This window comes from Castor canadensis, chromosome 6, assembly GCF_047511655.1.
Source record: "Castor canadensis chromosome 6, mCasCan1.hap1v2, whole genome shotgun sequence".
NCBI lineage: Eukaryota > Metazoa > Chordata > Mammalia > Rodentia > Castoridae > Castor > Castor canadensis.
In genome coordinates this window covers 70411321-70555499 of record NC_133391.1, presented here as the reverse complement: position 1 = coordinate 70555499, position 144179 = coordinate 70411321, and the positions used below count along the sequence as shown (strand labels likewise).

The following is a 144179-nucleotide window of genomic DNA, read 5'->3' as shown; positions in this document are numbered from 1 at the left end:
AAATATGAGTATAGTAAATGAGAAGCTAGGAGAAGAGACTGTATTAGTTTCTTGTGACTGCTGCAACATACCACAAACTTACTGACTTAAAACAATAAAATGTATTGTCTCAGTTTCAGAGGACAGAAATCTAAAATCAGTATCACTGGACCCAGGTCAAAGGTGCTGGCCAGGCTGCATTCTGTCAACAGGTCCTAGGGGAGTGCCTGCTTCACTCCAGCCTCTAGTTCTGCGGTCACAGCCCTCTCTTTTGTCTGTAGTCTACCTCTGTCTCTCTTTTTGATGACACTTGTGACAGTATTTAAGGCCCACTCAAATAATTCAAAATAATCTCATTCCCAAATCCTTAGTTAAATTTAATCATATCTACAGAGATTATTTTTCCAAGTAAAGTAACAACAATAGGTTCCAGGGATTAAGATCCTTGGAGGGAGGTGAGTTTTTTAGCCCATCTTAGAAACTATAGTTTGCACCAACTCTGGTTGAGCTCTTGGGTAAGATCCATTATCCTCTTTGAGCCTTAGGTGTCCTTCTTGTAAAAGAAGAGGGTTGGCATTAGATGGTTCCAGAGGCTCTTCCAGCATTGGCAGTAGAAATTCACTGAAGCGTAGGATGTCACCTCCATGCCCTTCAGGGACATATATGACCCAAAGGAAGAAATTGCCAAGGATCATTAAAGACAGAAGCTAGATGGGCGCAGTGGCACATACCTGTCATCCAAACTACTCAGGAGACTGAGATCTGAAGAGTCACAGTTCCGGGTCAACCTGGGCTAAAAAGATTGTGAGACTTCATCTCAATGGAAAAAAAAATCAGGGCATGGAGCACTCACCTGCCATACCGGTGATGGTGGGCAGTTTAAAATAGGAGGATCGTGGTCCAGACCTGCCTGGCAAAAAACAAGACTCTCTCTCCAAAATAACCAGAGCCAAAGGGGCTGGAGCATGGCTGAAGTGGTAAGCACCTGTTTAGCAAGTGAGAAGCCCTGAGTTCAAACACAGTTCTGTCCCCCCCTCAAAAAAAGACAGAAAGTACAGAAGAGCCATGCTTTTTTTTTTAGTATACTGACTATCCTCTTCCTCTCCTTATACCTGCCTGTACCCTACAGTGGCCACTGAAAAACTGCTGGGCCAGGTCCAGCAGAGGTGAAAGGCCACATGACAGGGAAGACTTTGGAGATTGTGGCTCAAGTCATGAAAGTTCTGAGGATATCAAGTACTCAGTTCCCCCAAAGGCCTTGAGCCATAAAGAAGATAAAGAGAGATGCTCCAATTCACAAACCTCTAAGGACACAGACTAAGACAGAATGGACTGGAGGGAGCCCAGAACACCCAGAGTTAGGTTTTTAAAGGTGTCCAAAGACCTGTCTTGGCTCCTTTACTGAGACTGGACTAGAGTGATAAAAGTACCCACAGGTTGATGGGTTATTGAGTGTGTGGACAGTGAAATAAATGAAGATGCTAATCGTATTGGCAAAAATGAAAGCATTTGTTAATGTTGAGCACTGGAAAGCTTGCAGGAAAATGGTACACTCATACAATATTCCTGGAAATGTGCAGTTACGCAATCACTTAAGAGCAACTTGGTAGTATGTGTTAAAAAGATATTTGAGGGACTGGGGGCTTAGCTCAGTGGTAGAGTGCTTGCCTACCATGCACAAGGCTCTGAGTTCAATCTCCAGCACCACAAAAAAAATGTACGTAAGCCTTATGATTCAGCAATCACTTCTTGGTGTCTGTGCTAGAAAATCACAAGTAATTTGCAAGAGGTGTGCATCCTTCTAGTTTGCTCTCAAATCCATTCCCTGCTCTTCAATTGCAGAAAATTTTGTTATTCCTTCCTCCCCCCAACTTGGGGTGGATTTGGCCAATGAGAGGCACTGGTTGAAAACCAGGGGGCAGGAAAAGAGAAGCTAAGGTATTTCCTTTTCTCCTAGAGCACCCTCCATGTCCCTACCCCTAGTCTAGACTTGGGGACTGTGCTCACTCCACTTGTTCCTGGGCCCTCCAGGAAGAGGTACATCTGCAGATCCTAGTCTCTGGATTGCCTCACCTCAAGTGACAGAAAGAAGGAAGTCATAGAACAATATTATGGTGGAGTTTGATGTAGTTTACTTATTTTTAATCACAAACCAATTCTATATATTTTCTACAGTTCTATGCTATCTTAGGCTTATACATAAATGTGTACATTTATAGAAATATCTGGAAGAATTCACATCAAATTCCACTACTATCTCTAAGCGGCACCAAGATAGAAACAGCATAGAGAGACAAAGATAAAAGAGAACTTTAAATTTACCATGTAAACTTTAAATTTTTACAAGGAAAATGTATTTATGAATTACTTCTGCAATAAAAAATTAATTTTAAGGTACATCAAAATGGCAGCAAAAGGTCTCGTAAATTATGTTGAAAATATATTTTGAAGCATCTGAAAGACGGTAAGAGTTTGTGCTTAATTCTATAATTTCTGTTTAATTTGGCAAGAAGGTAATGAAGCTGTGTGAATAGTCATGACATGACCTCAGCTAGGCTATCCAAGAGTCTCCTCCAAAGTCATGATGTCATGATGACTGCATATTAACCATGGGAAGCCTCCAGAGCAGTGTCTGACATGCAGGGAGAGCTTTGTGAGTATTGGCTACTGCCATCATCATCCTTAATCTGCTCTGGCCACATTGGTCTTTTCCATTCTCATGACTGTGCCATGTTCTTTGGGGCCTGAAGTCTTCATACATACTTTTCCTTATTCCTGTTATTCCCCTCTTCCCTCTCTCTCATCCTTCAGTGTTCACTCTACTACTATCATGTCAGAGAAGCCTTCCTGGCCTGCCTTCTAAGGAGTTTCCAGGGCCCCTTGTGCATATCTGTGCCAAAGCATCTTATTGGCTTTTTTAGGATGCTTGTCACAATCTGTAATCGAGCCTGTGAACTTTCAAATTTTTACTGATTTATTATTTTTCTTCCAGTCCCACAAATAAGTAAAGTTCATAAAGGCAGGGGCAGTATTTGTAGGGTTTACTGTGTTCCTTCAGTGTCCAGTAGAGATCCTAACACACAGCAGATGTAAAAGTAGCAATAACAGCAGTAAACTAGTACCAGAAATAGCTGCTGAGCACTTACTATGAACAAGCATGTCTTCATGCTCTTTACATGTATTCATACATCCAGTATCTTAATAACCCTGTTAAGTACACATTAATATTATCCTCATCCTACTTATGAAGAAACTGAGTCAAAAGAGAAACTAAGAACTGAACCAACATCACACAACTGATAAGTATCAGAGCCGGGCTCCCACCCATTAGTTCACCATAAATACTTACTGAATGATGAATGAACTGTTGACACAATGCTGATTTGTGGTATTCCTGATGTCCTCATGCTCCAATTAATCCCATCAATAGTGCAATTTGTTTTAGAATAAAGGGGAATGATTAGCCAGCCTAACTGATGGACTGCCCATAGGGAGGTACAGCCCTAAGGGGAAAAAGGCAGCTATTTTTCTACCGAGAGGCAGCAGTGGAGCTCTGTGTGACAGGGCAGCTGGCAGCATTGCAAACAAGGAGCAGAGTGTGCTGGCAGAGACTCAGGGACTCATCCAGCTCCAGAACCATTACCTGGGTCTTCAGAGACTGCTCCCTGCCAACCCCTGTCAAGGCCATAGCTCCAACAACAAGTTCTGGAAGCGTGGAGAACTGGCTGCCCCAGGATGATGCCAAGAAAGTGAGAAAAAACAGTCCCTCACTGGGGCCAGGAAGACTGCTGTTCAGTCCTGGCTTTTAGAGGCAAGACCTTCCTGGAAGCCTTACTTTCCCCCAGTCCCTGTGAGGTGAGTCCCAATAGCAAGGACTGTGCCTGCAGAGGTCAGGAGGAAAATCCCCATAATATACAAGCAGCCAAACTCATTATGTTTTCATGGTGTGCCAGGTAGTATGTGAGGGGCTTTAGAGAAACTGTCTCCTGAAATTCAGGTACCAGCCCTGGTGATTACTTTAACAACGATTTGGTCAACAAACATTTGTCAAGCACCCACTGTGTTTATGAGGTAAGTACTATTTTTAACTCTGTGCTATAGATGAGGAAAAAGAAACTTGAGGATTAAGTAACTGGCTCACGTTAGTGCTTTCCTAATCGTCCTGTGAGTAGCACTTGAATTCAGCATTGCCTGGTGACAACACCACTTCTTTACTTCTGATCAGAATTGCCTTCTACACTGCAAACCACTGTTTACTTCTCCTGAGTTGATTCAGGATTGATTGCGCTACAATCACAGTGAGGAATCGTTCAATGAGATAATGCTACCTGCCCCATAATCAATGTTCTGGAAAGATTATAATAGTTAATTTTTTGTCTAATAGTTTAGGCCATACTACCCAGCTATTTGGCCAAATGCATCTGGATATTGCTATGATAATATTATTTTTTTTGGCGGGGGGGACTGTTTGGGGTTTTTTTGTTTTTTTTTTCTTTTTTTTTCTTTTATTCATATATGATAATATTCTAAAGAATACCAGGTTTAAGCTTAATTCAGCAGATTTTGAGTAAAGCAGATTACTGTCCATAACATGAGTGGGCCTCATCTAACCAGCTGAAGGCCATGAAAACAGAAAACCAAGGAAGAGAGATTCCTCCCAGCAGACTGCCATCAGACTCAACCTGCAAGATCAACTCTTCCCTGGGCCTCCAGTCTCCCAGCCTACCCTGCAGAGTTTGAATTTGTCAACTCTACTATCATGTAAACCAAGTCCTTAAAATCTGTGTGCACATACACGCATACATGCATACAGTGTGTGTGTGTGTGTGTGTGTGTGTGTGTGTGTGTGTGTGTGTACTGGAAGAGCAGATAAAAGACAGGAGAGGTCTATATGAAAGGCAAAGAATGCGAACTGCCTGAATTCTTCTAGAAATCCAGCTCCTAATGAGGAATGCTGCCTCTAACTGTCACAAATACCTGCATTTTTATGAAAAGAGCTGATTTTCTGAATGTGGTTAGAAGACTCGTATTCTAATACTTGTTCTGCCCTTTCTCCTGTCCCTCTATATCTGTTTCCCAGGCCAAAAAAAAAAAAAAAAATGGGCATCACGATAAAGCCCATTATTTATACAGTTAATACATTTAATAAAAAATGATTGAGGCTGCATGACATTTGCGTGACAAATGCAGACATGAATGAAGAAGTCACTGACAGTCTGAGCCCTCCCTAGCAGCCCCTTTTTACTCAGGGGACAGAAGGTTGTGGCCCTGGAGGAGCTGAGGAAGGAGTACCTGTTGCAGGCCAGTCTCAGTGCCACTCACCATTGTGGTGACTGACAGACTTTGTCCCAGGTCCAGGCATAGATGTTCTCCTCACTGAAAGAAGAATAATTGTTCCAAGGGCCATTGTAAAAATCAAAACATTTCCTGCGTGCATGATTATGTTTTTTATTCTAAGAAACAGCAGTCCATGCTGTTGAGTAAACAGAAGCAGGTTCTGGGCCCAGAGTCAGAGCAGGGTCATCCCTCCAGGGCCAGGGTAGCTTAGGGTCAGTACTCATGTGACCTCATTGCTGACAGAGGCCCACTGATCTGACAGCAAGCTCTTCCATGGCTGAGTTTTCTAAAATGCCTGGTCTTCTTTCTTTTGGTAATGGCCCTGTGAGGTCAGCAGCCCAGAGGGAAGCAGTCCAGAGGGAAGTGGGTGACCCCTGGGCACACAAGTTGGAGCAGAGCAGAGCCATCCAGACTTGAAAGCCCATGTCCTTGCCACTAGTCAGGTCAACAGCGTCCAGAGCTTAGCCTTCTGATCCATGGCCAGGAGAGCAAAGTGACATCAGCCACAAACCCTCCCTCCAAAGCCGAGTTCCTCTCACCACAGCCAGGAAACAGGGAGACAGATGAAGACTGGAATGAGAAATTAACGTGAGGAAACAGGGATGCATTAGCAAGATTTCAATCAGAGAATCAGCTGCCAGAAGACTGCAATCGCTTATCAACCATTGCCTGGAACTCAAACCTGATGTGTCTATTCCCCATTATCTTAGGATTTGGGGACAATGAATTACATATACTATGACTAAGCTCAGCCACTAACTCACTCGGTAGCATCCAGCAAATCACTGAGTCTCTCTGAGTCTGTTTTCTCTTTTACACAGTAACTATGTTGTAGGAAGCTAGAGTTCCTAAACTTCACTAATAGACTCCAGAGTCACAATTCTACCACACACAAAGCCCCCCAGCTTATTGTTAACCTCATATTGTTCTTTATGTGTATTTATTTATTTAAAAAGGAAATTCTCTATGTCTAAATGCAACAGCACAGCCTTTTGCGTTAATAATTTATAATGAATACATAATTCTGTTTTCTGGAAACACTAGGTGATCCCTAATGTCCCTCAGCCATGGCACCCCTCTGTGAAAAACCTTGATCCCTAAAGTAAGGCATAACTTGGGGGAAGACTGTGATCTACCACATTAGGCTGGTTCCCTCTTTGTATCCCTATCTGCCTCTCTGTAATTCTAGCAAATTCTGTCACCCCTGCGGAAGGTATTGGCTGAATGGAATTGGCCATTACTAAAATCACTGCTGATATACACATTTATATATGCCAGCCTCAACCTCCTTGTGACACACACACACATATGCATGTATGTATGTATGTATATACTTGGCCATGTTACTTAACAATGCTACTCCACATCTCCTTTATACACAATAAGGCTAATTCTTCAGTAAATGTATCTTAAAAATAAAAATGTCAAAAGTTACTTGGGTGGGAAAGACAAAGGAATACAACATGGTGCCCTGTATGTGTTGAAGTAAAAGGCAGAATTTGTCAATTAGAAGACAACATGTCTAAAAGCAAAAGGGAAGAATCCACTAAGGTCGGGTTTTCGGTGTGGTTACAATGACCACAGCTGATGTTTGTTTAGTGCTATTATTATGCTTAGTGCTTTGTAAGCTTGATTTCATTTAATCCTTACAACCACTGTTATCTCTCTGTGCAAGTGAAGAAATTAAGATTCGGTGTCATGTCCAAGAACACAACTAGCAAGTGGCAGTGTGTGGACTTGATCTTAAGTCTGTCTGGCTGTGGGGCCCATGCCCTGATTCTAATGGCAGGTCTTCCTGACTGAGGTCACTGCTGCTACAGGCCTGGAGCCAACTATCCACAGCAGCTCTGCTGCTCATCCTGTGACCGACTGAACAGGATTCCTGATCAGACTTATACAGCTTAGGCCTTATCCCTTTTGCAACTGTCAACTTCCTTTTGAGCTTTCTTCTCCTATCATATATGGTCTTTTCCTTCCTCTGTGTATCACCACAGTCATGAACCCTGCACCCAGTCTTTATCTTATTGCATGGATCCAGTGCCCCTTCTGCCAAGGAGTGACGGTGACTCTGAGTGGCCTTATGTCGCAAAGTACTTGCAAAGCTGGTAGCTTGTAATTGGAGATCTACAGTGCTGCCTCAAGAAAAGAGCAACTCCAATGCATAAAATGTCATTTGAACATGGCTAAACAGAAAATTTACTAATCAATGTTGTCAGACATAGAGTGCAGAGACCAGGCTTTCTCCCTTCTGTGCTGCTGAGTAGCTATCTTTTGGCCTCAGTCTCCTCATGGCTAGTATGGAAATCACCTGCCTGCCTTACAGCTGGGATGGGGATCAAAGAAGAGAAGTGAGTAATACTCACACACATACATGAAGTATACATGTCAAAGAAGCCAAGAGCATCAGAAGAATTAGAGAGAGCAAAACCTCTCTCTAATCTTATACCACATCTTTCCCTTCTTGTTCCACAGCACCTCACTTTTAACAATCAGCTGTTCCTGTTGGTTTTATTTTGTCTTTCTAGTTTCTCCAAATGCTATCTCCTCCACCAATGCAAATTACAAAGTCTTAGACCCGAAATCCAGTCTTGTCTGATGTAACAGCCTGTGGTTTGGCATGACCACAATAAAGGTACCTGTCATATTTGGGCTTCTTTACTTTGCCTGGTCAAGACCTGGACCTCATTACCTCCCTGTCGCTCCCTCAGAGACTTCCAGCCATCCTGTGACAGGCAAAAGCTTACTGGGACATCCCCATTGTTAAGCATCTCTGCTCCCAAATTCTTTGACAAGGTTTCTGCATGAGGGTTCTGAGGACCTCTGTACTTGGGCTTGCTCTGGACTAGCCTGGTCACCTTCTGTGGCTGTCCCACAAATAAGAAAATGATGGACAAGCCAGGACACTGGAGCAGTGGCTCAAGATGAGGGATCTGAATGGAATAATTCCTTGTCAAGGGCTAAGACACTTCATGATTCAAGACAGTTCTGCCTGAGCCCTTTGCATCCCAGCATGTGGGGATCAGAGCACCTCCAACCCCACAAGTGTGCCTGAGCAGAAGCAATGGGAATGCAGCCTCTTCAGCAACAGCAAATTCAAGGGCACTGGGCTTTTAGCTACATTCAGGGGACACTGGACCAGGACTCACCTGTCCCAGATGGGCAGTGATTAAAAGGTAGACAACAACTAAATGCTTTAACCTGAAGGAGCTTAGCTCTGAGCTTTGAAATTTAATTCTTTGTGCCTCCTGCCACAAATCTTCCACATTTTCCTAACTCTCTGGAAATAAAAAGGGCAGATCATCCATAAAGGTGAATTCTATGTGTTTTTAAATCATTATTTAATTAATTCATCTGTGAAGCATAAGTAGTTGGATGGACCCCTCATTTAAGAAAACTAGCATCCAAGAGAGAACTGCCCTAGTATAGAAATTCACATTAAAAATGAAGCCTCTGTATACAATGAGGACTACTCCTATTTATTTTGGGACCAGGATGCTAGTTAACAGTCTAGGACAGGCAGGGAGGAGTCCACGTGCTGTCTAGAAGGAAAGATAGGGACAGCAGCCAGGAGTTTGGATAATTTTGAAGCCCCCAAAGAAATAGCATCATTGATACAGAGCATCACTGTCTTTAAGACACACAGGAATCCTTCTCAGATTGTCTCTGGTGTGCAAAGGCACATCCTAGAATAGTTGTTTACAGTCACCATTTTAGCAGAAAAAGCAGAGAACATCCAGTCATAGTAACATTCATGAGCTGCTTTTGTCTTTAATCACTGCTTTCCAGCTTTCTTTTCTCAGGGGTATCCAGCAACCCTTCAGAAAAGATGATGCTTCGCACATGTTTACTGTGGTGGGCCATCGTACCTAGCATTGAGAAGGTTGCAACCTTATCCTAGAATCAGAATTTCAGGGTGGAAATAAAACTGAAGAGTTTGCTGAGCTCAGTCTACACTCTTCAGATCAAGTGATCAAGGAGGGATCTCACCTGGGAGCTCCTGATCCCCACTGTAGAGTTTTCCTCTCATTCTGGTTTCGATTGGGGAAAAGCTCACTCTTCTCATGTAAACCAAGGTCTTTTATTTAAAGAGCACCACATAGGAAAATTGTAGAAGTTGGAATTTTAGGAGTTGTCTTGGTAGAGGAATAAGACAAAGAATCACTGAGTGATTTGGAATCACAGAATGCAAACTATATAATCCAGCATGCTGTCCTGGAAGTCCAAGCAGGGCATTTTGTTTCCATTTTTCTTTTTCTTTGTTAGAGTATATTAGTTGTACAAAGTAAGGGGTTTCATTTTGACATTTGCATCCATGTATATATGTACTTTAGCCATATTCACCCTTTTGTTACCCTTTCTTATCTCCCACTCCTTCCCCTTTCCCCTCCACATTTCCATCCTGCTTCTATGTTCATATATTTTTTTCCTCCCCCTAGATTTCCACATATGAGAGAAAACATGCAATCTTTGCCTTAGTGAGACTGGCTTATTTCACTTAACATGATGATCTCCAGTTCCATCCATTTTCTTGCAAATCACATAATCTCATTCTTCTTTACGACTGCATAAAACTCCATTGTGTATATATGCCACATTTTCTTTACCCATTCATCCACTGATGGACACCTAGACTGATTCCAAAACTTGAATATTGTGAATAGTGCAGTGATAAACACAGGTGTGCACCACACCTGCCGCAGATCTCTTTCCTTCCATGTACCCTTAAAACACATGGGGTACAGATGTGAAGAGAGGGCTCAGAAACAAGGATCTCTGTTGAAATCAGCCTGTTTTGCTTATTTAGCAAATTCACCTATTTAGAATTACTGTCTGTAGTATTGTCAAAGGATGGGAGGATGGAAAAAATGAGAATTTGTTTATAATAAAAATAAAACCACCTGATTTGCATTTAATAAACATTGGTTAATTAAAAGTGGGGCCTCTTTAAAAATGAGACCCCTAAGTGTATTTAGGATATGACTTGAATTACAAAATACTCAGTTCCACCACAGCTTTTCTAAAATACACACAGACATTAGTCAAGGACCATTTGAAGTCTGGGTGACATAAATCCTTTCCACAGAAAGATCCAGGTTAATGTTTTCACACCTCAGAGTGCAGGAGAGTCTTGTGGAGAGCTCATTAATATGCAGACTCCTGGGCCTTTTTCCAGAGCTACCTTATCCTCTCTGGGAGTACAGCCCAGTAATCTGTGTACTTATTCATTTCCCCAGGTTATTGGATATAGGCAGTCCATGCACTGTACTTTGGGAAGCCCTGTAGCAACTACACCTTAAAACTGCAGTATTCCTATGCCTGGAACAACGTTCTGGAAAGTTTCAAGGTTCACTTCCTGGCCCACTGTTCATCACCTGTTTTCACCCAAGAACTGAACCCCAGACTCCTGTGACACCAACTGCAAACCTACACACCTGCAACCTCAGGTATCTAAGATAAAGCCCTTCCTAACCAAAGGTTCAGGATTGAGATGCTTATGTAATTAATTATACAGGTAGAGAAAGAGGAAGCCAAAGAGGGGAGAGGACTTGCCCCCAACAACAAGCAAGCCAGATGGGCTAGAGGGACAGAAAGCCTGGATTTCTGATCTGTCTCCCAGACCTGCTTAGCCTCCAAGTTGACTCTTCCTCCAAAAATGAGCTTGCGAATGAATTGGGTGCTCCTGTTAGGACCTGTCTTTTTTCCTTAATTTTGATATAGCTGATAACTATATATTATTTTCTTTCTTTCTTTCTTTCTTTTTTTTTTTTTTGTGGTACTGGGGTTTGAACTCAGGGCCTACACCTTGAGCCACTCCACCAGCCCTTTTTTTGTGATGGGTTTTTTCAAGATAGGGTCTTGCGAACTATTTGCCTGGGCTGGCTTTGAACAGCGATCCTCTTGATCTCTGCCTCCTGAGTAGCTAGGATTACAGGTGTGAGCCACTGGTGAATGGCTTATATATTATTTTCTGATGTTTGTTTCACAACCAGATGGTGGGCTGCATGAGACAGGTGCACCTGTTTTTTGCACCAGAATTCCTAGCACCAAACACAGTGCTCAGCACATAGCAAAAGTCATCCATTGAATGATTGAACAGAAGGTACAGCACTCTCCTACACGATAGAAAATAAGAATGTTGAAAAAGAGTGGAGTTGCCCAAGGCTAGGAACAAGCCAAGAGGTCAGTGGAGGCAGAGGGAAGGCACTCATGCAGCCCTTAGTGTCAGAATTGGACTAAACAGGCCGTGGCAAAACTTCCAACTCCTAAAAGCCTACATATTTTTAAGCCTTATTCAAGGAGCATAGGTGTAGATAGGATAAAATAGTAAGTGACTGAGCACTATGACTTCTACCTCTCACAAAGGGGTTGGGGTCCCTAAGGCACCTAGCTTTTTAGCTGCACATCGCCCTCTAGTGACCAGAATGTGCCACTATAATTTTGTGATGTTCCTTGAAAAACTGAGCTTTAATAAGTTGATAGGTCTGACTCAAAAATAATTAATAACCTATATATGTGTGAAATGTATTAGGTCCAGGTCCATTAACATGGTCATTTGTTAATTCAACAACTAATCGCTTAGTGCCTAATGTATGTCCAGGACAGTGTCATGGCCAAGTCAGATATCCCCTGCCCATGGTGCCCATAGCCTAGAGAGGACATAGCCTTGAATCACACAAAGGTAGGCTAAACACCGCTGTGATAAGTGCCAACAAAAAAGACAAGACCTAGAGTGGCCAGGTGGACACTGCAGGATAAGAGGCGCTGTGGGTGGGGAAGGCAGGGCCACACAGTGGTGTGGGAGATAGGGGTGTGGTTCACGCAGGCTGGTCAGAGCTCAACAACAGCAGCTGTGAAGCACTTGACAGGTCACTGGGCCTCTCTGTCCATTTGACAGGTAGGACTACAGGCTTAGAAAATGGCCTGTCTTGTAGCCAGCAAATGGGCAAGCTCCTCCTCCCACATCCCCTATAGCCTGGTATCCAAGATCCAGGTCCTAGGCCTCCTACAGAGCTCCAGCTCCTGTGAGAACCTCCATCTCCCATCAGACCTGTGGTCTCTTGATCTATGGGTGCTTCAATCCTAGGTCCACCACCATTACCCTGGGACTGCAGGACCCACAAGGATGAGCTGTGCATCCTTCTGGACCCTGCCCTCCCTGCCTCCACACCAACCCCTGCTGCCATACTGAGCTCTGCCCTGTCTCCTAGTGTGCTATGCCATGTCATGCAATCTCTCCCTTTGGGACTTGCCCACTAACTGTTGTCTTCCCTCTGATCACACCCCTCTCCCCAGCATGGCTATCCCTGAGCAGCGTGGCTCCTTATCCACCAGTCTTAGCCTGGACGTCTTGGCTTCCAGAAGCTCTTCTTGCCCTCTGCAGGAGCTCCTCTTCAGAACATCCCTATCAGATTTCTGATCACACTGCATGTTGGTGCCTTTTTCCATGTCTATCTCTGCAGCTACACTTGAGCACCCAGAAGTCAAGGACTGTATCTATGTCACTTTCTCCCACATCCCCAGCAGTAACACAGCACCTGCCACTCAGAAGGTGCCCAGAACTATTACTTAAATAAACGAATGAATTATAAAAATATATGACCTTAATCCTAGCCTCCTGCTTTTTACCATGATTTATGTCTGTCATCTCCATCCACCTGTTGTCTTCTGCCCTCTTTATATCTAACAGGGTTCTACTTACTGCTGTAACCCGGTCAGTGTGAAAGAACACAGTCTGTTCCAGTCCATTCAGTTTCTCCTAAACTCCCAGGGCAAAGTGAAATGAAACGCAATAAAGAACTGTTTACATGTCTCTGTTTTTCTAGTGACTAGGAATATATTGGAAAGTTGAGGTGGTTTTTTTTTTTTCTTACCAATTTCCACAGCATTCTGAGGCTAGGTTCTCTCTGGGGTGAAGGGACCTACAAAGCCATCAGAGACCCAAGGTCAGAATTCTTGTACAAGGTACCTTGTGCATATGATTCAGCACATTCTCCAGCTGTATCCATAGAGGTCCTGGTGGTGGGGTTAGTGGCACATATCTATTGAAGACTCACTATGTATCAGGCTGTTAGGTTGTTTCCATGAGATGATTGTGATGAGATGATCAGGCTGGTCCCTGCCCTCCCAGGACTAATGTTCTAGCAGAAATGCATAACTATATGCAACTTATTTCAATTATTCAATGACAACTGGGCTGCAAACCAAAGAGGAAAAGTGCAAAATGCCAAAATAGCACAACCTGGGTGGGTGTCATACCCACCCACAGTTAGGATGGCTGCCCTAAGGCTGTGATCTTTGGACAGAGAGCAGTGTTAAGTAGGCAAAGGAGGGGAGAGATTGCATGCATGTGCAATATGTATGTGTGAGCATATGTGTGAGCGTGAATATACTACAAGTGTGTTGTGTGTATGTGAGTATACACGTGTGCACATGTGTGCATGTATGTGTGGAGGTTGTTCATGTGCGTGTGTGTGTGCTGGGCATCTATGCCACAAGTACATGTATGTGTCTGAGCATATCTATGCCACAAGTGCGTGTGCATGCAGGTTGCAGAGGCATGTGTGTGTATGTGCCCCAAGTGCACATCTATCTCTACAGAGTCCCAGACACTCTTCAGCCCCTGGATGTCCTTCCATCACAGTAAGTCAGTCACAGTGAAACGATTCAAGGCTTCTTTATGTGAAGCAGTGTTCTCAACCTTCTTTCAGCTCAGGGATCATTTCAGTAAGAACAATAATAAAACTACTCCATGTTAACTGGGTGACAGTCATCATGCCTTCCATTTTATGTATGTTGCTCATTTGCTTCTCTAGAAACCTCAGGAGACAGCCATGCTTATTGTCCCACTTTGCAGGAAAAAAAAACAGGTTCAGGGACAGGAAGACTTTTTCCCCAGGTCTCTAGCAAGTTAGCATTGGAGCTGTGATTTGAACACGCATCTATATGACTCTAAAGCATTTGGTCTAATCCACTGAGCTCTTTCCCAAAATGGGCAAGGCAGAGGCCCTTCTCACATAGTTTCTGCAATACCCTCCCAGCCCAGCAGTCCCTAAGAAGCCTGTGAAGCCCTGCCCCTGTTCAACCACTGATTCACGGTGTGGCTTGGGAAAGTCCCTCCTCCTTTGTTGCCCTAGCGAGTTTCCTAATCTCTGCCATTCTACAGTAACAGTTTAGCCCACCACCACCCACAAACTGCAGGCAGGTTACAGAATCTTGCTGATGCTCCGTTTCCTCATCTCTAAAATGGAGCTGATAATAGACTGCTCCCGATCTGCTGCATAGGGATTGAGTTCATGCGTGAAGAGTGCCTCACCCAGGGATGCCTCCTAATGCATGCCCCATGCTCCGTGAGTTATAGCTGTCACTGATGCTGAGAACAAGGGAGAACCGTTCTGCTGAGAGCGCCAGCTGGGGAAACAGACGACCTGAGTTCATGTGCCCACTGGCCTTCTAATAGCTGTTACTTAGTCGTTGAACTTTCCTCACTTGTAGACTAGGAATTAAAATAGTGCCCATTTCATAGATTAGTTTGGGGAATAAATGAAGTGATGCACTTAGCACTCTATTACTATTTGTGTATACTGAGCAATGGTGAAAACAAGGATTATGTAGGGGTCTGACTTTGTTCCAGTAAAAAGTTTTAGAAACAAAAATGAAAGGATGCATCCGGTTTGATCAGGTTTATTAGTTATTAATTGTTTGTAAAAATTTTTAAAAAACAGAACTGGCTTATAGGTCAGTGGAAAGTCAGTTCCCCTCTGGCTCTGAGGCTGGCAGTTCAGTGCAGTTTATTCTGGTGCTGGCTCACAGTGTGGTTAGGTCCAAGGCCATGACCATGAGTAAGTGATCCACTCTTGCTGAAAGCTAAAATCATGGTCACACTCTAAATATTTATACTCCAAAAAGCAACCCTGTCTGACCTTCAGGGGTCACAGTGCCACTCCCTTGCTCAATGGAGCTCACTCGTTCACTCAACTCAGGATTATTGACCATCTGCCTCTTGCTAGGCACTGGACACAGGTCAGTCTGGTGACTGATAGTATGGAAACCTGTAGCTGAATTTGGAGACCTGACTGAAGCAGGGTCTCAGGGATGGCAAGTGCTCAGTCCTAGAGAGAATGTAGGCCCCGATGTTTGGTGCATATGACACTGTGGCTTGTGCCAGCTGGGAGAGGCTGTGGTGTCACCTCAAACCGCACACACATGTTACAGCAGGGAAGCAGAAGCCCAGAGAGAAGGGAACCAATGAGATCACAAAGTGGGCTATGATCTTTCTTTCCTGATTCTCAGGTCAGCACCTTTTACCTGTGAGCCCTAAGACTTCATCTACTTCATTTCATCCAGCAATGGATTCTCCAGACATTTCAGCCCATGAGACACCTCAAACATAGTGATCATAAGAAAAAAAAGCAACATCACTAATTACAGTATCTGTCAGTTACTGGTTACTTAGTGCCAGATACTTTGTTACATATATGATATTAATATTTCATTTAATATTCCAAAATAACCTTACCAGGTAGGTCTTTATTATCCCATTTTATGGAAAAGAACTCTGAGGCTCAAAGAAGGGAAGGGATTTTCCCAAGGTACTAAGTATGTAAAGCCATAATTCAAGTTAACTCTGCCTGACTTCAAACCCAGGGCATATGTGCCCACCACACAACATCCTCTCAGTAGGACACCAAACACAGAAGACCCATCCTCACACATCCTCCTTCTGAGTTCTCCCAGGTTGGCAAAGGTTTGATGTCTGAAGCCAGGAGAGATTAAGAAAGAGCAACAGTGGACAAAAAACAGCCTTCAAACCTAGCCCTAGAATTGAGCACCTACCATGATCCAGAACAAGCTCAAAGTGATGAAGATGGATAGCAATGGAGAGCAAGATGGCTAGTGAGAAGATAATCAGGTCACAAACTGTTCCAGTGTTCATCCCAGTCGAAGACTGGCACCAGGTGCTGAGAGAATACCTTGAGTCATGTGACATGGGCAAACCATTTCCTCTCTTTTAGAGAGGGAACAGTGAGTCCAGGGCCTGTGAATCTAGACTGCCCAAGACTAAATTCTGGCCCTGCCTCTTACTGGGTGTATGACTTCATACACTACCTGGCAACTACTGAAAGTCAGTTTCCTCTCCTGTAGAATGGGCTAATTATGTCTACTCACAGTATCATTTTGAGAACTAAATGAGTTAATATGTGGGATGAATTCACAACAGTACCTCACACTTAGTAAGAGCTCTCTACATTTTTTCCAAATTTTTTAATTATAGAAACTAGAGGCTATAAAACCTAGTTGTTAGAATTAAGATGCTTCTCTGGCTAAAAAGTAGAATACCTCACCTGAAGTGACTTCCATAAGAAGCTTTTATTAGTCTCTCCCATGTGAACAAAGCGGTTCCAGACTCTTACATGACCCCAGGAACTCAAGATCCTCTGTCCTTTCTCCCACTGTTTTTCACATATTATCAATGTCTTCCTTCATGTTCCAAGAAAGTTTTAGCAGCCCCAAATATCACATCCTCACACACCCACACACAGAAACAGAAAGGGGGAACAAGGGAATAGCTGTTACACCTGTATTGCTGTCTTTGGATGAAGGACAAGATTTCCTAGAATCCTCTCAAATGACCCTCTTTTTGTCTTTAACCAAAACAAGGTCATGTGGCCACCTCCAGCCTTGCAAAAGACTGGAAAAGCAAAATTCTGGCATTTCCCATCACTGTGTCAAGGAAAATGGGAGGAAGAAAAGCAAGCAGGTGGGTGGACAACCCCCGGCCTTGCTTGATAAGCTTGAGAAGGAAATGTAGGATCACCAGGAAAGAATTCACCACTTCCACTACACAGGTGTGAGACATTGTTCCTTTAAATAATAATGACAGTAATGACAAGAACAAGCATTAGCCAATGGTGCAGAGGCAGTCAGACGTGCAGATCAATCAGCCCAGTAACCCCATTCTTTCCTCATAGATGTGGAATACGAGCAAATAAAATAAAAATTTTAAGGTCATGGCCCTGACCTTAAAATTGACATTGAATGACCCCTTGATAATCGAGAGAACAACAGTTGCCAACCTCCCTTCTCATTTTGGTAGGTTACAAATAATACACATAAGAAAATGAGGGTAGGTTAAAGGCCACAGTAGTGGAAGAAAACTTGCTTAGAAAATACTTTTATGGCCCCAGGGGTTAAAGGTCAGACAGGAAATATTTTAGATGTTTAGGAAATATGGTCTCTCACCCAACTACTCCACTGTGAAAGGTAGGAAGGCAGCCATGGACAACAGGTCAACACATTAGTGAGTCCGTGTTCAGTACAGCTTGAGAGTGGAGGACTACATTTAGCAGTTTGCCAGCCCCTGTTCTACCTGGCAAGTTACAGAAGACAACAGCCTAAGCCAAGGGGCTTAATGTCTGCTGCCCATGTTTCACCATGTACTGTGAAGAAGTGAAGTGGGAGGGGAGCTGTGACTCATGGAAAGGGGACTGTTGCAAACACCAATGATGTCAGATGCTATAGTTTTTCAAGGAAACCAGAAGTGTAGATGTTTTATATCATCTCTCATTGTTAAGTATGGCCAATCAATTCAAATTTTTTAATCTTGTATAGACCAAACAAAAAACCTCTGGGGACCAGCACTGCTTGGGGGCAGCGAGGGTGTGACCTTTGGCCTAAAAGATCATCCTTCCTGAGCAATGTGCGAGGACAACCAAGTACACATGACACATCAGAGTGGCTGGATCCAGGAAACTTAGCACACCGCCAGTCTGACACACTGTGAATGGAATGCAATAACTGCCACTGTCCTGTCTTGTGGCTGGGCATACAAGAGAGGCCGTTCACATGAGGACTGCATTAGCTCACATGCAGTTTCCTCCTGTCTCGCTAGTGCTCGGGGACCCCAGGAGTTATGTAACATTGTCATACAGACCTTCCCAACATATCTCGGAGGAGCAATGACATCATGTAATTTGCAAATCACAAAACCACAGAGACATCAACTTAACCAGTTTCTGGCTTTCTCAGCCCCAAACACTAACTCAAAGGCTCCAAAACTGAGAACAGTCATCCTGTGGTATTGGTGAGGAGAATGGCTTAGGTCCCCTTGTATTCAATAAAATTCTCAGATGCTCAAGTCCCTTCTATAAAATGGTGTGGTTTGCATACAACCTACACATATCCTTCCATATTCTTTAAATCATCTCTAAATGACTTGTACTTGGCACAATACAAATGCTATTTCAATAGGTATTATACTGCATTGTTTAATGAATAACAAGGTTTTACATCTGTAATATTCAGTACAGGCTCAACTTTTTAAAAAATATTTTCAATCCATGATTGGTTGAATCTGTAGATGCAGCACTCAAGATAGAGAAGGCTGACTTTATTCTTTCGAGAGTGATCAAAATCACAAGTAACATGGCCAGTAGGACAAAGCAAAAGGACTCTTGCAGATGTCTTCCAGGTAGAAGGTCCTTAAGCTGTATCCAGCTCTGCTCTGAGGAAGCCCAGGCACCACCAAGATGCCCTGGGGCTGCAAACAGCTCAACTTGTGACACCCTGTCCTTGGCTGTCTCAGCTGGTGTCCTCACCTGTTGGCTGGCTTCTTTGTCTCTCCCACTGGTTCCTGTAACTGACAGCACCCTGCCTATTTGCCTGGAGCTCCTCGCTCACCTGGCTCAGCTCTCTGTCATCCCCGCCTTCTCCTGTGTTATTTGCCTGGCTCTTCAGCTTTAAAAGTACTAACTACCTCTTCTCATCTCCCTGGACGTACCCCACCTTCAGACCCTGGGCTCTGCCAGGACCACCAGCATCCAGTGCCAGCCCAACCCATGCACAGCCCCACTCTCCCTAACCAGTTTGATGTCTGCTTCTCTTACCAAGGACTCTCAGCCCACACTTGTTACTTACTGATGAAGACACCTACCTGGGTGCCACCCATAGGTCACAAAAGTCCCCTCCCACTTACCCCCTGAAGATCACCTGAAAGCTTTGCTTTTGATTCTGTCTGCCACATTTTTTTGTGTGGGAGGAAGAAGGATGAGAGAGAACAACGCATACTTCCTACCCATGAGCTTGTCCGTCCACTGAATCCAAGTCAGTTAAAATTAGGTGCTGAGCAAGCAGTTTTCCAATAGTTCCCTAATTCCCCTAATTCTTCAGAGCTGCCTCAGAGACCAAGATAGGAGGATGAAAGGGGATGCCACAGATGGTGGTGACTTCACAGAGCAGCTCCTTCTTTTCTGTTTTGTATATTATAGTCCTGCATAAAACTATGTTTGAAAAAAATAATTCCATTGATTTTCTTAAAAAAATCTGAAAAGTCCTATACCAACAACTGTGACCAGGTTTAGATGAGGAAAGTAAGCTCTCACACTGGATGGCTTGAGGGAAGCAATACTTTTGACAAAAAGAAGTTCAGGAGAGATTAGGCTAAACTTTTGTTCATAATTTTAAAAATAGCTTTATTGCGTCTCCTATGGGAGGTGCCCACACAATCTACAATATCTGCTTTTTTCAATAGGAGACCACCATTGAGGAAGTAAGTACTAGTTTTTAGCTGCTTAAATATGAATATCTTTTTTCGATTTTCCTACTGGTGATAAAGAGGAGTGTTTCTAATCCTCAGTCTGAAATTAGATAGTGAAGTGCTTCCCAAAGCTGTCACGTGGTGCTGCTCAGTGTATAGACCTTTGGGGCCACATTCAGAGAATTCTCAACAGGGCAAAAACTCTACAGAGGCACCCAGCAACTGCTTTCTTCACCTTATCATTCAAGTTCAGGTATCTCAGATCTGTTCTATATATCTCTCCAAGGGCACCCCTTTTCCATGGAGCTCACTATTGAACCCAGGGCTTTATGCTTGATAAGAAAGTGCTCTACCATCTAAACTGTGCCCCCAGTCCTTTTGTTTTTATTTCGTTTTTGAGATATTATTTCTGTAATTCTTCCCAGGCTTATCTCAAACTTGTGATCATCCTGCCTCTGCCTCCTGAGTATCTAGGACACAGGCATGCACCACCACTCCCTGCTCTATGGACTAGTCTTATGGACAAGTGAGCAGCCCAGGCTAGAGGAGCTAAAGGATAAGAGACTGCTAGGGAGAGTCAGGCATGAGTAAAAAGAAGTGTTGTGTCAGATGGGCTCAAAGTCCAAAGTCCTCACATACCCTGTTGCTGACTCAGGACAGTGCAGACAGACAGCTCATTTGGGAGGGAGATTTGCAGGTGTGAATGTGGACCAGCAGTGAAGGAATAGAAAAGGAATTAATCATATCATCCTGGAATCATCCATTCTCAGACTCTCAAGATCAGAGAGTCTTAGAATCTCAGACCTGGGAGGAAAGTCTCCAATATTGCATAAAGGCTGAATTCATAGGCCTTACAGTAAGATAGGCCTGAACTAGAAGCCATTCAAAGACTATGGCTAAAAGGAAGTTTACTGAGGTAGGGGGGAGGGAATGAGACCCCTCACAAGAATAAGAAAAGAAGGCTTAAAAGAAACTGTAAGCAGGCAGCAGATATTGCTGGGTGATCTAACCTGAAACCAGAGCTGTGATCAAAAGTCCTGAGACTTTCTTCTGATTCTTGATAAGCTCAGGATTCTGAGTCCTGGGAGCAAGATTCCCATAAGAATTTCCCTTGCTCCCCAGGGTGATTTGAATAAAGCTTCAGGTACCACTGTGGGAAGGGAAGAAATCCTGGTTGGCCATGCCAACAAAACCGTACATACTGAGAGTTAAGTCTCACAAAGGGAAACCAGGACCATGGGGGAGGTGGGAGTGGCTGCCTGAGACCACAAACAACAGATATCTACTACTGCACACCTGCCACAGAGTTACTCAGAAGACTGACAGAACCAATCTACATCAAGTTCTTAGCATATTGTCTGGCACAGAGGAAGCCCTGGATAAGCACCAGTGCCTTCCACTACAACTCACGCTCCAGCATGGAGACAGATCTCTGCAGTGTGCCAGCTGAAGCAATTACCTTGAACAATTTGGAATCAAGGCTCCAAGTTACCCTGAATGTAGACACCTGGAAAACTTCAGGTGATTTTACTGATCAGCTGTACAGCTCATACCATGGGGAGTCCAACAATAAATATTTGGGACCAAGACTACCTCCAAATAACACCTGTGTGTGGATCTTGTTCACTTCTCTATCTCAGTGTCCTCAGTGGTTTGGGGCTCTGGCAGTTGTGCTCGCCCACACCCTTAGGTCAAAAGAGGAAATGGAGAAGACACAGCCTCAGAGACCTTATCTTTTTTTAATATTCCACAAGGTCAGGCTAAATGCCCTCAGACCCTCATGCCAAACCTCAAAAACTCTAAAAATGCATGCCAAATAGGGCATAAAAATGTATGTGTCCCCACTCTCACTGAAAGCTCTATTTTGCAGTATTTTTTGTTGCTGCAAGTCTGGGATCTGAAGGCATGTTTGCTTCCTTTTGTGTGTGTGCTAGGGTTTGAACTCAGAGCCTACACCTCAAGCCACTCTACCAGCTCTTTTTTGTGAAGGGTTTTTTCAAGATAGGGTCTTGGAACTATTTGTCCCGGCTGGCTTTGAACCACGATCCTCCTAATCTCTGCCTCTGGAGTAGCTAGGATTATAGGCATGAGCCATGGGTGCCCAGCTTCGCTTGCTTCCTTTAAGGCACACTTTAATGTCTAAGCCAATAATGCAGAAAGGGAAGGGCCAGTGTACAGTCATCCTGTTACTGTCTGGCCAAAGCCACCCTGCCTTAAAGGACAACCACTGGGGTGATGGAAGGCAGATCAGAAGCAAAGACTCTGAGCTCATTTCCTGCTATATTTTGATGCCATAATTCAGCAGCACTTGTCTCCAGCTCGGACACCTCTAGCTTCCTCCCTTTAAGGCAGCCACTGCCATCACTGAGATCCACTAGGAACCAGTTATTCTACTAAGTAAGAGCAGTGCTATCATTATTGGGTTGCCTACCCCTTATGGGCAGGACCCAGCCTCTGATGACTTGTCCACACTTTCAATTCATCACCATAGCAGCCATGTCACTTTCCTCTTTTGTGTGATAACTATGCTGTTGAGTCACTAGAAAACGTTTCATTACATTGTAGAGAATTCTGCTTCCATTTACATTTCCTTTGATTGTGCTTCACCCAGAGAAAGTATAGCAAGTGAAATGGACAGCTAGAGTGGGGAGGGAGCAGGGATGGCTTTAAATGAAAGATGCTCTCCAGCTCCTTCTCCATCCCTGTCCTGGGACAAGCCTTCCCCTGAAACAAAGGTGAGGCTGATATGAAAGTCAGTCTCTGTCTCTCTGTTCCCCCAACTCTGGCTCCAGAGGCAGCAGCTCACAATTACTGTTGTGAGAGCCAACTAGAGTCTAGGAGAAGGAAAGAGAAAACAGAAACCCATCTGGACAAGGGTCAGCAATTCCCCCAGAGTGCCAGGGATGCTTGGACCAGGGCATTGTTTCTGTGAAATCTTTCCACCAATGGGTTTACCGCAGGACCAGCTGTTTGGCTGTGTTTAAACTGTCACCCAGCCAAGGTAGCTTGGTGGCACGCCCAAACTCCAAGCCAGCATGCACACAAGGTCTGCAGCCCGCGCCAAAACTCGTTTAAAACATTATTTGAACCAAACAGCCAGTCAATTTAAAAATGCTCCAGATAGAAAGCCAGTAAGATTTGAAAACAAGGATTTGAAAAAAAAACTGAGAATAAAATTTAGTAAATGCATTCATTTTTCACTCATTTGTTTAATAATTAACACTTGCCTTTTCCCAGAGAGGATATAAGATTCTAAAACTAAGATTTTTTTTTAAGTATTATATATGTTCTGTGAATTACAATGATATGAAAATTCAACTTTGGTCAACATTCAGAAAAGTATGTGTGTGATTTAACCAATGAGGAAACTGAGGCTCTGGGTGGATTAAGATCTTAGCCAGGGTCACACAGCAGTGAATGGTAGCACAAAGATTGCACTGAGTTCTCTGCCACATATACCTCTGGGGGGGGTGGGGGGTGTGCACGTGCACATGAGTGCTCCTGTTCAGGCTCACGCCATGGGGGTCTAAATTGCAGGGGTTTCTTCGATTTTTCTCTCCAAAATTAAAACAACAAGAAAAAAAAAACTGGCACATCCCAGTATTCCACTAGAGTCAACTATTTGTTCCTTCAGAAGCATTTATTAAGTCCAAGCATGTGCCACCCACTGAGCCAGACATTTTGGGTACAGTGACCAAAAAGCCACACACAGGAAGCTTACGTTTAAGATCACTCAGAGGCCATCAATGTGTGCTCTGTGCTCAAACTGAGGCCCTCACACATACATGCCTCTGAGCTGGAAAAAAAGCACTCCACTGCAGTTTTTCCAAACTCAGCTGTTCATGCACCAGCCTAGCAGTTTTTGTCTTGTGTCACCACCACCTCTATATATTTCTTTAAATGTTCTCATCTACATAAACATGTTCATTTTAATAGAAAATCCTACATCACTGCCATAAATGGAAAACTGGAATCACTCCTCATAAATAAAAGGCAACCATAAAAATAAATACTGTACAACAAAAACACATCAATATGACTCCATTCTCACCTAGACAGATACCTGTAGCCCCAGGAGGACCCTGAGGCTGAAGTCCATGCTGAAACTGTCCCAGGGATGGAGAAAGGGGGATAAAGGAGAATAGTGGAGGGGGGTGAATTCAACTATGATATATTGTAAGAACTTTTATAAATGTCACAATGTACCCTCAGTATAGCAATAATACTATAATAAAGTAATGTTATTAACTACTTTTTTTTTTTGCAGTCCTGGAGCTTGAACTCAGGATCTACACCTTGAGCCACTCCACCAGTCCTTTTCTGTGATGGGTTTTTTGAGATAGGGTCTCGAGGAATTTCAAACCATAATCCTCCTGATCTCCACCTCATTAGTAGTGGCATTACAGGCGTGAGCCACCAGCACCTGGCAAATAACTAATTTTTTTAAAAATGGTATAGGAGATTCATTAACTCTATACAGACTTTCTCCTTAATTGGAAGGATTAAGGAAGAATTTGATCAGGCACAACTCTGTATAGAGAGATTTCATTGGTTTTAATATTGTGTCAAACAATCATAGGATTTAGGTCATCATTACCTAATTCAATTCTGTCGTTATTCAAGGGATGCCAGAGCCCAGAGACGGGCTGTAATCTAAGGTCACACAGCAAAGTGAATGGCAGAAAAAAAGCCCAGCCCACGACCACCGGACCAATATGTTTTGCTAACTTACATCTGAATAAACTTATATTTACACTTTAGCATTTTTGAGGACTGGTCCTGATCCACTTTCCTTTTGGAGGGGAAGAAATCATAATCCATCTCAAAGGTGCAGGTGTGGAGATCCCGCTCATTGACTGAAAGGGAAGTGTTGCATGATTCATCTTCCATATGTCTTGCAATGGAACTGTCTACTGAACTCCCAAATAAAACAGAAAGCTTGTGGAGATTTCTGAGCACCCCAAAGTGTAAGTAGGATGCCCAGTTAACCTGCTGTGCTATATCATGAGTGGGTTCGTGGTCTCATGAAATCCTCAGTGAATGTGCCATGTGCAGCACCCTTGCCACACACAGACTACAAGTCTCTAAATCAGTGTAAGCAGATAAAGAAGAGAGACTCTCTCCGGCTCACCAAGGGCACTTAAAGCCCGCCTGCCCTGATCTGCCTTAGTCAAGGTCACTGGGAGTGACTGGAGGTCAGGGCACACAGAGCCTCCTGCTTGTGAAGGAGGTGACCTGCTCAGCTGCTTCTCCTGGAAGGAAAGACCAGACTTTGTGCACTTTTCCCAAGTCAGGAGAGCGATACATGACAGTGAATGACACCTGGCCTCTTGGTCCTCTTCCTTTGGAGCTGCCACAGGACTATTGAAGGCTCTGCAGAGGGACCGAACCCATGCTTTATGGGGTAACTCAAGTTCATTTTTCCCCAGCCTGAGCACAGGAAGCCTGCTGAGCCTCCCAGGTTGGTTTGTACAGTTTTACTTTATTTGAGTGGCAGAACAACCTTGTGCTGTCCAGGGCTGTGCCCTGTGAGCACCCAAAAGCAAAGAGAAGGGACTCTTGCTCCTAATGCGGAAAGAGCAAGACTTCCTACAATGCAGCTGGCGTTTCCTGAAATAGGACAGGATTTGAGCAAACGGCTTTCACTGGCCAGCAGGAAAAGCTGAGTGGTGTTGACTCAGACCCTCACCCCTGTGTCACTATCCTGCGTGACTCTGACTTTCTTCCATTGTCAAGCTCAACGGTCAGATTCCCTCTTTAGGATCCACTTTGCCAATGTCCCTTGTCCTACCAGCCTGTTTTAGCTCTAGGGAGGCCACGCCTCTGTCTTTCTTTCCTCTTTCGTCATTTGCACTCCACTCCAGTTTCTATTTTGAAATTGATTAGGTCTTGATGAACAACTCAGGTCGTTTCCAGAACACCTCCCATCTGGCTCTGACTCTGCGGGGAGAGATGATGATTTATGTTTATCTCAACCAGAAGCAGAGCATCTTCAAGAACTGTTTTCAATTTTTGGGCCTCTGCCCAATTACTACCAGAATTAGTTGGAAAAAAGTGTATTAAAGCTGCTGATTCAGCAAAGAATGCCTGAGTCATGCTACAGCTCCCAAAATCCATTCCCACAACCTCTACATTTGTCTCCAATGGGTTCTTATTCAGTCAACATTTAGTGAGTCCTAACAATGAGCCAGGCATTGTGCTTGGGCTTCAGGTATGAAGAAGCCCAATTACCCGCAGTATGGGAAATGTGAAATTTACTCTCAGAGCCCTGGGAGAGTCTCAGAGAGAGGCAGGCACACCTAGCCCCTGCTAACCTCTCCAGCTCCAGCTCCACTCAACACTTCTTTTTTTGGCAGTACTGGGGTTTGAACTCAAGGCCTTGTACTTACTAGGCAGATGCTCCAGCACTTGAGTCACACCCCCAGGCCTCCACTCAACACTCTCTACTTGCTTGCTTTGGCGTAGCTGCTTTTCATTCTGCACCTGGCTACCCTTCTCTTCCCTTTGCCTGGAATGATCTTTTCCTCACATAGGTGGATCCATCCCATCAGAAAGCCTTATATCCCATAGGCTCCCCACATACATCCCAATGGTCCTTATCACATTCCCTTCCCTCCTCCCTCTTTGGCATAGCTGCTTTATTTATTTATGTTTTCACTTTGCCTGCTTTCCCAAAGCAAAATGCAGCCCCCACCAGGGCAGAGACTTTGAACCTGTGTCTATAACTACAGCCTCAATACCTAGCCCAGGAAACTGAATACATAGTTCACATGAGAAAACCAGGAAAGGCTACATAAGGAGGCAGCTTTAGGAGGTTTGCCAGGTGAACAGTTATACAGGTGATCATCTCCCATACAAAGACAGGAAGCATTGAGGGAGTGGAGCCGAGGCAGTGAAGTGCAGGATGGAGAGCTCTTTGGAAGCCAAACTCACCAGTTTTATTGCTCCCCACCATGACAGTGCCATGATTTGAATATCCCCTTCAAAACTCATGTTGAAATTAAATCCTCAAATTCATATGTTGATGGTATTTGGAGGTGGGGCCATTAGGAGATAATTGGCTATAGACAAGATCATCAGGGTGGAGCACTTGTGATAGGATTGGTGACTGCATAAGAAGAGGAAGAGGAACTGGAGCTGGCATATGCTTGCTCTGTCTTGCCATGTGATGATCTGCTCTGTATTACAATGGCGTGCAAGGCCCTCACCAGATGCTGAGTGGATGCTGGCACCATGTTCTTGAACATCCCAGTCTCCAGACCATGAGCTAAATAAACCTCAATTCTTTACAAATGACCCAGACTCAGTTACTTCATTACAGCAATAAAAATTAGACTAAGATGGCAATGACAAGGTTGTTGAGCAACTAAGCTTGAGTCTTTTGCCTGTCCTGGTGCAGGACCAGGGTTCTGCAGTGAAATCTCCCAGACTCTTCCAGCCAACTTATTATTATTGCCACTACTTACTAAATACTCACTGTATGTCCAGCACATCACAAGTCCCAATCTGTTTGACCTTTGCAACATTTTTCAGAGCAATCTTATCTTTCCTACTTGACAGGTAAAGCCATAGAGAGGCAAAGAAGAGAAGTGATTTGTAAAGAATCTTCTAAGTGGTGGAGCTGGGATTTGAACCTAAACATTCCAACCCCAGAGCCCTGTTCCATAGCCTTCTCTCTGGAAACTAGAGACAACTTCCTTATTTTGCATATTTGGCTAAGACAGAATGTTCTAGATTATTTGCTTCCTCATCTTAAGGCATAGACCTGGGTGCCCAAAACAGAAGCCATTCATCACCCTGCCTGTTTGGAACAAATTGTTTTGCCTTCCATTCTTGCTGCCTCCACTCTGCAAACCATCACTGAGAATGGCAAGTGTCCAGTTCCAGCTAATCTCTTTGGATCTTGATTTAATCTCTTTGGAGTTCACCCCATAAATATCTGATCTCTGTCTTCAAGGATGTCCCGGGGAAGTAGGAGAATAAGGCAAAGATTTTAAAAAGCAGACTAGGAATCATGCTAAGTTATAGAACAATAATGTCGCCATTTTGTGAATCAGTGGCCATTTTATCCTCAGTCCTCACTTCTTGAGAAATGGCAGCTCCACCCCTACCAGAGACTACCGCACATGTTCTAACTTCCTTAACCTCCCTCTTCTATAAAAGCCACACCTAGCCCAGAGTCTGGGCTACACCATCTTTTCCCGGCCAGCCTGGCAGTTTGAGCCTGCCATTAAACCTTGCTTATGGACGTGAGACTTTTCTCATGAGCTTTCTTTGTGAGTGGTATTTTTCCTAACATTTTGGTGCCGTGACTCGGATCAGGTGTGCTCCCAGCCCTGACCTTGCTCTCCCGGCCTCCCCCGCCATCCCACTCTCTCTCTCTCTCTTTCTCTCTCTCTAAACTCCCATCCCCTTCCTCCAGGATCTGAGCTGCCTCGCCAGAACCCCCGATCCTAGAAGATGCCCTCACTGCTCACAGGGAATTTTCTCTGCCCCAGCACACTTCCAATCACCATCCACCACCGGCCAATCCTCCCTCAAAGTCCTCTCTCAGTGAGTCCTCCTCACACGCAGAGCCATGATCTCTTTCTCATTTCCTTGAAATCCTAGCACAAGGTCTCAGCTTGCTCTTGTCCCTGGGGACAGCGTCCCCTAGGACTGTGGGCCCCAGGTGACGGAGATGACCATCCCAGGTGTCCCATCTCTATTCTCTCCTGAGAACCAATATCTTGGGGACACCCATCATACCCTCTCCTCAGTTCAGACATCCCCATCGGGATGTCTCCTGGCCAACCTTGGGCCCCTTCGCCTAACGCCTGATCTTAAGCCCCGAAAGCTCATTTTCCTCTGTAATCAGGCCTGGCCCCAATATTCATTAGATAATGCCTCCAAATGGCCACTTAACGGCACATTCGATCCCAATAATTTAAGGGATTTGTACAATTTCTGTGAGCGCGCCGGTGAATGGAAATAGCCTACATCCAATCCTTTTCCTATCTCCACACCAAACCCTCCCTCTGTACTTCCTGTTCCCCTGTGTGTGTTCTATTATCCTCTAAATGAACCAATTCCTCTCCTGAACGTCCTCCTTCCCCATGTAAGCAGACTTCTTGTACTGCTTGCCCTGCTGTCTCTTCCTATCTTCCTGAGGGACTTTCCCGTCATGGTGTCATGCCAGCCGCTCCTTGCCAACTCTGGCCTCATGGCGATTCTGGCTCTAGGGGAGCTCATTCTCCTGCCCTGAGGGCCAAGACCAAGCCTGGGGTTTATTCAGGTACACGTCATGCTACATTGGGGGAGTCCTGATTGATTATGGCATCTGATGACTGCTTCTCTTTTCCCCTGTCTAATGCCCCTTCTGCCTGAGACAGTGACTCGAGAGTGGAGGTTTCATGTTACTGAAAGTGTTTCAGTACCAGTCAATGAGAGCAACCTAGAGGCACACGTGATTGCTAATCACTCAGGCGTATGCCATGCCTCCAGGCTCTGCCTTCCCTTCCCTTACCGAAAATATCAAGACACCTTTCCTGCTCCCTCCACAGTCTCATCGTGTGTCCTTTGTCTCTGTCTGCTTTCCCCTCCCTGGACTTACTGGGACCCTGCCTTCCATGAAATACTTGTAGCATGGTACCTTATGACTTGAGTTATTCCAACTAGTTTGCCAGGCCTCTTGGTCCAAAGCAACTTTAAATCAGCTGCTAGGCACCGGTGAGGCAAAAGCACTTATAAAAAAACTGCAGCCACCACACATGCCCTAACTCCACCCCTACAAGGGGAGGAGGGAAAACAAACAGGAGCGCTCATGCACAGGGATGCCACCATAGCTAAGAGAATCCATAGAGAGGACCCAATACACATCCTAGGCCACCAGCCACACATGGCGGTGGCTGTAGCCTGCCACAACTTCCCCTAAAATAAACGCGCACAGGCACGAGTACACAGGAAGGGGGGAGGGGCAACAGAGTGCAGGATCAGGCCTAGGCAGACAGGGTCATTTGTCCCGGGTGTGTGTGTGTGTGGGATGGGCAGTGCCTTGTGCAAGCCCTGCTCCCAGCCCCACCACATGTCTCAGGCCCCTGGACTCACTCTTTGTAAGCCAATTATTAGCTCAAGGTTATAGTCCCAGGAACAGCAAAATGGGTGTTATTGTGGTCTCTAAACTTTTCATTTAAAATTTTCTATACTTTAGGCCTCAGCATAGATTTTCCCTCCAAATATTAACACTAGTCATCCCTTGTGGTACTGTTATTTCCCTGGGATGCCCTCTGAACACCCTTCTCTAACTTTACAGATGATGTATTCCTTTGTTAAAAAGGTAGCCTTTATTAAAGAGGCTGCCTGCTGTTAGCTAACAGGCAGGATCTTAGCATTTTGTACTTTCTAGATGGGACCTGCCCATTCCAGTCTTCTGACTTGTAAATGTTGGAAGCTTTGTACTGAGGCCTGGCCCCAGTATGCCTTGGGTGACCAAGAGAAGTGGCCTTCACAGGGTTCCTTTTTTTTTTTTTTTTGCATTATACTCTCTATTTTTTAAATTTTTTTTTATTATTCATATGTGCATACAATGCTTGGGTCATTTCTACCCCCACCCCCACCCCCTCCCTCTCCCCCCTACCCCCTTGATACCTGGCAGAAACTATTTTGCCCTTATTTCTAATTTTGTCATAGAGAGAGTATAAGGAATAATAGGAAGGAACAAGGGTTTTTGCTGGTTGAGATAAGGATAGCTATACAGGGCATTGACTCACATTGATTTCCTGTGCGTGTGTGTTACCTTCTAGGTTAATTCTTTTTGATCTAACCTTTTCTCTAGTACCTGTTCCCCTTTTCCTATTGGCCTCAGTTGCTTTTAAGGTATCTGCTTTAGTTTCTCTGTGTTGAGGGCAACAAATGCTAGCTAGTTTTTTAGGGGTCTTACCTATCCTCATATCTCTCTTGTGGGCTCTCACTTTTATCTTGTGATCAAAGTCCAATCCCCTTGTTGTGTTTGCCCTTGATCTAATGTCCACATATGAGGGAGAACATACGATTTTTGGTCTTTTGGGCCAGGCTAACCTCACTCAGAATGGTGTTCTCCAATTCCATCCATTTACCAGCGAATGATAACATTTCATTCTTCTTCATGGCTGCATAACACAGGGTTCCTTAAATTACAATACCATCCTCCAGTTAGACCTTTTCTATAAAAGGGAAAAAAGTGAACTGAGGTCCCCTATACAATTTTTCTTTCATCTCTGAGACCACCCAGATTGGCTCCATAATTGCTATTTAGATATTCGAACACTGGCCATTCTTTGTAAGCCACAGGATAAACATGGGGAAGGAGGACCAGAAAAGCACCATATCAATGACAAGCCCCACCCCTACCGCTCCACCCTGTGCCCTACCTTCAAACCACCCCAATATTCAGAACCTCCTAATGGGTGCTTCCCTCTTCAACAGGTAATGGCAGGAAGAGGGTAAGCTTTATGTCCCCTTCCAGTTATCAGATCTAAGGGAAATTTAAAAACATCTGGACAGCTATACTGATGCCCAGACAAATACATTCAAGCCTTTATCTCTGTGATCCAAACCTTTGAATTAGCATGAAAGGATGTTATGCTTCTACTAGACCAGACACTTTTCTCATTAGAAAAGCAATGGGTTCTGGCCCAGGCCACCCAGGTTGGAAATGATTACCATTTACAATGATCCCCTATACCTGTGGCACCTAAAAATTTGCAGAAAAATGTGCCTATACCTACAGGGGCACAGGCAGTCCCCTTGATGATCCACACTAAAAGGGGCTGGTGATATGGCACAAGCAATAGAGTGCTTTGCAGACATAAAGTCCTGAGTTCAAGTCCCAGTAGAGCCAAAGGAAAAAGAAAAAATATTTGGGGATGAGGACACAGTTCAGTGGAAGAGTGTCTGCCCAGCATGTGCAAGGCCCTAGATTCAATTCCCCAGCATTGCCAAATAAAAAAAAAAATGGTGAGGGAGATAAGTAGTGTTATGTCACTTCAGCCCTCTCAGACTGAAATAAAGTAGTTTAACCTAGACCAGATCCCTCATTCTTCAAGTGAGGAAACTGAGGCCCAGAATGGTTCAGAGACCTGCTCTCTGGAGTGTCAGGTGTCAATGTGAAATAGCAACTTTGCTTTACAGCAATGTCCTGAAGAAAATCCCCTTACCTTTCCATAGCATCTTAAGGATGCTATCAGAAAGCATATCACAGTGAACCCAAAGTCATAGGTGAGAGAGGTTCTCCTCAAAGATAAAATTCTAACAGTCAGCCCCAGATATTTGTAAAAAAACTCAAAGTCTGTGGCTGAAAGGAAAAAGTCATTGGATCAACTAATATAGCTAGCCATGTCTGTATGTATAGCTATGTCTGTATGTCCGGGACCTTACTAACAGGAGAGAAAAAGATAAAAGACATCATGACTTCATTGCTGCTCTCAGAAAGGGCCCACCCAACTGGAGCCTGCATCCTGAGCTTGCTACCATTGTGGACAGGAGGGGCACTTCTGCAGAGAATGCTCAAGGGGGACAACCCAGGAGACAGCCCCATCCCCAACCGGGACCCTGCCCTCTCTGCAAGGGTAACCACTGGAGGTCTAAGTGCCCCTGTCTCCAGATGGAAGGCAAAGTGCCACCTCCTATGGATTGATGGGTCCTGGCCTCCTGTCCATGCTCTACTTCTTGGCATCAATGTTGAGGAGCCTCAGGGTAGCCATAATGGCAGAAAAGTGAAAGGTCATTTTCCTGCTAGATAGTGGAGCTCATTTCTCTGTCTTACCTTTCTCTCTGGGTCCCCGGTCCAATGACAAAAGTTATCATTTAGGGAAAATCTGGCCAGTCCCTAGAGTGCTAGTTTACCCGGCCTCTGGACTGCTCTTGGGGAGACCTCCTCTTCTGTCATTCTTTCCTCATAGTTTCTGAAACTCCAGTGGGACAGGATTTACTATCTCAACTAAAAGCTCAAGTTCTCCTCCCTCCAGGCAGCTATTTCTACTGCCCCTTCCTTTAGGAACAAATAGATCCCACAGTGTGGACTGATGGGGTGAGTGTAGGGTGAGCCTGGATGGCCCTCCCTATTCAAATAAAACTCAAAAATCCCTCACAGTTTCCACACCCAAAACAATATCCCCTCAAGCCTGAGGGAGATGAGGCCTTAAGCCTATCATAAATTCCTTAAAAAAAAAAAAAACAAGGGCTACTAATTAGTTGCTCCAGCCCCTATAATAAATTTAAAATTCTTATAAAAGTTAATTTTAAAATGTAAGTTACAAAGTAAACAACCGGAAAGGTTATAGATAGGTATTGAATGTATTTTTGGAGAAGTTAAAGGAAAAAGGAATTTTTTTGGATGAGAAAGGATTTTGTAAATAAGGGTTTGTCCTAAGGATTGTTTCAAGTAGGAGGGATAAGGACAAGCCATCAAAGGGTTTAGTATGTTATATAAAGGTCTGAGTAAGTTTTAAAAGTGTATAATAAAAAGCTTCAATGTGTGATAAAGTTAAAATTGACTGAGAGTTGCCTAAAAGATTTTTAGGGTCATGTCAAACTAAAATCAAATTCTGTATGTCTATAAAATAAGAAGGTTATCTTAATATTGTTCTTCTCTGAGTAACACGTACAAAAAACTGTTGCAGAGAAATATTTTATCAAAGAAATTACTTGTGTTTCCTGTTGATCTTGTCAAGCTTTAAGCATACTAAATCAGAGTTCATTTACATATTTGCTTATGTGTCTTAAATGACCATCTTGTAACAGTGTTGTGTTTATACTTTATCTAAATATGGTACAAATATTTACAAAGTTATATAAAAATGAGCTAAAACTCTTTTATCCAAGAGTGTTACATTTAACCTAAATCCTGACAGCCCCTGCCTCCCACAGGTCACCTACCTAGGTGTGACCTTAAAGGGACAGACTCACTCCCTGAGTCATGAGGGAATTGACCCAATCCTCCATTTCCCACTCCCCCATACCATAAAGCAGCTTAGAGGTTTCTTGGGAGTTACAGGATTTTGCAGAATCTGGATCCTTAGATATGCATCCTTTAGCAGACACCTTTTTATGCTCCTCCTAATATTTCCATTTGGGTCTTACATAATAAGTGCTCTCAAGACTGTTTACCCTCCCCCAATAAAGGTGCAAACCAAACCAGTTCACCTGAGAAAGCCCACGAATCCCTGGCCAAGGAGAAAAACCCCCCCAAACCGGACCACCCCCTGAAGCCCTTCCTTCTTGAGCCCCTTTGAAATAATGTATGGCCACCCATTTCTCTTAGGAAACTTGCCTCCAACAGACGCTGCTCCTCTGGCTAACTATCTACCTTATCTTAACCTTCTCAGGGAACTTCTCAGAGAGCATGCAGACCAGATCCTGCCCCACCCTATAACAATTTCTGTTAAACCAGGGGATCTTGTTCTCCTAAAGGATCTTTGACCCTCTCCATTGGGACTTTGGTGGACTGGCCCTCATCTGGTCATTCTCACAACACCCACTGCTGTCAAGCTCAATGGGATCCCCCAGTGGTGGCACCTCTCAAGGAACAGTTAGAAAAACGGAGAAGAGAGTTGGAGGACTCTTGGAATCCTCTAGGGAATGACATTTCATGGTGGTTCTCCTGGCTGATGCCCATCCTAAAGCCTATGTTTCTTGCTCTCCTATTCTTAAGCTTCCTCCCTTGTATTATAAAAACAGTACAAAGATTTCTCTTAGACCACATGTCTGCTATTGCTAATCAAAAAGTTTAACCAGTTGTACCTCCAGGAATATCAACCTCTCCAAAACCATCTGGAGGACTGCTGTGAGGACTCCTACCAGGACACCACAGGAGCCTGAGGATCTTGCCCCACACAATACCCCCTGCCAGCAGGAAAAAGCTAAGAGGCCAAATTCCCAATCCTCAGCTCCTACCCCATCATTATTAAAGAAAAAATGGGGGAATAATAGAGTAATAATGTAGCCATTTTGTGAATCAGCAGCCATTTTATCCTCAGGCTTCACTTCTTGAGAAATGGCAGCTCCACCCCTACCGGATCTCATGCACGTGCTAACTTCCTCAAGCTCCCTCTTCTATAAAAGCCACACCTAGCCCAAAGACTGGGCTGTGCCATTTTTCCCCAGCCAGCCTGACAGCTCAAGCCTGCCGTTAACCCTTGCTCTTGGATGTGAGACTTTTCTCATGAGCTTTCTTTGTGAGCATCTTTTTTCCTAACACTAAGGGAGTTTCTATGTACAACATATATCTTCCAGACCTGGAAAGTACTCTTAAGCAAAAACAGAAGTCCTTGTCAGTGCCCTGCCTGGTCATCCTTTCAATCCCAGCTGAGTGGCTTTGGAGGAGCCTTCTCTTTTATGTCAAATCCCCAGCTACCCAGCTGTCAAAGCAACTTGCGTCTCCTTGGCTCTTATCCCAGCAGCACGCTTATATTTATGTGGTTGATTATCTGCTTAGCGTCTGTCTTCCTTGCTAGAATGTGGGTTCTGTGAAGGAAAGGACATGTCTGCTTTTCCTCAGTGTTGCAGGCCCAGGGCCCAGCACAGAATCTGCTCCTGCTGGCTGCTCAAAAAATGCAGGCTGAATAAATTAATGCAGAGTTGGAAGGCAGTTAATGAAGGAGTGACAGAGGGCCAGTTATTTAATCTCTTTAATTTTTTTATGTGCAATTTGGACAATATCTGTTTTATGTCCTTTTCAAGGCCATAAAATAAAATTAAGTGCATTGCAAATCATTAAGTGTCAGACAGATTCTTTCTATTAAGGAGCTGCAGTCTGAATCTGTCCCCAGGATGTACAGCACTTTCAAAAACACCATTATCTAGAGTAGAAACTAAGATGAGTGAGGAGAATCATCTCTCTCTCTCTCTCTCTCTCTCTCTCTCTCTCTCTCGCTCTCTCTCTGTCTCCTTGTTTGAATAGAGATGACCAGAGAGAACTGTGAGTTCGGTCATTATCATGTCACCCAAGGCCAACTGTGGTCATTGAAAACCTGAGCCTAGACTAGGACAGGACACTGGTCTTTGCAATTGAGTCTGAGAGGCTGGAGGTCATGGTTGTTGTCAGACACACAGGCTGTGTGAGGATGTGGTCTGATGGAGGAGAAGAGAATAAAAGACACGTCTGTGTGTTTCCATGTAGTCTGAGGAAGGGGAAGTTTTGACGAGTAATCAGCTGCGGATATACAAATATCCTCCCAGCTGGAGATGTGAATTTATCACACCTTCAAGAGAATTCCACTGGCCAACCCTGCCTATATTCAATTATTGCTAAATATTTTAATTCTTAACCTCATCTTCTGGCTGAGCTGACCTCTGATCTCCACTAATCTGGTAGAGAGAATCCCAGTTTTGGAGGCTGAAAACCTTTGCTCAAATTCCAGAAAATAAAAAGCTGCTCAATATTGAGTCCCTGCTGTGTGCCAGGCACTGTGCTGAGCACATGGCATGCTTTTTGTCAAGTACCTTTCTGACAAGTTCTCTAATGCAGTGCGACCACCACCCCCACTTTACAGAGGAGAAAATGGACCCATGTGTCTACCCAAGGTCACACGGTTCAAATGAAGGCTAAATCTTGTTTGCCTGTCCACAGAAGGTGTGAACATCTCACAACTGGGTGATGGTGGCAAATGAGAAGACCAACATGGGCAGCATCACGCAAGGCTTAGCTCCTTGACTAGCATTGTCTGCATCACCTTAAAACTTGCTCGCCATGCAGATTTCAGGGTTCCATTCCAAACTACTGAATCGGAACCCTCATTTATTCCCAGGTGATGGGTATGCATATTAAAATTTTGATGCTTATGGAAGTGTAAGAGGTTATTAGTTTGAAGGCTACAAATTAGGGAACAGGCATCTGCCTCATTACTGTCTTCTCAGTTTGGTTAGTGGGAGTCTAACACTCTATGCTTTAGTTACTTCTAGGCCAGACCTTCTCAAATTTTAATGTGTATACAGAGCCACTGGGGATACTGATGCAATGCAGATTCTGAGTCAGGGAGCTTGGGAGCCCCAGAATCCATACCTCTAATATGCTTCCAGATGATGCGGCAGGGAGGAGCCTGACAAATCAAATCCCTGAATCTGCAAAGCTGGAATAAGATCAAACTTAAATGGTTGCATTAAGGAAAAGGTATCTTCACTAAGGCATTCCCCAAAGGCAGGGCCTCTCCAGTCCTCTCTCCTTGTCCATCACAAAAGAGGCAAGTGTTGTCACTGAATGAATCAGTGGACACCAGTCAGTCCTTACCTCTCCCAGTACCTTCCTATACACAAGAACCTCCATGCTAATCTCCTAGCCCTCAAAGCCCTACCAGACCTGACCCCTGTGGCTTCCCTGACCTCTTCCTATACCTTCCCCTCCAACCCATTCCCAGGTCCTGGACTTTCTTCTCTGTTTTTCAAACACACCAAGTTTTTTCCTGCCTCAGGGTCTTGGCACCTTCTCTCCTGGACCTTCTTGACCTGGAATGGTCCTCTAGCTCTTTGCATAACTGGCTTCCTCTTGTCATTCATACCTCAGCTCAAATTTCACTTCCTTGTGAGGCTGTCCCTGACTGACTTGTCTAACCTGGTGTGCCCACACCTCACCCCAAAACTCCTTATCATACAATTTATTTCTTAACCTTTATTAATAAAAAAAATTTTCATTTATTTACTTATTTCCCCATATGCCCCCTGTTTATCAAAGCAGAGGCTGTGTCTGCAACCCCTGGTACAGAATAGGTGTTCAATAAATAGTTGTGGAGTGATGGGTAAATGATCTTACACATCTAGAGTAACCTATGATTAGCATCTGTGGTTGCAAAGGGGTGGGCAGGTGTTGAATACCATGGAAGGCCAGGAGAGAGGGCCACCATTCTTCCTGGATGCAGAAGTGGGGTGCTGTCACAGCAGACACCCCACAGGAGATGGTGTTAATTTCCCCTTAGAAGATGGAAAGAATTTGTAGGCAATGCTAGGTAGAACCAGCCACCCAGGGAAGGTGGCAGCTTTGGTAGAGGCCCAAAGACTGGCAAGGGTGGAAGAGCTTGGGGAACAATATAGACAAGTAATGGGTGGAGGCTAAATCCCTGCCCTGTGCCCGTCCAGCCCATGCCTCCAGGCAGGAACAGCCTTCTCCCTAGGTGTGACAGAGCCTGGGAGGACTCCTACAGCTGAGTAGATAAGGTCACTGCCTCCCTCAGGCAGGCCTCAGCCACACCCCAGCCCAGAGGAGGCCAGGCAAGAATTAGTAGTGGAAAGGTGGGGCTGGAGCTCAGAACTCTCCTCCATCTCCCTCCCTACCTCACCCCAGCAGTTGGTTCTGGGGCCTCCTGAGTCCTGGCCTCTTGTCTCTTTGGTTTCTTCAGTTTGAGTGTCAACAAACTTTTCAGTAAAAAGCCAGCTAGTATTTTAGGTTTGTGGGCCAGATGAGTGGTTCTTTAGGGCTTCTTCAAACATCTCTCTCTCTCTCTCTGTCTCTCTCTTTCTCTCTCAATCTCACTCTCTCCTCTTCTCTCTCTTCTCTCTCTCTGTCTCTCCCTCTCTCTCTGTCTCTCCCTCTCTCTCGCTCTTGTCTCACCTGTGCTCCTCACACCTGGCTTCCTACTCCCTTCTGCAGAGCCCATTCCTTTCTCTCCCGTCTATGCTGGAATAACCCAACTCCTCACTCTCTCAAGGAGACCTTCTAGATCGTCCAGGCAAGGACCCAAGCCTCCTATGTGCCCACAATCTCCCTCACAGGGTTTTGCATATTTCATATATCTCACCAGCCTCTTGTGATAATTTCCTTCCGGCTCTTGCTTATCTCCAAGCTCCAAATGGGAAGGAACCAGACTGGTCAGCCTTATGCGCTGGGAGCCTAGCTCATAAAAGGTCAATAAACATTGCTGTCTGTTATTAGTTCGTGGCCCAAAGGACTCATTCATTAACTCAGTGCAATTGACCAAACTCCTACTATGTGCTGGCCATTGTGCCACACAGCAAGGTACAAGAATGTGAACCCGTGCAGAGTTCAACGTTATATTTGGGGCAACATATTCTAGAGACTAGATTATCTCAGTCCTACTTTGTGACTTAGCAAGCTGCTTAATTTTCTTATCTGCCTGGAAAACAGAAGGGGACAAAGTAAATCACTTAGATTCAAGTTTTAAACTCACTTTTGAGGAATCCTGGGATTCTGCCATGCTTCCATGATTCAAACATAATGATGTATTTCTGTCCAAGAAGATTCAAGAGCCAAGTAATCCAGGTTTGTTGCCTTGCTTTTGTTTTGTTTTTTTCAATATTGGCATTTGAACTTAGGACTTCACACTTACAAGCTGGGCACTCTATCACTTGAGCTCATCTCTGGCCCTTTTTGCTCTGGTTTTTTGGTGATAGGGTTTTGCTTTCTTCCCCAGGCCAGCCTGGCCTGCAGTCTTGCTACTTAACACTTTCCACAGTAGCTGGAATGACAAGTGTGCTTCACCACATCCAGCATGTTTTTCAGGTTGAGAAGAAATCTAATGAACGTTTTTTTGCCCACCACCATCCTCCCCATTTCAGTCTCCTAAGTAACCAGGATTACAGACGTGAGCCTCTGTACCTGGTCACTGTTGTTGTTATCCACATTGGCTTCCTGTGAAAAGTTCTGTGTAAATTAAGTTCCACTTGCCTAATCCATTCTCACTTGGGCCACAGCATAGCCTACAGTAGGGGAAGGTAGAATCTAGATATGCCTTCACGTTGGTGATCAGAAGCAGACCAGCTCTAGGTGGTAAAAGGACACTCTAGGAGGCAGAAGGTGGTATCTGAGAAATGCAGAGATGGGGTGTCAGCCAGAGAGACAGAAGCCCATAAAGGGCCAGCAGGATGAGAGGGAAATAGGCACACCCCAAGTCCTGGGCACATGGAACTGCATGCCTGTCTGCTGACAGTGAACAGAGACCTGGGCGAGCACTATTAAATCACTTGGAGGTCTGAGAGCAAAAAACAGGACCAGAGCCTCAGGGAGAGCTAGGGGGGCAGTACATAAGATACCAGGCTTGGAGAAGCTGGATCTTCCATACAAAGAGACAAGACTTATGCCAGAACTGAAGATCAGCATGGGAAGTGATTGGTTTCGAAAGATGAGTCATGACCCACAAGCAAGGTCCGAGTGAAAGCTGCACCAACATGATGTTACACTTCTAATCAAGCCGGCCGGAAGTCTTTATTTCTCTCACAAAGCCTTGTCCAAAGGCACAGACAGCAAGAGTCAAGAATTACAAACATGATTCCCTTCCCCGATCCTTGCAGCCATGTTCTTTCCACTACCTAACCTATGCCATGCAAAGTAGGCTGGATTTCAAATTCAAATGGGATTTTCTAAAGCTGAAGTAGACAATGAGTTATTTATTGAGTGCTCAGTGAATGGGAGAAGATAACTTCCTCTTAGCCCAGTCCTGGCTTCTGTCCTCAGGAATTAGACTAACATTTGTGTCTCTGGTACCAACTCATTAGGGGAACTGGAATGGCTTTCTCGATCTCTTGCTCTCTCTAGAGCAGTCTTAATGGTGGTCTCAACAGGCCAGCTCAGGTCAAAAATAACAAATAAAATTATTACTATTGATAGTAAGTTTGTAGAGCACCTTGCTCACTTTACACATCCTTCTGTTTAGTTCTAACAATCTCTCTTAGGGAGGAAGGAGAAGGGACAGGTTTTTCTGCCCCCACCTCACACACCTCTCCTCCATCACCCTGAGGCATTCTTTGAGGCAATTACTTTGAAGTGATGGTCTATTTGTTTATCTATTTTAACTTTCCCCACATAGACTATAAGCCCACAAGAGAGAGAATGTGTCTGTCTTATTTAGGGCTTTAGCTCTAGGGACTAAAACCTGGTAAAATGCTCAGGAAATATCTACTCTGTGAAGGAAAGAGGCAGATCTATATGTTTTAAATAACTTCAGTGATGAACTTTGAGGGGAAGAAGTTGCAAATATTTCTGACGATATCACCATGGTCACAGTAATTGTAGAGATTATCTTGGAAACAGATTCAGAAGAACATGAAGAAGAGAGATTCAGTACATAACTTTTATAATTATACCTTGAATTGAAAAACATGGAGATAACATATCACTGCTATGTAATATGCAAAGACACAAATTTGGTAACGGACAGTGTTAGGGAAGACCTGAAGAAAGAGGCCCTCGAAACATTGCTGATGTACATGGACAGGACTATCTTGAGGGGCCACCATCCAGTTCTTCAAGTCAGCAAGCACACAAACCCTTAGGATTCACCTTTCAGGGAATTTGCCATACATATATAATCACAAACACATGATATGCTTATTGTCGCAGAGTTGTTTCTAATAGCACAATATTGGAAAAGAGTTAAAACCACCACCACTAGATGACCAACTAAATAAACTATGGCTCCCATCATGCAATGGAAAACTTCACAGCTGTGAAAATGAATGAGGACACTCTTTGTATATTCATAAGAAAAGTTTTCCAAGATAAACGCTTGAGTGGAAAAACAAGGTGCAAAGCAGACTATACAGTACACTTTAATTTTAAAAAATAGTGGGAGACCATGCTGTTGAATTGTTTATACATGCACAAATACGAACACACAAGATACACTAATGTACAGAATACACAAGAAACTAATAAAATGTTCCTTACAGGTAGAAAAACAGGGACAAGGAAGGAATAAGAGGATTTTCATGCTATTCTGTTTAATTTTTGATTTGGGAATCATGAAAATACATTAGCTGTTCATACAGATTACTTTAAAATTCTTTTTAAATAAAAACAAGCTGTTTCAATAGATACTGTTGGGGGAGTTTGCTAGCTGAAACAGGAGACTCTGAGGCAATTAGCAGGAAGCAACGTTTTATTGTGCCAGCACAGAGCCAGCGGACTCCTGTCCAAAGGCTGAGCCCCGAGAACAAAGGGCTCTCACCTTATGTACCCTTGCAAGCAGGTTACAGAGGCAAGAAAATTTAAAGAACAGGTTTAACCCATATGTGGTTACGTGCAGTTCTATAGGCTACTTCACTCTATAGTAGCCACCCTATAGTGCTAAGTGCCCTTCTACCCTTAGTGCTATGTGACCTTCTTTACCTTTGAATTCTTCAGGTTTTGTCTCTGTGCTAGCCCCCCCCCCCCCAGCTACCTTATCAGAACTCAGGCCTCATTTGTTTTCTTCTGCTCCTTTTCCCTGCTACATTATGAAAGATCATTTGGGGAGGTTGTGTTATTCAGGTTTCTGTTACTGTAACAAAATACCTGAGATAATCACCTTATAAAAATAAAAGGTTTATTTTGGCTCACAGTTTTGGACGTTGCAGTTCATGACCAGGTAGACTCATCCTCTGGTGAGACAGTGCAACATGATGGGAAGCACATGATAGAGCAAAGTCACAAACCTCATAGCAACCAGGAAGCAAAAAAGAGAAAGGAAGAGACCAGCACCCCAGATTCCGGCCAAGACCTAAGATCTGCCACTAAATCCCACTTTTTAAAGGTTCCACCACCTCCTAATAGCACCAAGCTAGGGGATGAGCTTTTAACACATGGCTCTTTGGGGTACATTTCAGATTCAAATTGCAGCAGAGCTTAAAGCAGATGTTGGTCCTAGAGCCAGCTCTGACATTGACATTGACATTGATGCTGATGTTAACATTGACTTAAGTTGCTCCCTTCCTCCAGCCTCAATGTCCTCATTTATAGAAAATAAGGGGAAATAGGGGATTTTAAAAATATGCCTTACTACTCTGGTATCTATTCTGTGACTAGGTTTAAATTCATTTGAATTATATCATGTGCTCTATAAAATATGTACTGCTGAGTCATTTTGATTTGGTTGCTTTGTATACATAATATCTCTCTGTCTCTCTGTCTCTGTCTCTCCCTCCCTCTCTCCCTCCCCCTCCCTCTCTCACACTTCTTTTAGGGAGAGTTCCTTCCTTGTCTCTGCTGAGGAGGGAACTGGATCATGAAGAAGCCTGTTGCCTTGGGATATGGCGGAGAATTTTTGAAAGGTTAGAAAAGGAGACAGAGAGCAGGAGGGGCAAAGAAACAAATCCACCATGGGTGGGAGCATAGTGTTAGATGCATGTTGAACTCCTGGCCTCAGTTTCCCAGAGGATGTTTCAAGAAACCAAATGAAGCTCCTTCTCACTTCCACATACCTGAGAACTGAATTGCTCTTAATTCTGATTAGTAGACTGAAGTAAGACAGGTTGGTTTCATCTTGCAGAAGTGAATTTTCCCCTTCCAGTAAAGACGTTCTAAACTCCTGTTTGAGGATTTCCTGGCCCTTACTCTCGGCCCCTTTCTGTGTGTTCCATCCCTGGGTCCAGATATGTCAGGCTGACCAAAGAGACGAATTCTATTTCTTGTCACAATGATCCTCAAGCCCAGGGCTTTTGTCCAAACAACTAGAGAAAAAGGCAATCTCTTTTCTGTTGCAGGGAAAACTGGAGGAATGTAAGATATGGCGCTGTAGGCCACTGCCCTGAAACTGCTTGGGGCTTAGGAACAAAGAAGAAAAGCAAAACCACAGGAGAGCCAACATCTTGAGGTACTGTCGATCTGCTCCTGAAACCAGTCTGATTTTTAATTCACATGAACCAATGTACTTCTTCCTTTCCTCCCTTCCTCCTTCCCTCAATCCAGTCTTCTTCCCTCCCTCCTTCCCTTCCTTCCTTCTCACTTCTCTTCCTTCCTTCCCTCCCTTCCTTCCTCCCTCCCTCTCTTCCTTCCTCCCTCCCTCCTTTCCTTCCTTCCCTCCCTCCCTCCCTCCCTACATCCCTTTCTTTCTCCCTTCCTTCCTTCCCTCCCTCCTTCCTCTCTCCTTTTCCCTCCCTTCCTCCCTTCCTTCCTGCCTCCCTTCCTCCCTTCCTTCCTTTCTTCTTTTCTTCCTTCCTTTTATAAATTACTCAAACTAGTTTGAATTTCATCTACCATTTTGCATATGGCTTCTTGACCCTGGATATTCACATCTCTCCCCAGATTTGGAAAGTTTTCCATCATATTTTCTTTAAATGGGCTTTCAGCCTCTTTTTCTCTCTTCTGAAATGTGTGCTATGCAGATACTAGCTCTCTTGATATCTCATAGATCCTATAAACTCTTTCCATTCTTTTATCGTTCCTTTTTCTTTTTCCTCCTCAGAAATTATCCTCTGCATAATTTCAAATGTTCTCTTCAAATTCACTGATTTTTCTGCTTGATCAGATATGCTGTTGAAGAGTCTATTGAATTTTTTCAGTTCATTTATTAAACCCCCTAAATATATGCGGTTAGTTTTTGTCAATTAAAACTAAGTTAAAGAATGAAAATAACCTGCATGCAAATACCAACTCCAGTTGACTGAGAATGACTGCTTACAGAACTATCTTGAGAAGAACTCAGGGCCTGCTCTGAGTTCGTGACTGCTGAGGAAGCTTTGCTGGAAGGGAGAAATGGGAAAAGTGCACTTACCTCCTTTGACTAAGATGAAACCCTTGACTCAGTCTCTGCCTCACACTCTGGACTGGGCAGGGTTTCAGATTTTCCAAGGCTTGTTCTTTCAGGTTGGGATATGGGAAAGAATTTGTGGGCATATATCCCAGAAGGACAAATAGCCACATTTTCTTAAACAAAATGTACTTGATCCCGTGGTATATTTGTTCTCCATGCCTAACCTCAAAGAATTTACACTTTGAAGGGAAAAATCTGCTTCCTGTGTGACCTTGATGGCTCTGCGATCCACTCAGTCCTTTAACCTCAATCAGATTGCACCCTGTAACTAGTAAAAGTTATACATAAGTTCACAAAATATATTGAAGTTCACAAAACAGATTACAGGAAGTGAGCCCTAACGACTGAGGCAACAAGGGTTAGTCTGGGATTACTTCCTACCTTGGCATCATGATTCCTGCAGCGTGGGCAAGCTGATCTGGGTAACTAAGATACTTTTTAAAGGAATTTTTATTCATTCTAACCCCACACGACATCCTCATAAAATAAACACTAAATAAGATCAGAGTATTTTTCTCGAAGAAAAAAAACCATACACTCAAAGCATTTAAAAACCCAAGCATATGCAACTATATATTCGTGTTTAAGGAAAAGCTTATGAAATTATAATTTTTTTTTCATGAGTTAAAACAAACATTTTCCTTTATTAAGCTGATTTTTTTTCAAGTAGTTTTTCACAATCAGAGGAAGTTAACACACAGGGTAAATATATCTATCTCTTTAAACTTTTATAATTTATGGTGAAAATATTCAAAATCATTTCTTCTAGCTTTTTGAAACATACAGTACATTTTCTACACTCACTGAACTGTGCAATAGCACAGCAGACATTCTCACTCCTATCTCTTACTCAGTTCCATGGACCAACCACCAACACTTTGCCTAGCCTCCAGTAATCACCACTCTTTCTTTCTTTTATTGTTGTGTGAAATTATAATTTATATACCATGAAATTTTTTAGTTCCCCTGGTTCTGAGTTTTGAAAAATGCTTTGGTTTTGCCAACTACTACCACAATCAAGATTAGAACAGTTCCATCACTTCAGATAATTTCCTTGTGTCCCTTTGTCATCAGTTCCTCCCTGACTCTCAGCACCTGGAAACCATGCATTGATTTTCTGAACCTATAGCTTTCTAAAATACAATTATACAATACGTAGCCTTTCAAGTCAGACCCCCTTCACTTAGCAGAATACCATGGAGATTCACCAAGCTGTTGCTCCACTGGGAGTCCATTCCTTCTATGACTGAGCAGTATTCTGTTGGTTGGATGTGCCAGTTTCTTTATCTATTCACCAACTGAAGAGCACTGGGTGTTCCAGTTTTCAGCAACTATGAATGAAGCCACTATAAGCATTTGTATGCAAGTTTTTGTGTACAAGTTTAAATTTTCTTTTATAAATAAACAGCCAGGAATATGATTTTTGGGTCATTTGGTTGGTAAGTGAATCCTCATAAGAAACTTCCAAAGCATTTTCCACAGTGGTCTTTCCACTTGCCATTCCCAGAAGCAATGCAACCACTTCATTTTTAAATGAGTGAATGTCATTTTCTATAGTTTTACCTACATTGTCATGTCTTCAACAAAACTCAAGAAACTTCATGTCTGTGGTTGGAGCAAAATAACCTGTCAATATCATTTGATATTTTCTCTGACACGAGACTCACAGAGCATAAACTCCAAGGTGGTTTTTGGAAAAGATGCAAACAGAAACTTGGTGTTTGAAATGAAATTAAGGTCACCAGATCTACATCTTTGAGTAGGGCTATTTTAATCCAATTATAAGCAATGGTCACACACTATTGCCCCTTTGAAACTGGGTATGTTTCTTAACCACTTTATATGTCAATTTCTTCATCTCTACAGGGTTTTTATAAAGATCAAGAGAAAAATGTGTGGAAAAGAACTTCGGAACCGGAAAAGAATAAACATTACATGTTAATAAAAAAAGACTCAACAAGTCTACATGTTCTTAAATCTTGAAATACTGACATGTGATTACTAAATGTTAGAACTTAAAGAAACTTTGAGATCTTCCATCAATCCTCACTCTTATTGATAGTCTTAGCACAGAAATGGAGGCCCTGAAAGGCCAAGATCACACAAAGTTATGAATTGTAAAGCTACAGAATTCAGGTCTTCTGACCCTATGTTCAGTCGTCCTGGTCAACTGTCTTCTAAAGGCTGCATTGAACATCAATTAAACACAACCAACTTTAAATAATTACAGCATGTCAGTCCCCACCACAGTGGAATGACCACCCAACTGAATCAGTCACATTCATCACATCTCTCCCAGTCTCACTCTCATCACAGCACCAGTTCTCAGCCATGCTCTGTTCTATTTTCTCTCCGCTGGGTTGTAAGCTCTACCAGGTAGTAACCTCAATTATGCACATTGCCTGACACATAATAGATCTTTAATAAATAAAGTGAACTTTAATCAAATTATTCACACTCAACAGTTTGACTAAATAAATGGTAGGTATTCTATGATAAAATTTTAAGCCTCTTGTTTGGGTAATTTGTAGACATCACAGGCCAAATGAGAGCATGAGAACTGCTCAGGAAACTAAATGCAGGAAGCTTAAATCCCATTGCTGTGCTGTAATCTCCCAGTCCTGTTCTGTCTTGCTCCTCTCAGGGACACATTGTATAAACGGCATCAAGTGTTAACTTGTTAAATCAGTTACACCCAAAAATGTCAAGATTATTTAACAATGCAATAATATGAGGTCACATCATGAATTCCAAAGAGAAGCACAGTTTTCAAAAGACTCCAGTTCAATGCCAGGGAGCTATTGTTTCTGAAATGATTTTTGGAAAATTAAAATTTAACTTGATAACTAATCTCTGTCATGGCTGTTCATTGTGCCTAATTCTCTAATTTGAAAGTCTTTATTTTAGGTCCATTCCGTAGTCATCTTATTAGTCTTGCTTTTTAGAAGAAAAATATGAAGCAAATGCCTCTAAATTTAATTTAGTTTAAATTAAATTTTAACCACTGTAACCCATCTGTGCAGAGGTGGAAAAAGTTTCTATTTGGCAACCATCTTTTTCTAGACAAAGATTGTCCCTCAAGGGATTTTAATCTCCAGAAGGACAGGGACTTTGGAGTTTGTGTTCACTGGTCTATTTATAGGTGCTGGGGCAATGCCAGGCACAAAGAAGGAATCCAATAAGTATTTTCTGAGTACATAAATAAACTGGCTTTCAGCTAACGGCCTATCTCCCAGCAGAACCATATGATTTTATATCCATGGTCTCATGCATGGTCCATGGGACCTTCATGAATGTGGCTAGGTATCCCACTCAAGCTAAATTGTAGTTATTTTTCCCCGAGCCTCAAATACTGAAATAACTAAGTGCCAGAAACAACTACAGAAACAAGGGAAAACTTATGATGAGGGAGGCGGAGTGGTTCCGTGAGGATCATAGGATTAAGACTTAGAACAAAGTTCTGGCCACTCCCACACAATTTAACAAGTGTGGGAACTCACCTAGTCACATCCTTACTTAAGGCCTCATGCAAAAACTGAGGGGGTGGGGAGGCTGGGGATATGGTTCAGTGGAGAGCTCTTGCCTAGCATGTGCAAGGCCCTGGGTTCCATCCCCAGTATCACAAAACAAAACCCCAAGGGGGTTCCTTATTTAGATCATGAGTTCTCTCAGCTAAGAATCTCTACTCTGTGGCCCAGAGTGCACCCAATGGTGAGTCCACCAAAAGGAGGTGCTGAGATGGCCGTTGCTTCTGCCTATGGCCAGGACAGTGCTGTGCCTACCACTTGGAGACACTGTAGATGACTTTCCTGATATCTTTCTTGCATTTGTTAGGTACAAGGCTGATTTCTTTGGCCTCACAAACCCTGTGTAGGCATGCTAGGGGTCGCCTGCTTAAGGAAATCAACTGGATTTTATGAAAAACAGATGATGAAGCATCCTTACTGCTTTTTCTATGGCAATGAAAATAATTTTCAAAAACCCTCCCCCAGATGAGAGTGCATTCTGATCTTATATGGCCCCTTTTGATGTGTAGTCCAAGATGGAGCCCAACAAACCATACTTCATAGTATTCAGGCCCTTGAATACTGCAGCAACTCTCCCCCTGCAGCAAATCTGGGCCTGGCCTGTGTAACAGATAAAATGCAGCAGCAGCAAGGGCCTCTGTGCCACTTCTGAGGCTAGGTCACAAGTGATCATGCCCAATTTTATGCTCCTAAAAAGCTAGCTCCCTTGTAATGCTCTCTCTTGGAATCTGAGTTCCACTGTGCTGTAAGAAATCCAAATTACCTAGAGAGGCCATCTCTTGAGAGCCCATTGACCACAGCCCCCAGCTAAGCTCCCAGCCAGCAGCCAGAGTGAGCCACCGTTCCCAAAAGAAAGCTACCATGGATCCCAACTCAGTGATCCTTCAGATTACTCTAGCCCCAGCCACCATCTGACTGAAACCAGAGGAAAGACCACAAGCAAGAACTGCCCAGATCAGACCAGACAATCCCTCAGACCAAGAGATAGTAAGGTATTGTTTCAAGTCACCAAGTTTTGGGTTTATTACATAGCCATAAGTGACTGGAACACTGCTTCATTTTTCATTCAAGTTTCTATGATCTTAAGCTATTCTCAAGCCATTCATACTTGTATATGCAAGACTTTGCCTTTTCTTAGCAAAAGCGCACATATAGCATGTTATCTAAAATATCTCAAAACTAAATTTTGAAGTTAAGATTTTTTTCATATTGACTTTGGAATGTTTCCACTGGATGTGAAACAACAAAGCTGAGTTATCTATATCTATATCTATATCTATATCTATATCTATATCTATATCTATCTATATATAACTATATACAAACAAAGCTGAGTTATCTATATATGTATATCTATATATATCTATATATCTATATATATAACTATATATATAAACAACATATATTATATAAACGACAAAGCTGAGTTATCTATATATATCTATATATAGCTATAGATATATATATAACTATGTATATATCTTATATAAGATATATATATCTTATATAACTATATATAGATATATATATATATAGTAGTTGACTCCAAATACATGGCTATGACCATGGGTCTATACTTCTGTGATCAAATTTTTCAAAATTATCCCAGTTTCAAATAATCTTTCCCATAAACCATAAGAACTGTTTGCAAGTTACAATTCTTCATCGAAACTGTATCTTGCAAGTTGTCTCTCATACCAAAGAAAAGCACAGAAATCCTAGGTCAGGTCATTTACTCATACTATGACTGGAAAAACTCTTTCTCTTTCTCTCTCTCTCTCTCTGTCTCTATCTCTCTGTCTGTCTCTCTCTTTCTCTCTCTCTCTCTCTCTCTCTCTTGCACTCACACACACAAACACACACTAATGTTCAAAGGATGTCACTATGCTTTCTTCTTCAGATCTGAGATGTTGATTCTCTGATTTAATTATGCCTTACTAAACCCAAACATGAGGGAATTAAAAGCAACCACCAACTCCACAGTCATATAACTACATATAACACATACATAATAATTTCTTGGGTTGTGGGAAAATTTGTTGTTACTGTTCTGTAACTCATTTTCTTTATATGTCTTGGCTCCTTTTGGTTTCACTGAATTCCCTTCTTGAGTCTTTTTTGCTTATCAAAGGCTTAAGTCACAGGCTTAGAGAAAGGTCTGTTTAGTACATTAGAATAAAATAGAATTATATTCTAGCCACCATGGTAAGCACATTAGACACAATTGGCATGGAAAAACCAGTAGAAACCAGGGGATCGGAGTTACTGCAGATTGATTCATCCACACTTGGGAGAGAAAAGAATAGATTCTTGGGATAAGTGTATGGGTATTCATGTGTGTACATGTTTGTGTGTGTGTGTGTGTGTGTTGGATGGGGTGAGGGCTGCATCTCCTCCATGAGATATTCCTAAGCAATCTTGCATCTCATTCAAAATGTGTTTCCCTTACACCAGTTTTCTCTACATTCTCTCACAGCCACACCCCCGGAAAACTCATCCCCTGAAAGAGATTTCATGGTGGTCTACTCTGGGGTGGGGTGGGTTGCTCTTCTTTGTTCTTTGACTTATTCCTATCTCTGGTCATGCCTGTGGTCCTTTCTCCCTTTAGGACAGTGGCTATATAAAATATGTTCATAGAAGATGATAAATAATTCTCCCTTAGAAATACAAATACATGGCTCTCTGAATTTTTTTCACCTGTAAATATTCACTGTCCTCTCAGCAAGCTGGCCCTTGTCAACACACACCAACACACACACACACACACACACACACACACACACACTGCTGTACTGCTCACTGGCTGGCTGGGAGGGAATTTGAATGATGGCCAGGTTAACCTGGAAACAGACCTGCTGATGAAGCCAAGTCAGAGACAGAAGGAGATCAGAACTGCTTGGTGGTGAAGAGCATGGGCCCAGGTGCTGGACCAACTGAGTCCAACTCCTGTCTCTACAACTCATAAGCAGAAAGACCTCAAGCAAATTATGGAACTTCTCCAAGCCTTCGTTTCCCCAGCTATAGAACGAGGATGTTAAATAGTACCACCCTGCGCTTGCTGAGAGTACGAACCGAGATTGTGCTTGCAATGTGCCAAGCCTGGTTTTATCAGTGCCTGATACACAGCAACTGCTCAGGATATGTTAGCTGCTCTTATTTATTTTGGACTACACATGTTCAAAATTATAAAAATAATTTTTATTGAATTCTTTGTTGTATATAAGGTTCTAAACTAAGTACCTCAAATACATTATTTTTGTCATTATCAGAGCAACACTAGATGGTAATTCTATTTGACAGGTAAAGAAACTGAGACCTAGAGAGGTTAAATTATGTTTCCAAGGTCCCAAAGCTGCCAGATGTTGGAGTCTCTGTCCATCTAACTGCCAGCCATGAAATCCTAGCCAAGTCCTCACAAAAATGTCATTTCTGAAAACCCAGAATTATTTTTTTTATTAGCTCATCTAGATTTTTTTTAATTGTTTTTTTTTTCATTTTTCTTTTATTATTCATATGCGCATACAAGGCTTGGTTCATTTCTCCCCCCTGCCCCCACCCCCTCCCTTACACCCACTCCGCCCCCTCCCTCTCCCCCCCCAATACCCAGCAGAAAACCCAGAATTAAAACTACCTAATGAGCATCTTCCAAACTTTTCCATAGGCTTTTCAGAATTCCAATCCCTCTGAATCTTAAAACCCTTAGTACGGTCCTTTAAAATTCCAGGGGCATTCACTATGACAGCCCAATAACTCCATGTGGGGTGAACACCACCATGTGGAGAGGTCTTTTTCTCCTCCATGAGCTTCTTCCAAACTATACCACATTACATGAAGAAAACTGCATCATGAATGCTTTTAAGACACTCATAGGATTGGCAAGGAGTGAACATGCAAAGAGCAAGACAGGCAGCAGGAGAGCAAGATGGTCATGCACTCAGAGTTCGGAGTTAGATACCCCAGGTTCGAGTCCCAAGAATGCCCTTATTATATTATTATTATTTTATCATAGTGAGGGTGATTGAATCCAAGGTCTCACACATGCTGCCAAGTCCCCTACCAGTAAGCAATTAAACTGCTCCTGGCTTATTAAATTATCAAATCCTTGTAAGTCTCAGACTTCTGCTCTAATTTTAATGTATCCCCCAAAAGTTCACTAGTTGGAACCTAATTCCCAACACAATGGTATCGAGGTGGAACTTTACAAAGTGATTAGGGGATTGAGAGACTAATGCCTTTCTTGTGGGAGTGGGTTGTTGTAAAGCAAGTCTGCCCTTAGTTTTTGTCCCTTTTGCACATACCAGCTTGCCCTTCTACTTTCTGCCATCATTTGAAGCAGTAACCCTCTCCAGGCTTTTAGATTTCCCAGCCTTCAGAACCATAAGCTAAATAAACCCCTATTCTTTACCAACTACCCAGTCTTGGGTATTTTGTTACAGCAACATAAAATTGACTAATGCAGTTTCCTCACGCACACCGGAGACAAGGACACACTCTTCCTCAAAGAGTGGTTCTGGAGATTAAGTGAGATCAGGTCATCCTTGTGAAGCACATGACACAGTGCAAAACACATAGAAAGCCTTCAATAAATACTCTTATTAGTGTTGCAAGTATTGGTGTTCAAATATACTATTATCTATAATCGTTATTCATATTCAATTCTGAAAGTAGTTATGCCATAGTGACCAGGAACCAAGGCTTGGAGAGGCTGTTTGCCTTTCTCAGGGCCCCACAGGGCTGGCAGTGGGCCCAGGGCCATTTCCACAATTACCTATCAGCAGCTGAAGCCAGCAGAGTGAGGGAGGTGCTCACAAGTGGATAGTGTGTACCTCTTGCTATCCTCTGAGGGAGAGAGCCCATTTCTTTTTGGAGACCAGCAGCACAAAACATTCCCCCAGTTAGAAATTCAATGCTTCCTCAACAGCAAACCTAAGACCAGCCTTATGGGATCATTCTTTATTTCCCAGTATGCAAGGTCTTTGGAAGTTTCTTGAGCAAGCTCACCTTCATTTGTTCTTTGAGTCAGACACTAAGACAATCATATCTGAACCCTCACCCTTTGGTTCCAGTTCTTTCAGTGGCCTTGACAGTCCCAGACCTTGAAGCTAAATACTTGAGATGCCTCCTCTGGGAGTTACAGACAGTCAGCTAGGATTCCAAAAGCCATGTAATTAGAAAGAGAGTGACTAATTTCCAGGTAGAATCAGAGGTTCCTGCAAATTGCTTTTGTAGAAATCACACTCACTGATGTCCAACCTGCCCTACTCACTCTATACTCACAGCAGAAACAGCTGGTGTCGATGAACTCTACAAATAAGGCAAATAATCACAAGGGAACTGACCCATGAAAACAGGCTTCCTCTTGCATTGGGAAGTGCTGTGCTAATGACGGCATGTTGGTTGTCAATTTGCCTGGTACCTAAGGGGAGTGTCAGACAGCAAGCCTGACACAGGTGAGTTAGGTAACCCTGGGTGACCTCACATAAGGCCTTCTGTTTCTTCTTTTTATTTTCATGTCATTGTTGTATTGGGAGTACATTGCGACATTTACAAAAGTTCTTGCAATAAATCATATTGATTTCACCCCCTCCATCATTCTCTTTTATCCTCCTCCCCCATTTGTGGAATAGATTCAACATGTCTCATACATGGGTACATAATATCTCTAGCACATTCTCTCCAATTATTTCTTTGTAAAATGACAGAGGTGAACTAGATGATGTTAACAGTTACCACTTTGATACAAAATTATCTGAATATATGCTCATTTAAGAGGTACCTTAGTTGAATATGTAGTTGTTTCACACTGCAGCCCTATTAAATTGGTACAATTAATATCCCAGAATGGATAAGTGGCTTACCTAATATCTTGCCCAGAGCAGGAATTTCTACCCAAGTTTCATAATCCCAAGGTCTATACTCTTAGCCACTAACAATAATCATGGATCATGAAAATGAATCAACCATGCATGCAAAAGGTCCAGTTCCTTCTTTTCTTTTCTAGATGTCTCCATTTTTGTCTATAAACAGTGTGTTTGTGTGTGTGTGTGTGTGTGTGTGTGTGCACGTGTGCTCTTGGGAATCACATATCAGAGATAAATGTATCACTGACCTAAGTCCTAGCATGTCAACCCTGGACGGTTCACCTCTGCTGAGTGTTCTTAACTGGTCATCATTGGGCATGCATTAAAGGGTCTATGAACCATCTGAAATTTATGTGTAAAATATGGATGTGTACAGAATTCCAAGGGGAGATTTCATAGATGTTTTTCCCAGATTTTCAAAGAAGTCTGCAATATTTTGCAGACCAACCCATCTCTTTTTTTTATTTTTTAATTTTTTTTTCTTTTATTATTCATATGTGCATACAAGGCTTGGGTCATTTCTCCCCCCTGCCCCCACCCCTCCCTTACCACCCACTCCGCCCCCTCCCTCTCCCCCGCCAACCCCCTCAATACCCAGCAGAAACTATTTTGCCCTTATTTCTAATTTTGTTGTAGAGAGAGTATAAGCCATAATAGGAAGGAACAAGGGTTTTTGCTGGTTGAGATAAGGATAGCTATACAGGGAGTTGACTCACATTGCTTTCCTGTGTGTGTGTGTTACCTTCTAGGTTAATTCTTTTTGATCTCACCTTTTCTCTAGTTCCTGGTCCCCTTTTCCTATTGGCCTCAGTTGCTTTTAAGGTATCTGCTTTAGTTTCTCTGCATTAAGGGCAACAAAGGCTAGCTAATTTTTTAGGTGTCTTACCTATCCTCACCCCTCCCTTGTGTGCTAAAGCTTTTATCATGTGCTCAAAGTCCAATCCCATTGTTGTGTTTGCCCTTGATCTAATGTCCACATATGAGGGAGAACATATGATTTTTGGTCTTTTGGGCCAGGCTAACCTCACTCAGAATGATGTTCTCCAATTCCATCCATTTACCAGCGAATGATAACATTTCGTTCTTCTTCATGGCTGCATAAAATTCCATTGTGTATAGATACCACATTTTCTTAATCCATTCGTCAGTGGTGGGGCATCTTGGCTGTTTCCATAACTTGGCTATTGTGAATAGTGCCGCAATAAACATGGGTGTGCAGGTGCCTCTGGAGTAACCTGTGTCACAGTCTTTTGGGTTTATCCCCAAGAGTGGTATTGCTGGATCAAATGGTAGATCAATGTCTAACTTTTTAAGTAGCCTCCAAATTTTTTTCCAGAGTGCCAACCCATCTCTTGACAGTTAGTAAAACTGAGACATTGAAGAAGGAAATGGACTTGACCAGGAACACATAAGAAGTGAGAAAACTGGGTCCAGACCCCAGGGGACCTGATCCCAAAGCTCAGGGCGCTTGGAATACATCACACTTACCCTAAGTCAGATCCCTCCAACATTCCCTAAGAGCCTGCTAGGGAAGAGATGCTATAATGGGGATAACACATAGCTTAAAGGCTTTGGGTATGGTTTGGAAAATGGTCATGCTTCATGTGTATCTTTGAGTTTAACCTTGAACCTCTGCATCTCATCATTTCTTTGAAGTTCTTGTCATTGATATTACCACTGATCTGTCTGTCTGCTATGAATGAAAACTTAGCTCAAGGCATTTCATTCAGATCTGGTCCTGTCTGCTTCAACCTGGCCTCATTCCTGGCCTCTATAGATGCTTAAGGTGGTTGGGCACTGACTCCTCACCATTTTGGTCAAAATAATGATCCCAAATAAAACTGTAACAGCTACACCATCTGAGAAAAATGCAGATCAGCCAAATTCAAACCAGGAAATCTAAAATTCACAATGGTAGAAGATACAATTTTAGAAAAATAAAATCATACTGATAAATTAATCCATTCTTGTAAATATTAACTTTATAAAATGATTTTGATAAAATTTTAAGATGGAAAAATCAGAAATGGTTTATACTATACTGAACTTTGATCTTGGAATTAAAATGGTTTAGTAATCATTAGTTAAGAAAAACAAACTTTCAGGCTTGGGGAATGGCTCAGGTGGCAGAGCACTTGCCTAGTAAATGTGAGGCCTTAGGTTCAATCTCCAGTACTTAAAAAAACTAAAAATAAAAGAAGAAAGAAAAAAAGAGGTAAAAAACCTTTCTCAATGAAAATTTAGCTGTTGTTCATGCTTTCAATGTTGCAATTATACACATGGACTCTCAGCATCAAATAACAGAGGTCAAAATATCTGACAGGTTAACAGTAGGTTCAAAATTGTAGCAACAGTGCAGTTTTGAGGTCACAACTTTCCATATCTGTGCTTGGTAAGCAATGGAGGCAATCTTTTGCAGGTGATGCTCTGACAAGGAAAGCAGACAGACAATACCTGCCATATAAGCTCACTTAATTGCCAAACAACTACTCTAGACTACATAGCTCTAAGCATGTCTTAACCCTACAAGTTCAACAACAGAGCAAAACACCAAGGAGTAAATGTTATGACTGTCAAATGAAGAACTTCCTAAAGCTTCCAGAGGGTTCCTGGATAATTTCATTTGTGTCCTGAGCAAAAAGAATCTCCTTCCTCTTTGCCTTTCATCTCCAATGGGTACCAGGAATTACTTGTCCCATGTCATCTCTAGAGCTAGGCACTAGCTTGTCCACCAAACCTGGGAACTACTGACTATGTGGCCTCATCTTCTTTGACTGTTCAGGGTCCATGGGGTGCTACAGCCCACTCATACTCAATACTAAGTGCTACTCGTTACATTTTGGAGAATTTTAAGAGATGATTATTAAACATAGCCATTATTTAAATTTATTACACAAAGAATATAAATGTATAGCTATATACATATAGTTATCAACATATACCCATTGAAAAGAGATAATAACTATTCAAAATTCATTACTCCTGAGTAGTTGAGTTTGCTATTACCTATGTTTTTGGGGTACCTATACCCCTGGTATCTGCGTGGTAGTAATAGTACTTAAGGCTTAGCTCTACACATCCTTCCCAACTTCATATTCCATGATTTCATCCCAGCAGCTTGAAATTGGCCAAGGTGGGAGTATTTATATTACAGAAATTCACAAGAGCTACAAGTCATGCTTAATTTACAGTTTTGGGGATTGTCTAGACTTAAGAATGTGATGCGAACAATGAAGATTATCCTTAAAACTATGACAACCCTGTAGCTGTTCCATTGGGATGAACATAAAAATATGAGACAATTTTTTTATGATTCAGCAAAAAAGTTACTCACATCATTGACAAATGAGCAATTTTCCAACATCTTTGTTATTCCACTTTCAGGTTACTTGTTCACAAAAAGATCACCCAACACTCATATCAAAACTGCACTTGTTATCTGATTGCAACTATAGTGACTCTAGATTCAGGATATTGTCTAAGAATCAATTGCCTATATGGAATTTAAAATAAAGAGTATTGACATCTTATTGTTATTTATGAGCCATCTGCCATACATTCTTTAAGAAAGTAAAATTTATAATAAATTTGAGACTACAGATAGACACATATTTTGTTTTTTAGAGCTCTACCCCTGACTTCCTTCAGAAACCTCTCCACTTCTTTTCAGAAGACCACCAGGACCCACCCCAGTAACTAGGCCTTTGGGCTAAGTGAGGTCATGGCGGGCCTAGGGAAGTACCTGGAAGCTTTGAGCCAGAGAAGAGGAAGGTCCATGTTTACAGTGAGGGCTGGCTCCAGAATGCCTTTTGTCTGCTCAGGGCCTTTATTTATTTTCAAACCAGCCTAAGACCTTTGACCCCAGTTTGAAGTTAAAGAACAGGAAGAAAGGTCCTTTTCTTTCATGGAGATTGGTCACAGAGTTGGCTAGGGGAGAATTTCAGGATGCTATGAAGGCCTGGTTCAGGATGTCTCAGAGCCCTGGAATGATGGCTCATGTTAAAACTGAAAAGAGAATGACCCTCCCCACCACCTCACCAACTTTTTCCTGAAAGCTGCATGTCCTTCCTATGGGAAGCCCATACTCACTCTTGTTCCTCTCTATTTGAGAGGCCTACAAGGAGCATATTTATTCATTTCATTGTTTTTATCCATGTATAAATGACACTATAAATAATGTGTACAGTCCATTCATTTATTTACCCAATAAATAAATATTAAGCCACACCTTCCATGGTCAGACATTGGCCTATGTGTATAGTGCTATGTGTATACTGGTTACCGAGATGGCAATCTCTGACCTCATGGTACATGATCAAGTGGGAAATATGAACCTCATACTAATTTCACATTCAGTTGTTGCAAATTATAAGTACTTTCTCTACATTTTGCAAACTGAATTCATTATCTTCTTCACCCAAAGAAAGGACTCTTCTGAAATGTCTGTCAATACAACAACAATAATAATATCCAACACTTGTATAACTTTATATTTTTTGATCCTCACAATAATCCCCAAAATTTTATTATCATCCCCATTCACCAATGATGAATGTGAGACACTAAGACGTTAACCACTTGTCTGAGGCCATACATGTGATAAGAAATGGATTTTTTCAACAGTACCACCATTCATTTAGACAGCATATTTAGGTGAACGAGGCCTATTTTGTTAAAGTTCCATGAAATTTAGCAAAAGTCCAGCTTAAGTTATATGCAATATTTGCAATATGGACAAGGTTTGGTTTGATATACTGTCTCTACCATTTTCTACCTGTGAGACTTTGGATAAGAGTTTATCTGTTTTTTAAGTTCTTCTCTAAACTTGTTTCTTCATATGATTTTTATGGATAATTGTACTATGCAATTAATTCTTAGGAGGATGTTAAGAGGAGTCAGTGATATAATAGAAATACAACATTTAGCACAGTGTCTGAGATATGCAGGCCCAAATCTAAGCTGTCTTCATACTAATGATGGAAGAGTTCATCAGAGGGCTCTAACTTACTCAGGAGCCCGAAGACTACATGAGGTCAGGGACCACCATTACCTTGCCTACTGGAGGATGAGCCTAGCACATGAGATATGTTGAATTTATGTCCCTTGGTTAGTTGGTTAGGTAGTCGGCCGGTCAGTCGGTTGGTTGGTTAGCTGGAAACATGGATAGATAAATAGTTGTCAGATAAATGGACAGATGTCTTTCTGCCTCCTATGTCCCACAGGAGCTAAACTCAGACTTTTCCTCCTAGTGTTTTGCATACCACACAGGCATCTCAGTTCTCTTGAGCACATTGACAGTACTCAAGGGCATTTCACTATATCCTCAACTTATGGTCCCCAAGGATGGAGACTTAGGATTCTGAAATAGTATTCTAACCATCTCTGTCCAACATACTCTAAAGATTTCACCTCTTCCCTAGTCCCCTTTATCCACAGACCATTCATCACTGAATTGGTTTCTTGGAGTTTTGGTGTGATAATGCTTATGCAAACCAAGGTCCCTGCCCTAGACTTTATGGTCGTTCCTCCCCCTTGGGACAAAGAGAAAGTATCATATATTTGTAGTGTTTCTTTTTTTTTTTTGGTTTATTTATTCATTTATTCATATGTACATACATTGTTTGGGCCATCTCTCCCCCTTGCTCCCCCACCCCCAGGAAGTGTCTCTTTTCAAGATCCTAAGCTTGAAAGAAAATGTACAGACAGAATTAGATAGTTATTAAAAACATTGCTTTACAGGCCAGGCCAGGTTAGCACATGTCCTAACTACTTTGGATCTTGATTTCTTCATTTGGAAAGGGGGAAAGGTAATGATGACGTGTTGTAAGTTCATTTGAAAGATCATATCCTATACTGTAGGTAAATTATTGAGTACAATGTTGGGACAGGCTCATTTAAAAATATGATTATCCCTAGTCTGAAAATTAGGAAGAGAACAACCACATCTATAGCAACTCGTCTTGACAACTGAAGACTGTGTTTGTTTTTCTTGATAAACTTTTATGGAACACTTGCTACATGCAAGCAGCCTTTAACCTGATATCCTGACCACTCATGACAAAAAAGCAAGTAGAATACGATTTCAATCCTTTCTCCCTCCATTAAGTAATAAAAAAGGATCAAAACCTGAATGCAAAATTTCATTTATTCATTTTTTTATTCTCTCACTCAATAAATCTTCATTGAACATCAGCCACGTGTCAGACACTGGGCTCTAGAAACATAGAGATGAGTGACCCCTGCTCTCATGGAGATTTCGGTGTAGGTGGCTCATGGGGATCACTTCAGAAAAACAAAAGCAAAACTAAGCCAGAGAAAGAATAATTTAAACTGTGATACGTGCTCTGATGGAAAAGTACAAGGCTCTCCGAACACATGAAAAAGGGAAAATCTAATCCCAACACATGAGGAAAAAGAAAGCGACAGACAGACAGATTTCTACAGCTGGGAAGAGAGAAAGAAATCCCATGAGACTTGGAAGGGGATCACGTATCAGACTATATAATCCCTTGGGATTTTAAAACATCATAAAATGCAAATCCTTCAAGCTGTTTCTTGGTTTGGCCATTCTTCCTTCCATCCACTGGTGTCCCAAAGCTACGTGCTGTAGGACAGACAAGTCAGTTCTGTTCTACCTTGTCAATGACTACTGTTTGGTCACCGGGATTTCCATGCAGCTGTTATTGCAGCCTGGTCTGTGGCAGCTCCCCTGGGGAGGAAGGCAGATGTAGCTGGTGTCACTACTGTCTGGAATGGCATTCCTCTGAGCATCTCTATGAAGCAGATGCCCAGTGTATCCCCAGATGAACAAACATCAAAAGTTCTCTGTTTCCAGGAAAGTTCAAGCAAAAAAAAAGGAAAAAAGCCACCTTTACAAATAATATTTGGGCCATGGAAGAAAAGTGAAGTTGTTGTGGGTCATATTTATCACATTTAAATACGGTGTTTAGATCTGAAAGATTAAAATAATTGACAAAAGAGATTGTCTATTTTAAAACTCCGTTTCATTGATGATGGCAAAAATTTGCAATTCCAGATAAAAACAAAATGGAAGATAAGTATTTCTAAACACTGTAAGTGAATAAAAAACTTCTTTGATCACTAAAAACATGGACAAAGTAAAGCAACTTGATGCGAATCTGGGCTTTTCCTAGGATATTTGGCCTGGGTTTGGAACTCAGGGCCTCAAACTTGCAAAACAAGTGTTCTTCCTCTTGAGCCATGCTCCCCCAGGCTTTTTGTTTCATAAGACATATTTGTATTTGGAGAAGCATGTTGTTCCCAATGGCTTTTCCATGACATCAAAAGCAAGTTATTCTCTCACATCTGTCATCTCCTTTCTGCTGCCACCATTCAAGCTACCAAAGCTCCACGATGGTTGAAACTAAGAAGACTGCCTCCAAATCTGTAGTCTTCTATTGGCTCTGGGGGCTCTTGCAAGTTCCCTTCATTCAGTGTGCTCACCACCTGGAATCTTCTTCAAAATCTAATTTATAATTTGTTCTGACTTACCTCCACTATGCAATTACAGTCTCCTTCCATTTCCATTTGGGAAAGATGGAGTATCAATTTTTTTCTTAGTTGTTACCTGTCTGTAATAAACTTTAATTCCATTTTTCTTTCAAGATCTCCTGGAAAATTAAGTCTCCCCAACTGTGCTCTAGATTTGTCTATTTTTGACCCATCAGAATGAGTATGTTGATTTCAACTCAATATTGCAAACTGATGAAGCAGGTTTTAATCTAGCATCTGTTTAGGCTCAGAGATAAGTCCCCTTATCATGGATATAAAAGATAATGTAACAGTTTTTGTGCTTTGATTCCAGCATCAGAGAGACATGGACTCAAACCACTTCCATTTCTAAATCTCAATGGAACTAAAAATAATAGCATCTGCCTCGAAATGTTGCTGGATTGCTTGAGAAAATCCTGACAGGGATTTTTTTTTCATAAGACCTAACTCTTTGCACGCATTCAATGTCAACTATTATTTTTATTTTGAGAGGTACACATCCTCTGGTTTCAAATGATACAAAAGAAATACCTTAAAAGCAACTGAGGCCAATAGGAAAAGGGGACCAGGAACTAGAGAAAAGGTTAGATCAAAAAGAATTAACCTAGCACACACGCACAGGAAATCAATGTGAGTCAATGCCCTGTATAGCTATCCTTATCTCAACCAGCAAAACCCCTTGTTCCTTCCTATTATTGCTTATACTCTCTCTACAACAAAATTAGAAATAAGGGCAAAATAGTTTCTGCTGGGTATTGAGGGGGTGAGGGGAAGAGGGAGGGGGTGGACTGGGTGGTAAGGGAGGGGGTGGGGGCAGGGGGGAGAAATGACCCAAGCCGTGTATGCACATATGAATAATAAAAGAAAAAAAAAAAAAAGAAAGAACAAAAGCCAGAGCCCTCCTATTCTGACATTTTTAGAGCTCTCTCCCCAGGTCAGTGCTTTTCAAACTGCACGTTAGTGAGAAATTCATTCAGACAGTCACACTGTAATTTTTTTTTAACTAGAATAAAATGTTTTAAAAATGAATAGAACAGAATGCATGCCATGTATGTTTGTGCACCTGTGTACCGGAATGCGATGTCAAATGCCTTTCTTACTACTGTGGATCGCGGTAAACACAGGCTTTGAAAGTTGCTGCTCTGGGCTGAGCTGATAAATGCGGTTTTTGGTAATGCTAACACGCGCTATTTAAGAAAGACACCACTGCCCCCTGCTGGAGCTCTTGATTCTCGCAGAGAAGGACCAGCCAGCCCTAGGTTAGCCTGGCTCCTCGCCCATCTTCCCTCACCTGCCTCACCTGGAAGGTCACCTGGAAGGTCACCTGGAAGGGACGCACCCCCTGATCTACCTTCATGCCCTGGACAATGAGTCAGAGGCAGCCCTAGAAGTGGGAGCTGGAATTCCCACCTTACAATAGTTTTGAAAACACAGCGCCCTTCCCTCTCACCTGGCTCCCACTCTGTCCTGGGAAAAGAAGCCAGGCCACCGCGCTAAGGAGTCCCGCCTCTGACGTCTCCACCCGCTGGGCCACCACCTGCCTCTGCTCCTCTAGGGCGAGGCCGCCCTCCGAGGAATGTGAACCAAGTCCAAGTTCTTAGGGGTCCCAGCAGCCTTGCCCACCAACCCTGCTGAGTCCTGAAGTACCGACGGGCTGGAGGCGCTGGGTGGCACACACTGGGAAGGACTGGTCGTCCCACCCACAAGGAAGGACTGCCAAGGTCGAGGCCCAAAAGCAGAAACCATCTCTAACACCCCCGTCCTTGGGTGGGGCCCCAGTCAGTCGTGCTGGGTACTTACTAACTCGTGATGCATCCGCACCAGGCATCCACTAAAACGCCAAGCAGAGCAATGCTTGAAGCCTACAGAGGTAAAGGAACTCAACTTGCTCTGGTCCCTCGGGAAGGCTGACTTAAGATCCGAGTGTCCTGAATGCAGAGCCAGCGTCCCCCCATCACAATTGGAGGCTGCACTTCTTAACCCCAACGCTTACTGACCCCAGAAGAAAAGAAAAACGTGATAGAATTGCAAAGTGGCAGATAAAACCTAGTATGAGAAAAACACAAGGTTTCACTTTAAAATAAACAAACATGGGTGGAGTCTTAAGAGGCAATTTTTAGAACTATTTTATTAACACCCTTTAAAAATAACCTTTTTCCCCCTCTAGTACTTTTACGTGTACAGCGTGACATAATTTTAACAGTACTTGTTTCAGAGAAGTTAATTAATTTGCAGAAGGTCAACAGCTAGGAAGAAGCAGATTCTAACCCAGGTATGCCCAACTCCAAACCCATTCCCTCTCTGCCACCTGGGTGAGAGCAGAGCCCATTTTGTGAACTCCGTCCTCCTTTGCTCCTTGTCTACACCTCTCAATAGGAGCAACTATTAAAGGGGAAGAAGGTCTTTTTTCTCTGCTGCCTGGCTGTCATCATGTGAACTGCTCTGCTCAGCCATGCCCTCCCCACCATGACGGAGTGAGCCCTCTGAAACCGTGAGTAAAAATAAATCTTTCCTCCTTTAAAAAAGAAAGAAAGGAGGCCATAACAGTTAAGGTCATGAAAACAAAGAAAGACTGAGAACGTGTCACAGACCTGAGCTGGCTGGGGAAACAGCAGGCAAATGCAATTTGATCCTAGAATCCTAGGCTGGATTCTGAATCAAAAAGGGACATTAGTGGGGAAAGTGGTGAAATCCAAATAAGGGCCGGCGTGTGTGTTGCAAGAGCCAGATCGTCATGGGTCCCCTCTGCTGCCTGGAATCCATTCTCACTCTGCATTGAGAGCCCCACCATGTCTCTCTCAGTTGCTTCTAACCCTTCTGTGACTCAGCCTCAAGAAGTGCAAAAGTCTTCAGGGTCTGTCTCCATCCCCCTCCAGGTCTGTCTCCCTCCCCCTCCAACCTCTTCTCTAGCCTCCCCTCCCTACTTCCCCAACTCTGCTCCAGTCTTGCTAAACCCACTCCTGGCTTTGCTTCACACATGCCCTGTCTGTCATACCAGCCTGCTGTCATGCAGTTAGAATTAAGTGAATCCCTCTATTCCAGATTCAACTTAGATACCACTTCCTTCAGGAAGCCCTCCTGATAGCCTTGCTCATACACATCTGTGTGTCCCTTCTCTGAGGGCCCATAACACCCTGTAATGGACTCCTATCCCAGTGCTGCTGATGCCGAATCATGTTACACAGGGTGTCCCTTCTGAGCCCCTGCTTCCTTCCGGAAGTGGGAAGCTTGTGCCCAGATATGCCTTGACATCACTGACTGTCACTGTGAGGAGGTCAGTCACTCTTCACTGCTTCTCCATTACTCTGACTGCTCAAAAAGAACGTGCTTAGTGCTAGTCGGTCTTCTACCCCCATGCCACCTGTTAATCTCTCTTTTCAAACACTGCCATCTTGGGTGCTTGGGTAAGTGACAGGACCTAGCTCGAATTTAGAGCATCGTTTCGTTTCCATTGTATTTGCCATTATTTATGGAACTCTATTTACAAAAAGCAACATAAGTTTTTCTTACATGTGGACTAATTCGGCTTTTAAAAAATGAATTTGTGTGAGCAAGGGAAGTAAATGAGTTTTTGAAAGTTTGGCCAGTGGCTCTTCAGATGGTGCACGTGGAGATAAATGCAGCCACACACATGCCTGCACACGTTTATACACAACTGTGAAGGTCCCTGCGTGACAGAAATCCTGTCAGCCACACAAATGAGTCCTTGAGTCAGGAGACCAGTAGCACTGCCGTGTGCACTAATTACTTCTGTGACTGGAAGAAAAATTACCTTTCCATTTTTCAGTTCACTTATCTAAAAAGAAGAGAATAACTCTGGGATATAAAATGATATGGTTTCAGCTAGGTGTGGTGGTGCATGCCTGCAATCCCAACTACCGTGGGAGGTGGAAGCAGGAGGATCTGGAGTTCAAGGCCAGAGTGGGCAAAGATGTCAGCGAGAGCTCATCTCACAAAGAAAACCAAACCAAAAAATGGCTGGGGGTGTGGCTCAGTGGTAGAGCACTTCACCTGAGAGGCCCTACCTAGTTTTAATCCCCAGTGTGTGTGTGTTTGTGTGTGGGGGGGTGGGATTTGGCTTCATGCCCAGATACTATCTCTCATCCTGCTCTTGAAATATAGAAATACCATTGCAGAAGAAGAACCTGGGGGTGAACTTACTCTACAGATCAGAGATCAGAGGTGCAAAGAGGATAAGTGACTTGCCCAAGGTCACCCTGCAATTTAACATCAAAATCCAGGTTTCTCCTCTCCTGGTGGTCCACTCCCCCCACCAGTCTGATACCCTTGACCCCTGTATATTCCCTTCCCCAGATAAATTTCTGCCAAACAAATTACATATTTACAAAGCCCAAACACACCCACAATATATAAAGATATCCTGAATGAATGGAAAATCAGATAATAATAAAAGTAGTATTAGATTTCAGAATGTTAACACTATTGCATCAGGAATCTGTGTACCTAAAAGCTGAAGAAACACATTACAGGGCTTTTCATGGTGTTGCAGTTCTTTACTTGTTCTTTATTTGATTGGAGACAAGGAACCAGGAGTCAAGCAGCCCTGGAACCTTAGGAGGAAGATTAATTAGGATAAAGAGGATAACTAATTCATGGCTATGAGATATGTATACTAAAACCTGCTTAGATACCAGAGTCAATCACCCTGTGGATCACATACACACACAGAAAAAGAGAGAGAGCATCAACACAATTCCAAGGGGAATAGTAAGCCCACATTTTGGTGCATGTGTGGTGTGGTGCAGGAGATCGAACCCAAAACCTCGACCAGGCTGGGCATCCCCAGCGCTTGCCCACATTTTACGCCGTTAAAGACTATCTTAGCAAACGATTTACATGTAGAATATACAATGCACAATGTTTTGCTTGTTGAAAAAATAATAGTCTTAACCTTGTCTTTGCAAGCAATATTGACCACTTATGTCTGACCTGGTTATAGGCAAATTTACCAGATTTACAAATAAATCAAATGCAGTCGGAAATTTTTAACCAAAACTTCCAGTGAATTGTAGAATGAATAGATATAATGTCCTTCACATATGTGCATATGCATATGTGCATGTCTGTGTATCTTTACTGCAACTGAGAAAGATCAGGCCAAACAGAAGTTCATGTGAGAAAACGTACAGCTGCAAGAAGTCTAAGCTTAACGTGAGCCAAGCTTAAGACGTGACTTCTGGGAAGAAGAAACACCATAATCAAACTAGAGCTCCAACATTAAATTATATCAGTTAGAGTCTTATCCACCAGCCAGCATCAAAAGCCTGGTGCAGTTCTGGGAAGCACATTTTCAGAGGAACAGCATCACATCTGGCCAGAGGAGAATGCTCAGTCAGTGGGAAAAGCTGGAGCTCTGTAACCCGAGTTGGACGGGGAATGGCTTGTGGCATGGGTTCCAGGGCTAAGCGAGCCTTCCTCAAATACACAATGTGTAACTGTTCTGGAACGCATGTGCCCTGAGCATCCCTCGGGAATGTTGTTGAAAGGACTCTGCATGTGAGATTAGACTGGCTAGCCTCAACCACAGCACTCCTCCCAGTTCAGGGATTTTATAGCTTGTGGTGGGAGCAACACTGAATCTGCTTTACATAGCATTGGATTAAATCATTTCATTTCCTTTCTGGGGAAGAACACTGTCTACAGTAGAGATGATCTGATAATCAACCAAACCTCTAAGAGAAAATATGCACTTATGTGTAGACTATCTTGGTGACGAGAAGATGCAGTGGTGACTCAGTGCACCCCTTTGTTCCATCCCACCAAACATCTACTCAGCCCAAAAATGCTAGAAACGAAGGGCAGATGGCCTGACAGTCCAATCTAAGCTGCTAGGCATCAGGTTGGAAGACCGATGGCCAGACCCCCTCACATGGGGACACACTGTTCAGAGCAAGGTGATCCACCTGCCACAGGATGACTGGAGTCACTTACCAAATGTGCACGTTCCTAGGTCACATCCCTGGCCTGCTGACCCAGAATTATTCAAAGCAGGAACCAGAAAGTCCGTATTCAACAGGTTCCTGGTGTGATTCTTATGCTCACGACCTGAGAAGCATAGTCTTACACTTCTTACGCTTAGGACTTTATCCGAGTCTGACCCTTGTCTTCTGGACATTCATGTGCACTCAGACCACATGGTGAGCTTCCAAGAGCCAGGGCTCTGGGCTCCACAGATTCTGATTCAGAGATTTTAGGTGGGACACCAGAATTTGCATTTCAGGCAATCTCACAGGTGATGCTGATGGGTTTTGTTGTTGTTTTGGGGGTTTTTTGCAGACTGGGGTTTGGACTCAGAGCCTACACTTTGAGGCACTCCACCAGCCCTTTTTTTGTGATGGGCTGGCCTTGAACCACGATCCTCCTGATCTCTGCCTCCTGAAAACTAGGATTACAGGTGTGAGCCACCAGCACCCAGCATACTGATGGTTTTGATCAGTGAACATACTTGGCATTCGTGCCTTAGAGAATTCTAAAGAACTCAGTTACAATGGTAGGCAGCCCCCAAAATAATCCCCAGTGCTTCCCCACCTCTTGGTATTCATGCCCTTGGTGACCACCCCCATCTTCTGTGGGCTAGTGACTCACTTTCAATGGAGTGAACTTAGGTAAAGCTGAGGGGATATCACTTACACGATCAGGTTATGAAAAGACACTAACTTTGTGCCCTGTTGCCATTATCTCATTACCTCTTGCTCACTGATGAAGTAAGCTACCATGTTGTGAACGGCCCCATGGGGGATGTCCACATGGCAAGGAATTATGGGCAACTCCTGGCCAATCACCATCGAGGACAGACTACTGCCAGCAACCACACGAGTGAAATTGGAAGAAGATTCTTCTCCAATTGAACGTAAGATGACTGCATTCCAGCTGAGGCCTCTATTGCAGCCTTGTGAGCCACTCTGAGCCAGCGGACACAGGGAAGTCACAATTGGATTCCTGCCCTACAGGGGCAGGAATATGGGACAGATAATGAGTGTAGTTTCAAGTCACTTCATGTGCTACATAGCAGTAGGTAACTAACAGAGGTCTTTGTAAAGGAGCTACCTTGAAATCAGTAAGACATCTTGGTATTTAATCCATTCTTTAAGCCTCCTGTCTCATTCGCCCCCATGATAAAGGAGACAAAATGTGTGTGTGAATGTAAATGGTCAATATTTAATGATGTACACTGTTTACAGGTAATTTATAGCATCCTTTTCTTAATGCTCAATTTTCAAGCCTTGGCCCTGGGAAGACTTCCCTAGAGTTGCAGAGGGTTATGTGGGAACACAGCTTCAGGCACGATGGAGATGACCAGCCCAGTCAGACCTTGCACCCTGTGTGCTCCACCTGGCTGTTCTGAGGCTGTGTCTTTTTTGCTCAAAGCATGCTGAATTCTCTCTTGCCAGTGCCTGTCGTAAGCATGAGGCATGACACCTCCTTTGGTTTTGAAGAAAGAAAAGAAAAAACTAAGGTCTCCTTTGCTGGCAGGGGGTGGGAGGGGTTTTTCCCTGAGAAGACTGGTGAAGGGCACAAACTCCACCCTGCTTGCCTTTTCACCAGCACAGTTCTGATTTCCTCACTGGGGGATAGAAGGGAGGAAAGTTTCCAGGGGAGATGGCTTCTCATTTTCTCCAGAAGTATGGTGAGAAAGTACATTTCAGAGGCTGTTGGTATGGAAGAGCCACAGTCACCTGGAAAGGCTCTGGATGCAAATCCTGGAGCCAGGACTTATCACAGCTCCATCATCAGCTCCTTGGAGGGCTATGGGCCCCTTTCCCTGTGGGCTTCGCTCTTCTCCTGGTAAGATGAGAGGCTGGGCAGGTACTGACTCAGACCCTCCCGATTAGTATATAAGAGCCTGGGGTACAGAGAGGGGCAGCATCTGGTTATGGCAACTGGTCAGAAATGGGGACAGCTCTCCTCAGAGGGCCAGGCCCCCACTACTCAGCCACCGTGCCCTCTCTGAGGAGCACCCTGAGGGATGGCTGCGCCACAGGGAGCTCCGGCAGATGTTGTCAAGCCTCCTCCTAATGGTGTCCTGCAGTTGCTCGTCACCCAACAGGACTGCTGCAGCCAGGGCCAACAGGAAGTACTCAGTGGCATCGTGGACATCCTAACCCCATGGTGTGGGGGGCAAAGAAGAGACAGCATTAGCAACACTTCCTGACAGCCTGAGAGGTGGCGCTGGGAATGCTAGCTTTTTTCTACGCAGCACTCCATCTTCATGTCCTGTTCCTTAGAGGAGCTCCACTGTGGTCCCACTGGCATTGCTAAACACAATGTCACTCTTCCTTAGGCACAGAGGTGGCTTCTTACCCAGGCTTAGCCAACCATGACACATCGTTGCTCTGGACATAGTGTTTCAGGGATGTATTCATGACCCAAACCTGACCTATCAGTCAGTGGGATCTAACAAGGAAAATGGTCTCATCCTTTTGGATGTCAGCTGAAGCCTTCCAGTAGCCAGAGGGGAAGAAGGCCAAGAAACACAGAGAAGTCAAAACATAAAGACTCAAGGGAGTCTTTATGAGAGATGGGAAATCCATGGTGTTGTTGTAGACCAGGATCCAGAATTACCTGAAACTACGTCTGTACCTTGGCTTTCCAGTTATGAGTCCATAAATAGCTGGTCCTACTTGAACAACCTTACGGTTGTTTCCACAATCCCTAGTGCCCTCCGTTGATGAAATAAGACCACGCGTACTCTGTGTCTAAACCATGTCCTGTGAGAAAGATGACTTAAGAGCCCTCACCTTCCCTGTCCCTCCCAACATGGCCAAGATGAGAAGCAGATGTTTCTTGAGGTGAGGCTCAAAAAGAGGCATCTGGTTTTCATTAATACTCATAAATCAATAATTAATTCAGGTCAGAAACAAAGTCTGACCAATAAGGAAAGGACAGCAGAGCAGCCCTGAGTGTCCCTTAGGGGGTTAAACAGAAGCAAGAAGTCACTGTACTCAGAGAGTAAGGGTTGTGTCACTGTAGTAAGAGACAGGGACATCTGGTAAAGGAAAATCAAATTTGGGGACACAGTTCTAGAGTCAGCATTGTAACAAAAAAATCACAGACCACCAATACAGTTCTAGAAATGACTAGAAAAATAAGAAGCTGTAGGTTCAACTCTAGCCCTGCAAGTGGGAGAATTAGGGCACAGGCTTTCTTAGGACCTGAATATACTTACATTGAAGGTCCCACATCTCATTATCTCAAACACACTGATCCGCACCTACATTTCTCATGAGATGGAGTTTTATATAATGCTAAAAGAAATGAGTTGCAGTTGACCTATAACTGTGTGTGTGTGTATGGTACTGGGGCTTAAACTTAGAGCCTACATCTTAAGGCACTCCACCAGCCCTTTTTTGTGAAGGGTTTTTTTGAGATAGGGTCTTGTGAACTGTTTGCCCGGGCTGCCTTGGACCGTGATCCTCCTGAGCACTGCCTCCTGAGTAGCTAGGATCACAGATGTGAGCCACCGGCACCCAGCTTGACCTATAACATCTTGTGAACATAAAATTAAGAATTATTCATTTCAACTTTGATCTTGGAACTTAATTCTTGGGGGAGGGGGGTGTCTATATTTTCATAGGTCCTCGAGGGGCTCACAGGCACTAGACAATGTGCCCAGCATTCCTGACAGGTGAAGCAGCCATAGGGATTATAGCAGGGCAAGGAGAAAGAGGAGCTGTGGTCCATCTTCTCAGCAGAGATAAGAGTACCTTTGACATCTCCAGTGGGGCTTACTGGAAAGAGCCATTGTGTCCCCCAGGGAACAGTCCCCCGCCACCCTACCAGTGGAGACTTCCCATCTTGGCCCTCTAGTCCTCTCAACTCCACCCCAAAGGCTTCTTACCTTCCTTACATGGGTCAGGAAAGAGTATGAGAGTATGGAGAGTAGGTCAAACATGGCCTTAGAAGTGTGCCCCTTACCTTTAGCTGGTAGAAGGTGAGACGGCCCAGGCGATAATACACCTTGGCGTAGTACAGAGCCTCCTTTGGACTCTGCAGCCATGGTGGGCAGAGGGACAGAGTCTTTAGGTAGCAGTCCTCGGCCATCTCATACATGTGCAGTGAGTGGTACACAGTGGCCAGGCGGTGAAAGGCCACCAGCTCCTGCTTCCGATCTCCTAGGAATTAGAAGACTGAGAGGGATGTCCTGCAGCCGGCACTTTCATTATTCATTTACCCATTCACTCCATCAAACTTTCTGTAGATCTACTAGATGGCAGGGATTGTGCCTAGGGCATAGAAAACAACACAGAGGCAGTCCCTGTCCTCATGAGGCTTTTTGTCTCAGGTCACAGACATTCCTTAAATAATCCCACCCAAAAAAAAAACAATGTAAAACTGCGCCTGTGAGAAGTGCTACAAAAGAAAGCACAGGACTCAGAGTAACTAAGTAGCATGTATCCTGGTCAAGGTTCTCTGGGATGATTTCCTGAAGAAACTGCCTCCTTATTGAGGACGACACTGTAATTCAGGAAAAGAATTTTTTTTTAATGGTACTGGAGTTCGAACTCAGGGCCTACACCTTGAGCCACTCCAGCAGCCCTTTTTTTATGATTGGTTTTTTTCAAGATAGGGTCTCAAGAACTATTTGCTTGAGGCTGGTTTTGAACCAAAATCCTCCTTGATCTCTGCCTGCTGAGTTAGCTAGGTTTACAGGCAAGAGCCACTGGTGCAAGAATTATTTTTTAATTCCTGTGATAGGATGAGGTGACAAGAATAGATTGATTGAGCAGATAGGACTAACTCTGGATAACAGGTGCCTTCTCTGCATAAAATTTCTCTCAGAGAGCTCCCCTGGACTACCACCAAGGAACAGCCATGCACTCGCTCGTTACCAGCTCTGTCTCCCTTATGCTACAAAGACCCCTTCACGCTCAGACCATGCTTCAAAACACTGGTTTCTAATGGGTGTTTTGGGATTTAGTGAGTTTATTGTTTTAGTAACTAACATGTTGATAAAAAGTGATCTTTTACAGGGAATAAAGGTTTACAATCTAATCCAAGGTGGCTATTGGTGCCATCTAAGAAACATTGCTTTTTAAGTTTCAAAGGACCAACTTTAAAAAAAAAAAAAGTTCAAAGGAAAGAAAAGTCTCTGATATGGAAGAATCTAGTCACAGAGAAGCATGCATTGAAGACTTCTTTGGGTCTTGTCCAGGCAGGGATAAAGGACACTTAGATGGTGCTGACCCACTGCATCCCTAAGACCTTTCCTGAGATTAGCAGACGGCTGCTCAGATGAGGTTTTCTGTAGTAAAGTTTAAGGTAGAGGGTAGGAAAAAGAGAGAGAGAGAACTTTCAGGTACAATAAAGCCCAGTCACATCCACATCAGATGTCCTCAAAAGCCCAGAAGTCCTTCCCAAAAGACTTCATTTAGCCCTACATCTAATCACGGCTTCTCTGATCAAAGCTGCTTTTTTTTCAAGCACTGACACTCAAAAAGAGGTTGTTTTTAATCTTTTTGATTCTGTCTTTTCTCTGTTTTAATAACTTACATTGTTTCCCACTAGATTTTGCTATAAATGCAAGTTGTTTCAAATATGTGTGACTTAGATTAATGGGAACTTGACCTTCAATTACATTTCTAGTCCATGGGAAAATGTGCTTTTGACTAAAAATTAATTTAAAATCAGGACTGAACTGGTGAAGTGGCTCAAGTGGTAGAATACTTGCCTAGCTAGCAAGCATGAGACCCTGAGTTCAAATTCCAGTACCAGAAAAATAAATAAACAAATCAGGGCACAATCCTTATGTAATGGGGACACTGCCTCATTAGGAATAAGATAAAATAACATTTACCTTATACTTAGGAAATAATAGTAACTGTGAAATAAGAATTAGTGAGGCACAGGCAACACTGATGGAGGATATATGTCCCTAGTGCAGTGCTATGTCTTTTACATGGACTACCACTAGTATTCACAAAAACTGCGTAAGGCAGGCACTAGTTTGAATCCTGCTGTGCTGACGGTGAATGAGGTTAATGGAAGCTAAGCAGCTTGCTTCAGTATGTCACCCCTAATGATTAGAACCCACAGAGCCTGAATCCCAAGCTGGTACCCACCGCTTTGCTAGCCAGCCTTGAGTCACGTTTACCCTCCCACACAGTGCACCTGACGCTTAGGACACCTACCTGTGACTACACTTAGCCTGGCAGCCAGGGTGGCAAATTCCAAAGCCTTCTCATGACCCTTGAGGCTGATCTCTAGCTCGGTTAGCTTGTTGAAAACCCGGAGCTCGGTTCTCACCGCCTTCATCCTCCTTGCTAAAGGAACAGCCCCAGCCTGAGGACAGAGGCATGGGGACATTAGTATATAGCACATGCCGGCTCTCAGAGGACTCTGCTGGTAAGGCTTGGGGATGGCCACCATGTTTTCACTTATGCCTTTTCTCAAGTGCCTCTCCTGTGCCTTGCTCTTGGTGTTTTGTTCAGATCTTCCAAGTTGAAATAGAGGTCATCAGACCTCCTAAAATTGGGGCAACTGAAAGCAGAAAAGGACTCTTTCTAAGGTCATTTGGGAAGTAATTCACCTTTTAGCACCCACAGCAGCAACTGATGAGGTGCACATATGAGCACACACAGTGTCTGACAGTGCTCAATAAATGGTCGCTTCTATTAATTTTATTATGAAGGAATGTTAGACAAATCACTTTATCTCTGAGCATTGTTTTTCTAACCCATCAGGGATGTGTTCCTTTTCTACCCACCTCTAGTTCAGCACCTGGTACTCACTGGGTGTCTGATGATGCTTGATGACTAAATAAACAACTGAACAAATGAATTCATAGCTGAATAAATGAAATTTTAGGATCAAATAAGACAATAAGGTTTCTCAAACTTCAGTCAGTGATGAACAACAATTGATGTATCTGCTTAATATCTGGACATGTATTTAATTCGTATTATCTTAAGTCAGTTCTTATTTTCTTGCCTCATCTTTTGCAATAAGATCTGTGTGAGTCATGGATTTGATGAGCTGGTATTATACACCTCAAATTTTTATAGTTATATTTTAAATACATGCCTATTAAAAAGAAAATTGTTTTTAGTGTCCATCCATGCACCCCTTAAAATCACCTACCACTAAGCCACCACAAGTAAGTGGAGAATGCTGATAAACATGGAAGCATTCTACAAACCGTAAAGCACGACCAGCCAAGAAACATAATTACGAAGGTGTATTAACCCAAGAACGACCATTTCCCAATCCTGGGAGTGACTACATTGAAGAGAGGGTGAGTATATGAACACTGGACCAGAAAGGGAAGAAAAAGAAATACAAGTAGGAAAGAAGGACCTGGGGCAAAGTCCAGTGTGTTCCTGCCTACATCGGTGCCAGGGCTCAGCACACAGCAGCCTGGCTCACCCGGTAATACTCCACTGCACGGTGCCTGTGGCGGGTCCCATTGAAGAACACGTCACCTGCTTCTTCATAGAGTTTGAGAGCCAGGGAGGGTTCCTCTGATCTCAAGGCTGTCTGGATGGCCGCCTGGATGTGACAGAGAAGGCTGTTAATGGCAAGAGAAGGACCTCCAGACCTCCACAGACTACCTAGTCTGACCATCTACCAAAGGCCCCTAAATCTGGAATTGGCCTCACACATATAGGGCTGGATAGATTCTCTATCTGCCTGTTCCTTATCATGGTGTGAGAGAATTCGTTTGGTGATAGAATTTTCAGAAGTACATAGATAAACTCTATGCTTTAATAGTCAGGTGTTTATTTTAATGGATTTTAGGAAAAAGGAGTAATAATTCATTAAGCTAGTGATTTCAGACAGCATTGTGTAAAGCTAAGTGGAGGGGTGGGGGTGCTTTGAAGTTGAGTCAAAGGAAAACAAGTAAATAGTGGTACAGAATGTGCACGGGTAGAGCAAAGCCATGAACTTAACACAAAAATGACCGAAAGTGGAAATCAGGGATCGTGCTTGTCCACCACCTGTATTTTCCAGACAGAGACAGAGAGACTCAGGGAATACAGAACCTCTCCAAGTTCACACCAATAGTGGCAAACAATTGCCCCAGCCCTGACAACCCCCTTGGTGTAGACGTCACCTCTCTGGTTCCAGCAGTCAATGTGGAGGGAACAGCTGCCTCCTCCAATGGCCAGAGTCAGCAGCTCCCCACCCACCTGCAGGTACAGCTCCACCAGCTCATCTTCTTGAATGAGGTAGTAGAGGCGACCAGCCCCCAGCCAGGCCTCTGCAGCCTTGTCTTTCTCCCCCAGGTCAATGAATATACGCAGGCTGTTCTTGATACAGGTGAGGGACTGCCTGAGGGACCTGGGGGGCAGACATGGACCTGTGAGGTATGAGTGATCAAAGGAGCTCAGAGGTCACTGGCCCAGAAGGACATTGAGCCTCTGAAAGTATACAACCTTGTCCCATACCACACAGAGAGGCTAGGGCCTAATTTGAATCCCAGCTCTGCAGGCTGTGTGACCTTGAAAAAGTACAGAACCTCTCTGTGCCTTGTTTCCCCATCTGTAAAAATGGAAATGTAACTGTACCTTCCATACAGGATTATCATGAGGACTGAGGAGAGAATAATACTAGAATGTTTAGAATAGTGCTTATCAATCAATGCACACTTGAGGAATATTTAATTATCATTATTACTCACCCATGGTCACTCAGTCTTTGGACTACACTGTTACATTTTTCACAAGCTCCTAATCCACAGTAGAACAGAATGAATAGATGAATGAGTGACCAAAGTATTGCCTTTAAATCATCAAAAAGATTTTGATATATTGTTAAAAAGAAATATCAAAGTAGGTTAAAATTTTTAAAGTCAGTATTTAAATTACTGCTCTTTAATTATTTGGAAAATTTCACTATGTAGAAAACTCTTCCCCAAGGCAAGGATGAATGAAGAAATGAGGCCATGTTGAACACATTCAGAGTTTGAGAACTAACCAGAAGGAACCCAGCAACATCCATATAGGAGTTCTCAGTCCCAGCAGCAATGAGAGTCACCCGGGGGCTCTTCAAACCCACACAGAGCCAAGCCCTAAACCCACCCCGGCATGTGGAAATGTCATGTTAGCATGGGCCCTGGATTCTCTGGCCCAGCTACCAGCATTTCATCCAAGCGTCCTTGTGATTCCACTGTGCAGTATGGTTGAGGTTTGCTGATGTGGCCCAACCCCTTCTTTTATAGAGGAACCAAAACCAGAGATAGAAAGCAATTTACACAAGGTTGCATAGCGCACACTAGGCAGAGAACCAAGACCAGAACTCCCTTCTTCTGAGAGCCAGCCTGAAACTCAGCTGACACCACCCACATTTCTCAAAGCGTGATGTGACTCATGGCCCATCTGCACCAGCATTACCTGGAGAGCTTCATAAAGCCTCAGACACCAAGAGCTACCTCAGACTGAATGAATCAGAATCATCACAGTTACAGTCCAGAAATCTGAATTCCTAAGACACACTTTGTTTATGCTCAAGTGCACCAAAGCTTGGGAATCCCTGTGGCAAACCACGCATATCCTTCTAGAAACTGATCAGTATCAACTGGATCTTGTGAAGACTTAAGTATGAAGTTCTTATCAAACTCGGTTACTGGTACCACCTGCTGTGGTTTCCATGTGGCTTAACCCGCAAAGGTCTGTTTGTTGGAACCTTGATCTTCTAAGTGCTTGTTACAGTTTGTTAGAAAATGGGCCCAGAGGCTCGGCTCGTGTATTGAAGACTTCATCCCCAGCTGATGGCGCTATTGACAGTGATTGGGTCACGAAGGTGCTGACTTCAATGGATTAACCCATTGATGCGTTCATAACTTAATGGGCTATTAGGAGATGGGGAACAGTTGGAGGAAGTAGGTCCCTGGGGGTGTGACTTTGAAGGGTATATCTTGTCCCTGACCCCTTTCTCTCTTGCTCTCTCTCTACTCCCCAGCTGCCACGAGGTGAGCAGTTTTCTCTGTTACGTGTTGCTGCTATTGTGGTAAAGTACCTCACAAAAACCCATAGCAATGTAGCCAATTGACCTTGGACTAAAACCTAAAATAAATTTTGCCTCCTTTTAGTTGGTTTTCTCAGGTATTTTTGGTACAGTGATGAAAAATGATTTAACATAGTGGCAATGCTGAGAGGCAGTAGGACTTTAAGATGTGAGGCTGAGCCCAAGGTAATTGAGTCATTAGGCCATTGCCCTCAAAAAGGACTCCATAGTCCTCCTGGGACCCTGATCATTTACCACAGGAGTGAGTGCTGTGAAGAGCAATGCTGAGCTCCTCTTCCCCCTACCTCTGGGCTCTGGCTTCCTCTTACCTCTTTATTTTCACCATTGTAATGCCATAAGCCATGTGGCCTTTACCAGAGCTGGGGTGATGATGACAATAGTTTTTGAAGCTCGAAAACTGTAAGCTAAATAAAACTTTTTACTCATTATCCAGTCTCAGACATTTTGTGATAGCAATGGAAAATGGATTAATATACCACCTCATCACAGACAACTCAGTCACCAGGCCCCCTTTCCACAGTCAAGCATTCTCTTGCCTGATGACCCATGATCCTTTTTGACAGTTGCTGGCCTTCTGGAGAGAAGGCCAGGCATTTGGCACATGTAAGAACTGGGGAGGAAGAACTCAAGTTTTCCCTGCTGCCCTGCCTTTGATAGAAGATTATTGGCTTCCAGGTTGGGCATTGACCTGTCCCAAGTATTAATGTCAAATTTACTGCTGGGATTGTGCCAGGAGCTGAGAAGTGCCGCATATGGCTGCAGCAGTCACCCACCTCCCAGCTGAGCTATGATAACTAGAGGCCTTTTTCACCATGGGAAACCCTGTCCTTCTTTCCCCTGCTCTGCACTCTAGGACCTCAAGCTGGGTTAAGAGGTTTGCAGACCTGGCCTCCATTGCTCTCCCCACTCTCACTGGAATGGGTGATGAAAACAGGACCCATAAATCTCATCCTGATGCTATTTCCTGCTGTGTTTTTATTATCACTTGCTGTCCTGGAATATCCTTGAGCTGAAGTTGTTGTCTCCAGACCCTCCAGGAGCAAGATCAGGACTTTTATGGAGAAGTCAACTCACAGAGCAGGCATTGCTTTCTCAGGGTGGAAAAGAGGGGATAAGCATCTTTCTCTAAGAAACACCCCAGTGGGGGGAAGGTAAGACTCATCAAGACCCAGCTACTACACAGCACTTTCCAGACTCCATGCAAAGGGAGGATATTCTAAATACAACTGATTCTCACCAAGATGTACTTCTGACCCATGACCTCCAGTAAAAGCAAGTGTCTAGCCAGGCACCAGTGGCTCACACCTATAATCCTAGCTACTCAGGAGGCAGAGATCAGGAGGATCATGGTTTGAAGCCAGCCCAGGCAAATACTTCACAAGACCCTATCTTGAAAAAAATCTATCCCAAAAAAAGGGCTGATGTGGGTCAAAGTATAGGCCCTGAGTTCAAACCCCAGTACCACAAAAAAAAAAAAAAGCAGTGTCTTTTTGGTGTAAAACTGGAAGGTGGTCTCCAGCTCCCTTGGTTCTTTCTTAACTTCTTAGCACCACTCACCACCCCATTATCTCACATCTGCTAGTGGCTGCTGTGTCCCCCACCTGCTGAACCACAGGCTTGGCCTGGACTGGCCAGCATCCCAGTTCCTCCACCACCACTGGCAGACTCTAAATCTGGTTTGGCTTCCAAATCAAAAGAAGTAAGGAGTGCAGGACAGGTCACTAGCACCAATTCATTCATGTGCAGTCTCCTTGCCTTTCCAACCTTGATTCTAGTCTTTTACTCATTTTTTTCTGCCCCCAAGTTCAGTCTCTAGAGCTTAGTCCTTGTTTCTTCCTTCTGCCTAAGCACTAGCTGTGCTGACCAACTCTATGGCCAAATGACTCCAACACCTGCAGTCCCAGACATTCTCTTTCCAACCCTACAGGGCTTGCCAAATCTCTGTGCTGCCTGGATGAATCTGTTTGACCTCTGGCCAAAGCCCAGAGGACTCCACTAAGTGGTTCTGTGCTGTTCTGATAAAAAGAACTGCCACTTTCAAAGTGCTGCCCCTCTGCTAGTTATTGGCTATGGTACACATTCACTCCTTCAATCCCCCCAGAAACTCTAAGCCAATAGGATTCTTGGCTCATTTTGTAAATTTTTTTTAAAAGTGTTTTTTAAAAATTATCCAAGTTTCCCTGCTCATTTCTAAAGCTTTATTTGGAAATTTCTTCTGCATTGTCTAATAATAATAATAATAGTGGCAGTGTTATTTCCTAAAATACACTGACAATGATTGAGCATTTAGCACTTCCTAAGGGATTTACATGCATTATCTTATTTAGTCATAGCAATAGCCCCAAGAAATCAGTACTGTATTTTACAAAATACAAAAGATCAGTAAGGCTCAGAAAGGGTAACTAGGATAAGATAATAAACCCTATTAAGCCTTTTCTTCTTTTTCAAAGATAGGGTCTCACTATGTAGTGTAGCCTCAAACTCTCCATCTTCCTGCCTCAGCTTTCTGAGTACTGGGATTACAGGTGTGCACCACCAAACCCAGCTGACTTTTGCTTGCGTTCACCACTTAAAAAAAGAAACCTGAAGTTGTTAAGGACATAAGCAATTTGAAACCTTGGACAGAGTTTCCTCATCCGCAAAAGTAGGCGGGGTAGTGAACATTGCAGCCCAGGGATCAAATGAGGACATAGTGAAAGCAACTGTTCCCCTGTGGAAGATTACAGAGTGATGGAGATTAATCATATTAGTCATATTAAGAAACCAAATGTCAGAACATTTTTCAGTTTCACAGAAATAAGAAGTATAAGGAAAAGAATAAAAGCCAAGAGCACAAAAACAGACACAAAGACCAATGAAATAGAACAGAAGACCCTGACACAAACCCACGCAAGTACAGGCACCTGATTTTTGACAAAGCTACCCAAAATATGTATTGAAAAACAAAAGACAGTCTCTTCAACAAATGGTGCTGGGAAAACTGGATTTCCACCTGCAGAAGCTAGATCCCAGTCTCTCACCTTATACTAGCATCAATTCAAAATGGATCAAAGATCTTAACATAAGATCTGAAACAGAGAAATTAATCCAGGAAAAAATAGGGAACACACTGGACCACATAGGCATAGGCAATAACTTCATGAATGGAACTCCAATAGCTCAGCAATTAACAGAAAGTATTAACAAGTGGGACTGCATGAAACTAAAAAGCTTCTGCACAGCAAAGGAAATGGTCATCAGACTGGAGACAGCCTAGAAAATGGGAAAAAATCTTTGCCAGCAATACAGCTGAGAAGGGATTCATAACCAGAATACATGGAGTTCAAAAAACTAACCTCTCAAAGAATCGACAACACACTAAATAAATGGACAAATGAACTGAACAGACAATTCTCAAAAGAAGAAGTACAAATGGCTAAAAAATATATGAAGAAATGCTCAACATTCTTGAGCATTAAATTAAGGAAAATGCATCAATAAAGGAAATGCAAGTCAAAACTACACTGAAATTTCACCTCATCCTAGTCAAAATAGCTATCAAAGCAACAAATGCTGGCGAGGATGGGGGTGGAAAGGAACCCTTCTACCCTGGTGGTGAGAATGTAAATTAGGGCAACTGCTATGGAAAGCAATATGGAGGTCTCTCAAAAAACTAAACACAGAACTACCATACGATCCAGTGATACCACTCCTAGGAATGTACCCAAAGGAATGTGCTCCAGGATATGACAGAGCCACTTGCACACCCATGTTTATCGCAGCACTGTTCACCACAGCCAAGCTTTGGAAACAGTCCAGATGCTCCACGACTGATGACTGGACTAAGAAAATATGATATATATACACAATGGAGTTTTATTCAGTCATAAAGAAGAATGAAATTATGTTGTTTGCAGGTAAGTGGATGAAACTGGAGATCATCATGTTAAACATAGCAAGCCAGGCTCAAAAAATCAAAGATCACATTTTCCCTCATACACAGAAGCTAGACCTGTAAGTTAAATATATATATAGAAACATATGCAATCAAAAATATATATAGTCAGAGAGAGAACAAAATTGTATTAGTGAGTCTGTCTGAGGGGGATATGGGAGGCAAGAGAGAGAAAAAAAATGTTAGAGAATGAAAAATACTGAAGTAACCCATCCATACATGAATATAATATAAGGCACTACACAGAAGCAATTGAATATTAGGGAAGCATGGTGACAGAAAATGAGTAAGTAATGGGGGGGTTAATTTGGTTAAAGCACAATATATACAGACCTGAAGTACCAAGGCAAAATTCCCTTGGACTATCGAAAAACACTTAATTTTTTAAAATGAAGGGCAAGAGGTAAAAATAAGCCTTTTCTGGGAGTGGGTACCAACGGGAGGAGATGGGCACAAGGAAGGGGGCAATGAGGACAAATACGGTGGGCATGTTTTGTATCCATACGTGAAAATGGAAGAATGAAACCTGTTTAAATTACTCTAAGAAGGGGTGAGGGGAAGAGGAAGAACAATGGAGGTGGTAAATCTAACTAAGATATACTGTAAGCACGTATGTAAATACCACAATGTATCCCCCTATACAACTATTAGATGCTGATAAAATTATTTAAAAACTGATAAAGAATAAAAACCAGGAGTAGTGGGTTCTAGGCTGCTACTGTATTCTCATGCAAAGAATTAATCATTGTTCCACAAGGGCCTATTCCATGCAAGGCGTTCCCTCATTCTAAAAATAATATTATGCACACCCTCTGTGGCACATATCACAATGTTTGCAATACCTTTGGTGATTACTCATATTTTAAATGTCTATTTCCTGTTCTATTATGTAAGCATAGAACTCTGTGAGTTCAGAGACTATAACCCCTTTATCCAATTTGTAGCACAGTGCCTGGCCATAGTAAATGCTTAGTAAATATTTGTTGAGTCAATCCAGTACAGCCACAAAGATCTCATGAGCCTCACCTGGCTCAGCTCTAGAGCAAGGTATTGCTGTGTATGTCACCTGAAGACAGAAGAGAAGACCCGCAAAGACCCCTCCCACCGAGAGACTGAAAAAAACTAAACTCCAGAAAAGATCTTTTAAATAAGAGGAATTAAAATTATCTGAAAGACAGCATGGGTGAGTAAAAACCACCTTAAATGGAAAAGTCAGGGATCTGAGCCAATACCAGTGAAACCAAGTGGCATGATCACCCTGGACTCTGCGGCAGGTGTGGGGGCAGGTTGGAAGAAAAAATGAAGCCGTTCTCATCCATACAGGTCCATGAGATTTCATGAGAGCTGTATGCACATGAGTTTGTCTAGGTGAGGATAATTGGCTGAGAAGGCAAAAATATATCAAAAGTACTTAAGCACATGCATTCTAGACCCATGTGCCCAACACAGCCTTCCACCGGCTTTCTTTGTTCCATTGGAACACAGCCACACTCATTCACTTACGTTTTGCTGAAGGTTGGTTTTGCACAGCGGCAGAGTGGAAATATTGTGACACAGACTATATGGCCCACAAAGCCTAAGCAATTTACTGTCTGACTTTATTTTAAATAGATCGCTAATTCTCCTCTAGACTCAGACACTTGGATATCAGTCCCTGCCAGTGGCTTCACGAAGTTATTTGGCTTCTTTGTCTCTCAATTTCTACAAGTCTTTCAACCACATGTGGTTACCCCAAGATTTACACATTGCTTAGCAAACACTGTGTACTCACCAAATGCTTTGTTATGCCCAAGGGTACTCGCTGTTCAGGCCCCAAGGTCCACTGTAATCCCTACCCTACCTCACTCAAACTCTGCATCCCATCCTCAGCCATAGGCTTAATTCTTCTCTACTTGTATCCAGGTGATTACCAAAATCTGTCTGCTGAACCTGCAAAATGTCTTTAAAATGGGCCCCAACTTTCCATGGTGACTGCTATGCTCTCCACCTGCAGTGCAAGTCTCATCATTCTCCATTTTTCAAAATGTTACTTATCCCTCAGGGGCCTCCTCAAATGTTTCTCCTTGATGAACTCCTTCCCGACAGAAGTGTTCTCTAGCCTGTCCCTCCTCCAAACCTGCTCGTGCAGGGGTCTGCCACTTCTTCTATGAACACTTCCTGACTTTGCGTGCCCGCCTTTGAACCTCTTGAAAATGGAAATTCCTTCAGAGAGCTGAGTTGAAGAAATCTATCACCTGGAGACCCTCTCAATAAATTCCTCCTAGAAAACTGCACCAGGAAAAAAATTTGCTCTGGCAGAAAAAAAAAATTGTTTTTGTTCTTTTATCAGCCAGTGAGAACCTCATCTGACCTCCTGCTTTTACCTCACCTATCAGGAAGTTTAGCAAGAATTTACAGTAACCACAAAGGTATTCATCTGTGTCTGTCAGTTGGTCTTTTTTCTCTTTTAAATTTTTCCTTTTTTTAGCAGCCTATAGGATTAAATGACTTATATATACTAAAGAAACATAATATTACAGCGTGTTCTTTTTGTAGAAATGGCTATTTTGCAAACAATTACTGTCTGCAATTTCATCTGACACCTAAATACTTCGTGATGTTCCTGTTAGTGTTACTCATACTGATGGTAAAGCAGGAGAAGTGGATGTTTACAAATAAGAATCTCAGACCTTAGAATTATTGAACACTCAAATTAAAGGACACTAATTTGGACCAACCTCTGAAACAGTGGAGTAAAGACTTCCAAAAATCCACTCCTCTATAAAAGCCATGAAAACACTCATAAAAAATTGTTAAAATAAACTTTTTTTAACTCAAGATATATACTGATCCAAGGAGTGTTTATTCTTAAAAATGACTGACTCTTGTTAAAAATAGTAAGTCTTGTTGCATTCTAAATTACCCTAGAAGCATTCTGTTCATGCCAGGCCTGTAGTGGCCGTTAACAACTCAAGCCTCACAATCACAGTAACTGGGAAAAACATCATCCAAGTCCCCACAAGAGGGACTACAATGAGTTTGGAATTTTCCAAAGCACTATTTGACCTGTCTGGAGGGTCCCTGAAAGCCTCCACTCATGGGGCTTGTTTTTATTTGATCTGACTCAGAATTCACTCAGTGAAGAACAACATTTTTTCCTGAGGAATGTTTGGCAAAAAAAAAAAAGTCACTATCAATTATTAATTATTGAACATTGCTACTGCCTGAGATAATTAAAAAAAAAAAAACTTGGAATGAACAAGATGCTGGGACTTGGATGTGACTCAGTAGTAGGACACTTGCCTGACATGTATGAGGCCCTGGGTTGAATCAATCTCAATCCCCAATACTGGAAAAAAAAAAAAAACTTTCAAAAACACATAACAGGGAAAATGGAAGAATGCAATGCCTATAATAGGCTTTGGAAAGTTCCAACATATTCCTAGGAATCAAGAAGATCAGATGCTCATATACAAACTTATATGCATAACATGTTTGTAATAGTGGAACTACTCCATGGAACTCAGGGGGAGGAGGAAAAGGAAAAGAGAATGACAGTCAGCAATGTCAACACACATTACATCTGTACAGGTTGAAGATATAACAACATGTATTAAAAGTTACTGAATAATGGGAGGTGGGAAGGAAGGGGTAAGGGAGAATAACGGAAGGGGATGAGCTGAACCAAGTATACTCCTATCAGGGGTATACCAAGAAACCCCTTTTACACTGACTGGAATTAATCATGAAAGACAGGACTGTAAAATAGGTACAGTGGGCAGGGGTAGTTATGGGAGGGGGAAGGATGGATAGAGGAAATGAAGGTGAGGGAATATGGTTGATGGGCTTTATATACATATACAAAATAGAATGATAAAACCTCTTGCAATTACTTTAAGTAGGGAGGGGAGAAGGTTGGGAGAGGAGATTGGGGGGGTGATCTAACCAATGTACAATGTTAAGGCTGTTTGGAATTGTCACAATGAATCACCCCCCATACAATGAATATGTCCTAATAAAAATGAAAAAAAGAAAAGGAGAGATAGAAAAGTCAGATATATGTGCAAGTCTTTGTGCATGCCTGGAAACACCTGAGATTGTTTTAAGTGCCAGTGGAGTGGCTCAAGGTGAAGGCCCTGAGTTTGAACCCCAGTACTGAAAAAAAAAATAGTAATTATAATCCTCAGGGAATCCACTGAGAAAATAACTTATACAAATATAGTAAGAGAAATAACAAGAAACTAAAATGGTACTCTAGAAAATATCTACTTGATACAAAAGAAGGCAGTACTAGAAGAATTGAAAACAAAAAAGATATAAAACACATAGAAAAAAATAGCAAAATGGCTACATAAATCCTAACTTACCAATAAATTCTTAAATATAAATGGATTAAACATTTCAGTCAAAAGACAGATATTGGCAGAACAGATTTTTAATGATAAAACACTATGCTACCTGTAAGAAACACACTTTAGAGTCAAAGACAGATTAGAAAGTAAAAGTATAGAAATATAATACCATGGAGTGGTAACAAAAGGGAACTGAAGTAGCTATACTAATATTGGCTGAAAGAACAAGAACTGTCACTAATGACAATGTAAGACATTTTACAATAATAAGAAAGTCAAGACAACAGGAAAACATAACAACATAGTAAATATATATGCACCTAACAACAGAGCCCTAAATTGCATGTATTCAAAGCAGACAGAACTGAAGGGAGAACTAGACCCCTTAGCAACAGTAACTGGATAGCTTATTAACACACTTTCAATAATGGATAGAACAATTAGCCATAAGAACAATTTGGAAATGGGCTGTGGGTGTAGCCCAGAGCAGGGTGCATGCTCAGCATGGGTGGAGGCCCTGAGCTCTATTCCCAGCAACTAAGATTAATAATATTAGTGTAAATTAAAAACAAATTAAAAGTTCATTTTTAAAAAAACAATAGTCTAATAAAACTACAAGATCACTATAAAACACTACACCACACATCAACAGAATACACATTCCCCTCAAGTACACATACAATATATGCACAGTATGTTTTCCTGCCATGATGGAATGAAATTAGAAGAAGAAAGGAAAATTTGGGGAATTCACAAAGAACACACTCCTAAATAACCAATGGGTCAAAGAAAAAAATCACAAGAATATTAGAAAATACCTTAGATTAGTAAGCATACTAAAATTTATGGAATGGAATAAAAACAGTGCTCAGGGGAAAGCTGACAGCTGTAAATACTTACATTATAAAAGAAGAAAGATTACATATCAATAATCTTACAGTCTACGTTAAGATACTCCAGAAGAGTGAAAATAAACCCAAAGCAAGTAGAATAAAAGAAATAGTAAAGATTAGAGCAGAAGTAATTGGTATAGGGAAGAAAAAACAACAACAAAATCAATAAAATCAAAAAGGTGGTTCTTTAAAAGATGTCTTTTAAGTGGCAGCCTACTCTGATCAAGCTAAAATGAGCCAGTGCCAATGGTTCATGCCTATAATCCTAGCTACTTAGGAAGATGAGATTGGGAGAATTGAGGTTTTAGGCCAGCACTGACAAAAAAGTTTGTGAAGTAGCTCTGAAGTTTCTTTGTTGATCTTTTGCCTAAATGACCTATCTATTGGTGACAATGGGGTATTCAGGTCTCCCACCATCACTGGGTTGGGGGTCCATCTGTGCTCTTAGGTCCACTAGAGTTTGTCTGTTTTTTAAATGTAGATGGTGTCCCTCTGTTTGGTACATATATATTAAGGACTGGTATTTCCTCTTGATGAATTGTTCCATTAATTAATATGATGTGACCTTCATTGTCTCTTCTGATTGATTTTAGTCTGAAGTCTACTTTGCCAGATATGAGTATAGCTGCTCCTGCCTATTTATGGGGTCCATTTCCTTGAAAACTTTTTCCACCCTTTGACTCTAAGCCAGTGTTTATGTTTTTCAGTGAGATGAGCCTCTTGTAAGCAACATATGGCTGGGTCTTGTTTTTTAACCCAGTTTGCTATTCTATGTCTTTTGATTGGGGCATTGAGGCCATTTATATTCAGTGTTAATATTGAAAGGTGCCTGTTGTTTCCAGTCATTTTTATTTCCCTGTGGTTTAGTTTTATCCATTCCTATTTACTGGTCTGCTTGCTCAAAAGGGTTTATTCCTTATTAAATCTTCCTGTCTCAATCTAGTTTCTTCATGGTTAATATCTACAGAGTATTTTACTCAACAACCAAGAAAAACACATTCTTTTCTGCAGCTCATAGACCTTTCTCCAAAATAGATTATATTTTAGGAAACAAAGCATGTCTCAACAAATTCAAGAAAATTGAAATAACCCCCTGTATCATACCAGATCACAATGTAATAAAACTAGACCTCAACAACAAAAGAAACCACAGAAAATATTGAAACACATAGAGACTGAACAACACACTGCTGAAAAACCAGTGGTGACTGAAGAAATAAGGAAGAAATTTAAAAAATTCCTAGAATCCAATGAAAATGAAAATACAATCTATCAGAATCTGTGGGACACAGAAAAAGCCATGGTAAGGCCTTTGGTGAAAGTTTATAGCTATAAGTGCCTACATAAAAAATATAGAGACCTCTCAAATAACCAATCTAATGAAGCACCTTAATGTCCTAAAAAGACAATAACAAACCAAACCCAAAACCAGCAGACAGAGAGAAATACTAATGATCAAGGTCAAGATCAATGAGATCTAGACCAAAATTTAAAAAATTATACAAAGAATCAATGAAACAAAAAGTTGGTTCTTTAAAAGATTAACAAGATCAACAAACCCTTAACCAACATGACAAAACAGGGAAGGGAAAAGACCCAAATTAATAAAATCAGAGATGAAAAAGGGGACATAAGCACAAATACTAACAAAATCCAGAGAATCATTAGAGAGTACTTTGAAAACTTATATTCAAGTAAACTGGAAAATCTGCATAAAATGGACACATTCCTAGATGCATATAACCAGCCAAAATTGAACCAAGAACATATTAAACACCTATTAAGTAGTCCTATTACATGCAATGAAATTGAAGCAGTAATAAAGAGTCTCCCTACAAAGAACAGCCCAGGACTTGATGGATTTATGGCTGAATTTTACCAAACCTTTAAAAAAGAACTAACACCAATACTCTCAGATTTTTCCAGGAAATAGAAAGGGAAGGAACACTACCAAACTCATTCTGTGAAGCCAACATTACACCCATCCCAAAACTCAATAAAGACGTAACCAGGAAAGAGAATTATAGACCGCTATCTTCAATGAGTATAGATGCAAAGGTTCTCAACAAAACACTGGCAAACAGAATTCAACAATATGTCAAAAAGATCATATACCATGACCAACTCAGTTTCATTCCAGGGATGCAAGTTTGGTTCAACATACATAAATCCATAAATATAATACAGCATAGAAACAGAAGCAAGGACAAAAACTACATGATCCTCTCAATAGACACAGAAAAAGCCTTTGACAAAATCCAACACCCTTTCATTATAAAAGCTCTGAAGAAACTAGGAATAAAAAGAATGTTCCTCAATATAATAAAAGCTATATATGACAAACCTAGAGCCAACATCATACTAAATGGAGAACAACTGAAACTGCTCTTGTTAGAGTTGGAAACAAGACAGGACTGTCTGCTTTCTCCACTTCTATTCAATATAGTTTTGGAATTCCTAGCCAAAGCAATAAGACAAGAGCAAGAAACAAAATGGATTCAAATAGGGAAGGAAGAAATCAAGCTATCCCTATTTGCAGACAACATGATCCTCTATCTAAGGGACCTCAAAAACTCTACCAAAAGACTACTAGAAATTATAAACTCTTTCAGCAAAGTAGCAAGATACAAAATTAACATACAGAAATCAGTAGCCTTTCTATATACCAACAATGAACAGACTGAGAAAGAAATCAAGGAAACAATCCCATTTATAATAGCCTTAAAAACAATAAAATACTTTGGAATAAATTTAATGAAAGAAACTAAAAATCTTTTTAATGAAAACTGTAAACCACTGAAGAGAGAAATCGAAGAAGATAGCAAAAGATGGAAAGACCTTCCATGCTCGTGGATTAGTAGAATCAACATTGTGAAAATGGCCATACTACCAAAAGCAATCTACATGTTCAGCACAATCCCTATCAAAATTCCAATGACATTTTTCATAAAAATAGGAAAAGTAATTGTGACATACATATGGAAACACAAAAGACTTTGAATTGCCCAAGCAATTCTAAGCAAAAAGTCCAATGCTGGAGGCATCACAATACCCGACTTCAAACTATACTACAGAGCCATAACCATAAAAAAAACAGGGTGGTATTGGCACAAAAACAGTCAGAAAGACCAATGGGTCAGAATAGAAGATCCAGATATAAACCCATGCATCTATAATCAACTGATCTCCAACAAAGGAGCCCAAAACATACAATGGAGAAAAAAAATCCTCTTTAACAAATGGTGCTGGGAAAACTGGATATCTACATGCAGAAGACTGAAACTAGATCCATTTCTTTCACCCTGTACTAACATCAACTCAAAGTGGATCAAATACCTTAATATAAGGTCTGAAACTTTGAAACAATTCCAGGAAGCAGTAGGAATAGATAGGTATAGGGAATGACTTCCTAAACAGAACTCAAAAGACTCAGTATCTAAAAGAAACAATGAACAAACAGGACTGCATCAAACTAAAGAGCTTCTGCATATCAAAGGAAACAGTCACCAGACTCAACAGACAGCCCACAAAATGAGAGAAAATCTTTGCCAGCTACTCATCTGGTAAGGGACTAATATCCAGAATCTACAGGGAACTCAAAAACTCAGCCCCAAAGAATCAACACCTCATTGGAGGAATGGGCACATAAATCAAACATGGAATTCTCAAAGGAAGAGGTGCAAATGGCCAGTAAATACATGAAGAAGTGTTCAAATTCCCTGGTTAGAAAAGAGAAGCAAATCAAAACAACACTTACACTTCATCTTACCCCAGTTAGAATGGCCATAATTAAGGGTAATAAGAATAACAAATGCTGGTGAGGATGTGGCAAAACAGGAAACCTTATACACTGCTGGTGGGAATGAAAATTTGTACAACCATTATGGAAAGCAGTATGGAGATTCCTCAAAAGAAACTGGAGATAGAACTGCCATATGGTCTAGTGATACCACTGCTAGGCATCTACCCAAAGAAACGTAAGACAGGATACGGTAGAGACACCTGTACACTGATGTTCATTGTAGCCCTATTCACAATAGCCAAGCTTTGAAAACAACCCAGGTACCCTACAACTGACAAATGGATCAAGAAATTGTGGTATATGTACACAAAGGAGTATTATTCAGCCATAAGGAATAATGACATGTGGTTTGAAGGTAAATGAATGCAATTGGAGAGTATCATGTTAACTGAAGTTAGCCAGGTCAGAAACACAAAAGCTGCATGTTTTCTCTCATATGTGGAAGATAGACCCAAAGATAAACATATACACAAAAACAAGCATGATCATATACAAACTCAGATGTAGAACGTGTTTGCAATAATGGAACTACTTCATGGAATTAGGGGAAAGAGGGAAAGAAAAAGAGAATGACAGAGCATCAGTAATATTGCATAACATAAGATGTGAAGATAGATGTATATTGAAAGCTGTTGAAAAATGAGGGGTGGGAGGTAAAGGGATAAGGGAGAGTAATGGAAGTGGTTGAACAGTCCAAAGTAAAGCACACCCACAGTAGGCATATATTGAGACACCCCTTTGAATATCAACTTAAATATTGAAATAATATTGAAAATCAGGACTATAAAATAGGTACAGTGTGGGGGGGTACTAGTGGGAGGGGGAGGGTGAAGGAAGGAGGTTAAGGTGATGGTATATGGTTGATGGACTTCATATAACTATATGAAACAGAACTAAGAAACCTCTTGCAATTGCTTTAAGTGGGGGGAGGGGGAGAGACGATGGGGACTATGTAAATAATGTACAATATAAGTTTAATCAGAATTGTCACTATGAATCCCCCTATGTGATGAATATATCCTAATAAAAATTTATTTTAAAAATCATGAGACCCCCCCCACCTCAATGGAAAAAGTTGGGCAAGCCGCCATGTGCCTGTTATTCCACAGGCAAGTGTAAAATAGGAGAATCACAGTCCAGGCTAATCTGGACAAAGAGCAAGACCCGATGTCCAAAATAACCCGAGCAAAAAGGCCTGGAAGAGTGGCCCAAGTGGTAGAGCACCTGCCTAACAAGCCCAAAATCCCCAGTACTACAAGACAGACAGAGAGAGAGACAGAGACAGAGAGAAAGGGAGGGAGGGAAGGAGGAACGAATAAGGGAATACTATGAACAATTGTACACCAATAAGTTGGATGATTTAAATGAAATGGACCAATTCCTAGGAAGACAAAAGCCACCAAAACTGCTCAAGAATAAGTAGGAAATTGAAGCACAGTCATAACAACTAGGCAAATTAAATTAGTAATCAGAAAACCCATTAGTAATGAGAAAGATTCAGACCCAGATGTCTTCACAGATAAATTATACCTAATGTTTAAAGAAGAATTAATACCAATCTTTCACAAACTCTTATTAAAAAAAAAAACAGAAGAGGAGGAAATGTGTTAGTCAGTTTTTCATCACTTGACAACATACCTGAGCAAAACACCTTAGTGGTGGAAAGGTTTTTTTGGCTCATGGCTTCTAAGATTTCCAAACATCATGGCAGGGAGGATGTAGCACTGAAGCTCATCTCATGGCAGCCAGGAAGCAGGGAGAGAGATGCCTGCCCTGGTGGGCTTTCTCCCTTTCCCCTCTTTTATTCCATCTGGGTCCCCAGCCTATGGGATGGTGCTGGCCACATTCAGGGTGGGTCTGAATTAACTAAGGGAAGGACCCTAAGTTAATCCTCTCTGGACACATCCTCACAGACGCACCCAAAAATGTGCTTTACTGATCTCTTAATGCAATCAGTTGACAAGATTAACCATTATAGGGAACATTCCTCAGCTCATTCTACCAGGCAAAAAAGAAAGTGACAACCCATGGGTTGGGAGACAATGTTCTCAAATCCTCTATCTTATAAGGGACTTGTACCAAGAATACATAAAGAATACTTACATCTCAAAGCTAAAAAAGCAAAAGACCCAATTTTAGAATGGGCACATGACTTATATAGACAATGCTTTAAGTAATACATGTGAATGACTAGCAAGCACATGAAATGACATCCAACATCTTTAGTCATTTAGAGAAATGCAAATTAGAAACACATGAAGATGTTCCACAGTTAGGTAGTAGTGGTGATGCTTATATAATCACATGAATACTAAAAGTTAAATTGTATGTTGAATTGTAAACTAAATTGTAAAGGCTCAATTTCATGGCATGATAAAATTGATAATGTTGTTTTAAAAAAATTCAGGAAACTCTACTATAAGTTCCTGAGTAGTCAGCCTCTGCTTAAATGCCTGTAATGAAAATACACACAGTCCTACAAAGTATAGGACTACAATACTTTGTAGTCAATCTGGAATAATTATTTTGGATTTTTTCCCTAACCATGGAATTCCCCAGCACCTATCACAGTGCCTGACACATCAGAAAGCACATCCCACAGTGTGAAAAAATGCTGGATCAGCACTTCATAATGATTTTTTAATGAGAAAAAGTGAGCAACAGAACAGTATATTATATAACTCAAGCTGGCATCATGGTTCCAGTGGTAAAGCACCTGCCTAGCAAGCACAGGGCCCTACATTCAAACCCCAGTACTGCCAAAACAAAACAAAAAAATAGTATGTTATGTAACAGAACTTTTAACATGATTGCACTTAGGTAAATAAGACGTGCATTTTGTATTTAACATATTCATATTTTCTATAGAGAATATATTCCATATATAATCTTTCATATGCATAAAAGTTTCTATATGGATATTTTCAATCTTTACATAGTTACTTCTGGAGAGTCTTGGGGAAGGAAAGTTCTAAGGGGACCTTTATTTTTCAACTTACAATCTTCAACGCTGCCTTAAATTTTTTAACCATAAACAACTATTTCATTTTAGAAAAAGAACTACATTACTCATTTGGGTGCACATCCCCACATCCAATTCATTATGTGTGGTTTGGTTCCTTATCAGTGAGTACTGCCTAAGGAACGGCCCACTGGGTTGGCCCTGCAGCTAATGCTGTGCAGGCGAGCTGTCTCAAAGGGTTGTTAGCATGAGCATCTGAGCTTCTCACCACTGTCCTTGTCACTAACAACGTTACATCCTGCCTCCAAGCCATGAGCACCTGTCTTTCCTTACCTGAGCCCTGAGCAAAGGAACCAGGGAGTCCCCCAGGTAAATCTCCCCCATTCTCCATCTTGGGCAGCAGGAGCCACATCAGTCACAGCTGCAGCTCCAGGCAGTGAATTTAGGGACTAAGTAACCAGTTTACCCCTTAGCTTGCCACATACACACAACACCTGCCTAACTCTGAACTAGCTACAATGTCTGCTTTCAAGAACTCCTGGATATACTTCAGTCTTTCAGACCCTGGAAGTTTAGGTCTCTGATCTCACCCATCCCCTAAAAAGCCCACAACTTTAAGAATCTGCCCCCACCTCCAAATTCAAGATTCTAGAGAAGCAGCAGGAATTCTAATGGATTCTACTAAGTCAGTATCAGAATTGTATAGCTAACTGACTATACAATTGAAACTGGAAGATTCCTGACTCGATTTGACTTTATAAATGCAACAACCAAGAGAAGTGACTTGTTTAAGTCACCAGATAACATGTTATTAGGTCATAGCAAGATCTGGTTTCCTTATCCAATTTGGAGTGCCCTCCCCTCGCAGCCCCATAGCTTCTGGCTTCCTCCAGTTGGTTGTTGGAGCAACTGAAGCCCTAACCCTTACCTCTTCTTTATCACCCTCATCTCCTAAGGACGGTGATTCTGAACACTGCCATAGATGAGGCCTTAACAGCATCTGGGGCACTCTCTCTTGTTCCACTTTAGGATTTCAGGGGCTTTTGACAACTGGGATGAGGGGAGGGGGCTGGTAAGCAAAGGATGCAGGCAATGGCCAAGAGCAGAATTAACCTAAGACTGAGCTTGCACAGTAACAAGAGGCGGCAGTGAGTCTGATACATACTTGGCACCCTTGCTTCATTCCCTTAAAATCCAGCTTTCCCAAAGCTGAGTTCCAAGATGCTTCACCATGTGCATGTGATTATTTTGGCTCAATGGTTCATCAAATCCTGCCTTTTGGGTCTGTACCAAAAGCATCCAGACTCCTAGGGTGTCCTGGAATAGAAGCAGGGCAGGTGGAGACGAGGCCTCACATGCTGCATGGATCCCAAACCCTCTTCCTGGCATGGAAGGCAAAAACAGTGGGCAGTGCAGAGGACATCAGATTCTTGTAAGAAAAGGCAGAGGGAGATTGGAGAGGGAGTGGGGTGAATACATACAGAAAGAGAGTTCATTATCTGACTGTTCAGGTACCCAAGATTATCATGCAGCTTAAAGGCAAAAGCTGCCCCATAATTGGCCTCTCTTCAACCCCCTCTCTCTACTCAACACTAGCAAGTACCCTGCCCTATTTCAGAAGTCATTCATAATTATGACCACAAGCTTGCAATGCAAATCTGTTGCAAAGTGAAACTGAAAATCTTGCAAACCCTGCAAGATTTAATGGACTCCATTAAAGGTTTCTTAGAGACAGAACTGAAGGCTGACTGTCATTAAACCAGGATCAAGAGGTCGGTGAAGAGACCAAGTAGAGAATAGAGAATATCAGCAAGCCATGACAAGATGCTTCAAGTGAGACTAATTTGAGTATGGAAGGGTTAAATGATGCTTTGGGGTTATATAGTTACATTTAGGGATTTTTTACAAACGCAAAGCTTTTAAAGACAGCACCGAAAAAGTCACAAAACAAAGGATGTCTTACGGTTCTATCACACAGTTTTGTCAACACGATTAAGCTGAAAAAGTTAGCTGTTTTTAAATGTGTACTCATTCTAAAACTCAGTGAACAGGTGAAAATAATAAACTTCATTTCATAATTTCCAGTTTCATTTTGAAGGTAAGGCCCCAAACAGTATCATGAAATTTTACACCCCTGCTTTCTCAAATTCCAGTTGTCTTCTGGTTATGAAGACCTCCTGGAGGCTCCATGGTCCTCAGTACTACTGCCACCTCTGAATTACACACCCTCAGCCATGATCACATGATGGGTTGTTACAGAAACACACAAGTAACAGTGGCATGGCAAACACTACTGAGATTTTCAATCAGATACTGTTCCAAGTGTTTCGTGAGCTTTAACTCACTCATTCCTCACAGTGACACTACAGATGTCATCATTATCCTCCTCTGACTGATGAAGAAACTGAGGCAAGGAAAAATTAAATAGCTTGCCCAAGGCCACACAGCTAACAAGCAATGGGTGGCACCGTGTTCTTTTCCATGGCACTATGCACTATGTGCCTTTAAACTTGACTCCCTAAGAGAAAGAACACTGTCTCTCCTTAAGGAATGAAAGAGACTTCTAGAACCATCCCTAAGCCCATCTCACCTGGCTGTGTTTAGGTTCCGATAGAGTTGCCCAAGGGACTCCAGTAGCCTCCCCTCCATCTCCCGGTCCCTGAGTTGCTGAGCCAGAGCCAGCCAGTGTTCATGGTAGGTGATGCATGCCTCAGGATTTGGGGATACAGAGCTGTAGAAGTGGCAGAGGGATCTGGTGACCTGAAGCTGACCTGAACATAAAGCAGGGATATGAATGAGATCCCTTGAGACAGGACTTGGGCAAAGCATGTTCCAGCACTCATCTCTAAGGCTCCCCAGCAGCACAGGATATACTCACTCTTTATGTGTTGATGTCTTAAGCCAAACAGCAGTGCCATTTCATAACAAAGCTGGGCATGGGTCAGCTGGTGTCCAGACACCAGAAGTTGGGCCAACCAGAGAAGCACCTGTACCAATTCTATGTCCGTTTCCTTGCTGGCCTGGAGTTCAGAATAGAGCCGGACAGCTTGCAGGAGATAGTCCCTAGCTGGCTGCTGAGCCTTGAGGGTCAGGTTACCAAGATTGGCCATAGTCACTGCCTGGTTATGCACATTCTCCATCTCCTGAGCTCTGTTCAAGGCCTGGAGATAGCTCTTGGCTGCCCTGCTCATCTGACCTTCATCTTGCAGTGCAAGTCCCAGGAGGTTATGGACCACTCCACTTTGGGCAACATACTCTGTCTCCTTCAAGGAGCATAACAGTGGCTCAAGTATATCCAAAGCCTTCTTCGTCTGGCTGGCTAAGAGATAAGCCCATGCCAGACAGAGGGATGACTCAAAAGCTTCCCGCTCACCCAGTAGCTGCCCTAACATCAAGGCCTGGCTCAGATAGTAGATGGCACCATTGGGAGACCTGTGTTGGAGGTACATTTTGGACAGGATGAGACAGAGGGCCCGCTGGGTGCTCAGGTCAGCCTGTTCCTCACAGGCAGCCAGCGCCCGCCTGAGTGTCGGGCAGGCCAGGGCAGAAACTTCACCTCCACTTGAAAAGGAAGTACCAAGGATCTTGGTGGTATTCTGGAGGACCAAGTAGACCTGCCAAATAGGAAGAGACATCCACTGGGCACTCTGGTTACCACATTGCTGGACAGAGGCCACCGCAAGATATGGAAGATACTTCTTGTCATACAGAAAACTCAGGATGGTGGCCATAGTATCTGAGGCAGGAAGGTGTCCAGAGAGTTGCTGCAAACGCTCAGCAAAGGGCAGGACCTCTTCATGCCGGCCTAGCCTCAGAAGCAATCGGATGGCCAGAAAGCAAGCTCTGGCCTCCAAGGGTTTACTGCCTTCCACAATCCCCTGGCGCAGTACATAGGCCACCACATCAAGCTCATTCTTGGCACTGGACTCACGATCAGGCAGGCAGGCCACCAGGGCACCTGCCTTTTCTAGAAGGGTTGAGCTTTTATGCCTCAGTCTCTGCTTCAGATAGATGGCAGCCAAATTGATGTACAGAGCAGCCACTAGGGATAAGTCTCCAAATGCTCCACTGAGAATGTGGATGGCCTCCTCAAAGTACACCCTGGCCTGGGAGAGTTTGACCTTCCTGATGCTCAGCCGGCCCAGGAGGAAGCAGAGACGGGCATGGGCCCAGGTCATGTGGTTCCTCTTGGCCCACTTCCTCGAGGCCTCCAGGTAGGCCACCAGCTCATCCTCCTCAGAGAAGCTGTAAAAGGAAGAAGTGAGGAAAGAAAAGGAGAAATCATAGAGGCTCTTAAAGTGGTCAGTGTAACCCTCATGATCCAGAAAAGCCAATATGGGGGCAAAGTTCTCAGCTTCCTCTTCATCCTGACCGGTGTTTAGGTCCATGAACAGTTCCGGGTCATCGAGGTCATCAGGCTCTGGCAGGTGATAGCTGTCCGAAGCGACTGAGAGGAATTCCTCTTCCAGATTGGAGTCCACAGAGCTACTAGAATGTCTGGAGCCCACAGCCTGGCGCTCCTCCCAGGCTCTACTATGTGTGGCCTTCTTGAAGTCTTCTGGCTGTGACGCTGAAAGGACAGGTAGAGTTGAGCACCCCTGAGCACCTGCAACCAGGGCAGCCAGTTCCTGGCAAGAGGACAGACATGCTGACCTGAGGGATGAGAGGTCAGGATCAGCATAATCTCTACTCACCACTCAGATCGTTTGGAAGATGCTGGATGGATTCAAACCCACCTAGGTAAAGATGAAGGACAGACCTGGTATTAGGTCAGAACAGGTCACTCTGCCAAAGCCTCCAGGGCCCAGGCCATGAGCTCTGAGGAAGCCTCTTCAGGATCAGTTTAAGAGCTGCCTGGATCAGTCATCCTGTTTAACCCACACACTTTACGGTTGAGAACTGAGGTATAAGTAAGACCCAGAATCAGAGAAGAAAAATCTGGAAATGAACTCTATACTATGAGGTGTGGGGATAGATGATGATAAAAACTGAAGGCCAGAGAGCTGCAAGGCCCACATCTCTCAGCAAGTATGCAACACATCCAGGACAGAACTCCAAGGGTAGGGATCTTTGTGGCCTATGGCACTGCCTCAGCATGTGTAGTGCATCCTTTTTTTCTTCATTCCTCCATTCATTCATCATCCATCCACTTGACGGACATTGGTTTAATGTGTACAATGTGCTGGACACTGCTTTACAGAAGTGGCAAGACCAAGAGCCAGAAGTGGATGGTAAAGAAAACAGAGTAGAGATGCACCTGGGACCCCCCAGTTTTGTTCCCTGATGTAACTGGGTGGGACAAAGTGGTGGATGGGAGAGTCTTGAGAGCAGTTTTAGATAGTCTGACTTTGTGTTACTTCCAAAAGCTCTAGGTAGAGAAAGGAGTAGGTCTGGAGCCAGGGAGAAAAGTAGAGACTATGCAAATAGAGTCACAAGCAGGTCACAAGGAGCTGGCCAAAGCCCAGGACTGAATGTGATCACACAGGTGAAGCAGTTAGAAGGAAAGTAAAGCAGGAAGAGAGGAAGGGACAGGGGGATGTGTTAATGAGGCTGAAGAACATCAGCCTTTCTTGTCAGAAAGAGACTGACAAGGCAGAGAGAGAAGGGAGAGTGATAGAGGTCAAGGAGACTTAAAATGCAGTCACCTAATGTCACAAAAGGGAAATGAGGCTAGGTGAGAAACAAGAAGACATTGCTTTGGCAGTGAAGAAATGCATTCTCTTCCCTAAAGAGCCTGCAATGGAGCTGCGTAGGTGAAGACCAGGCTCCTAGTCCACGGGACAGGGGCTACTAGAGAAAAGATGCCACCTCTTCCTGGCAGAGAAGACACATCTGTCTGAGCCCTGATTCTGTGTCTGCAGTGAACTCTGAGACCAGGCTGTCTTCAAGCCAAGCCTCTTTTTGCTGTCCTCTGGGGAGGACTTCTGTGCTTGTTATTGCAGATACTCAAATCTGAAATTTGTAAAAGGTAGAAGATCCCACCAAAAAAAAGATGAGAGAGATAAACAGCTTGGCTCTGGAAAGTTCTTCTGGCCCTTCTGACATTGAGGGGCATGTGCCAGTCTTACCACAGCTATTTTCCTCAGGGTCAGGACACCGAGAGCATACAGGGTACGTGAATTACAAAGTGGGGGGAAGGATCAGAGGAGCTCTCCTTTTTAGAAGAGCTGAAATTGACCGTAAGAAGGACCCTCTGTTGGTTGGTTGGTTGCCTTGGTGCCAAGGCAGCCTACACAACCATAAGGCCCAGCCTGCACACAGCAGAGCTAAGTCCTGGTCTTTAAGCAAGAGGCAACATGCTGTCTGAAGCTTGTTCTTGGCTCCTCCAACAGGGATCAACATGAGGCAGATATCTTTGATCCAAATATGCCACCTCCCTCTCAAGGCCTGCCCTTGATTTTTTCAGATCTCTGCTCCCACATACAGAGCAGTGCCTATGGCTTCAGTTTCCTGGCTCACCCTAATGGACCAGTGTGATCTGCTTATGGTGAGAAAGGCTGACAAGGGCTGGGTGATGATGTCTGGGTAGGTGCTCTTCACAAAGGCTTCTTGTGCATAAAGAAAGCCTCCAATTCCTGGATGCTGGTCTGAGGGTCCCTATACAGAATCTCTGGGTGTACCCATAAATGTGTCCAGCTAATTAGCCATGCCATCACAGAGACGAGAGAAAAAGAGTTTCCCTCAAGTCATCAGTGAGTGAATGTGCTTCCTGACGCTGAGCAGTGGGCCTTTCCCACCATAAGGGAAATGAGTGCCATTCATTCATTCATTCACTCAATCATTCAGACATTGCCAAAAACTGTGCTAAGTGCAGAGACCAAGTGCCCCCACAAGACTGATGACACCCAGTAGCCTGATGTCATATTGTGTCTGGGGCCATGTGGTAAAACATCCTGTCCTGACCAGAAGTTACAAGAGGGTGGTTCCTATTGTGGCTCAGGCACCAATTCACTTGAGCCTCAGTTTCCCAATTTGCAAAATGAGGGGAGAAATAATCTCTGAGGGCCCTTCCAGTTGTCCCTTTGTTATTAGGTATAAATTTCAGTCCTAGAAGGAGGGACTTTAGCCACAATTCAGGAAGTTCTTCCTTTCCAAGATTAGGATGGAACCAATACAGTTAACCACCATGATATAGGTGATTTGGTTTCATCATTTTCATAGTTGCTAGGCAGCATGGCAAGTGCAACCCCAGAATTATCTGAAATCTGAAGGGAAACTGTACTAATAATATTTGACCTCAGTCATCAGTTGAATAGTGGTCACAACCCCAAATTCCTGTATGGGATTAGAATTTAGAGATATTCCTAATGAGGGATTTTCTCCTAGGTTTTAGGATCCTGGGCTTTCAATGGGGTCTGAGGAGCAAACACTCACTAAGCCGGTAGACAGATGTGATGTCAGTATGTGCCAACTTGCGGAGGAAGTTAACACACTCAGCCTTCCCATCACTCCCCAGGGTCCAGAGAGAGCATCTTTCCTCATCACTGAAAAAAGCAGAGTTCTTACTCCTGCATGGGAAGCAAAAGACAAAGACAGGTCAGTGCAAGGCAAATCCCCATCTTCTTCTCTTCACACTAGGATGCAGTGAAAACCTTAAAAAATCCATCAACCCATCTTCCCATAATTGGATTCAGACTTTGCACCATTGCAAACAGCATTTTTACTGCTGAGCAAGAAGGCTATTAGCACCTCATGAATGGAAAGCAAAGCTGTATGGTGGTTAAGTAGGTCAAAGTGGACATTGAAAAACACTTCGTACTAAAACTACATTTCCTGAGAGAAACACAGCCCTCTCCTCAACCTACACCCATTCTTGATTCCCATTTTTAATGGGAGAAGTAGAAATTGGTTGCCTTAAATGTAAGGATTGAAAACAAACAAATGTAAGGATTGATTGATGTATTTCCTATACAAGAATGAATACAGAATTTTTAAACCTGTTGAAATCACTATAAGAAGGGGACTAAGGTTGAAAGGAAAACAATAGAGGGGATGAACTAATTCAGGTTATAACACACATATATACATGAGGATGTTACAAAGAAACACCCTGTATAGCTATCTTAAATGAACAAAAATGTCTTTTTTTTTTTCAAAAACAAAGAACAGGAAGGTAAAACAGGTCCTGTCTTAGGGTTGGTAGCAGTAGGAGGGGGAGGATATAAGGAAAGGGTGTAGGAGGGTGAATATGGTGAAAATATTATGTACTCATGTATGAAAATGGAAAAATAAGACCTTTTGAAACTATTCCAGGAATGGGGGGAGGAGGAATAAGAATGATGGAGGGGTGAATTCTACTACAACATATTATAAGAACTTTTGTAAATGTCACAATGTACCCCCCAGTATAATAATAATTTTTAAAAAGAAATCATTTAAGAAGTTTCTTTGTCCTTGGGTTAGTTCAGGAAAAAATTGGGGACAAGTGGCAAAATCTAGAGGATCAGTGAAAGTTTTACTGTGTTTGGAAGGAAAAATTCACTGTGGTCGAGATTTGATTCCAGGACACACAGAACAACTGCATTCTGTGACATCAAAAGAGAGTGGTGGAGAGAAGGTTGGGAGCTGGAAGACATGATTATAAACAAAAGAAATCTTTGTACTCACTCTTTGTGCAACTTAATTGTTAGGACTCATTTTCTTACTACAGATTTGTTAGGAAGTCATAAATTGAAATCTGGAAATGCCTTAGAAAGCATTCAGTCCAGTAGCTAGCTCAACAAGTTTTAAGGTCACTTTCAGTTCTAAACAGAAGTTTTTAACCTCAGAACTCATTTTCAAAACAAAATTACCTTGTAAGCCTAATAACCGCCAATAGCTTTGGAGGGTTTATAATGAATCCCACACTATGATTTCATTTAATCCCCATAATTGCCCTATGTGACAGGTACCATTTTTACCCTCTCTTTAAGATGAAGAAACTGAGACCAGAAAAATGCAGCTGGTGTTTGTGAAGTGGTAAAACAAGAAATAAAAGAGCTTCTCTAGTTATAGCAGGGTCCATGGAGTGGCCAGGAAGACTGCTATGGTCAACCATCTGTCCCCACATCTCAGGTAAAAACAGTTAGAAAGCCAGCACTGAGGAAACTATCTACCATATGAGCTGCTCAAGTCACACCACACAGTTGTGACAAAACTGGCACTTAAATTGTGACCTACATCTGGCCCAGGGCTCTTCCACCACATATGGCCTCCATCTCTTTGGCCTGATCTCCAGACTCTACCCAATACCATGAAAGTTTCCAGTCATAAAGCAGAATGTTCTTGAAATCCACAACTAAATCCACATATATATTCAAATAGTATATATACATATATGATCCCTTTGTAAAACCCTTAATTTTAAATAGTATTCTGAAATTTATTACTTCATTTATTATTCTTTCCCATTTATGATATAGGTTTATTTTAATCCATGTTTTTAGATGAAGAAAATAGTTCAGAAAGGTTCAGTGCTATGTTCAGAACTGCACAGCTAGAAAGTGGTGAAGCTGAGTCTAAAATTGAGGTATTGGACCCTTGTGACCATTGCAGAGCTGAATTGCTAATATCCTGACTTTCCAGTGTTTAGAAACAGTTCAAGAAATTTGACAAACTATACTATGGATTTCCAAATATGAGACATGGGTTAGAAGAGCATGGCAAAAGTTCTGGCAGGTTGAAATATTCTACAAGGCTACTCTTCCCCTCACACACAAATTCTGGACACCACATAACAAAGGCAAATATTTTAACATGTGCTTAAACTTTAAAGAGAGAAAGGGAAATCTCTGGGATACAGAAATAAAAGGAGAAACCAAATTCAGATTGGTAGATGAAAGTGGATGGGCCAGAGACCCTGGTGGTTTGAGCTGGCACATTAACCCTCAGAACTGGGGCTAACCTTTTGATGCCCTACAGGAACAGGAGATGTGACCTTGAACCTGTGTGTTGTAGGGAACTGAATTAAGCTCCCTTCATAATACCTGGGGTCTAGAAGGGCATTAGCTTCCTAAAAGAGGTGATGGCAAAACTTCTTACTGCCTACCAAGAACATACTTTTTATTTATCTGAGTTCCTGGGGGGAAAAAAATCAAACACCAAGTCATACACCATTTGAAGGTGTGGGATTTAATTTGCACTGCATGATATAAGCATCACATTCAGGGCTGGAGTATGGGTCCTAAGGTTTCAGGAGAAGCAAATGCAAAACTTATTCTGCAGGGAGTTTTCTCTAGTGCAGGACCTATGCAAAGTTCATCTTTAAAATGTTGAAAATTATTTCACATAATAAAAAACACAAACCAAGAAATGCAAATGAAGAAAATGAACTACCCACAAACAAATCTATAAGATGACCAAACAAATAAACTAAAAATAACAATAATCTGAAGAATAATTTATGATAAGCATGGTTAAAATGATGAAATAAAAATACTGATAGAAGCTACAATGAAAGGATGGAACACTGTAAGCAGAAACAACCCATATGTGAAAAATAGGAAAAAACAAAAATCCAAAAATGGAACATAAAAGCATGGAAATTTTGGACAGCAAGTTTAGTCATAGCAGAGGAGAGAATTAGTGAAAATGAAGGCCATTCTGAGGAAGTCGTTCATCATATGGCCTAGAGTGACAAAAAAGATGGCCAATATAAAAGAACTGATTTAGCGAGATTGAAGATAGAATGAATCCAACATACCTCTATCAGGAATTCCAGAAGAGAGATTAAAGATTGAGAAAGAGGCAATATTCAAAGGAAGAATGACTGAGATTTTTCCAGAACTGAAGTAAGATATGAGTCTTCAGAGTGAAGAAGCACACACCAAGTCCTGAGTAAAATAAATAAAAATAATATCACTCTTAACAGGTTGTCCATTTCTTTAAAGCTATAGCTCTTTCAGAGTTGCCTATCTTTCCTAATTCTTATTTCTGAGTCCAATAATCAATTATTAAGCTGTTCAATTTCATGGAATGAAAGAATTAAATCTAAATGATAAGAACATAAACTAATGAAATAAAAACTAAGAAAGAAGAAGAAAATAATCAAGGCAAATATTGTAAATTAATGACTGAAAACAAGGGTGGTTAAGAAAAGAAAAATTGGGACTGGAAGAGTGATTCAAGTGATAGAGCGCCTGCCTATCAGGCGTGAGACCCTGAGTTCAAACTCCAGTGTGCTAAAAAAAAATAAAGAAAAATTGATTCTCTGAAACACTAATAAGACTGACAAAACCCTGGCACAACGGACTTGCAATTTTATATTAATAGTAACTTCTCTTCCCATACTTTAAAGATCCCTTTCTATATCTAGCTAAATTATCATGCATAAGTATATTTTTAAGCATTTAATACAAGCAAGACATTTACAACTCACAGAACTGTGGCAAAATAATTGATAAAAATGTACTTTTTTGAAGACGTAAGTTTATAACTTGATACAGATACATAATAAAGTATCTAGACATACCATGGTACTGACTTATAATCTTACTTCTTTTTGGTTTAGGCATCTAAGAGCATAAATTTCCTTTAAGTAACACTTTGTTAAAATGGGTGTCATTTAAAAGGAGAAAAATGGAGGGGATGATCCAATTCAGGATATAATACATATATACATGGAAATAACATAATGAAACTCCCTGTGCAAATATCTTAAGCAAAAAACATCTTTTTTCAAAAATGGAGGCTAGGAAGGTAAAACAGGTCCTGTCTGGGGGTTGTTACTGGCGTAAGAGGTAAGGATATAAGGAAAGGATGTAGGAGGGTGAATAGAGTGGAAATATTATGTACTCATGTATGAAATGGAAAAATGAGACCTGCTGAAACTATTCTAAAAAGGGAGGGACAAAGGAGAATGATGGAGGGGGTAAATTTAACTACATATATTATAATCACTTTTGTAAATGCCACAATGTACCAAGAATAATAAAGTGATAATAAAAATAAAGAGAAGATTAAAAAAAGAATGTCATCTCTCATAATGTGAATAAATCCCAGATTTGCAATGTTAACTGAAAAGAGACAAGTTTCAGGAAAAATTATATAAAATTTTAAATAGGTAAACTTATAGCATTTTTGCTCATAAAAAATTACCTCTGCTTACAATGTATCAGAATAAGGGCTGGAAAAATGCATATGAAGTTGAAACAGCTGTCTCTGGAGTGGGACTTAAACTCAAGAGATGAAAGTAAGAAGAGATGAAAAAGCATCTTAAACATGCACACACACACAAACAAACACACACACACTTTTCAAATATTTATGGTATTCTGCTACCCTCAAAAGCCCTGAGATCCCCAAAGTCACCCTGGTGAAACCCAAATACTACATCTGTCTATTTGGGCAAAGTGCTTGCCTTACTGCAAGTTTTTAAAACTGGGTTTCCAGCTGCTATTCCTGTGAAACGAAATGGCTGGTGTAAAAGCTGTGCTGTAAGAAAAAGGAAACCCACGTATTTGCTTCCATAGAGACTTTTGTCATGTGTACAAGGGACCAGCTAGATAAGATACAGAAACAGCATCTAGAGAAATTCCATTCTGAATACTGCTGATCTGATACACACACACTCTCTCTCTGACCATACACAAACTCTCTCACACACATTCACACACACAAACACACACATACACTCACTCAGACTCACGCACTTCATAAAAGACTACACCAACACCAGGAGGAGACCTGCAGGAAGAGGATAGAGAGTCAGAAAATGCTCAGCCCTTCCTCAGAAAACCCACGCCAATGAACACAGGCTGAGACTGACACCCAGTGGCAGTCACAGGCATAATACACAGGGATGACACCCAGGGGAACTCAGCACCCTGCTGAGGCCAGTTGCTTGGCTGTCACTCCACTGAACTCAAAACCCACCCTTCAGGTGCAATGGTTCAGGAACATCTGCAATCCAGAGAATGCTTCAGTGTACAAAGATCCAGTTCCCCTCTCTCCTTCCACTGTGCCTGGTTCCTGGCTCTCCTTCCCCTTCTCTATCAAATGTGCAAACTGGTGCATTGGGTCTCATGGGTGACCAGCTGTAGGCCAGTGGATGACATTGTGGATGAGGAAAAGTGGTATTGTCATCTCCTGTGATATGGCAGATGCTGTTCTGTAGTGAGAGAGTGTAGCCCTTACAACTAATGTGACAACTAAGTTAATGGTGTGGTACTGTGTTGTCATTTGGGGCAAGGTGTGAGGTGCAGAAGCCCAAATATAACTTAAGATCTCTAACACCTACCTCCAATATCCTATTAAGACCAACTCTCAAAGATTACAATGAACAGTGACAAGAACACAGTAATAAGAGCAATGCATATTGATCACAGGCACATACTGTGCCAGGCACCAGTCTACATGCTTTACATGTATTAGTTCATTTAAACTCATGACAGTCCTATTAGGCAAGTCTAACAATATGTACATTTTATAGATAAGAAAACCAAGAAAAAGAGAGCACTCAATATATACAATCACAGAGCTGACAAGCTGATAGAGATAGGGAGCACTCACGTGACTATAGATGCCTTTGGTAGAGTCTAACTTGGAACTCTGCAAATCATTAAGTTATGTTGCCTCCAAATTACCTCCTGATGGTCAATCCCAAAGACCTTTCCTCAGTCAGCCCTACTTTACCTACTGAGGCCAACAAAAGAGTTAGTTATCCTCCCTCCTCCTCCATGGTCCCTTCCTTTCTTTCAGTGGGGTCCTCTATCTTCCTCTGCCTCCTTTCTTCTGCTGCTCTAGAAATAGTTCTTCCCCACTAAGTCTCTGCTCTTTTTATTCTCTTTCTTTCACCAGAACCTTGGTTGTAGGACTCATGCACTTAACATCAGGACTCCAGGACTCAGGACCCAAGGTCTTGGATTTGGTCACTTCATTCCTGGTGGCCCGACAGGCCCCTGCTGTAAAGCAAGGAAGTTGTTTACAGCAATGATTTTCACCTTGGCTCTCCACTAGCCCCTACCTGGGAACCTTCATAAATATCAAATCCAGGCCCCTTCCAACCAATTAAATAAGAGCAGAAAACAGGTGTCCATATTTGCAAAGCTCCCAGAATCCTTAACTTCCTGTTGGCCTCTCCTCAGCAGTGGCCTCTCCTCTCCATTCCCACCACTCCTCCTATGTGATGGCCTCAACTTTCTTACTGGTCTCCTGCCTCCTTGTCCCCCACCAATGCACACTTCACCCAAAGCCAGGTTTAACTTCCTAGACAAGAGTTCCACTCATCACCTTCAGTTTGCACACAGACATTCAGTGGCTCCCCCACCTCTGCAAAGTGAAGGATGGCCCTGCACAGGCCTCCCCATTTTCCACATCAGGGATGGCAGAACCTTTGCCACACCAGTGACCTATTCCCTGGGGAACAGAAGTTGTTCCTCAAGCGTCTCCCTTACTTCTGTTAAAATATCTTAGATGATGCAAAGCTTAACTCAGACATCATCCTTCTTGTGAAAGTTTTCTTAATACCCTTGTTCTCCTTATAAGTCCTGAGAGCCCTCCACACCTCTCCAGGAGCTTAACAAGTGATCTTCCTTGTTTGTGTGATTTGGGTTCCATATTTCTGCACAGAGAAAATGGCCTTCTGTCTTCTGTCACTACAAAGGACAAGGCATAGAGGAAGCATCTGCCCTTGATCCACTCTCTTTATGGCTCTTTCCCAGGAGAGAGGAAATTCCAGCCTGAATATTGAAAGCCTGGGACAGTCCTTGGGCCATGTTTTCCCAGTGCGAAAAATGTAGCCTCATTGTCTTAATGTGAGGAGGCAGCTCTCCGATTCCCCTTGTACTTCCCAGAGCAGGCTTCCTACTGTTTGCTCCTACCCTGTAAGAAGCCCACTCCAGAGACACTGGACAATACTGTCATCTCTGTCTCCACCCCCATGACAAAGGGGACAGAGCAGGCTAACCACCTGCTGCCAATTGGTAAGGCAGTTGGGTCTGCTCCTCAGAACCAGCCCTTTTGGATTCAAGGCAGAAAGAATAAAAGACGCTCCCTGCTCTTCTAGCCAATGCTGACTTGAATACATTCAGATTTTAACCTGAACAAAATGTGTGAAGACCTCTTTGGGTTCTACCTCCCAGACCTACACAGGAAGGGAATGTCTACTGACCAAGCTGGTGATTACCATGCTTCTGTGTCCATGTCCTGAAGGGGTTTCTTGGTTGGATAGGGTGGATCCTAACAGCAGGCCCTTTGTCTTGTGGCTCTGCTTCTCTCCTAACACAGAGGGCAGCTTAGTGAAATGAACTGAGCTGTCTCCTGTATCACTAACCCTCCTTCCTAGCACATTCTTCAACCAGAATGTGCATCTCTGCCTCTACCTCACTAAGACACTGCTGGTGCCCTTCTAGGAAAGGGAACCAAAACACTGGGAAAGACAGCCAGCCAGTTCCAGGGCTTACTCACGGTCATACTCACATCGGGGAATAAGAATCAGGGTCTATGCTCCTAGTGGGGACAAAGCCCACTTCTCCCGAGCTCACTGACTTCCCAATGAACCACTGAAGCCCAGGTATGACGAAGCCAATGATCTCGAAGCTCTCTCCTTGGAGGAAGTTCAATTCTCCCTTTTCCTTCTGTTGGTAATCCTTCACAGCCTTGCATCTTCCTCTGCCTATGGAAACAGCACACGGCCTACTAAGAAAGGTAGAAACGGCTGAGCCTTCCTTTACCCACCAGCGTTGGATTAGGGGATCCCAGAGTTAAGAATTTTAAAGACAAGTAAAATTCCCTCCATTCCATAAAAAGTAAGTAAATACTGGCAGGAATGACAGAGGATAACTGGCTTACCATTTTGCCAAACTAGAATATTCAAAAAAAAAAAAAAGAAACTACAATTCACTTTCTTGTATAAAAGAAAAGATGATTTAACAAACCTAAGAAGGCTGGGAGTATTGCTCAAGCGGTAGAGACCTGCCTAGCCAGCCTGCGGCCCTGCGTTCAGACTCCAGTACTAAAAAAACGGTATTTTCAGAATATTGGATATGCCTCAAAACTGAATAAATGTAGCTCATGGAAAACTGAAACGCTATCTATGTTGACTTTGTTTGATTTTGTCACTGCTGTGTGACTTTGTTACAAATCTGCAGACCACCATGTGAGAATCTTTATACCTGGATATCTCTACATGTCCTTTCAGCTGATTTGGCCACAGTGAACCTCAGTCTTCCCCACTGTCAAGTGGGATAATAAGATACTCAGTGCTTATAAATATTAGAAAGAGTCAAAGAGATAAAATGCACAATACCTGGCACCTCGTCAACCCTTAACGGATGCTAACCTCACTAATTATCACTGCTGGGATAGAACACTGCTGGTGACATAGAGGACTCTCTTTCTGACTATGGCAGCTATTCAGTTTGAAAAATTGTACTATTAATATCTAATAATGATGCTTTATTAAACACTGTACTGTCAAGTTTACAAAGCACATTTCTGTCCATTTTCTTAGCTCTTCCCAAGAGCCCTAAATAGCAGGCAGGAAATTCATTTGAATCTCCTTTTCCTAAATAAAAAAGTGGAAGCAACGTTAAGTCTGAAACTGGGTCTAGAATCAAGTCTCCTGACTACCTCTCTGCCTATTAATCCTGCTCTGGTGGAGATAGTGGCGTTTATGTGTCTCGCTATCCATATTCATTTTTGTTCCTCTGCAAATGCAACTGGCCCAACATTTTTTTTTGACATTTTTGGCCAAGTTTCTGTTGATTATGTCTTTAAAATCAGAAATTCCCTCTACATTATGGGATAACTGGAGCTACCATGTGTTAGACTCCACAGTGGGAGAGACAGAACTAAATGATTTACAGATGTCATTTTGTTTGGTTCTCTTGACAACATTGAAGTTGGTCATACTGTTTCATTTTACTAATGAGAAAGTATTGGCCAAGAGCACACTGGTTTTAAATTGTGGAACCAGAATTTGAACCCAGAACATAGGAAAGTCCTGTAGTCTTAACTGAAAGGCTGTATTGTCTCAGAATGCTAAAAAATCTTATTTATGGTCAGTTACTGATCACTTCTAATGTCTGAGTTTCATAACTCTTTCCAGTTTTTTTTTTGCTATGGATGTGTGGTAAGGGGATATAGAAAGATGATATACTTACAGATGTGTGTACATGCATAGACAGAGATTTCCTAAAATATATGCAGAGGCAGATACAAATATATGTATTGTGTATTTCACTCATTTATTCAACATTTACTGAGTGCTTACTATGTGCCAGGCATTCATATTCTTCCTAAATTCAAGGTTAATTTCATGTAATTCTAAGGGAAATTGAAAAATGTTTTGGCCAGAAAACAGGCAGCCTGTAGGCCCACTTTTGGCTCACAAAATATTGGCCCACGGCATGGTTTTGTTTTTTGGTTTTTTTTTCCCACACATATATCTTTAAATTCCTATCATCCTTGCAGTTCCCTAACACCTTCCATCTGAGCCCTCTGCACCTGTGTGTCCTGCCTGCTCCTGTAGGATTCCTATTTGCCGTCCTGGATTAAGACCTCTTACTTCCAGCCAAGGAAACCCACATGTGTGGACAGAAACAGAAGCAAGGCAGGAATTCACATGGACTAATTCCAAACCTGCAGATGAAATTAGGAAGCAGGACATCATCTCCCCAGCAATATTATGTTTTCAATTCAGCCATACCAATCTGATAAGAGCCTGTCCAATCCTTCTTCCTGGAAAGGTCACAGCTTCCTGGATAATTCTTCAGGAACCATCTGCCCACAGAAACATGGGGTTTGCAGACAGGGATTTCAAAAGATTAGAACAATGAGCAGAATAGTCCGTTAGAGACACATGTTAATAGTAACAAGTGCTGTTATTTATCCTATTTTCAGGATGTCAAACATTTACTGAGAACTTACTTCATCCCAGGCAGTGTAAAAAGGAGAGAAGTCCAGAGGACCTGGAGAGTTTTCTGGCTCTCTAATTACTTTGTCAGTTAAATAACTAACAAAGAATTCCTTTAGGTTCTCACTGTCAGATTCACTGCCAGAGCCAAGGCAGGATTCATAGCATGGGAAAATCTTTATTGTCACTCTATATGTTTGAGTTTAATGTCTTTCAGCAGGGATTCTCAAACTTTAGTGTAAAAAACATCCCTTGGGAATTTTATTCAAAACGCAGATTCTTAGCCCTCCTAGCCTGCACGATGGTCATGCCAGTAATCCCAGCACTCAGGGGACTGAGGCAGGAAGATCATAAGCTCCAGGCCAACCTGGGCTACACAGTGAGACCCTGTCTCAAATAATCAAAAACATAAAAAAGTAAAAATAAATAACAAAATGCAGATTCCTGAGCCCAACCCTCTGAGAGTCTGAGGAGGACCAGGGGGGTTGAATTTGTAGTAAAATCCCCAGGTGATGCCAATACATGCAGCCTCCAGTCTGTAGTTCGAGATAAAGTGACCAGCTGAAATTTAGAGTTGTTTCAAATTTTGTCAAATTGTGCAAATCCTGGTTTAAAAAAATGACAAGAGATAAAAAGCCACCCGGATTTTGTTGTCTTCCAGGCACCTGTGTACCCATATCTGAAAGCATCCCTACTGTGTGCTGCGCAGGCCTCAGTCTGTTCTGGGACCCTCTCCCAGGAAGTAGGTGGCTACTCACTGATGGAAAGGAACAGGCAGAGGCTCCAGGGCTGACACAGGCACCAGGCCTCGCTGACCCGTCACTAAGGACATGCCTTCCCACTCAGATTCGCCTTCCCAGAGCTTCACGGAGATTAATTCGTTCTTGCAAAGTGTCAAACACTCCCCTTCTTTCTCAGCTGATGGAACCACAGAGCACAGGGCTCTGCAGAAGAAGTGACCTGTAGAGGACAAGAAAAGCCCTTTCCAAGGAGTAGCAGGAAATGAACAGGAATTATCATACAAGGTAACATTTCAATCCTGAGAGTAAAGTACACAGGCCAGAGACAGTCATGAGAGGTCCTTGTGATCCTCAGAAAACTGACAGGAAAAAAGCCACTGAGAGGGAATTCACTTAAGGCAGACACCAGCATTTCTGAGCAACTTGTGAGGATAAGGCTTAAATGAGACTTTACCTTAGAAAAAGAGATGAACTAAAAACCTACAAAAAGAGATTTGCATTTAACAGAACCTTGGTTATAATTGCAACCTCACACTTCATCTTAGAGCCACCAAAGAATAAATTAAGTTGCTTTAGAGGAATTGAATGACTTCAAGTCTTAGAATAGCACACATAATTCTTTCCTTTCTATATGATTGGCACGATGCAATCATGCAGAGAATCATTTTTACAAAGATATGCAAATTTGGCTCTTTTAAAGTGTCTGTTAAGTCACTGGACTTGACCATATGTTAGTCTGATGGCATCTTCCCCTGTGCAAAGATCAGAGGTGGCTTCAAGAGCTTCTTCAGATTCACCTTTATCAGTTTCACGATTCAATTTAATGCAAGATTTGTAGCTTATTTTACAGTCAAATTATACCACATGTTTAGGTGTGTCTCAATCTCAAATAGCAAAAGACTAACATGGGAAACTTTCTATTTTAAAGCCAGTGCCAAAGCCCCACCTGTAGGAAATTAATTGGCCTAGGAAGTGCCCTGACATAAGCATGTTTTTAAAATCCCAAGCACTGAGACTGACCAACATAACTGTTCATGGGATGCCAGGATTAAACTGAGAAGGATGTTAAAGTACTGTTATTACAGGTGGGTTCCTTTGAAATGTTTTCATGTTTGAATGACATTTGCCTCTCTTGGAATCCTGATTATTTCAGGGACTCTATAACAAATGTGTGGATGGGACTCCATCCCAACCCTCTGCCATGCTAACCTTCCTGTATTAGGAGGCCCAAGTATATGGTTTCCAGGTGATTGTCATCCACAGACACTTGGATCTCTGTGTCCTCCACCAATCTGCAGTTGAGCCAGTACTTGTGGTCAAAGAGGAGGTACTCCAGACACGTGGACACATAGCCTAGAAGTCAACAAAATTCCTAAAGATGAGTTTTTCCTTTAGCTGACCACAAAAGAGAGTGAACTAGTTCCCTTCTGAACTTGATGCCCAGAACCCTCCCTGATCTGCCATTTTACTGGAATTAAACAGTAGGAGAGGGCTAGCTAGAAACTTACTAGAATGAATGGATGCTTCTCAGATTTTGGGGGAAATACAATTGTATACAAATAATATTTACCATTATCATCATATTGTGGTCGCTGTAAATATGTAATGGATTACCAAACCCAATTATCTTTTTCTAATACAACCATCAAGGTCTTCAAATAACATTGACTTTAGGATTTCTGTTCTCTCCTTCAAGTTCTATCCTGAGTTCAAATCTCTGTGCCCCAGATGATGCAGTGACTGAGAAGGTTCTCCATGGTCCACAGAGTCCTCAGAGTCAGGCTCCACATCAGCCCCCCACTCTGACCTGACCCCTCATCAAATGGTCAGAAAGCTCTGCCATGTCAAAAGCAGACTAAAGTCTATGTGAATTGCAAAATTTGAATAATTAAATATAGTACCTCAACATGCCTCTAAATATGAATTGTTTATATTAAAATTTTGCTTCTTCTGAGCCTTCCTTTCTTTCTCATGATGTGAAAACCTCCCTCTTTCCATTCTGACTGCCTGTATTCTTCCTAATTGTACTTCTTAAGCTTCAATGTGCATATCTGTGGATCTTATTAAAATGAGGATGCTGATAACTTTAGCAGATAACTACCCCCAACTCTTTCTTTGATTCTTTTCCAAATATCTGGGATAAAGCACCTAGAACTTTAACCTTCTGAGGGGCTACTTTCTCAAGATGACTTTCCTTTTTTTTTTTAAAGTCAATTTCATATCTATATCCCTACTTCCAATTTAGTAGATGACTTGATTGCCAGTTGATTGGTTATCTAATAAATCAAGGTCCCCTTAGACTTGGGGAAGCAAATTTCTTCACATGACATTTTAGAATAATAGTTAATATTTGCCTCAGGCTTAGTGTCAGGAAGTTGGTGATATTTCAAAAGTTACCTATCCACTGTAGGGCTCTATTTCTTTTAATTGTCAGAGTCAGACAAGTTCTTTAATATCAAACCCAATGAACTGACTGAAGTGTGAAGTGAGTCCTCCTCCACCTGCCTGCTCCAGGTCATACCTAAATTTAGGTAGGTGGAGAACCTCCAGATTTCCTCCACGGTCTTGAAAGTGATCAGGAACTGGGCCCTCTGGGACTGGATACTCACCAACCTTGCAGAGAGATCCTGAATAAAGAGAGCAATGAGTCAGCCTGGGATGAGAGAAGTGTCCTTTTAACAAGCTCACCTATGAACTAAATTACTGAATTAAATTGAAAGAACTTCTTGATTGTGGCATTGATTTAAGCATCCACAAAAGCTAATGGAAACAAACTAAATATTAATCAATAGGAAATTAGTTGGAATAGAACCTGGCTCATCCATGCAGTGGAATATTATGACATTATGCAGTCTTAAAAAAGAATAATGAAGCTTGCTGTGGACTGATGCAGATTCTAAATATACACTGCTAAATAGAACTACAGTAGCAACAAAAAGAGACCAGGGCACAGAACAGTGTGCAGAGAATGCTGCCTTTTATGTAAAAAAAAAAAATGTATGTGGGAGAGTAGAGGATGGAAGTAGAAGGAATCTTGGAAGCACATTATGTCTAATGAGTATGTTTATAAAGCTGACAAACAGAAAACCAAAGCACATAAAATAAAAATCATCCATAACCCCTCCTCCTGGAGCTCATTAATGTTAACAACCTTGTGTATTACAATGAATCTTTTTGCTACACGAGTTTCCATATAAGTATTTTATATAAACAGAGGCATAATACATAAATTGCTTTTGCATTTCAATCTTCTTTTGCCACTAAATGATATGTTGTGAACCATCTCCCATAAGATTAAGTGTCTACATTATGTTGAGTTGTTACATATGCCATTGTTGCACTAAGGCAATTAATTCTTATCATTTCCTTGTGATTTCACATTTGGATAATTTTACATTTTTAATATCCTAAATAGTATTGGGATAAACATCCTTATAGCTAAATCTTTGTGCACATTCTTCATTATTTTGACACAAGTCATCCTAAGAAGTGCACTGGGAAGGCAAGGGAACGCACATTGGCCATCCCAAAATGCAGGCACCCATTGCCCTCCTGAAAGACGGTTCCAGTTTACATGCTTGCAAACAGAGCAAGAGGGGGTCTGCAAACTTCTTGTTTTTTAACATCTGGGGGAAAGGGAGATCTGAATCATTGACTAGACTTTGTTTTCTCTAAGTCTTTCTCTGTCGGTTGCCCAAGTCAATGAAGTTAACTATAACTAGTGACCTCACCTAGGCCAGGTCCTGTTATCTTTAGGGAACCTCAGGGGAAGAAGGAAGGAATAGAGGATCCAAAAGAAGAAGCCCTAGTTCAGCGAATTCAGACTCTGTTGTCCCTCTCTACCATACCCCGAGACCCCAGATTCTGTCAGAGAATAAAAGATCCTGTAATCAAGGAAGGGGTACCAGGTAAAACATGACTTAGAGAGAATGTATTGCATGCCAGACACTTCACCAAGAGTTTTATGAACAATCCTCATTTAACTCCCACGATAACCCTAGAAAATGCAATTATAGTGCTTAATCCATGCTAAGATGTGCTTTTTAAACTTCTAACTGCATCTGAAAAAAAAAGATAAGCATGGCAAAAATACATATCAAACAACATTTATTTTCCCTTGCAGGTACATAAAATAATGATTCACTATAATCAATGGCAGGCATTACCCCAGTTTTATATTCAAAGAGACAAGGACACTGAGAGGTAAAATAACTTGCCAAAGATCACTGCAATGGATAAGATGCAGTGAGATCCCTAGTAAAATCTCAGTTCCAGCTGGCTCCAGGCCTCAGCTTCAGTCCCTCAGCTTATCCAGCTTAAGCTTTGGCCAGCAGGCCCTGCTCCTGCCCAGAGCAAAAGTGACTCAAATTAAAGGGAAATCTATTGCATTAATTCACAGCTTAGAAACACTGGTCTCCAACTTCCTGGATTCCAGGTATCAAAATATAATATAAAATAAAAATTGAAATCCCTTAGCTACTATTTACAGAGTATATACCACCACCAAAGCTCAATTACCAAACTCTCTACAGATATGACCTCATTTTCTCCTGAAAAACCAGACACTGTCTCTTTTGCTATATAACAAAGCACTTTTCTTTTCATTTTGTGCAAGATTAATGCAGAGGTCATTAAAAAATAACTAGAAAACTAATTTTTGTGTAAAGCAATATTCTCCTTCTCCCAGAACTAGTTGAAATAAATTTTATCCATTTCTGACTTTATTTCTCCTAGTTAGCACCTCTTAAGCGATAAATGATTTGGTCAGACCTTTTCGTCAGACCAATGGTGGTTTAATAATTAAAGATACTACCCACCCACTGTGAAAAATGAACTGGTTTGCTTAGTTTACTGCAATTTGCTCTCATCCTAGTATTTATGGTTATTGGGGTTTGACTGGCAAGTTTGTTACTTTAAATACATACATTTAGTGGCTACCAAGACTTGGGAAGGACAGGATAGTGAAGAATTATTTTTAATGAGTACAGAAATTCAATTTTGGATGATAAAAAGTTCTGGAGATGAGTAAGTTGTGAGTGCATAAAATGTCATAAGCCAGTTATACATTCAGACATGATTACGATGGAAATTTTTATATATATCATATCACACTAGCAAGAATAAAATTCAAATGTACCACACTGAAAAAATATATAATGATATTGTAGTTGTTACAACCATTCCCATTCTACAGAATTTAAATAACCTGCCTAAGGCCATACAAGAAACCAAGTTTTCTCTAACTCAGCAACGCCAGGCTGTCCTATGGAAATTTCTGCTCATTCCTGTTAAGCAGAGAATTGTGCATATTCGCTCAGACAATGTGTACAGAACTGCTCGTTCACTCGTCTGTGAACCCGACGTCTTCTTCAGGGCCTACTTTGTTCCGGCGCTGTCCTAGGTGCTGGGGACCCTGCAGCGGAGGGACACAGGTCGGTGCGGCCTCTGCTCACCTTGAACAGCGCGCGTGCGTCCTGGTCCTCGCTCTCCAGCTCCCAGAGCCGCCTCCGCGCGGCTTCCTGCAGGGTCGCGTATGCACTCCTCCTGCAGCGGCTCTTCACGCAGAAGGACAGCGTCAGATCTGAAGAGAGAGAGCCACACATCAGGTGGACGTGCAACAAAAGAGAAGAAAGAATTGCCTAAACCCTAAATTGGTGTCCTCATTAATTACAGATTGGAGTGGTCTTAGCCTCCCAGCGCCCCTTTAAACTGCACCTCCGCCCCTGCCGATATGGGACAGGAACATTGAACCCAGTATGGCGCCGGAAGACCTGCAGGCGATGCAAGCGCGTGATGGTTGTTTCTGTCTCAGTGCTGACCCAGAACCAGCTAGGACACGCCTTGCTTGCTATGGATGACTTGTGTTTTTGAACGAATACTACTTTATCCATATTTAGGAGATGTATTTATATGTCAAGTGTACAATCTGTAACAGACATTATATATTTTATGCACTATATCCACCGGAACATACTTTTTTCTAACCTATTTCTGATGCTCCATTTGTTAATATTTATCAGGATAATAGGTTAATATGTTAAAATCAGTCTTTAATTTCTTCAAAATGCACGTTCATTTAACAAATAAATACTCATTAAGAACCTCTTACGAGCCAGAAACTGTTTTTCTTTTTTAAAGAAAAAATGACATCTTAATTTTCTTTAAAAAATGTTCCCACTTACTTGCTAATGCGATGCACGACTGTGCAGGGTGCTGCACAACGTCCCAGACCTTGGGCTCAGTTGCGCAGCGCCCTATTCATCTGTTCCATGTTATGTTCACACAGTACCTGCTTTTCATCACAGCAACGGCAGAAAACTCAGCTTTGTAAAGACAGGTATTATTCAAAGGATAACAGTCTAAGGTTGAAACCCTGATCTACTTTATAGTAGGAGTTTACGTGATTTCCAACAGCTGTTAGTATGAGTGTTGCCATTGAAAATTAAATTCTATGTTGCCCGTGGACTTGTTATTGTGCCACCCTGGGGTGTCTTGTTGGTACAGTTTGGGAGCCATGAGTCTATCACAGAATTGTTATACAGTGTGAGGAACAAAATTCTTGGGGAAAAATTAAAATCAGTTTGTCATATTTGATATTACTTAGTGTGAATGTTAATAAGTTACATAAAGATTTAATATTGCAACAATCTTGCCGTCCATGTCTCTTTTAAATGCATGTCTTTGTTTTATCTAATTGCTTTGGGATAGACTTCTATTTTGTGACAACAGAACCACTTGGAATGAACAATGAAATGTTAACATTATACAGGTCAAAGGTAAAAGCTTGTGTTTAATCATTCTGAGTGAGGTTAGCCTGGCTCAAAAGACCAAAAATCGTATGTTCTCCCTCATATGTGGACATTAGATCAAGGGCAAACACAACAAGGGGATTGGACTATGAGCACATGATAAAAGAGAGAGCACACAAGGGAGGGGTGAGGATAGGTAAGACACCTAAAAAACTAGCTAGCTTTTGTTGCCCTTAATGCAGAGAAACTAAAGCAGATACCTTAAAGCAACTGAGGCCAATAGGAAAAGGAGACCAGGAACTAGAGAAAAGGTTAGATTAAAAAGAATTAACCTAGAAGGTAACACCCACGCACAGGAAATCAATGTGAGTCAATGCCCTGTATAGCTATCCTTATCTCAACCAGCAAAACCCCTTGTTCCTTCCAATTATTGCTTATACTCTCTCTACAACAAAATTAGAGATAAGGGCAAAATAGTTTCTGCTGGGTATTGAGGGGGGGAGCGGGAGGGGGTGGAGTGGGTGGTAAGGGAGGGGGTGGGGGCAGGGGGGAGAAATAAACCAAGCCTTGTATGCACATATGAATAATAAAAGAAAAATGAAAAAAAAAAATAAAGCCACCACGATAAAAAAAATAAATAAATAAATAAATAAACAAAAAAAAAAAAAAAAAAAAAAAGATACTCACCTAACGGAATCTGTCTCACTGCCTCATGTAGCAAGAAACTGTAGCACAGAGTTCATCAGGTAAGAAGGTACAGGACAGACACATGGCAGAGGAATTAAAACAAGCAGAGCAGGGCAGGTGTGCTACAGGTATTAGTATAGGTGTTTGGATTGGTTAATCCACATTCTTATATTATTTACTTGTCTTCTTTACTTCCTAATGCTTCTCTCTCTCTCTCTCTCTCTCTCTCTCTCTCTCTCTCTCTCTCTCTCTCTCTTTCTCTCTCAATCTCTCTCTCCTGCCTCCAACAGAGTCATTTTATATCCCCTTATCTTGCTTAATATTTTTCATGGCATTTATCGCTACCCAAAATCACATTTCAGCCAATTTACTAATTTGTTTGTTACCTGTATCCCCACCCAATTATAAACTGCAGTGTCTGCTGTGCACTGCAGAATTGTTCCTGAGAGGCACTAATAGTCAATAAATACATGAAGAAGTGAAAAAAAAAAAAAAAAAAAAGCTTGTGTTTAAGAAGTGGGACGCAAGGACAGTGCATGATAAGTGTATCATCTGATAATATATGTAATAAAAAATATTTTATACCACCAAGTGCCTACAATGAACTCAAGCAACTTTTCAGGTCTAACTGAACCTCTCAAATTTATTGCTTAAAATGTTGAATGTTCTAAACTAATATATAAGAGGAAAGGATATTTTACAAAAGAATACTATGAGATTCCTTCTGATGCATTTAAAGTATGATGTCATTCCCTGAAACTGAGGTTATGCCTAATTTTCTTGAACACATTTTCTTATAAATATCTCTTTGCCAGGTGTGGTGTCACCCCTCTGTAATCCCAGCACTCAGGAGGCTGAGACAGGAGAATCATGAGTCAGAAACTGTTTTAGGTGCTGAGGATACAACAGAGAACAAGGCAGACCTAGTCTGCCTTGGTTCATGGAGTATGGATTCTACTTGGCAAGTAAATAATTTACGAGAACATTCTTTTCAGATGGAAAAAGAGTGGTATAAAAAGGTAATAGGGTCAAGAAAAAAGTGTGCTAGAACTGTTGGAGAGTGAGTCATTTGGATGGTGTTGTCAGAAGAGGCCACACTTTTTTTTTTTACAGTGATTGTCCTTTTGAATGCATCTTCATGAAATGATAAGTACCAATTATCTAACACAATAAATAGAGAAAGCACTGGACTGGATAATCACAAAGGTCTCTCTTCTAGCCCAACTTGCCAGGACCTTTGCAAATCCTGAGCACACTAGAGATTGCCCTTGTCAGGCCAACCCGTGTCCATGAAGCAGTCCTGGACTCCCACCACTAAAGAGCCTGTCTTTAACTTTTTCAGAAGTCTTGATCAGCTCCCACACTACATGCTCAGACACCTGACTTGTCATGAAATCCAGGTGAATTGCTTCTTCTGCTCAGTTCCTCCATGGCCTGTGCGCCTGTCTCAAACAGCCCCTCCATCTCTGGCAGCCCCCACTTGGTAGTCTTACTGCGTGCTGACTTCTTGGAGGAAGTGCGTGTAAATCTTTTACTCATTGCCTGCTGCATATTTAATGTTCAGTAAACACATTAAGCATTAGCTATTGCTCCCTGTCTTTCACCCTAGTACTCCAGCAGCCGCTGCTCATGTCTGTTCTCATCTACTCATGACTCTTAACCTTGACTACAGCTCCAATTCTGTGATTCCTTTCTAGCAAACTCCATTTATTTTGCCTTCCAAAACTGAATCCAAACTCCCTCTTAGAATCTCTTGGAATAGTTCCTTCAGTGTGACTCTCCTTACTATGCTCCTAACCCCACATATACAAAACATATATTTATTGTTTAAATAACCAAACTGCTTGTGAGTTTTTTTTTGTTTTTTTTTTTGTTGTTGTTTGTTTGTTCTTTTGTGGTACTGGAGTTTTAACTCAGGGCCTTGCACTTGCTAGGCAGGTACTCTACAGCTTGATCCACACTTCCAGCCCTTTTTGATTTGTTGTTTTTGAGATAGGGTCCTGCTTTATGCCAAGGCTAGCCTTGAACTATTTCCTGAGTAGTAGGATGACAGACATGGGCCACAGCTCCCAGCTGGTTTTGAGATATTAACCAGCCAAAACTGATACAGCAAAATGCCTGTGTGGATGGGATCCTACAATACTTTCTACATCTCTAGAGTGGCAGTGAGTCAAGGTCACTCTAGTTCTATGGTTAAGTGCATTTTGCCAGATTTGAATCCTCTGGAAGCTAGTCTTGTAATTGTGATAATGTATCTACTTGACTCTTGTCTGTGACCGTTCTGCATAAAGAAAGGTTGTCAGCTAGCACAGAGTCAGCCCTTCTCACACTGTGTGTGACCTTCTCATAAACAGCATCATGAATCATGAAAATGCTGAAAGATGGACAAATTCACCCTGAAGTAGGTTTGGTTTCACCTAAAGATAACCTTTGTTCATTGGCTTTCATGCACTAATGAGGCAAAATGCTGACTCCTCTGCATTCATGAAAGGACAGATGGCAATTCAGGTTGTTGGATTTTTTTCCCCTAGGATTGCCCAAGCGGACAGATGATAAACAGACTGACACAATAGCAAAAAATAAAGGGCAAGATGTTTCTCATTATCAACCAAGCAGTTTGACAGAATTTGAAACTGGGAGTAAAAAGAACCTGGTATAATTATATAATATCTATTTATATGATTCTTATTCTTAAAAACATTCAAAATGTAACATTTTCACAAATACATAGTTTGCATTCCAGGGAAAAGTATACTTTTAGAGAACACTGGACATGGTGGATACAAATAAAAACTAGGGTTTGAACCCCTTCCTCATCATGTGCCACCTATCATTTTCTTCTCTGAGACGCTCACTTCCTGCCTGCTAACTAGGGATTTTGGTGCCTCCACAATAAATAAGCATGTAAAAATGAGAGGAACACGTACAGATCACCTGGCACATGGTTTGCTTTCAAAAATGGTCCCTGCTACTATATAACAGGGATATATAGTATCCCTGTTATATAGGGGATACTATATAGATATGTGGGATATATATATATATGTATATATATATATATATATAGCATTTGTGGGATATACAAATATATATCCACAAATATATATATATATATAATTTTTTATATATTATATATATCTAGCAAAGGCTAGATATATAGGCTTGTCTTCAGAGTTTCTGGTATAAGGTTCACTCCAGGTGGAGCAGTCTCTAATGAAAACTCTTTTCTGGCAGTACTGGGGACTGAACTCAGGGCCTCATGCTTTCTAGACAAGCACTCTACCACATTCCCAATGCTTTTTGTTTATACTCTGTTTTCAACATAGGGTCTCACTGACTTTGCCCAGGCTGACCTCAAACTCATGACCCTCCAGCCTGCCTTCTGAATTGCTAGGATGATAGGCAGGCCACCCATGCCCAGCAACAACTTTCTTTTTGTGGACTTCCTTGAACTCTTCTAAAAGGGGCTTTATAAGATATTTATTAAGAATAAGATTATTCCAGATATAGTGGTTAATGCCAGTAATCCCAGCTACTCAGAAGGCAAAGATCAGGAGGATCACAGTTTGAAACCAGCCCAGGCAAAAAGTTAGCAAAACACCATCTCAACCAACAAGCCATTTCTATCATTCAAGCTACAAGAGAGGCATAGGTAGGAGAATCATGGTTCTAGACCAGCCTCAGGCAAAAACAAGAGATTCTGTCTGAAAAATAACTAAAGCAAAAAAAAAGGGGTGGGGGTGTTGGGGATGTGGCTCAAGTAGTAGAGTGCCTGTCTAGCAAGCCTTGAGTTCAAATCCCAGTATTACAAAAATAAATAAACAAAATTTTCTCATACTAATTTCCAGTGTTTTTCTGCTCCTGATAAGTTCATAAGATGCCCTTCTGCTCAGCTAACCTCATCCTACGTATTCAGCACTTCATTCACTTTTTCATTTATTTAACAAATATTTGTTCAGAACCTACTACATATGAGGAACTGTGTTCGCTATTATATAGAATATAAACATAATCTCCACATACTCATTAAACAGTTCATGTATTTATTTGTTAACGTTTTCTGAGAACCAACTACATACACACAAATGACAAACAACTCTTTGAGACATCATGTCGAATACATATTTTTTCTTTTTTTTTAACATAATTATTTTTAAAAACTTAGCCCTGTACCCAGCACCTTAAAATCTAATCAGTGATATACTTTCTCTAGCCTCCATAATATATACAGAGCTCCTAATATATACCAAATTCTGAAGAGCTTTGTATACTAGCCTGGGAAGGTTTGTGAACAAGCCAATTTCATAAATTCATGCTTACAAAGATGCATTTGATGGTGGAGCCTGGGGAGAAAGAGTCTTCAGATGGGAGCGACAAGGAGATTGCTGCAATATTTTACATGGAGGGTAATTGTAAAATAATACTTATCTTTGGGATTCAGATACCTGCAGTCGTATTCTGTGGCAGGAAGCATTTTTCCTTGTATTCAGATGAGGATTTGCACTCACTTGATACGGTTGGATCCTTGGAAGGCCCTCCTTTACCTAGTGAAGACAAAATGGAAGACCATTTGTAAAAATGTAAGGAAGTCATAAACACAGTCTGCAAATTTTTATCAAGTGCCAAGTTTTTCCAGGTTTTAGTGGTGTGGAAGATTTTTCAATGTTATCACCATTGCCTTATAATTATTTTGTAACCAACTGTTATCAAAGAACTGCCATACATGCTATCTCAATCCTGTAGCAGACTGGGTGTCCCTATTTTTTTAAAGCAAATTCCCACCCATAGGTCAAACCAAGTTCCATGGCTTAGTACATCAAAGATGTCCAAAATAGTGAAACCAACACAGACATTATCAACTTGACTACTACAAGGTTTAAGCCAATGAATGTGTGGATAATGAGAAGGTTGGAGTAGAATAAGGGAGAATGATATCACTAGAGAGATGTCTGGGGCTGGTTGTACTGGCCCTGATGTGTGATTGTCCCCAGATCATCCTATCTGCCCACTAAATAGGGTCCTATTTCAGATGTCTTTCCTCACAGCTCTCCATAAATTTGCAGTCTTCAGCTGTAGAAATGGATGAAAAAGAAAAGAAAAAAAGATCAGGACACAGGCTGGAGGTCAAAGAGAATGGTATTTTAATGACAGAAAATTGAAAGAGACCATGCAGCTATAAAGAACAGGCAGCAGATACAAAAGAACAAGAGAGTTTCACCAGGATTGCTACAGAATGGAGGCCTGCTTCATGGTAGCCCTAAAATACAAGGATACTCAAGCCCTTAACACTTAATTTTGGTTGCTGGAGTCTGTCCTTTTGACCATGAAACAGATCAAGGACTATGCCATGGAGTCAGAATACCATAGACATAAAATGGTTCTGGGAAGAAAGTTTAGGAATCGGCTTAACCACTATTTATGAATCACTCATTTAATCCTCCCAGTTTCCTGTAAGATAGTGGGTTAGAGACCAACAGCTCCACCAGGTCTATCATTCTGGATCTCTTCTTCTAATGACAGCCCAAAAGTACAGGGGAACAGAGCAGTCACACTCATTGCTGGTTGATGTTGAACTTCAGATCCCATTCTTCGGCCAAGAGCCATCGGCTCCCTTCTGTGCCTCTGCAGGAGCACTTTGACACCCAAGTGGGATTCCTCCTTTCTCCATAGTTGGAGGAGGTATCAGTGTCTGGGGTATGATGTACAAGGAGAATGAAATGAATTTCAGCTTGGACAGGCAAGAGGAGGGGCCCATCAGCTCACAGCTCTTCATCCAGAAAATCTTGTTAGCTGTTCAGTGCTGGAAGCTAAGCAGCTTAGCTGGAAAGCTGGCAGTAATGAGCTACAGTTAAACAGGATTATTTTGTAGTTCTGCCCCAGGAAACAGAAGCAACTGAAGCAAAAAGGCGCTGGCTTGGGAATCATGAGAGATGAGAAAGATCACATCTTTCCCTAGATGTTCCCACACACTAGGTAAATGGCCTTGGGTCAGACACTTGACCTGTCCACCTTTGAACCTTTAATTTCTCTATTTATCAGTGAAGGGTTGGCTCAAATTAGTACTTCAGAACCTGACTGTCTATTTGAATAGTCCAAATTGCTTTTTATAAAATACCAGTGCCTTGGCTTCTGCTCCAGAGGTTCTGACTTTTGTGGTTTGTGAGTGCAGCCATAGGCTGTCTTTTTTATTATTATTGTTATTATTATTATTATTATTATTATTATTCCCTTTCGGGAATTAAAATTTTGAGGCAGTGTTGATAACCATGGGAGTAGATTAGTGCTTCTCAGACTTCACTGTGCATAAGAATCACCTGGGATATGATAAAATGCAGATTCTGCCACAGGAGTTGAAAGCTGAAGTTCTGCAGTTCTAATGGATTCCAGGGTGGTGTCAGGCCACTGGTTCCAGGACCACAATCAGAGTGGCTGCCTACTCCCCTGCCCTAGGACAAAGTTTAACCATAGGCTACAAAAAATCCCCAAGTATCTTTTTTTTCATTTCCTGAGTGAATTAGTTTGAATCACTTAACATCATTTAGAAATCAGAATATTTTACACAACCCAGACACTTGGGTTTGTTTTGAAACCTGGGCGATCTGTATCCCAGGATTCTCATTCTCATGCAATCATTTGGGTGAGTCCCTCCAGAGGGCATTTGCTGTCCAGCCACCATGGACCCCACCTTTCCAGTTGCTCATTGACTTCTGGCCCTGGCAAGTTTGAGACTGTGTCCTTAGTGAACTCCACAGAAGAGACAATGGCCTAACAATGAGAACTAGTGAAGAGAGGACACCTTCCAGAAAGAAAATCCAGCATGGTGACTCCAGTATGGGGCAGAGGGTACACAGCTTTTAAAGGGTGTATGAGGTTCTGAACAGAAGAATCACAGCTTTGCAAAACGTGAGTTGTGGATTGATTGCATCAGAATTACTTAGGTACTCATTTTTGTTTGTTTGTATGCTTTTCTGTTTGTTTTACCTGCTACACTGGCAGCAATCTCATATAGCCTGTTTTAATTGTTTCTTTTTTTTTAATTATTATTTACTGGGGGTACTTTGTGACATTTATAAAAATTCACCCCCTCCATTATTCTCCTTTATCCCCTTTCCCCCTTAGATACTCAGTTATTAAGATGTCTGGGTAGAGTGCATGCCTAATGTGTGGGAGGCCCTGGGTTCAATCCCCAGCACCAGAAAAAGTAAAACATTAAAAAGACATCTGTATAAAATGAACCTGTAGAAAATACAAATGGCTATCTGTATGACTCGAAGTTGCCAGAGACTTTCTAAGCATTATGGGAACATTCTATTATCAATAAAAATAATAAATAAATTGTAACGCATTAAATTTGGGGATTTCCTGTTAATCATTAAGACAGTGATAAGGAAGTGGCAGAGTAGGAGAAAATATTGACAATATGTATAGTCATTTAAAGCCTTGAACAAAAGGTACAAAAAGTATAAGGCTACATAGTTTTAAGAACTAGGTGGGCAACACACTAGAAAAAGGCACAAAAGGGATAACTATGTATTTCATCAAAGATAATATCCAAACAGCCAAGAAAGATGAAAATTTGCTCAATTTCATCATTGAAATAAAAAATAGAGCCACAACAAAACACAGCCCAGCTGAAATGAAAAAGACAGATAAAGATAAATATTTAAATATTCAGAACAGCACTATTCATAGCCTTAGCAACAACTCAAAAGTCATCCGCACTAGGATGGTTAAGTAAGTGATTTTATACATGTATATGTATATATACATACATGTGTATATGTATGTGTGTATATATATCCAATACGTCAATGAGAATGAATTAATGGGAATATTTGCCTTGTGAAAATTCATGCTACTCCATAATTTCTTGCACAATTCTATATGAGCAATAAATTTTAATAAAAAGTTGAATTTTGAACTATCCCTGGAGCCCTTCTCTACCTACTCTACCTGGAAAAATGTAGAGGGAGAGTCTAGAAACAGGCATTTTTAATTAACACTTTGACTATTTCTGAAGTCCTCTGGAGTATGAGGCCTAAGCATCCATGAAGCAGAGGATGCTCCTTGAGAAACAACTAGGAAGTTGGAAAAGTAAAAAGTGAGTTCTATAAGAGGAAGAAGAGGTAATAGTGGCACCAGGATTTACAGTGTCTGGAGCTTTTTTATACCTAGAGTTGTATTTCAACATGAAAGAAAGATTTGAGCAAGGCCTTGAAAAAGAAACGGAGACAGTTCAAGGCAATAAAAAAAACTAATATGTAGAATGGAGTACCTTAGGAAAAACATATATTTTAATGACAGAAAGAAAAAACAAAAGGCTTATATTACTAAATCATTTTCTATAGTTTTGTTTACTTCCCAAAAACTCTGTGAAAGACATGCATTTGTTTACCAACACTGAATGCAGAAAAAGAGTGGCTAAGAACAAGTGGCAAGGAGACAGTCCTGGACTCAAACCTCAGCTTCATCATTAGCCATGTGACCTATATGCACATAGTCCAGGTGGTTCTTGTGGGTCCCCCCATAACTCAAGCATAAGCCAATCAGGTTATGCTGTTCCATAGCCACATGACCAAAGTTCAGCCAATGAAAATTAGTCATAGCACCCTCATCAACACTTTTAAGGAAGAGAAGATTTCTGTCTGTTACACTTGAAATTATGCTTATGACAGCCTGGAGCTATGCGGTGCCACCACAGGAAGAGAGCCTGAGGAGGTTGAGGCTAACCCTATACAGAGATTAGGGAAAGACAGCTTTTTGATAACATTTTTTGAATATCTTGATCCAGACATGTTTGAATTAAAATCAGTAAATTACTTTTGATGTAACCTAGTTTCATTTTATTATTATTGATCAGAAAAAGTTACTAACATTCATTTCCAAAAAAAAAATTTGAGCTTTATTTAGTAACTGCCAAACTGGTTTCCTTAGTGACTACAACAGTTTCTATTCCCACAAACAATATACAAAAGTTCCAGTTGCTCCACAGCCTTACCAACACTGGATATTACCTGTCTTTCTAATTTTAGCTATCCCAGTGGGCATGCAGTTTTATCTCACTGTTTCAATTTGTATTTCCGTAATAACACTTCATGTGGTTATTTCCTATCCATATTTTTTATGGAAATTTGTGTGTACAAGCATTTTGCAGCTAATTTTATTGGGTTATTTGCCTTCTCATTTTGAATTCTAAGAGTTCTTAAAATATGTGTGCTAGATACAGGTATCAGATATGTGTTTGTAAATATTATACTCCATTCTATTGCTTACTTTTTATTTTCTTGGCAGATTACATGGGTGGTAAGAAGGCGAGATTACCAGCAACGAGATCAACAGCATAGGTGGGAATGAGCTTTGCAAATCTGTGAGGTGGTAAAGGTCAGCCTGCACACGCTAAAAAGGTGGTTGGTCTTGGAAGTGAAATTGGTAAATATGGTACGGTCAGAATGAGGGCAGCACTTCATGGCACGCAGAGCTGTATAGGGAAGTAAGCAATGGGGAGCTATGAAAACTTCTTGAGCGTGGGAATGGCACATAAAGTGAACATTCTACTTGGAGTGGCATAGGAAGAACACGGAAAGGGAGGCACAAGAGGGGAAGAGGCCAGCTGAAAAACTGTTATGAAAATCCATGGGTGTGAGTGTGAAAATGTGGGTTGTGATTTTGGTGATGTAAATGATACTGTGTTTTAAAGTAAGAAAAAGAAAACATGCTGACATATCAAATATAAAAGATAAAGATGGGGAAGAAACAATAATTACAGAAAATGAATGTTGGAAGGGATTGAAAAGATCACTTGGCTCCACTCCTAACTTTACTGTTGAAACAGTAAAGCCCAGAGAGAAGTGATGATTTTACCAAGGTCACATGGCAAGTTAGCAAGAGTTGGAGGTCATCCAAATCATTGACTGCAGACCTTGCTATTTCTGCTACAGAGTCTGACCTCAAGGTCTCTGATTAGGAAAACACCTCACATACAGAAAGTTGCTAGAAATAATTCCCTCCCACTTTTCTTCTCTTGGCTTCTCTGCTCCAACCCAACCACCCCCACCCCAACTTAAAGAAGAAAATTACACAGCAAACATTTCCCTGCATGCTTCTTTCCTCCACGCACATATTTTCTTTTTCTTCTTTGACCCACCAAGCATACCATCAGCAGTTTTATGATGCAAACCCACATTCTCCTTGCTGGGACAAGTATCAAATTAGAACTACAGCTACATCTATCCATATGGATACATCTCAGATCATAATGTTGAAGGGGAAAAGCAAGTTGTATAATGCTATCACTTATTTAAATTTTAAAATCTGCAAAGCAATTCTTTGCATGATTGTGGATGTATGAATTTGTATTAGAGGACAAAATCCCTGAATTCATGAACGTGATTAACACTGGTGAGAGAGAGGAATGAGCTTGGAGAGAGTCATCCAAGGGACTTGAATTGTATCTGCCATGTTTTATTTCTTCAAAAAGTAAGAGACAGAAATAAAGAAGTTCTGATGTCGATATGGCATGAAGTAGAAATTTGTTGAAATAGAAGCCATGCTTATTATTTTAACATTCTGTATCAACGCTGTGTACAAAATACCTCACCCTTCCTTTAAAATTCTAAAGTGTTCCTTGCTTTGCTGTTGTCAGCAAACTTGATCTCCTATTATTATAGTGTTGATTCAAACTTACCAAAAAGGCTGAAAAGAAAGTTACAAACACTAGTGATCAGCGTAGGCAAATATTTCTCTCCAACAAGAATTTCTGTAAATTTCTTCACAAAAGTGTTGAAGCTAAGGGAGAAGTGCTAAAAGCTGTTAGATCAAGAAACTCTGACAGGACTTTTTTCTGTGATCTAAAGTGAGGACTTGAAGTTTACTAAACAATGGGAAAATATCAAAGGGTGGGGAGGAGTCAGAGGTGCTGGCAACTGACCAAGACCCACCCTCTCACCATGTGCAAGTGGGAGATTTCTGAGAGCAAATGAGAACCCCTTGGAGCACAGATGCCTCGGGCAGAGTCCACACAGGGCAATGCAGCAGGTCTGGGTGGTCCCAGCCAACAGTCATTATCATTCATTATGGCATCACCCCACAGCACACCAGTCGGGCAGGTGTCCAGGACTCCACACTATCAAGAGCTATCTCCTCTCCTGCCTCTTTATCCTGAGGACACACAGTTTCGTCCTCACTGTTAACTCCCACTTACAGACACAGCAGCAGAACCAGCCAAAGAAACATGAGCACAGACTCTGGCTCCAAAAAGACAGAAATTAGGAAGTAGGGGTGTGGGAGTGGTCTAAGTTAGCAAACTATAAAACAGCAATTACGGAGAGGTCATCAGAAGTCAGACCTTCTGCCAAGTCCACGAAATGGATTATCCAGTCTAATCCTCACGAGAGTTCTGTGTGATGGCACTCCCACTAGGTCCACTGCTACATGGCCAGGAAGCTAAGGTCTAAAGAATACAAGAGCTTTGCTGAAGATCACACAACTATTAGTTCCCCTCAGGTCGTGCGTCAGACCCTGTACCATTTCCCTGGATATGTAGAGGAAGCTAGAATAGAAATATTTATGTCAACTGACCTCAGACCTACAACATCTTTACCAACCTCCCTCAGGAAAGGGTCTGACATGTATGGAGAATAACATGGAGGAACGGCATGAAAAGCTTCAACAAAAATAAACCGTAGGCAGACTCCTAGTGAAAAAGTGAATCCAGAGGGTCAACCCAGTTACCAATGGCAAAAAAAACAAGTGAAAGAGTAAAATAATTGGATGACGGTATCTTAGAATTTTGAGGACAACTGCTTCAATGTTGATTTCTTTGTTTTGTGGAGAACTCTGTTCTGCATGAAACCTTTGTTAAACAGAGGCAGAAATGCTCTAGCTGAAATTGGGGTAAGGCATCAGGAGCAGAGTTCTCTGAGGCCCCTTCACTGGCAGTTTACAACCCCCAAATTCAGAGATGACCAAGTGAAGCCCCAAGAGACAAAGTGATATGCCAGAGTCTAGAAATGTAATTAACAAGGCCTGATGTTTATTGTGCCTAATTGGTGCTCGGCTGTTTTATGTGTTTCACATGTTAACTTAACCCCACCACAGTCCTATGAGGAATGCATAATTATTTCATTCACCTGCAAATGAGGAAACTAAAACACAGAGAAGTTAAAAAAAAATGACTCAAGGCAATTAAAAGAAGCAAGATCAAACCCAGACACTTTAGCCTCAAAGACCTGGTAATGGACCACGATGACACCTGCCTAAAGGGAATAAACAAAGTAAGATGAGAAGCTAGGTCCCTGACTTCCAGACCAGTGATCCTGCACTCCCCAGTGCTATGTCTGCTCCCATGGTGGACAAGGACAACAGGATTTGGGGGAGGGTCTAAAAAGTTGATAAATTCCAGAAACCTGGAGAAACAAAATATCATAGCCTTTTGTGACAACAGTGTTGTTTTGGGTTTGTTTGCTTCTTCTAGGTCCCAGGTGGACCACATCTGGGAGGTCCTCCTCAGTCTGTGCCAAGATGCCTGGGCCAGGACTTCCTGCTTCTTGTTCACTTTAAGGACTTTGAGTGACTTCTATGAGCCCAAGCCACAAGATCACAGCGGGAAGACATCTGTCAGAGAGTGAAAGCCCCTAGCTAGGGAGTGCTCCCCAAATGTGATCTCAGGAACCATGGCGCTACTACAAGAAGACACAGGACCTTAACAAGGATCAGGAATGAGTCCTTGGAGTAATCCCCCTCTATCTCCCAAATGAATCTTCCCTATCTACCCCCTCCCCCAAAGCCACCACTTAATCTGATAAATGCCCTGCAAGAGACCACAGGTCCCATCTTGGTTGTACTCTGAAAAAGAGCAGGGAGTTTGCATTAAGGTTTGCATGTCCTGTTTTGCCTAGGACTGTCCGGGTTTTAACACTGACTTTGTTCCCAGGAAATTCCTCAGTTCCAGGCAAACATGGATGACTGGTCACCCTATGTCCAGTCTCAGCTGACTTGACAGCTTCTTAGAGCTACAACTCTCCATGGCTACAACTTGACATGCCATAAACCACTGTAACAGGTAGGAGGCAGGAAACAGCCTGTTTTTCTTCAGTGGCAGCAGCCTGGACCAAAATAGAGTTGAGTGACTGAAGCCAAATTTATGACCACCCGTAGGCCACAGAGGAACTCACTGCTGGAACCTTCTTCCTGCCCTAGGGAATCTTGGGAAGAACGGAAGGAAGGGCTTAGTCACACACTAGGAGTGGCAGCCAAGAGCAGCCCTCGCTCCCCCCAGCAGAGCAAGCCTAAAGCCTCTTTCTCCAAGAAAAGCAGACTCTTTCCAGGCTTTACTCTCTTTTTACAAAGCCAGAATGGCAAATACTGAGCTAGGAAGCGAAGACGGGCAACCAGAAAACACACCATCTTCCTAACTCTGGAAGGGCAGCTTCCCCAACCCAGAAGCAACCTGAGCCTTTCCTGGACCAGCCAGCTTGGCCAAGCCATCAGGACAGAGCCCCCCAGAAAACTCACCTGGGTCCCAAGACAGACTCCGCTCCCTGGGGATGCAGAAGCAGCCACCCATGTGTGCACCATCCTCCCCAGGCCAAGGCCCCTGGGAACACCAGCCAGAAGAGCGTTGGGAGCCTCCCAGCTGTGTCCCTCCTCCCGCCTCCTCCCTGGCACAAGAGAGGGACCAAGGCCGCTCAATGCACAATGCAGTCTTTGACATCCTGCTGCAGCACGGAGGCCAGGGAGGGTGGGAGGGGCCACCCAGCCTGTAGACCTGATAGTTCTTTCACTGTCAGGCCTGGGCCTGAGAGCAGCTCCTCCCTGTCTCTCTACAGACTGCTTCGTGCCTATCAGGCTGTGGCACATTCCTCAAATTCTAGGATTGAGATACACAGTTTGGTTCTTGTGCAGGCAGCCAAGGCAGAGGAGGGCAGAGAGCATCCCAGGAATCAAGGCCATTGTTCTTGGTTGCTCCCTGACTGACTTGGCCCACAAAGGCTCCCTGTCAGTCCTTGGAAGGTGACCCCACCCCAACCCTCTCTGTAAACGCCTCCCTTGGCTATCGGACAAAACTGGAGCTGTAGGCACAGCATCTCACAGCACCAGTGAGCTATTCCCCTTGCTGGTGAACAATGGTGAATTCCCTAGCTCTGGCTCCCAAAGTCTTGGTAAGGAATTCAGGAAATCACCTGCTGTCACCCAGCACTTTACAGGTGAGGGACCAACTGGAGGACTGAATACCTTTAAGCCTATAGGTATGAATGAAAAACTGGTCCCACCAACCTAGTTTATTTTGTTTCAAATAGGCAGTAAAACAGAGAAATGCAGGTGACAGTGTGGCTGATTTTCAGGAAATCTCCCATGAGATCTCTCAAAGGAGATGGAGAAAACATGGCTGAATGACTACAAGGCTACACAGAGGCCTGACTAGTCTAACATCCAGGCTCAGTACTCCTCCTTACTTAATGTTCCTTTCACACTCCTAGCAAAGGTCCCCATGGGCACTCCAAAAAAGAAGGAGCTGTAGGTGAAGAGGAGGCAGGGTCCCCACAGGCTGTGCTGCAGCCTCTCTAGAAGTGGATGGCATTTTAAGGAGGCAGTAGTCTGGTCAAGTTTACATTCTGGGAGAAGCTCTGCGTGACAGAGTGAAGGATAGACTCACAGCTGGTCTCGCTGGAGTGTCCACAGCACATACCAGCCAGGCCCAGAGTGGGGTCTCAAGTGCATCTCTGAAGTCCAGCTGCAGTGCAGGTTCAGTGCTCACTTAGCCAGAGTCACAGTTAGGGGATGTTTATCATGAGCCAGGCACTCATTATAAGTTCCTTTATATAAGTCCCACCCCTGCCCCATAATTTAGGCAATACTTTTTTTTTTTTTTTTTTTGGTGAGGGATTGGGTGGAGAGGAACATATAACTTGCCTAAGACCCCACTGTCTTCATTAATGAATGTCAGACTGGGTGGCCTGATACAGAGACCCCTGGAGCCAGCTGAGCACTAGCTGAGGAGACGAGGGTCAGGGTGGTTTCTTGGACCACAATCCCCCATGGTGAGCGTTTTCTTTATGCGCATCTGTTTAAAGCATCTATTTCCCATGGCACAGAATGAGTCAGGTGTTTTCTCACACCCAAGATAGAAGGTAAGGGTTCTTTTAGAAAGTAGCCATGCAGAGACTGGGAGGTACATGAGAATCAGACGGTGAAGAGCTCCGTTTAACTTGCATATGCAAACAGACACTCACACTTAGCACTTCTCCTTCACTTGTCTGTACGCCACTCTTAGGTAGTGGCAGCAACAATCAGAAACTGTAAATGATGAAGATCAACTACTGAAGGATGCCCAGGCCAACTGTCACTGATGACACCCTGATGCAATTGGTTTGAGATGGCCAAGTTTTGGCCATTTTTGGTGAAGTCACTGCTTCCCTTGAGATGCAAGAAACTAGAGCTATTCTGTTTATGAGTAGCTCAGATTAATTTTTCAGGATAAAGAGATTTCCAGGCAGAGAAAGCAGCGGGAGCAAAGGGCCTGGGGTAGGAATTTGCTTGGCAAGTTAAAGGAAGCATGTGTGTGGCTGGAGTCTACTGAGGGAAGGAAGGGTTTAGAGATGAGGTCACAGAAAGCCACAGCAGGCTAAATGGTGACACTCTTGATGCTGGGCAGTGATGGTGAGCCACAGCTCTCATCAGCCATGGGATCCCAAGGATAAGCAACCAATATTGCTAACTTTGAATGTGCAATAGATTAGGTGCATTAAAGGCACTTTTGACCTGTATTTTCTTTCCTTCTTCATTTTATTTTTTTCAGTGTTGGGGAACAAACTCAGGGCTTTGCATGTGCTAGCCAAGGGCTCTACCTCTGAGTTACAACTCCAGCCAGGCTTACAATATTTTCATCTTACCATGGGTTTATGGAGATGTAGCTCCACCATAAGCAACTTCACAGCAACATCTATACTACTATTTGACCAAGCAGTTGGGCACCATAGCTTGAGCAAGTTGGCACATAAAATTAATCCTCACAAAATATGTACTGTTGTATTAAATGTATGAGAGAAAAAAATCCAATGAAGAGTACTTCTAAGTGTTTTTGTCTGAACAACTGGAATAATGAATCTGATATTTATCTGAGTGTTGAACTAGGAGAGGAAGCCATGTAGAACGAAACAAGAAATCCAGGTCTGCAGGTGAAGTTTCCCACCTTTCAAATGTTCACAAGCTAAGTCAGAAAAACCTTTCTTATAGTCCTGTGGCCAGGACTATAGAGTAGACACACACACCTGCAGACCAAATGTACCTCAAGAGCTATTGGTTTGCCACTTTGGATGTAAAGTTAGTTTTTTTCCTGGAAAAGTTACAATCTAATTGGGGTAATAATTACTTGTGTACTACAATAACTGAAAGATCCTTCTACTGGTTGAACAATGTCCTTACCCTGAAAAATATGCACATATATAGAAATATATGTCATTTTAAAAAATTTATTTGGAGGGGTAGAACTGGGGTTTGAACTCAGAGCTTCACACTTGCAAACAAAGCAGACACTCTACCAATTGAGTCATTTTCCTCTAGTTATTTTGGATATGGAGGTCTCACCCAGGCTGGTCTTGATCTGCAATCCTCCTGATCTCAGTCTCCCAAGTAGCCAGGATTACAGGCATGAGCACTAGCATATAGCTATTTGTTTCATTTTTGTTTTGAGACAAGGTCTCACTGTGTGGCCCAGGCTAGCCTTGAACTTGAAATTCTCCCACCTCAGTCTCTCAAGTGCCAGACTACAGGAGTCCACTACCATACCAGGCTTATATTGAAGTCTTAACCCCCTAGTACCTCAGAATGTGACTATTTTAGGACACCCAGTTTGTGGCACTTTTTTGCATGCCCTAGGAATGTAATACAGACCCTGTGAGATAACAATTTATCACTTAATCACATTGCTCAGTGAAAAAAAATATTTATCAAGCACCTGCTTACATCTAGGCATTGACCTACATCATGAGTACAGCAGTGAACAAAACACGCAAAAAATCTCTCCCTTGCCCAGCTTTCTTTCTGCTGAGAGGGGAAAGACAAAAAAACAAAATAAGTAAATTATGTAGTATGTCAGATGGTGGAATAGAGGGAGTGTGATTTTCAAAAAGGGAGAGGGAGAATCTGTCACTGAGAAGGTGATAGCTGAGCAAGGCCTGGAAGGACATGAAGAAGGCACCCATGGGCATCCAGGAGAAGACTGTGACAGGAAAAAGGAAGGGCCAGTGCAAAGGCCTGGAGGCAGGAGTGTGTCCAGCATATCAGAGGGCGTGCTGAGGAGAGTGGAACTTGTACACCGTGCATGTGAGGACAGAGCAGGATGCAGAGAGCACCTTTTAAGGAATACTTTGAGTATAAAGAAGGAGTTACTTCTTAATATATGGACAGGATAAAGATAAACTAGCAAATATGTCCCTGACAGAGGAATCTAACCATGGCCTAGTCAAGGCCATAGGTGAGAAGGGTCCAGAGAAGAGTAGATCCTGCAGCTCCTGCCTCTCATCTTCCCAAGGACTGGATGCACCTAGAAGTCAAAGGAGAAGAGAGAGTGCTGAGGAAGTCTTGGACCACAGATTGAGTGAAGAAGGGTAGAACGATGATTGTGATCATATAACTAGTGATCCCCCAGCACATGTAGCAGTGGGACAGAAGTCAGAGAAGGGACAGAAGTCAGAGAAGGGACAGAGCCTGGGTGTGGAGAGCTTGGGAGGACATGTCTGGGGCACTGGCTTTCACTGTAAGTGAAGTGGCAGCCATTGGTGATTTCTGAGTCACAAAGGGATAGGATGCTGATGATGGTTTGGAAGGACCCCTTGGGTACTGTGAGGAGAATAGACTGACTGGGGGTAGGGGAGAGACAGAGGCAAAGAGGGTCACTAGGAGGCGATTGCAGTTATGCCAGCAAGGGAACAGTGTGGCTGGGCCTGGGGAGTAGCAGTGGAGGAGAGGAGGAGTGCTGGGATCTTGGTTACTTTGCAGGTAGTAGAATTCTCTGATGCAGGAGGTGGAGGTGTGAAAGAAAGTCTGATATTTGGAAGGATGGAGTTGCCATGAACTGAAGGGGGTGAGATTTGTGATATGACAAGAAATATATCTTTGGTTTCTGCCTTGATTCCTGACTCAAAACAAAACCTTTGTGATTTCTGATAAGAAAGTCTGACTTAGAGCTCCCAAATCCCATCAAGTTTCCTGGGTGACGGGAGCATCTTTTGCTCTAAAAGGCATTCTTGATGGGCTCCTGAAATCCTCAGATTGGGTCCTGGTTGCCAGGAGAACCAACCATGTGATTAGAGGTTGAGATTTTCAGCCATGCCCTCTCTGAGGAGGAGAGAGGGATGGAAGATTGAGTTGATCACAGATGGCCAATGATTTAACCAACTACACCTATGTAATGAAGTCCCCATAGAACTCAGAAAGACTAAATTCAAAGAGGTTTCTGGTGGCTGAACACGCAGAGGTGGCAGGAAGGCAATGCACTCAGAGGACATGGAGGCACCACACACATTGCCCTATGCATCTCTCCCATCTGACTGATCATCGGTGTCCTTTGTAATATTCTTTATAACAAACGGATAAATACAAGTAAAGTGCTTCCCTGACTTCCGTGAGCCACTCTAGCAAATCAACAGCACCCGAGAAAGGACTGCTGGGAACCCCGGGATGCAGCTACCTGCTCAGAAGTATAGGCCATGGACCAACGTGTGTGACTGACACCTGAAGTGGGAGCAGCTGTGTGACACTGAGCCCTTAAAGTATGAGATCTGACAGCATCTCCAGGTAGACAGTGTCCACACTGAATTAAATTATAGGACACCTGGTTGGTGTCTATTAAGAATTGTTTGCCCCATTTCTGCTGGAGAAGATGAAAGAAACGATCATGAACCAAGAGAAATTTGCCAAACTACAGACATAAGTGCACCTTGGTGGAAAGGAACCGCTGACAGAAAGAAGGTGGTTCACAAACAGATGAAGCAGATGATAAAAACTTCAGCTCTCTTAAAGAGAGAGAGAAAGGTCAGGGGTAAACAATAGCTCTGGTATTGAAATGGTGAATATGTTTATCAACTAAGGAGCTGTGATCCACTTTAACAAACCTAAAGTTCAGGCATCTCTGGCAGCAAACACTTTCGCCATGACCAGCTATGCTGAGACAAAGCAGCGGACAAAAAAGGCTTCCTGGTTCTCAAACTAGTGCGGTGCAGACATCCTGGCAAGTGAAGGGAGCCTGGCTGACCCTCTGCTCACACAGCTGTGGACAGAGAAGCATCATTTGCTACTGGAGAGAAGAAGGATGAAGTTCCAGATCCTGTGGGGAATTTTGATAAGGCTTCTGAGATGAAGCAAACTAAATAGGTCAACTTCTGAAGAAGACAAAACTTGAAGAAGTTACAGGAGCTGCTATTTTATATTCTGCCTGCTTTTTAAGATTCTTCTGTTGATGCATCTGATAAAATCTAGGTCTCTAGTGTTTTTATGCATGCTGCAGCTCATTTCAGTGTTTGCTTATATATAATTCATTCTTTGCAGCTAATTAAGCTAAAGAAACCTGGGAATAAAATTTGAAACAAAGGTTAGTAAAATTGTTTGCCTAGTTTAAAAAACAAAATAAAAGAATTGCTTGGTGCATGGGGAAATCCACACATGTTTTGTAACAAGACATAAAATATTGTATTGAGCTCAGCTATGCATGAGAGTAGAAAAAAGTTTGGGTTTTCCATATTTTCTCTACCATATGGGGTAGGGAAGGAGGCCTGAAGCAGGGACAGGCTTGACTGAGTGGGTGGGAGGGATTAGGCTGGGCACTGAGGAGTCTGCTATATTCTATATATGAAGAATCTGGACTGGGGTACAGAAGGAATGAGTCTGGCCTTCAGGGAAAGGCCTCCACTGGAAACAGGAGCTGAGAAGCATCAGTAACAGGGATATGCTGGAGACAGTGCAGGTAGGTACTTCTCAAAGGGAAAACAAGGAGAACTTCATGGAGGAGGAGGCATGTGGGTGAGACTTCTTGAAGGATAGAAATTTGTCAGACATAGAAGATGGGAAGAGAAGTCCATATTGAGGTAATGCCATTAGCGACCATGCTAGGGTTGGCACTAGGGCTGATGTAGGGAAATATCTTCCAGTTGGAAGGAGCTGTAGGGCTGACTTTGGAGGGAGCTCGTGGCCAAAGAGTGACCAGAAGAGAAGCCTCTTAACTTCTAGCTCACTTATGCATGAGTCTATTTACCACTCTACTGTGTTTCTCATGAGCATTAATGATAGCAGTAAATGCTTACTGAGTTGTTATGATGTGCTCGTGTGAGAAGCCCATGTTTCATTTTCACTCCACCTATGTAGAGCTGGGGACACCAAGAGTCAGAGATTTGCCTAGCCCACTTGGCCAACAGGGCAGAGCAGAGTCAGGATTGGAACCTAGGCATATGGCACCAGGGCCTTTGTCCTCACCACTCTGCTTAACTGCTCTGTCAAAAACACCCACCCAGGCATCTGTGGAGTGCAGACCAGTAGCAATGCATATTACTGTGCCAAGGGTCAGGTGCAGCCAAGCACCTGTGGAGAGGTGACCCTCACAGGGTCAGCTAAGGAACCAGCAACAGCAGTTCTAGGAGAGAGGGCAGGCTACTGACCAGGACAGAGGTCACTGAGATGTTGGCTCTGGCCTCATAGCAAGCTGGGTTCAAGGACAGACAACCAAAACCTCCCCTGCAAGGTTAGCATTGAACGTTGCCCTATCAACAAACTCCTAGGATGAGAATCTCAAGACAAAGCTGTGTCACATGATCTGCGTTTCCTTGGAATGTCTGTAGCAAATCTTACATTGGAACTCAAATCCACACAACGCTAATGCTGTTTAGTTCATCCCTTAAAACTACCTTCCCTAGTGAGCGGACACACACTCACAAAGTTCATGACACAAGCCCAGGACCAACACTGCCTACCACTCCCATGCAGAGGAGATCAGCTTGGCTTATCTTCCAGAGAAATATAGGCTCAGACATCTGACCCAGCAAGTGGAACAGGAAGGAGGAGCCTGACAGCCTAAATCCACCTAGGTGTTTCTAGAGAGACATTAGCACCTGGACGCCACTGACTGTGGGAGGAGGCTGACAGTGACATCCTGGAATCAGTTTGAGATGGAAGGAGAATGAATGCCCATCAATGTGGGGATGATTGTTCAGCAGTGAAAAATAAGTCAGTGTCTACAGAGTCAAGGAAGACATATTGTTATTCAGCCCATACAGGAACTTGCAGTGCAATGTGCACAGTGACTCTACTTATGTAAAAATACACTCAACACATAAACAGTCATAGGTGCGTGTGTGCCTGTGAGGACGGATTTGCTTATCCCATCTACACACGTGCCCTGAGTGCCTCCCGGTGCTGGTGAGGGGAGCAGGTGACATCCCTGTTCTCACAACTGGGCAAGGTTCAGGGGTGAGAATGGGCAAAGAGGAAAAGCAACACTATCTCGTATTATTTTGTGATTGCCTGTGTTATTGGAAGCATTTCAACTAGAATGTTTTCTGAAGGTCTGATTATAAATGCAACAATATGTGAAAGAAGAGGAGAAGGTGAAGAAGAGAAAGAAGGAAATTCACGTATGAGTGTGGTGTGTCAGACAGGCTCATGGAAGAGACTCCTGGGTATCTTCTAGGCTATTGCATTTCCAACCTGCCCTGGGGGAGAGGGTCCCTCCACCAAGCACCACAGATAGATGACACCAGTTTCCAATGCCAAACCCAGTGTCCACAGCATCTTGGAAGGAAGAAAAATCCCAATAAGAAACATCCCTTGTAGCAGGCATTTTCCAGTAAGTGATGACTTCTCCACTTCCATGGTGTCTTGCTGGCTTCAGAGAGCCCTGACTGTAGCTGGGTACAGCTCCCTGGAAGAGGAAATGTTTGAGGAACATCTTCTGGAGCAGATGCCATGAAAGCAGTCACACTGTCACCCATGAATGAGGCCACCCTCCAGATAGGACTTTTATACTCTCTTCCAAAGATCCATATGTAAAGGCTTGGTCCCAGGGTGGCAGTACTAACAGGATGTTAGTCTTAATGGGGCTCCTTAAGTATTTGGGGGTAAGCCCTCCAAGGGAATTGTGGGACCTCACCTGCTCCCTTCTTTCTGCTTCCTGGCTCAAGATTTTGCTCATTCCACCAAGTGCTCTCACCATTGACATCCCACATGCTCACTAGAGGAAGTCATGTGATCTTGTGAGTGATCAGTTTCAACCTTTAAACTGTGAATCAGATAAACCTCTCTTTGCTTCATAAGCAGATTGTCTCAGGCATTTTGTTATGTAAAACAAAACTGACTGTTATAACCTGCAATCTGTTCAGAAATCCCCCCTTTGTTGGATCATGGGTGACAGAAGAGCCAGCCTCTTCTCTTCCTAAAGATGCCCAACCTCTTTCTCATCCAGTCCACCCCAAGCCAAACAGTGCACAGAAGGGCACCTGCTCCCAGTACTACCCAGTCCTTGTCCTTATTTTCTCTGGGCAGAAGAATCAACAAAATAAACTTTTGGCCAACATGGTAACAGAAATCTTATCACCACTTGGATGTGATTTTAATTTCCAGTGGTCAATTGGAGCATTCAAATTGTGGTCAGACGACCTGAGCTTAAATCCTGGCTGACAATTTCAAGTTATACACTCTGGAATATTTGTCTGTGTGTAAATAACAATAATCATAATTACATGGGAATAATTTTAAAAGTTTTCCTTCACAAGTAGTTGTAGAGATTCCCAAAAGTGTTTATATGTGCCTGGAGTTTTGCTTGTGCTATCTGTGCAATCATTGCTGTTCTTACCTTAAGTGTGTCCTGCCATCATTTGGAGATCACAGAACAATGAAGACAAAGGCATCATTTGATGAGCAGAATGATAAGACAAAATCTTGATTCCAGCCCAAAATCTTTCATGGCAATACGTCCACATAAATCCAGATCCTCCTGGGCAAGAGGTCATCGGAAAGATTGAAAGGCAGCCCCCGGGGAACCCCAGCTGTACACCCTTTCTTTCTCCATCTTTAACAGACTCAACTTTTCCTAGCTGTTTACTTAAGAAAGAAAATAAAGTTCCACCTTCAACTATTTTCATCTTTGTGATATTCAACTCCGTGATCTAATAAATCTGTTTACCACAAAGGGCGACTGTGTGTGAGTGAGTGTGTGTGTGTGTGTGTGTGTGTGTGTGTGTGTGTGTGTTTTCTACATGTTTTCATTGATTAATCTCAGAAGGTGACCTTGGGAAAACCAAACATTCCTCCCATAATGCTATCCTTCTTTCTTGTGTGACATAGCTATAAGTCCCCACACCCACCATTCATGTCTCACTTCTTTGAAGGAGAATGGTGGAGGAGGTGAATTCATATATGATATATTTGATACATCCTGAGAACCTGTGTAAATGCCACGATGTACCCCCACCCATCACAACAATAAAGGGAAAAAAGTCTCACTTCTTTGAAGACTTTGTGGATGTGTCTCTGAAAGCAGAACACTCAGATGTGCATCCAGTCATCACAGTGTGCTGTGTTCAGCACATAGCTCAGAGACTCCATCCCCTTCTTCTTTCTACTTACTATACTCTTATTAATGCATCTCAAGTTTATGTCAGCCTACTGAGTCAGGCAGTAGCTCATTGCCTTCGAGAGATTTATTAAAATTCAGTCACTACAATGGGTCACCTTGGAGTCAGGCTGGATGGGGATGCCCAGGGAGTAGAAAGGAACACAAGAACAAGGACAGAGCATGACACGAGGACAGGGGAAGACTGGGCAGCAGACTCAGGAGTGTGAGGGCAGCACAGGTGGCAGGTGCAGAAGGCAATGTTGGGATCGTGCTTACAGAGGTAGGGGGCAGGAAGGAGCCCTTGACTCTGCAGAGGGCAGGGGAAAGCGCCCTCCTGCAGGAAAGCCAAGTGCAAAGGCTGCCAACAGTATCTGTTCAGAATGTTGTTATTACAGTAGTGCTGTAGTTTGAATAGGGATTGAATGTCCCTCTCCCCAGGACTTCCTGTGCCAAAATTTAATCCCCACTGTGAGGTGTGAAAAGGCCAAAAACTTAATTGACTATGGAGTCAATGAAAGGTGGAAACTTTAGGAGGTGATGAGGGTTAGCTGATGTCATTAGGGTGGAAGCTCTATAATTGAATCCTGCTGTTTTTTTAAGGACAGAGGCCAAGAAGACACATGGGTACACATATGCTCCCTTTCTCTTGCCATGTGATGCCCTGACTCACCTAGGGCTCCTCCAGTAAGAAGGCCATCACTCATGTGGCCCCTCAACTTTGCACCTCCTGAGCTGTAAGCCAAAATAATCCTCTTTTCCTCGCAAAGTAGCCTGCCCTGAGCACTTCAATACAGTAAGGAAAAATGGACTAATACGAGTAGTACCATGTGCATGAAAGTGGAGACTGAATAAGAGTGAGTCCCCTTTCAGACCACTTCACCCCTAGGCAGAGATCAGTGCTTTCTGCAAAGCCCCTCTCTGCAGTGTCTTCCAGCCTTCATCTCTGCATTCTAGGCATGTGTGCATGGAATCCTATTTCTCTAAGAAGTATTATACACATATTATGGACATATTCCCAATGGGATCATATGATATAGATATAGATTTGCTCACTGCTTCACACTTGGCACCAGAATTACCCCACAATTCTCCAGAATTGTGAGAAAAGCAACTGTAACCTTGTCTGTTTTACTTGACCTATGGCCAAGTCCTTGAAGGGAGAAAGAGATCTCTATGGGGAGAGAAACCTGACTGAGGGCAGCCCCGGTGGCAGCCTGTGAGGAGTGAGGCAGCCTGAATGAAGGAGTGGATTAGGCCCAGGAATGTTCCATCTGTCCCCAGATCAAGGCAGAAAAGATGCGTCCCAGTGGTTTTGGCATGGGGATTTCCAACATCTAGAAATATTTCCTTCCTTTTAGGTGAAAGTTGCTTATTCCCTTTCCTGGAATCTAATGATGTTCACAACAAATTTCTAAACAAAGAGATCCTCTACCCATGGTTCTCAAT

The 144179-nt window shown here is 42.4% G+C and overlaps 1 protein-coding gene across 4 annotated transcripts; it reads right to left on the bottom strand.

Annotated features, from left to right (window-relative positions):
- Nucleotides 1-68378: 68378 nt before the first annotated feature.
- Sh3tc2 (SH3 domain and tetratricopeptide repeats 2) lies at nucleotides 68379-132845 on the bottom strand. Of its 4 annotated transcripts, XM_074076690.1 has the most exons (17): nucleotides 132647-132844; nucleotides 123580-123678; nucleotides 117152-117279; nucleotides 114220-114325; nucleotides 112908-113051; nucleotides 111717-111918; nucleotides 110752-110825; nucleotides 108522-108717; nucleotides 100500-100633; nucleotides 97820-97861; nucleotides 96004-97695; nucleotides 95716-95896; nucleotides 75367-75517; nucleotides 74603-74725; nucleotides 73369-73519; nucleotides 71156-71352; nucleotides 68379-69338 (listed from the first exon to the last, which is right to left on the bottom strand). In XM_074076690.1, the coding sequence occupies exons 1-17, from the start codon at nucleotides 132696-132698 to the stop codon at nucleotides 69147-69149; spliced, it is 3864 nt and encodes a 1287-aa protein (XP_073932791.1). In that variant the 5' UTR covers nucleotides 132699-132844; the 3' UTR covers nucleotides 68379-69146. The 4 variants fall into 4 exon arrangements, with proteins under 4 accessions (XP_073932791.1, XP_073932792.1, XP_073932794.1 ...); XM_074076691.1 differs by lacking the exon at nucleotides 68379-69338 and having other exon boundaries at nucleotides 71209-71463; nucleotides 132647-132845; XM_074076693.1 differs by lacking the exon at nucleotides 68379-69338 and having other exon boundaries at nucleotides 71209-71367; nucleotides 132647-132845.
- Nucleotides 132846-144179: the final 11334 nt, after the last annotated feature.

Coding starts and splice junctions, on each gene's coding strand:
- Sh3tc2 (XM_074076690.1), bottom strand. CDS start 132,698: ATGGGTGGCTGCTTCTGCATCCCCAGGGAGCGGAGTCTGTCTTGGGAC. Junction 97,696..97,819: donor TCTTCCAAACGATCTGAGTG/GTGAGTAGAGAT, acceptor CTGTCCTTTCAG/CGTCACAGCCAGAAGACTTC. Junction 75,518..95,715: donor CGGAACCTAAACACAGCCAG/GTGAGATGGGCT, acceptor TCTGCCCCCCAG/GTCCCTCAGGCAGTCCCTCA.